This window comes from Rattus rattus, chromosome 15 (assembly GCF_011064425.1).
Source record: "Rattus rattus isolate New Zealand chromosome 15, Rrattus_CSIRO_v1, whole genome shotgun sequence".
Lineage (NCBI taxonomy): Eukaryota > Metazoa > Chordata > Mammalia > Rodentia > Muridae > Rattus > Rattus rattus.
The window spans coordinates 6,398,921-6,543,099 of record NC_046168.1 but is presented as its reverse complement, the minus strand read 5'-3'; the positions used below and the strand labels follow the sequence as shown (position 1 = coordinate 6,543,099).

General features: G+C 44.5%; 1 protein-coding gene and 1 pseudogene across 2 annotated transcripts; one reads left to right on the top strand and one right to left on the bottom strand.

Moving 5' to 3' along the window:
- The first annotated feature begins 32,037 nt into the window (after positions 1-32,037).
- Ndfip1 (Nedd4 family interacting protein 1) lies at positions 32,038-79,607 on the top strand. Of its 2 annotated transcripts, none has more exons than XM_032886247.1 (8): positions 32,038-32,285; positions 56,127-56,214; positions 60,490-60,620; positions 64,672-64,759; positions 65,451-65,575; positions 71,045-71,111; positions 74,494-74,599; positions 78,644-79,607. In XM_032886247.1, the coding sequence occupies exons 1-7, from the start codon at positions 32,223-32,225 to the stop codon at positions 74,595-74,597; spliced, it is 666 nt and encodes a 221-aa protein (XP_032742138.1). In that variant the 5' UTR covers positions 32,038-32,222; the 3' UTR covers positions 74,598-74,599; positions 78,644-79,607. The 2 variants fall into 2 exon arrangements, with proteins under 2 accessions (XP_032742138.1, XP_032742137.1); XM_032886246.1 differs by having other exon boundaries at positions 32,039-32,285; positions 78,684-79,607.
- LOC116885009 lies at positions 46,868-47,219 on the bottom strand (annotated as a pseudogene).
- Positions 79,608-144,179: the final 64,572 nt, after the last annotated feature.

Genomic DNA, 144,179 nt, shown 5'->3' with positions numbered 1-144,179 from the left:
ACGAATACCCCATGGCTGAAAGATGGCTCGGCTGGTGAGGTGCCTGTCATACAAGCATCGGGATCCAGGTTTTGATTCCTGTAAAATCCCAGCACAACAAAGAGCATCGGTAACCAGCATGCATGTTAGGGTGAGGCTGGGATCTCATTGGCCAGTCAGCCTAGATGATGCGCAAGACACCATGGCTCAGAAAAATAACAGAGAAAGAAGCCTGCCTTAGTCCATGTTCTATTGCTGTGAAGAGACACCAGGACCTCGACCAAGGCAACTCCTTTTATTTTTAGTTTGTTGAGACAGGGTTTCTCTGTGTTTCCCTGACTGTCCTAGAACTTACCCCGTAGACCAGGTTAGCCTTGAACTCGGGAATTGGCCTGCCTCTGTCTCCTGAGTGCTGGGATTAAAGGCGAGTACCACTACCTCCCCACCACAGCAACTCTTATAAAGGAAAAGATTTAACTGGGGTTGGCTTACAGTTCAGGGGTTCAGTCCATTATCACCACGGTGGGAAGCATGGTAGCGTCCAGGCAGCTATGTTGCTAGAAAGGAGCTGAGAGTTCTACATCAAAATCTGCAGGCAGCAGGGAGAGAGAGACTTTGGGCCTGGCTTGAGCATTTGAAACCCCAATAGGCACACTTTCTCCAACAAGGCCATACCTAATAGTGCCACTCCCTGGTGACCCAGCATTCCAATCTCTGAGCTTCTGGGAACCATTCTTATTCAAACCACGGCAACCCCTGACACTGATCTCTGGCCCCCGCACACACACACAGGTGCACATACCATGAACGTGTACATATCCCACACATGGAAACGGTTTATATCTGTGCTGTAGAGTACTAAACAGTGCGTACAATGAACTAAGTAGATCCATGTGTATTGGCCAGAATAAAGCTGAGACGAAGTGTTAAATGAAAATGGCAAACTGTGGGGCCAGAGATGGTGGCACGCACCTGTACTCTGACTGCTTGTGAGACTGAATCAGGAGCATCATCTAGGGCTACACAACAAAACCTGCTTTCAAAAAAAAAAAAAAAAAAATCCAACAAGTTGTAGAGAAGTAGAGAATACGATCCTATGTAGAAAACAAGAACCCCCACCCTCAGCCCCACCCCCAAAATAAAAAGCTTAAACACACAAAATACCAAATTAGTGAGTGGATGTACTGGGGGAGCAAGAGTTGGTGTGTGTTTAGGGACTCAAACTGGTTGTTTCTTCAACTGAGTTATTGCATCTTTCCCCTCTCAGCAGGTGAGGGCTGTAGAGATGGCTCAGTGGTTGAGTGCTTGCTGCTCTTTGTAGGAGACCTGAGTGTGAACCCCAGCAGCCAGGTCAGGTAACTCACCATTGCCTGTAAATCCCCGCTTCAGGGGACCCAGTGCCTGTTTTGGGCTTTCACTGAGCAATTTCCCTGGCCCTTGTTTTAGCTTTGAGACATGTAGCCTAGGCTAACTTTCAACTCCGGATCCTTCAGCCTTCAACCCTGAACACTGGAATTACAGAAATTTGTCACCATGCCCAGGTTTCCTTTTTTTTGTTACTTTCAAGATAAGTTGACTTTAAAAATAATTTTTTAGATTTATTGATACTTTTCTTGTTCGAGTATGAATGTTTTACCTGTATGATGTATGTGTGTCACATGTGTGCCTTCTAACAGAGGTTAAAAGATGGGGTTGGGCTTCCCCAGAATTGGAATTCTGCTTGGTTGTGAGCCACCAGGTAGGTGCTGGGAACCAAGCAGAGGTATGAATGATCTTAACTCTCCAGCTTCATAACTTGGGGGTGTGATATACACACACACATACACACACACACACACACACACACACACACACACACACATACACACACACACACACACACACACACACACACACATTCAATATATAAAATTAGCCTCAAGGAATATTGTCAGAAAGGGCCCTGTAAATTGTGACATAGTTGACAGAGGGGTCCATGTCGGGGTCTGAGAATGACTGCTAGGATGACCACTTCCGAAATGTCATCCTACGTAGTGACTCGGTTTCTCATTCAGCATGGGGGAATGAATACCCTGTCTATGACCCCGAAATCCCTCTTGGGTTGCGCTGAGCTCCTTGGCAGGCACCTCGTCCTGCTTCCCTTCCCAGACTCCGAGGATGGATGAAATCGCAGTTTTTAATCACTCGGCTCTGCCCTTGGTTCCTGCATAGGACTGATGTCTCTGAGATGTCGCTGAGACAGCTTCCTGTTGTTGCCTGCTCAGGAAACACGCTGTTACATACGCAGCCTCGCCAGTTCCTTTGTGGACAAGCCAGACCCTAAATAAATGTACATGAATAAATAAATGCTCCTGGCTGTAACATGGCGCCCATCTTGGAGCCGCATCCCGGTTTAAGGACTGCGAAGCACTCTCCTTTGAGAGTGACAGAGAGCCCATGTGTGTGCACACGCTTTCTCTAAGTGGTCTCCCCTCCTGTAGCACTGCTGATGGTGGGGAGCTCTTGAAGGGTTTTAGGGAGGGTGGCACGGTGAGACTGGCATTATTAAAAAGCTCTCAGGGTTGGTGAGATTGCTCAGTAAGTAAACCTGCTGGTGTGAGTTTGATCTCTGAAACCCAGGGAGAGAGGGAAGGAGAGAACAGACTCCACACACAAAGTAGTTGTCACACACGCACACGCATACATACACACACACACACACACTCATGCTGAAATAGGGCTTTTTTAGGTTCTCAGAGGAGCTGGGACAGTTGGTAGGTTGCTTGCCTAACATTCAGAATCCTGAGTTCAATCCCCAGCACCACGTAAAATAGCTATGGTGGTAATGCCTGTAACCTCAGAGTTTGGAAGGTGGAGACAGAATGATCAGGAATATAAGGGTCATCCTTGCCTATACAGTGAGGTCAAAGTCAGACTAGGTTCCATGAGACCCTGTCTCAAAATTAAAGAAAACAAAAAACAGTCTCTCAGAGACTGGGCACGATGACTCACTCACTTCTTTAATCTCAGCCTGAAGAAGCTGAGGCAGGAGGGTTGGAACTTGACAAACCCAGGCTTCAGAGAAACCCAGACTTGTCTCAAAATAAACAAGTGAAAAAAAAAATCTCTGCCTGGGGTGTAGCATTTTTGTGAGGCCGGAGGCATGAGAATGAGGCTAGATGGGAACTGGTAAGACGGTAAGGATGCATTCTCAACAACAGAGTTCTTGAGGTTTACACAGTGCCTTACCTGAGGCACCCACTGCCAACTCACTGAGAGCACCCTCTGCCCAATGGAGCCCTTTGCTCTATTCCTGTCCCAGCATTGAAGACAGGCTTCTGATATGGGGGGAAAGGCTAGGATCATTTGAGAGTTGTCACAGCTTCTGCAAGTGACAGGAAGTGACTGGGAATCCTGAGCCTGTGCTGCAGCCCTGAGCTGCTGTGAGCTCTAGCTCTCTGATGTATCAAGGGCAAAGGAGCGTGTTGGAAGTATATGTCGGGAAGCTAGAGGTAGGCAGAATTTCATCATGATGGTAGGCTTCTCCTATTCCCTTGCAATTACTGACCTCAACCCAGTTGATTTCTTTAACCCAAGGCCAAGCTCTTTAGCGCTAGAACTAGTTGTATCCTAGCTTAAGTATAAAAAGAAGGGACACCTGGCTCCAGTTCCCATCATCATTGTCTAGTGTGGGCTGAGGCTGCCACCTAACTGCTTCAGACCTCTCCGTCCCAGACCTTCCCCTTGACCCCTGGCTGTGATCAGAAGTCCAGGCTTTCTATCTCCTCTGCCCAGTCATTGGCTGTTCAGTCTTTTATTAGCCAATCAGAGATAATTAGGAAGAATTCTTTATACTATATTGATACAGGAGATCCTTGACTATTCATGGCAATGCATGGGTCTAGACTGTAACCAGATCTCATGGCACAGAAATCAGCATCTGAATACACAGAGCACAGATCCTCCTCCAACACCCCCTGAGCCATCTTCCCAGTCCGACACTCCTCAGCCCCCAAGCCTCTATTAGTTAAAGTTTGAGGGGACTGTGACTGAGATGTGGCTTTGATCTCTAACTGCAACTTTATTTTAGTAGACAAGGTCCTTTAAAGATGAAAACGTTCTTCATACTTTCTCTGTTTGTATTTATCACTAAAATAACTTCTGAATTCTCTTTGTGTTTACCCTGGATCGGACAAATGAAGATTTCTTTGTTCCAGGTTCATCCTTTTACAGGAACAATTGCGGACTCTTTCCTTCCTCTTTGCTGTGAGGTCTAGCTTGAGGGTTGCTATAGAATGGTCAGTAACTTGGGAGTTGGCCTTTCTACTCCTTGTGTACTTGCTGATGAAGAGATTCACACGGGCACTGGGGGGAGAACATTCCCAATCCTTAAGCCAACCACTGACACCATACAGGAGGCCTTTAAAGCCTGAAACTGGGGCTGGAGATGGCTCAGCAGTTAAGAGCATTGGCTATTCATCCAGAGGACACCGCTCGATTCTCAGAGACCATGTGGTAGCTCATAACTTTCTGTTACTCCTTTTCTGGCCTCCATGGGTGCAAGGCCTGCAAGTGGTACAGACATACATGTACACAGAAAATAGCTTCTTATTTCCTTGAAAAGCCTGAAATTTGTCATTTGTAATGGCAGGTTTGTGAGCAGGCATCATATTCTCTTCGACTTAATCATTCAACAAATATTTACTTAATGCCCATGCCCACCCTCTCTATATGAGGCACTTGAGATTGTACTCAGATTCTAAAAACATCGCTGACTCTGACTCTCGAGTCAAGTTTCCTAATGAATGTGGCATGCCATGATTGTTTGTGGTCTGGCCAAGCACTGCCAAATGATTTAATTAAAGCGATAAAACAGAAGACGACTTGCTCAGCCTTTGTCATGTATAATCAACAAGCTCTTAGTTCTGTGCTAACAAGGCCTGTGTAAGGTTCTTTGCTTATTCAAACCAGTATATAACCATTAACTAGTTAAATCAAATAGATCCTCAGGGAGGCTGGGCAGAGCCGTTATCTCTACCGTGATGGAAGCCAAGCTTGTTCAAGGCTGACTAGGGAGGTCAGCGGTGGTGTGACAATTTGTATATGCTTGGCCCAGGGAGTGGCACTATTAGGAGGTATGGCCTTGGAGTAGGTGTGTCACTGTGGGCATGGGCTTAAGACCCTCATCCTAGTTCCCTGGAAGTCAGTCTTCCATTAGCTGCCTTCAGATGAAGATGTAGAACTCTCAGCTCCTCCTGTACCATGCCTGCCTAGATGCTGCCACGCTCCCACCTTGATGATAATGGACTGAACCTCTGAACCTGTAAGCCAGCCCCAAATGCATGTTGTCCTTTATAAGACTTGCCTTGGTCACGGTGTCTGTTCACAGCAGTAAAACCCTAACTAAGACAGGTGGCTTACTGACAACTGGAATCCTGCTCTTCTGTGCCAGGGCTGATGAATGCTTCCCCTCCCAGGCACTTACACATCTGTCTTTATTTTCCCAGGTATCCCCACTTTGCAACTTCCCAGCCCCACACATCTCTCCTCTCTCCCCTTCTCAGATACCCTTCCACCCCTCCCTCAAGCCCACTAAAGTGTTGGCAAGCTTTGGTGGCTTTCTATTTCAGACATTATTTCATATTGCATGCAACTTCGGCAAGTAAGGCTTTGGAATGAGGCAAGCCTTGGGTTTAAATCTTGATCTTGTTGTTTAGTGGCCACTGGCTTTAAGCCTATTGCTTCATCTTTCTCATGCCTTAGTTTTCATCTTTGTGAAATGGGTATGGTGATATGGCACTGTTGTAAGAGCTAATGACATAGTTTTTATCATCACTTGGCATGAAGTAACATACAGTGTATGTCTAGTACGTGCTGGGGATGTAGCTCAACTGGTAAAGTTTTGCTTACCATGCACAAAGCTCAGTGTTCAACCCAGCACTAAAATAAAAGAAAATGTCCTCACTACATAAAAACTCAAATAATTAAGCAACTGTCCAGTCTCCAGTAGTGCCCTCTCCAGGGGAAAAAATATTACTAGGCAACTGTTGCAAATCCCCTCCAGAAGGAAATGTAAGAGACTTATAAAGCAGCTAACAGTCTTCACCTGAAAAGAAAAAAACTATAGAAAAAATATAGATTCTTACAATGCTATGGGTAAGTCTGACTTGTAACCATTCATGCTATCAGACCTGGAGGGACATGTATACAAATATGTCGGTGTGCGCATACGTGTGCGTGCGTGTGCTTTACATTTTATTTATTTATTTATTTTGTTAGTTTGCATGTGCACATGTGGAGATCAGAGGAAAACTTGTGGGAGTCAGTTCTCACCCTCCACACTGTGGGTCCTGTGTGTGTGGAGTGTCACCCTCAGGTTACCCAGCTTGGCAGAAAGTGCCTTTACTCTCTGAGTCATGTCACCAACACTTGGTTCTGTGGTTTTGAGACAGGTCCTGGAGTGTTAGACCTGAGGGGGTGGGGGAAGCAATTCCACGACTGATTAAAGCAAGCTATATCTAGAATTGGTCAACCGCCTGTCTCTTCCAAAGTTGGGATTTCAGAGAACAGCCCTTCACTGGCTTTTGAGGTCCCTTTTATGAGGAAGGGTTAGAGTTCATAGAAAACAGCTGTGGAGATAATTGGCTGTTAGCACCTGGATAGAAGAGGGGGGCTCAGGGATCAAGGCCGCCTATGGGGTAGATAAGGGTGAGAATTCTTCATATGGAGGCAGAGTCGTCATGGTGTTCCGGAGTTTAGCAAAGCAAAGGGGTGGGCATACGTCATATCATGGGGTTGCAGGTCCATCATAGGTTAAAAATGGCTCACAGGATACATTAGGTGTAGGAAACAGAAACATAGTTTTGTAAGGTAAGGAGACTTAATAACAATGTATAACAATGTGACTACTTAAAAACAATGTGGCTCCTGTTTTGACTTCACAGCAGCTCATGCTAAAACCATGCAGCTGAAAATGACCTTAAACCCCTGATCTATCTTCTTCTGCCTCAGAAGTGCTGATATTATAGGCATGTGTATACATGTGTGTATATACAGATATGTGAACACGCATGTGTGTGTGTGTATATATATATATACATATATATATGGAGAGAGATAGCTATATATACAGTGTATATATATGTGTAATATATATATGTAGAGAGATAGCTTTCTATATAGTATATATATATATATGCACAAAGCCCAATGTTTGATCCATATGTATCCATGTATATGTTTGTATGTATGTATGTATGTATGTATGCATGTATGTATTTTTCCACCCTCTTCATGCAAGAAAGGTATATGCCTCATAGAACTATCTACCTGGATACAGCAAATAAAGAGAATGTAGACACACTTTAGAGAAATGTATTTATTACCTATGGGAATTTAGCTGAAATGCAACTGATCATTCAGCATTCTGACATTTATCTGTTTTTCCTATCTGGGCTTCATATAAAACCAGTCTAATGACCGTCCCTCCAAGCCTGAACAATCTTCTGATGGAGCTGTGGGTTTCTGTGAGCCATGTGTGTGAGGCTTTAATTTCATTTCTGCAATAAAGGAAACACAAAGACATTAACTCTGACTCCATTAAAGGAAGAATGCTGTAATTGCAATTTGGCAACCGATGTGTTTCTGCTCTGTGCACTGTGAAAGCCAATGATGATTAATCCTGCACAATTATCTGAGCCTAAGAGCAGACACGCAATAATGACAACTGAATTAGGCAAGAGAATTGCTGCGTTGGAGCACTGCAGACCCGGGCTGCCTAGATGCATGCTGGGAACAGCGACAAGCTGATCTCAGCCAAGAAATCTAGATCTGTTGGTTCACTGTGGTTCACTGTTGGTTCCCCTGTCACATGTGGCTGCCAAGCACTTGAAATGTGACTAGTTTAAATTGAAATGTAGAGCAGAAATGAGACAAAATGTGTAGTAAAGAATGTAAAATATCATTTCATATCCATGATGATATGCATGCCTATAATCCTAGTTTCTAGGGAGGCTGAGGCAGGAGGATTGTGAGTTTAAAGGCAATCTATGCAATGTAAGGAGACCCTGTCCTTCTCTTTGCACAAAAAACATAAAATATCTCCTTTTTTTTTTTTTTTTGGAGCTGAGGACCGAACCCAGGGCCTTGCGCTTGCTAGGCAAGCGCCCTACCACTGAGCTAAATCCCCAACCCCAAAATATCTCCTTTTTAATTGGAGAATTAAGTCATTAATACTTTATATGTGCTGGATTTAATATGATAAATTATTAAAACTAATCTTACCTCTTTTCTTTGAACTTCTTTGTAGTGAGAGTTTAGGTTTCTTTAAAAACCTAATGATGTTATGTAAATATGTTTTTGTTTTAATCCCAGGTGTGGGATAAGAGGCTGCTTTACCGTCGGTGATTATGATTTGCCTCCTGCACTAGCAGGGGTGTGGTTTTGTTTTTTGTTTTGTTTTGTTTTGTTTTTGTTTGTTTTGTTTTGTTTTTGCCAGCTGCAGACAGTTTAATTCTGGGGACTCTGGAGAGGGCATAAATGGGGGAGCCCTGAGTAGGCCTGTGGCGGCTGCTGCCCCTGCTACTGCTGGTTCCTGCTGCTGCATTTGCTATTGTTAGATTGCTGATTTGCTGGACTTCTGGACTGCTGGATATTTGACAATGAAGACTGCACTTGCCCCAAGGAAACCATTGACCCTAATCAGCAGTAAGGAGTCTATTTTGTTGGCTTGGAAGAGAGTTATGTCCCCCTTTTCCTCTAATTTTCTTTCTCTTCTACCTAGTGTTGGGAGGTTGGAAGGGATTAGGGTGGAATAAAAGCTGGAAGGGAGATAGAGATATAAGAGCCCAATAAAATAGCTCAGGGAATATGCTAACACCTCTTTGCCAGGAATGTTAAAGGTTTTTTTTTTTTTTTTTTTTTTTTTTTTTTTTTTTAGGGTGTTAGTGTGTGGGTGTGAATATGGAATGCCCAAAGAAGAGGCTAGTGATCTATTGAAACTGGAGTTATAAATGGTTATAAATGACATGACATGGGCATTGTGAAGAGCTGTCTCTCAGCCCCAAATATTTGAAACTAACACATATGACTTGTTGACTCCTCTATGGTAGCAGCTGAGACAAGTATAATCCAATGGGTCTGTACTCTTTTGTAGGTGACTGACTTTTTCCTGATCTGAGGTAGACTGGTCTGAGTTGCCACGTGGTGAACATGTGACTGAAGGCTGCCAATCAGCATGCTGCTCTGGGCACATTCGCTACAAAGTGGTGATTGGGGTTCTTCGTGGCTGAGAAAGTGGATCTGCAAAGAGAAAGACAAGAAGGCGCCAACATGGAGGATGGCACCTGGGGAATAATAGCTGAGACTGACCTCTGGTCTCCACAGACACAGGCGTTCACACACACCTGCATACAACTGAACACACACACACACACACACACACACACACACACACACACACACACACACCCTACTGTCCAGGCATCTTAGAGACAGGAAGACACACTGGCCCAGTGGACTCAGCAGGTGTACCACTGTATCTACCATGAATATAGTGAAGGATAGTTCTGGACAATGCTGTTCATGTGAAGCCTCTGCGTGAAGCAATGCTGCACTGATGGGCTGCGCCATACCCCTTAGCCCTATCATGTGACTCAGCCCACTAGGACTCACTGCCATGATCTCTCTGGTGCATGGCAACACTTATCCCTTATCCTGGCCTCCTGCCTTCCCACCCCACCTCTGCAGATGTTTTGTTTTGTAGTGGTGTTTGCCAGATGACCCAAAGCTGCTGGATGTTGAGTGAATGGCTGGAACATACATCAGAAATGATTGGGCACTTTCAGGTGTGGCGGTTAGACTCCCTGCTATTGATAAGTAGTATTTCAAGTGGATCAAGCGTGTGTGGGGGAGGGGGTGCTGGTGAGATGGCTCAGCGGTTAAGAGCACTTTCAGCTCTTCCAGAGGTCCTGAGTTCAAATCCCAGCAACCCCAGAGTGGCTCACAACCATCTATAATGACATCTGATGTCCTCTTCTGGTGTATCTGACGACAGATATAATAAATAAATTAATCTTTTTTTTTTTTTTTTTTTTAAAGTGGATCAAGGAACCTACTGGATTCTTTACATTGACACTGAGAAGGACACATGTTACAAAGTCATGTGAGTGGGAAATAGCAGAAAATAATGCTAAAGTGTGTTACTCATCTGAAAGAAAATAAACCACGGGTGGCTAGCTCATGCCAGCATTTGGAAAGCTAAGGTAGGAAAGGAGCCAGGCCTGAGCTACACAGTGAGTACCAGGCCAGTGAGTGTTATACAGGGAGACCCTGTCTCAACCAACCAACCAAATATCACAGTGAGTTCCTTCTTCTCCCTCTCCCCTCCTCTCCTTCCTCCCACTCCTCTCTCCTTCATTTCCTTCAGTCTTGATCCATGTGCTCTACCATAAACTACATTCTGGGTTTTTTTTTTGTTTTTTTGTTTTTTTTTTTTTTTTTTTTTTTTTTTTTTTTTTTTTTTTTTTTTTTTTTTTTTTTTTTTTTTTTTTTTTTTTTTTTTTTTTTTTTTTTTCAAGCTTGGCTCTTTATCCCTCTTTGATAAAAATTTAAAAAGAATATATATGACCCATTAAGAGGCAAAATTAAAACACTTGACTTTAATCTCAGTTGTCTTATTTTTTTTTTTTTTTATCTACATGTGCAGCACTTCACTGCAAACAATAGAACAAGCACTCAGATGAGCCAAGTCGCTGAGGCCTCTTTCAGAGACAGAGAAGCTACAGAATGCAGAAGCAGTTACTGAAGGAGACCAGAGACAGCACTGGAGCAGTATCCGATTGGCTAACCTTAGGTTACTTGGGGCCATCTTTGTGAGGATTAACACAAATGAACTTCTCTCCAGTCGAAAGTGGACTGTCTGAGTAGTTCTGCTCTTACCTCTCATTTCCTCAGGTTTCCTAAAGGCTGAATAGCTCAGTTTTTAGTTCATAATGTTAAAGTTCAAGGTAGGTAACTCTATTTTGAGCTTTTGGTCTAATCTGTTGGGCTCTGGCACAGAAGCCCATCCAAAACAATGGCCTCCTGTACTTTTTCACTTGACAATGCCCATGTATTTTCTAGAAGAAAACTTTATCCATGTAAAAATAATTACTATTATTATTAGAAAGTATAAAAACAGAGGCTGCGGGTTCTCCTTATGTTCTCAACCTTAATATTCCCTCCCTCCTTCCCTTCCTTTCTATTTTTTGACACAGGGTTTCTCTGTGTAGCTCTGGAACTCACTCTGTAGACCAGGCTGGCCTTGAACACAGGATCTGCCTGCCTCTGCCTCCCAAGTGCTGGGACTAAAGGTGTCTGCCATCGCAGCTGGCAAGCTGAACCTTTCCAGGGCTCGTTATCCCTGACATAATATCATAACTGTTATCCAGTACTGATAAGAATGGCTTGGGCAGTGGCAATGTCAGCCGTCAAATGTTTTGTTCTCCTCTTCATGCTTCAAAAGCACTAAATGTAATTCTTTATTTTAACTTTCTTTTTGTGTTGGGTATTGAATGCAGGTCCCTAGTGCATACTGAGTTTATATTCTACCACTGAGACAAACCTTTGGCTTCAAATTTTATTTTCTCACTTATTAATTTGGTCATTTTTAAGACAGGGTATTACTATGTAGGCCAGGTTGGCCTAGCCCAGTGTAGGGCAGTCTTGAGCTTCCTGAAGGCTAGTAGTGTAAGCATGGGCCACTCTACCTGACAGATTTTATTTGTGTGTATGTGTGTGTGTGTGTGTGTATATACATACATGAGTGTGTGCATGTTCACTGTATGTGGGTGCATATATGTGTGCACATGTATATGCACTGATGTGAGTGTGTATAAACCTAATATCTACCTTATATATTAAAGCAGGGTCACCCAAGAGGGCTTGATCCTGCAGGTTCACTGTCTCCCCTCCTACATGTTGGGATTGCAGGCAGGCTGCCACACCCAATAGCATGTGTGTGCACGTGGAGGAGCCTCATATTCAGAAAGTACTTTACCCACTGAGCCATCTCCTCAGCCCAAATCTTATTTTAGAAAGGTATCTTTGTAGAGCTTTGCTTTCTTTTTAGGCAAACAAAAGGCCCTCCGACCTTGCAGACCTTTGATATTTAGGAGAAAACTGCACTATACTTTTAAGGCTCTACACGACAGAAAGGATCTGAGACACAGTGTGACCGAGTTGAGTTTGGGGCAGATGACCTTTCCTCTTCTAGAGTTTGTGATAAATCATGTAAGATTGCCAAGCGGTGACATGGAAGTCCACAGGGCTACTGCCTGGAGTGCTGCCTCAAGACCACAGTGGCCATCTTGTGCTTGCTGGTGGCTGGCGAATGCATTCGGAATGCCACGGGTGGCAGTGGGTACTGGAGTGAACGAACGGATTTCCCTCACCTGGAGAGCAATCTTACTGAGGGTGGCAGTTGCTAAGGGACGAGTTCTCTCTGGAGTCAGTTATAGCTTTCTCCACCTAAGCATGTCATCAGATCACACTGTGTTCCCCGTGGTGTTCTGGCATCCCAGGGGAGGGGGAGGGGGAGGGGGATGGGGAGCAGAGTCTAATGGAAATGGGAGAGAACAGGAAACCTAGCAGTGCATGAAATTAACAGTGAGCGCAGGGAAATGTCATACAGACTTGTCTGTTCTGGGACAAGGCGATAATCACTGATGTTTCATCAGAATAGAAGCTCAAAGCAGAGAAAGCCTGAGTATCAGTGGATCAAAAGTGTAGCATGTAGTTTTGGCTGCACTGGGCCAAAACTGCAGGTGCGCTCCTTCCCAGGATCCTCAGAAGGAGGATGTCTACTACCCTTTTGGGTGGTCGCTCTACTGCTACATCACCTGTCATGTGTTTCAGAAATGAGTGGGAATCGGGGGCTGAGGACAGGCAAAGGCTAGAAAAATCTCATGCTATACGTGTCTTCTCTCACTCCGATTTAAGAAGCACCTACCACCCAACTACAAACAAGATATCATCCTCGTTCTCAAGAACTCACGTCAGGGGGAAGTCTGATCCACCAAACACCTCTCTGCCCGTTCTTCGTTTCTTGGGCCTTACCAATCCTTTCCTGTGGTGATGCTGCAACTGATGAACTGCAAGATTCACCAGCAAGCATGGTAAATGTTTGTGACAGGTCAAAAATGGAACCTTTGGTAGGGAGATGGCTCTGGGGATAAAGGAATCCCCAGAATTCGTATGGTAGAAATAGAGAACTGATTCTCTCCAGTTGTCCTCTGACCCTCACATGACTGTCACTGTGTATATGTGCACACACAACAAATAAATAAAATTTAATTAAAAATAAATAAAGTTTCTGGGCACTAGTGGTGCATGATTTTAATCCCAGCACTCAGGAGGCAGAGGCCTGAGCTTGAGGCCAGCCAGAGCGGGCGCCAGGACAGCCAGAGATACACAGAGAAATCCTGCCTTGGAAAACCAATAAGTAAACAAACAAACAAACGAATCAAATAGAGAAGATCCTGTGGGTGGTCACTGGCAGGCAGGGAAGCAAGTCTCAAAGAGGCGAGAATGAAAGCTTGGTTCAGATTGACTTCGTCAACCTTGATCAAGACTTTGGTTAGTCTGACATGGGAGGTTTGTTCCCAACAAATTTAATCACAGTATAATTTGGGGAAAAGCTTCCTGATATAACACAATCACTGGTCCACAAGGGAATGTAACATAGAAACTCGACTCAGGGTACATGTAATTTTCCCAAGCAGATGGGTTGGAGAGATACCATACCTAAGCAAGGGTCTAGCATGCTCTTGGTCATACAATGTAGATGTCCTTTGGGCTACTAGCCACCTCTGGTTCTGGTTCTGGGAGCTTGAGGGAGCCCCTGGCTCTAAGATTTATTTACATTACTAGCCACTTCTGGTCCTGGTTGTAAGAGCTTGATATGACCTGACCCAATCAATGATACCGATCACTGGGCTATAAACTGCTTCTGATTCTCAGCTTTCTGGATGGAAGAACAGATTTTACATTTTTCCTATTTCCTCTGTGTGCTTGACATTCCTGGAGATCTGTGGGTCCAAGGACTTTTGTGCTATGCTCCTAACAATAAGAAGAAAAAAAAAAAACTTACAAGGGCGAGCACACCAATTGTTTTTTCAGTGCCAAAGAGTCAGTCCTGAAAACATATATACAGGTAGCATTATATAGACTGAATGGGTTATAGTTAGAAATATATATGTATATACATATATATGCATGCAAATAATTTGTTAAAAGAAGTCATGAATTTGAAGGAGAGTGGGAAGGAGATATATGGGAAAGTTTGGAGGGAGGAGAGGGAAGGGAGAAATGTAATTAAATTATTTCTAAACTGAAATAAGAATAAAGAGAAAAAATGAATCTTGAGTACATAAATAAAAGAACCAGTTATTTCCACACCACTTTCATGGTTGGGGCTCAGCACATGCCACCCTAAAATGTGGTACTTGGATGTGCTGAGCTGGAGAAATATTTCCTGAGCTAAGATGTCACTAGCCTCAGATGAGTAGTCTCATGTCACAGAGAAAGAGACAGCAAATCTAACATGTCACCTACAGCCGTAGGAACACCCTCTCGGGTGCCAGCTGATCTCCAGGCTCAGTCATTTCTCCCAAGAGCATGTTATGTTGCCTTCTCGTGTTAGTGAGCCACGGTGACAAAGTGCCTGGCAGAAGCCAATGAGAAGAAACAAACGTGTCTCTGGCTCAGGGTTTCAAGGTCACTTCTTGTTGCTTTCAGGCCTGTGATAAGGCAGCAGAGAAAAGCTGCTCTCCTTTGGAGGTCAGGGAGCAGAGAGAGCTTGTCTGAAAATCAAAGCCCTTCCCATGAAACCTTAAGCATTGAATCCATAAATAGATGAAATCATTCATGACATGAGGGTCCCTGAGTCACTTACCTCCCGAGGGCCAACTCAGAACATGAGCTTTGGGGTGACACTGGGTATGTAAGTCTAACATCTGATGAAACTGTCCAGAACTTGCCCATTGCCTTCTCCCCTCTCTGCGTGGAAGGCTATTCGAAATTCAACCGTGTCACCTTTTTGTGTTTTTGGGATGCTGGGGAGTAAACCCAGGACTACACCTATGCATCAACACCATCACTGAGCCCATGGCCCCTTTCCCCACATTCCATGTTTGCTAGGCCTCCTGCACTAATTAGTTCTCTGTCGATTTGACGTAAGCTGGAGTCATCAGGAAAAATGGAACTTCAATGAGAAAAGCCTCCATCAGACTGTCTTGTGGATATGTCTCTGTAGCATGTAGAAGGGCATGGCCCATGATAGGCAGTGCCACCCCTTGGCAGACAGTCCTGGAAGGCGTAGCATTCGACTAACCGAGCCACATCCCTAACCCCTTAAGCAGCTATTTAAAACTTTAAAAAAATTACATTGTGTAAATGTCCCTTTTATTTCCTCAGATGAAGTAAGGAGATGAGAGCTGTACCCAAGCTGTGTGGATTCACAGTTTGGGCTGGGCCTGGGGCATTTCCTTCTCTGTTCTATCCCTAGGCCTATCACTGGGAAGCTTCTAGCTTCCATCCAGTCTAATATTCCAAGATGACTAAGTCAGTCTGGCATCTCTCAGCTTCTGACTGAAATGCTCTGCCTGGCCTCATACTAACTTTGGTAATCTGTTCTAATCTTCCGGTTCCTTCTCATTCTCTGGCTTGTTCCGTCTCCACCTATGTCTAGCTTGTTCTCTCTGTAACCTGTCTCTGTAAAACTGACCTCCCCCTCCACACACACACACTCACACACTCACACATACAGGCCTATCCAACACACATCACACCACACCTTTTCCCCCACTTGCCTCTCTTTCTTTGCTGTTCTCATGTGAGTTGGGCGTATCCTATCTCTGACTCATTCTGTCAAATCTTTGTCTGATTTGTCACTTTGTCTGCCCCTCAACTAGACATCACTTTCAAACATTGCTGTTTCCTTCTACAAACTAACCTTACCTTCATTGTTAGGGATGGGAGGTATTACTAAGGGTGTGTGAAATCCAGGATGTGTCTGCATTCTAGATGGATCATATCTTTGGATGTGATCCCTTGCCAGAGCAGCCATCTTGCTGGATTAAAATTCCTCTACAATTTTGTGTGTATGGGTGTCTTACTCACATGAATATCTGTACACTGTGTGTGGGCAGTGCTCTTGGAAGCCAGAAGAGGGAGTTGCATCCCCTGGGAGGGAAGCTATGGTATGGCTGGCTGTTGTAAGTTGCCATGTGGGTGCTGGGAATTGAATCTGGGTCCTCTGGAATCACTGAGCCATCAATCCAACTCTGTCATTCCATATATATATATATATATATATATATATATATATATACATATATATATATATATGTATATATATATATATATATATATATGTATATTTTTTTTCCTTGAGAGAGAGATCTCACTATGTATCACTAGCTAGCCTAGAACTTGGTATGTACACCAGACTGACCCAAACACACAGAGATCCATCTGTCTCTACCTCCCAAGTGCTAATAATAAAAGCGAATGTCACCATGCCCACCTTAAGTAACTTCTTAATTTAATGTTCTTATTGGTAACTTAAATAGCAAACTGATAGGATTTAAACCTTTACAATAAAATTGCTCTGGGCTTTCATGAAAGGAGGCTGTGAACAAAGAGACTTTCTAATTATCCTGACAAGATGGCTCACGGGACCGATCGTTGTATAAAGTATATGGATTCGGATAAAAGCGAAGGCCTCTTTGAAAAGAAATGTATAGCTCACACAGAAGCTTCTCATGAATATTCACAGCAGCATTGTTCCTAAGCAAGAAGTGACAATGGCCAAGATGCTCATCCGCTGACAAACTGATACGCCAACTGCAGCATCTGCATTACAGGATATTTGACAGCAAAGGAGAGTGCCGTGCTGAACCGTGGATGAACTTTAAAAACAGCCTGCTAAGGAAAAGGAGCAGTCGCGAAGCGACTTAGAGACAAAGACTCATTAGTGTGGCAGAGGCTGGAAGAATGGGGTAGCCGAATGACCGACTAAGTAGTCCACAGTTACCTTTAGGGGTAATGAAAGTGTTTCGGAACTAGAAATGGTTGGTAATGGTTTTGCAACATAAATGAGAGAGAAAAGGCCACTAGGGGGTCGGAGAGGAGACTCAGTGTTAAGAACATTAACTGCTCTTCCAGAGGACTTGTGTTCAATTTGCAGCGCCCATATGGAGTGTAATTCCAGTTGTGATTCCAGTTCTGGGAATGTCCTCTTTTGGATTCATCCAGCACTGCATGTAATTAGTACATAGACGTACATGCAGGCAAAACACCAGTGCACATGAAATAAAAATAAATCTTGTTTTTTTTTAAAGCCACTGAATTGTATGTTTTTAAATGGTTACATTTAATTAATTAATTAATTAAAAAAATGGTTAAGTTTGGGCTGGGAATGTAGTTCAGTGGTCTAGGCCTTGCCCAACATGCATGGTTTCCAACATGTGAGCAAGCACACATAGACACACACACATCTGTACATGTATGCATGCACATCCATACACACACATACAGACGTACATACATGTACTCATGCATGCACACATACACATACATACATACATAGGAATACACATGTACACATGCACACACACACACACACACACACACACACACACACACACAGGAAAGTAGTGAAAGAGCTCAAAAGATGCTATCCAAAGTACGACCCTTTTAAAGCTTATTGCTTTAAATTCAAGACATTTGAGGAGCTGGTTCCAGGCTCTCTCTGAGCTTTCTTTATATATCTAAAGAGGGGCCCTCCAAAAGGCATTCCGTTGCCACAAGTCCCCTGCCCAGGAATCTCATAAACAAGAAATGATTAACTTCGTCACAGGAGAGGAGACAAGAAGTTGACTTCATGCCCAGTCACCGGTTCTGAAGAGTCCCTTCAGACAACTATAGCCTAAGAGACTTTATCTGCAGCTTTTATCAGCCACACATTTCTTCTTCTCACCCTCCCATAACTTGCACCCCTACTTCTCCACGGAAGCCCCAGGCTTAGGCAGGCAAGGAATTTGTAATTCTTCTGCCACTGTCTCTCCCATGCTGGGACTACAAGTCAGGCGCCCCAGTCCTCTCTGAAGCTCAGGATGCTATATCAGCTTCAACCGTCTGACATTCCTGCGGTCTGTGTTTATGGGGACCTTTACGTGTATGCAGGTCATTAAGGTGGTTTAAAGCCTCTGCTAATATGCCTTATGTCTATTTAATTTGTAGTGCAGCCAGAGAAGCTAGTAAGGGAGGAGCTGTGGAGCACCCACTTGCCTCGCATGTACAAGCTCTTGGGCATGGTGACCCACACTTGTAATCACAGCACTTGGAAAGCAAAGCCAGGAGAGTCAGCAGTTCAAGGCCAGCCAATACATTGGAGGCCAATTTATACTATATGAGATCCTGTTTGGGGAGAAACAACACTAAAATGAGGTTTTAAGGTATTTTCCCAGTAAGCATATTTTCTCTCTCATTCCTCCGTCTGACGTGCAATTACATTTCTATGTGAGAACCAATCACACTCAAGGAAGCCAGGGCCAATGTCGATACAGAAAGCCTGGGTTCAATCGCCAGCATTGCATAAACTGGCTACGGTGGCAAAAACATCCATCCTAGAACTGGGAGTTGAAGGCGAGAAGGATCAGAGAGTCATCCTGGGCCACATCATTGAGTTCGAGGCCAACCTGGGGTATATGAGACTCTTTTAAAAGAGAGAAAGAGAGAAGAATGCTTTCCTAAGCAAACTGTATGCAATGGATTTGAGAGTCAGGAGGTATATAAGGGAGGATTTGGAGGGAGGGGAGGGGAAGGGGGAGGGAAACTACAACTGAATTTAACGATGGAGGAAAGAGACACGACATGTCTTCCCTGAGATGTAGATCCTGTTGCTTTGGTTAGGAGGTAACAGCTTTCTCTTAGTGAGACTTCAGTGCTACCAGGACAGCACCAAAGTCCAAGGTTTGGGTTGGGATCCGAGCTGGAATCCACTTACTTGTTAGTTGGGCACTTTTTACCTGAACATTAAGCACAAGTGTCTGTGATGGCTCTAAAGTCTGCATAATAATTATGTTAAATGAGAGTGGAAAAGGCAGAGATAATTTTTTAATGGAAGAGGAAAAAGCAACAAGGCTTTTGAAAAGCATCTGTTCTCGGTGAATGGGCTATCTTCCCCACTCTGATCTCAGTTTACCCACTCCACGCAAGTGTGATCAGTCTATAAGGAACCAGCTAAACTTCCTCTGTGGCTTCTTTTTTTTTTTTTTTTGGTTCTTTTTTTTTTCGGAGCTGGGGACCGAACCCAGGGCCTTGCACTTGCTAGGCAAGCGCTCTACCACTGAGCTAAATCCCCAACCCCCCCCTGTGGCTTCTTTTTACAGCCACCACGGTACTTTGGGCCGTTCCATTCTCTGTTGAAGTTCTGTAGAACTCTATCAGTAACTCAGAGCTAGAAAGAGGAGGTGTTTCGGTTGGTTACATTTTACCCACCACCTCCGTTAGTGACTGCTCACAGAATGGAACAGAACACAGCGCTGGGGAAGCCTCAGGCTGCGTCTGGCCTTGATGGGAACGCTGTGGTACGGGTTGTTATCTGTTCAGATTGAGATTGCATGCTCTCTCTGTGTGGTTTAGACAGCAGCATTTCCTCTGTCTAGCGGCCCTGCATTGGCCTTGAAAGCGCAGAAGGCGTCTCTTCTATGCCTCCCACATTTGTTTGCTTGCTTGTTGTTTTTGCTGAGGAAACAAGCAGCACAGATCTTGTTCTGTTTATTTACGCTGGGCACAAGGGTGCTCAGTAAGTACTACGTCCATGCTACCAAGCTGTACACAATGAACAGACCTCTGTTCTGTCACTGCATGCCCCGCTACCCTCTCTGCTCCCGATCGAAATCACAGGTCTCTCTGTGAGAGGATATTTTCTGTTTCTGGGAACCACTGTGCCTTTGAAAAGTGCTATTTTCGGGGTTGGGGATTTAGCTCAGTGGCAAGGCCCTGGGTTCGGTCCCCAGCTCCGGAAAAAAAGAAAAAAGAAAAAAAAAGAAAAAAAAGTGCTATTTTCAAAGGACCACCATACTCTACACACACTAACACACACACACACACACACACACACACACACACACACACACACACACACACACACGCAATCATGCCAGAGGGGTCTTGGAGAATGATTCCAGGCCTTGTGCTTGTTAAGCACGTGCTCCACCACTTACTCACATGCTTAGTTTTTAAAATGGCATTTTTAGACAAAGAAAGCTGCCTGCAGAGTAAGAATTAAATATCTACTGAAAGTCTGAACGCATGAAAAAGGTAAAAAAAAAGACTGAAAACACCTTTAAGATATTAAGTGTCTGTGGACCTTAAGCACTTCATGGCTTTGGCGAGAAGCCAGCAGGCAAGTGTTTCTGGCAAGACCTGACTTGCAGGATGCAGAATCCTCCCACTGTCAATCGAGTTCTTTCTCTGTCTCCTCAATTCTTGGAAGTACTATGGCTTGCTTCAAAGTCCAGCTTAGCTGGCAGTGGCTCTAAACTCAGCATACAAAGAGTTACTGGCAGGAGGGCGGGGCCAGGGAAACTCCCTGGGGTTTTGTGTTTGAAAAATCTATGTCACTAGGATTATTAGTGCCATCTCCCACCACGGGGAGAGAGAAAAGGGAGGAGAGAGAGAGAGAGAGAGAGAGAGAGAGAGAGAGAGAGAGAGAGAGAGAGAGAGAGAGCGAGCTGGGGATTGAACCCAGAGCCTTACACATAGTAGGGGAGTGCCCCACTGCTGAACCACATCCCCAGCCCACCTGATATCATTTTGAAGAGGCAGGAAATGGCAGAGGGAGGTGCATGCTAGTTCTGAGGCTTTTGTAACCCATTTAGTTCACACTCAGGACATAGAAGCAGCAGGAGACCCACTTCCTCCTCCTTGATGCCATCCTGCTTTAAGGAAGCAGTTGTTGTCTAAGTTCCTAGGAAAGGGCTTTTCTGCTTGGGGAGAGCACTCTTCTCCCCTATACAAGAAGGAAGTCCTCTTCTCAGGCCAAGAAAGGACGGGCCATGCACAGTCCCCAGGTAGACAAGCAGAGCTAGCTGTGTTTCTGAAAGGTGACATTTTGGAGTTACTAACCTCTTCTGGGAGAGCTGGTGGACAAATCTATATTTAGATGTGTTTTCTGAACCGCTCAGAGATCCGCCGAGGTAACTAAGCTGCTGAGCCGGTTAAGGCTTCTGGCGTTCCCCAGTTAGCGTTTGACCTCACCAGTCTGAAGCAGACAGAACCCACCTTTTTAAAAAAAAAATCAAACCATATTTGTTTGTACCAGGCTACCTGAGAAATGGCACACAGCTTCAGATCAGACTGGCAGAGAACAGGCGGCTTCAAGGACCGATGGAAACTCACAGCCACTTCGGGGCTGTCCGATCAGAGCGAGCACGTGACCTGGTCTCTCAGGTGTCTCATCTGTAGGAAATAAAAGCTCAAGCTAAATGATTAAATAATTTCTAAAGTCCTCTGGGGCCTAGTTCTCCTCCTCTTCTGCCTCTTTCTCTGCGTCCAAGTGATAGAATTGCAGGTCTTCCTATCACCTGTATACAACGAGTCTAATCTAACATGCTCGCTCTCTCCCTCCTCTCTCTCTCCCTCTCCTCCCTCTCTCGTACATGCTCTACTCCACACGATAATTAACTTTTATATTCCCTGTTTCCTCATTCACAGAACGAGATAGAAATAGACCCTGTTTTATGTGTTTCCTGAGAACAATAGAAAGAATATATTGCCCAGCACTGTCCCTGACACAAAGTAAGTGTTCTATTTAGCTCACGAGGTAAAGGAAAGCCGATAACAGAGATGGGTTAGTGTTTCTTTTTTAAGTTTATTTATTTATGATTTATGTTTTTTTTTTCTAAGTGTAAAAGTCATGCCAGAAGTTCCCTTCATTGATAGTCATGAGCCACCATGTGGTTGCTGGGAATTGAACTCAGGACCTCTGGAAGAGCAGCCAGTGCTCTTAACTACTGAGCCATCTCTCCAGCCTGGGTTAGTGTTTCAAGAACCAATAATACAGTGTCAAGTCAGCCTCAGCATGTGTCGATCATATAGAGATGAACTTGGAGGATTTATGACTTGTTCCAGTATAATCAACTCTAGAAATGCCTCACTTCCGGGAGGCCACGCTACACTCTGTGCTGTCCCTAGTGTTAGTTGGCTTTCTCTACTGTAACAGATACCTGAGACAATTAACTTAGGATAAGAAAATGTTGATTTTGGCTTTGACAGTGGTGGTTACAGGTGATATTCCTCACTTCACAGCTGGGACAGAGAAGAGAAAGAGGATGAAGTAAATATTCCACGAGTCCCTTTGAGGACACATCCCAGTGACCTAATAACTTCCGTTAGACCCCACTTCTTATAAATGTGTTTTGTTCGGGGTTGGGGGATTTAGCTCAGTGGTAGAGCGCTTGCCTAGAAAGCGCAAGGCCCTGGGTTCGGTTCCCAGCTCCAAAAAAAAAAAAGAAAGAAAAATAAATGTGTTTTGTTTTGTTTTAAGATAGACTCTCACTATGTTGCCTGTGCTGGCCTTGAATTTAAACAATCTTCCTGATAGGCCCGTGGTGTCTGGCTTCTTTAAAATTTAATTGATTATTTTTTTCTCTGCCTTGAAAGTTTCCACAACTTTGTAATACATTCAAAGACAAGCCTTTATGCACAGGTGTCTGGAGGCCGTTTAAGGTCCAAAGAATAGCACAGCCCTGCCTATTATTCACTGCTAACTCCAAAGGAGAAATAGAAGGGACCTATTTTTTTGTCCCTGTTCCTGGGCTTTGGCTATTGAAGATGTTGCTTTCTCAGGATAATGTTAAAGAGTTATTTGGCCAGAACTTCAACCCTATTTTAAAAGTCAAGGCGTCCTTTGTGGCCCTTGAGTCATCTTAAGGAAGCTGGTAGCAACCAGCCTTGGAGGCTCCAGACTACAGACAGCCCAACTGCAACCAACATGAGCTTCTCCAGTGGATGCCAGGAAGGTAGGTCCTCTTCTGTGTCATAAAGAGCACATACCACTTTTCCCCTGGCACGTCTCAGGGAACACAATAGCTCCAAGCTTTAGTAATTTCCCTAGGGTAATTGTGTTTCTTATGCTAACTCCCTAAACACAACAAGCAAACCACCACCCTGGGAAATGTGAGAAGCTATTGTTTCAGTTTCTCCCTCAGCCCCAGGGCTTGGAGGAGTCAGGCTTCTTCCCTGCTCTTCTTTCTTTTTCAAGGTACTTGAAATTCAGCTGCTGGGAACATTGTATCCAAACACTGAGATTGGAGATCAGACTTGACTTTGTTCTCTCTCGCCTCTTGGTCAGCCACAGCAACTTGTAGGGAATGGGAAACAAGTTCACCGAAGGTCTTCTAAATTCATGGCTGAAACTCCTGAAACAAAAGGCACAATAAAGGTGACTAACAGGCACATGTCATGTGTACATGGGAGATTCCCCCAGGGAATGACCTGGAGTTCAATTTGCTATAACAGTCTCGGCTAAATCAGAGTTTAAAAAAGATTAGAGAGGGGTGGTTGTCTGGATGAGAATGTCCCCCTTAGGCTCATGTGTTTGAATGTTTGGTTCCCAGTTAGTAGAACTGTTTGGGAAGGTTTGGGAGGCGTGTCATTGGAGGTGGGCTTTGGGGTTTCAAAAGCCCATGCCAGGCCTGCAACTTATGGATCAGGACATAGAGCTCTCAAATATTTCTCCAGCATCATGTCTGCCTACATGCTACTATGCTCCCTGAAATGAGAGTATAAATATCAAACGTCTGAAACGGTAAGCAAGCCCTCAAGTAAATGCTTTCTTTTAAAAGTTGCTTTGGTCATGGTGTCTCCGAATAGCAACAAAACAGAACCTAAAACATTGGGTAAATTAGGAAGAAAGTCAGGAAAAGCAAACACGGGATTATTACAGATATAATTGGGACCTTCATTGATAAAGATTCTCTTGAGATTTAGAACTCCTTTTGCTGGCAAGGGGATGGAGACATGTGTACAAATAGAGATTTTTTTTTTTTGCTCAAAGAAACTGTGTCAATTATATAGAGGACATGATTGTGTCTTTCCACAGTGTCAGGATTTATTAAAAACGATATATGCACAAGATATGCCAATTCCATCATCTTTAAGTTGTTATTTTTAATTTCACCTGACACTTGTGACCGTGGATTCTCTTCTGTTCCAATCTTGATTATTAGCTCTCAGTTCCCAGGTACACGGGTTTATAGGTCACATCCTGATATATAGATTACTTCTTGGTTGAGATGGCATTAAAGTGGCTACAGAGTCCAAAGAACCATCACTGAAGGTAGCAGAGAGCTGATACATATAAAAGGAGAGTTACTGCAGGGGGTTAGCCAGCAACATAATGAATCCAGTCACATACTCCTCAGGGGAAGGACTGTCAAAGCACAGTGGTTCTGCACAAATGACAGTTTGTGGGTCACAATAGGCTCAGCTGAAGGCCCAGAGACTAAGTTGGGTGTTTGTGATCTGTGACTCCTGGGGCTTGTGCTCCAGAAGGCACCCCTGTTGTTCGCGGAGGCAACGTACCCCACGGCGTTAGGCACTTTTCCTTTTATACAACCCATATAGGGCATTACACTATTTGTTAGTCTAGTGATGAGCTCACAGGTCCGGTGCTTCATGACATGGTTTTTGTTGTGTCCACACGCGTCTGATGTAAATGGAGGAGTTCACAGGCGGTGATGCTTTATTGCCACCAATAAATCGTCAGTCTGTGTCTCATGGTCTATTTGAGCAGATGGTGATGGTTCACATACAAAACCAGATGCAGAATCTGCCTTCCTATCTGCACAGCTTTTAAAAATGGAGTCACTTAGGATGATCCCTAGCCTGGGAGCGTCTGACTTCTACAATGAGGAGTAACTTAGAGCAAAACACAGCCAGATCTCCACACCTCTGGATGTGATTTCCCCTCACAAAAGAGTCACTTCTACTATTTTTGCAGTAGCTCCTGTCTGCTATTTCATGAAACAATCAGTTTGAACTAACTGTGAGCGCTGTATGCTAGAAGCACAGAACATACACAACATTGGAATTTATTGATTAACAATAAAATTAAGAAGGTATGATGGTTTCAATGGCAGTACTTTGCCAGAGAGTCTTGCTTTCAATAGCCCTGAATACATGATCGCAGATTCTTTTATTGCAATATTTAAAAATATTCTCATCACATCTTTATTTATTTAATGTGATGTGATGTGGCGCAGCGTGTGTGTGTGTGTGTGTGTGTGTGTGTGTGTGTGTGTGTGTGTGTGTGTGTACTTGTCCACATACACATGCGGGTCAGCAGGAAATTTGCAGGAGTTGGTTCTTTCCATCCACCATGTGGGTCCCAGGGATTGAACTCAGGTCCTGGCAGCAAGTGCCTTTATCTGCTAAGCCCTGTCGATGACCCCTTTTATTTTAATCTTAATTACTAATAGTAACTCTTAGATGGTAAATTATATCACAGTAAATATCTATCTATCTATCTATCTACCTATCTATCTACTTACCTACCTACCTATCTACCAGTTATAGAAAGGTCACAAAGAGTTATGGAGGCAAAGAGTTTCAAAAGGCATAAGAGACAAAGTTTGGAAACTAACAGGGATGCCTGCATCTTGATAAGATAGTGAGCCCAGCTGGGTAGCAGAAGGAGCTGGAGAAGCTGTTAGCTGCTGGCCATAAGGTTAGGCATTTGGGGAAGAGTTGAGCTGCAGGAGCAAAGTGAGGCAAAGAGCAGGAGCTGGTTTGGATGAGCATCTCTGCAGACAGACGGACAGTCAAGATGGGCGGGCAGTGATTTGAGTAAGGCACATCCAAGTGGGGCCAAGTCAAGCTGAAGCTCCTGCGGTAGCTGAGGTCTCTGCTGGTCTGTCCCTTGCTGCACACAGGGTGGTCAGATGACAGGTGTGTGGGTGCCATGGCCACCACAGTGCTCTCAGTTCCCTCCTTTATTGGGTCCAGACGAGCGAGTCGCACACTTCCCTTGATCTGGTGTGTCCAGTGAGTTCTTGGGGTTTGTTTGTTTGTTTTTTGACATTCAGCAGGTTATTATCATCCACATAGACAACATCTGTAGATTTTTTTTTTAAGTGTAGTAACAGGCACGTAAGTTACCAATGTGTAGAGCTTGTTTGGTGACTCCTCATCCTCGTTACGCTTTTTTTTTTTTTTTTTTTTTTTTTTGGTTCTTTTTTTTTTTTTTCGAGCTGGGGACCGAACCCAGGGCCTTGCATCCTAGGCAAGCGCCTACCACTGAGCTAAATCCCCAACCCCCTGCTACGCTTTCTGGACAAATATACTCAGATGCGATTTGAAACATTCCTTATTCCCTTGGCCCAGATGGCTTTATTGAGCCTGGTGTCAATGCACACATCTGGAGTCTCCATCTCCTTCAGGGCAAATTTCTGGATTTCTTTGAGTGTCCAAGGGCCACGCTTCTTGAAGCCCACTTACTCCATGGGTGCGCTTATGACTGTTAATGGTGTCTTCTCCAGTCACCACGTCGTTGATGGCAGAGCAGCCCTTCTTCTCGACACCCTTTGCAGGAGCCATTCTGCTGGGCCAGGTGCTGGGAATTGTGGGAAGGAAAGTCGAATTGAGTTCTTGGGCTTTTAATACATCATACATTTCTCCCTAAAGTCTCATCTCACACAGATAAGTTTATGGGGAACATTCTACTCCCAGGAGTAAGTCATATATCAGTCTGTGCCATGTGGGTGGTGCCAGACAGATGGCACTGTTCACATGTCCACTCAGGTACGGTCGCCCCACATCTTCAAAATAGCGTCAACTGCGGCTTGTAAGATGGAATCGCTCAGGGCAAGGCACAGTCTAGCGGGGGGAAATCACTGTTTTATACAACATGGATTATTTTTAGGCATGTCGTGGCCCGATCCCCCATAATCCTCATTTAAAGACTTATATTTTGGGTTAGGGTTGGTAAGATACTGGCAGAGCAAGCCCAAGGACCGGAATTCAGATCCCCAGCACCTAGGTAGAAGCTGGGAGTGGGGTGTGCCTCTGTGACTCTAGGTGGGTAGGTGGCAACAGGTGGATCCTGTGACTTGCTGGCCAGCCAATTTAGCCTAAATAGCAAGCTTTAGGTTCAGTGAAAGAGTCCGTCTTAAAAAGCATGGCGAAGAGAGTTAGAAGGCAAACTCTGGCCTCCACATGTGGTCCTTGGCAAGTTCAAGTCTGTGTAACTGTGAGGGATCACTCAGAGCCAGGTGTGCTGGTGCACATCTGTAATCTTAGCACCCAGGGGTTGAGGCAGGAGGATTTATTTGAATTCAAAACCAGCCTGGGCTACGCAGTGAGTTTCGGGTCAGCCAATCGACACTGGAGCTAGACAGTGCACATTTGCACTATCAAGTGTGACAACCCAGATGGTCCAATTATAGCATTATCGCATTATTCCTGGGCTGCAGGACCACTGGAGCTTAAAGTATCTACTTGGTGGGATGGACAGATGGTTCAGTGGTTAAGAGCACTAGTTCTTGCAAAGGACCTGAGTTTGATTTCTAGAACCCACATGCTGGCTCACAGTCGTCAAGTCTATCTCCATTTCTAGGGGGTTCAGTGCCCTCTTCTTACCTCCGTGGACATGAGGAGGCACACACGTAGCACGTAGTGCACAGACACACATGTGAACAAAACACTCACAAGCATGAAATCGGTGAATATCAAGCATATCCTTTCTTTAAGGTAAAGGCGTTTGCTTAGCATATTTGGAATGTTTCTTTTTCTATATTTGTAATTGAATACTAGCGATCATCTGGGGAAGAAACTCTTCCCTTGGTCTTGGTGTTATCTCTTGTTTCGTTCATCTCCAGGTCACTATCAATAATGTAATCAACTAGGCCTCTAATTAGATCCCAAATCTATCGTGGATTTGTAACATTTATAACCTTTCGTTTGGTTTTTTGAGGCAGGCTCTGGTTGTTAGTTTGCACTGGCTTTGGAGCGGTGACCCTTGGCCTCAGCCCTTCTTCAGTTCCGGTTGCAGGCATGTGCCACCGTGCCTGACTCAATACAGCCACATTGGGAATGGTGTTCGGGCAACATTAAACCTTAGCGACAGCTATGCCAGTTTGTTTGCTAATATCCACGGCTGCATTTGTGATCCAGTGATAACAGAGTGTGCATTGAGTATCTGTGACAGCCAGCTTATGGTCCCCAGGGCCTGGGATAGTTATTATCTGTCTCTTTACATAAAGGGTTGGTAGCTGAGCTCTGTGCTGAGCTAAGCTTTAGTCCGGGTATGCTCATGACTTGGTGTGCTCTCCCCCTCTCCTCCTTCCCATTGCAGAGAAGCCTGTTCCTCATTTAAAACGCTTCCTTTCCAGTCCTTACCTAATTATCCCTCCTGGTCACATAACTCTCTTCACTATTCCTCAGCTCAACAGGGCTGCAATTAAGTAGTACTCTGTGTGTGTGTGCGTGTGCGTGTGCGTGTATGTGTGTGTGTGTGTGTGTGTGTGTGTGTGTCTGTCTGTCTGTCTGTCTGTCTGTCTGGGGATTAAACCCTTGCTCATGCTACAAAGGTACTCCATCACTGAGTTGAAGCCATAGCTCCAACTTGGGATTTTTACATTAAACATCATCTTCAATGCGTGCTTATTATCTACTCTGTTTCACCGCGAGGACCCAAAGGTCGGTCCTTCAGTGCCCTGTGAGCAGCACTCACGTGTTTAAGTCAGGCAGACCTGAATCTTCACTTTGGCCCTATCCCTCCCTAGCTGAACAAGTGCTCTGAATTTCTTTCTTTCTTTTTTTTTTTTTTCCTTCGGAGCTGTGGACTGAACCCAGGGCCTTGCGCTTGCTAGGCAAGTGCTCTACCACTGAGCTAAATCCCCAGCTCCTCTGAATTTCTTGAGTCTGGTTATCTGCTGAGCCCATTTGTTGTGAGGATTAAAGACATGGTGTATGATAGTGTCCAAGACCCAGGGAATGCTTTACAACAGCAATGGTCACCAGTGGCCAACTTCTTGACTTGGAATATGAAGACATTACCTTTGCCCTTAAGAAAACTCATGGCGAGGCAGTGTGACTAAAAGAAAGCACTCAGCCGGGAGAAGTGAAACGGCCTGGTTCAGCTGCAGTGCTGCAAGAGTAGCCGCAGCAGCTTAAATGAGACTCTAGACTACTGAGACTTTGAAGAAATTGAACAGACACTTGACTACTTAGGAAGCTGAGCACTGCCTAGGTCAAGCCTCCTGTGCATATGGAGGGTCAGATCTATTTCAGAGACTTTATCTAAGTTAGAGAAGGAAAGCGATGCAGACATGAGCTATGCTCCCACTTCTCCATAATGTTTCCTTTTTCTCCTAGGACAGATGATTCTGCACTAGCAAGTCACATAAAGAGTGTTGTGCATGGAAAATATTACTGTGGCTCTCTGGGGAAATAAGTTTCTAAGTGCAGCAATCTGAAATTAATAACTTTCCTAGTGGAAGTTCTTTTGACAACATCTGGAGATGATGCTGGGTACAGTTTTCTCAGCCTTAGATTACCCTCCCTGTCTGCTTGGTGTGCACCAGGGTGGGTCCACACGACAAGCAATGCAGCCTCCTGCCCACTGACTGGAGGCCTCTGCAGCTGCGGCTTCCAGTGCTCTGGGGGTTCAAACCTGGAGGTGCCCATTCTTTTTATCTGTGTTGATTTGATGTCATTGGAAAGTCAGGGGAAGAGAAAAAGTTTTCCAATTTACAGTTTAGACACTCCTTGAATCAAGACAAATAATCTTGATTTGGGTATTAAAAGGTTAGGGAACTCGGAGGGGGGGTGGGTAGGAAATAGAGACCAAAATATTGTTACTCAAAAAACTATGGTTGAGGGTATAAAAAAAAAGTTCAGAAGGAAGGAGGATTAGAAGTGAAGGATTTTCTTTGGCTTTTGAGAGCCAGCCCTGTGAGGAAGGCTATTGTTTATAGCATTTTTATATATTGGGCTCATATGCAAGTAGCATATAGATATTAAGGGAAAAATAAGAAATGGAAGACAGCAACTCCTCCTTCAGAACCAGCCAGCAAGATGGTGGCAGATGTTGCAACAGTCATGTGTGACAGGACAGACAGAAGCTTTTTTATTTTTTCTTACTTATAAATTTAGACAGAGTAGCCTGATTTCTATTTTCCACTGACGGTATATGCTTTTAAATTTCAAAGCAGACTCCCCCTGCTTCCTTATGTAAGACCACATGGAATGATGTTATGTTTGTCTGGTTCGCTGTAGCAAATAACATTTAAAGTTTGTCTTTCTGGGTTTTACATGTTGCTCTGAGTCGGACTGTGCACCTTGCATGCACAAGGCGCTGGCTTTGGTTCCCAGCACTGAAGAGGAAAAGGAAGAAATGGCAGGAAAGGAGTGAGAAGCTTAGCAGACACCCTGGCTCAGCATACTGCTAAGTTTGTCTCCTCTCTCACATATCTCTACTCTTGTCTCCTTTCTCTGTTCGTAAATAAATAGTGCTAATACTTAGAAACAGGGACTTGGATACAGAAACAGACTGAAAAAATGTATACATCTAGATGTTACTCAAATGTAATTAAAATATGTATTTTGTGTGTATGGGTGTTTCTCTGCATGAATGTTCGTGCACCATGTGCCTGTAGTGCTCTGAGAGGCTAAAAGAGGACTCAGATCTCTTCAGACTAGAGTGACCAAACAGATGGTTGTGAGCCACCATGCAGGTGCTAGGGATTGAACCTGGGTCCTCTGGATATGCGGCTTGTGCTCTTAATGGCTGAGCCATCTCTCCAGCTGTACAGATTTTTCCCCCTCTGAGTCAGGGTTTCTCTGTGTATCTCTGGCTGCCCTTGAACTCAAAGATCTGCAACTTGAACTCTCGAGGGCTGCAAGTGCCACTGCTGCCTGGTATTTTTTTTTTAATTGATTATAATGTGTTCCTATATATGAAAATCTTAGGGTAGTTCAGAGCAGCTATGTTTTAAAAACATAACTAATACATAAAGATATATCTAAAGTTAAGAAATTAGAGGCTAAGATAGCCCTACTGTTGTAATCAAGTGCAGAATACTAACTTTGAAAAAATGATGAAAAAGAAACAAAGTATAACATGCTTTAAAGAGTGAAGGATTCTTCCCAGTCCCCCATCCCTGCTGGATGTGTGATTAGTGGCGATTCTAGACGGCTGGATATGATAAAAAGAAACAGCCTCTGCCTGCTATATAGACATGCTATTAGTATGCTGTAGAAAATGGAAGACAAACACTCTTGCCTCAACAAAGCTTATAATTTAAACTGTGTGATAATGGTTCAGAAAGCTGGGTTTAATAGGCTTGCATTCCAACTTTTCCCTTCATGGGCTGAGGGTCAGTGAGTAAAATAGTGAATTCTCATGCAGTTTCCACTTCTGTGAACCGCCGCTCATAGGAACTCCTACACCCAAGTGAGGAGAACTCTTGAGTTTGGCAAGGCTAACTCTTTCTTGCCATGGACTCAGCACTTGTTCTTCCTATCTAGAGAAATCCTTCAAGTTTTGAATTTCATATCACTTCCTGGGAGAGTTTTGTTTCAGGTAATATGGTTTCTGTATAAACAGAAGAACTATTAATCGGCTACATACATTAAGGTCTATTGAAAATAACTGAGTCTAAGATTTAGGGTCAGCAATTATTTTCTGTAAAGGGTAAGGCACATTCTTTAAAGTTTGCAGGCCACACTAGAAAGAAGAGGCTGTGTTACAATAAAACTTTATTTGAGGATATTTGAATGTGAAGGTACATACATCCTCAGGGTCTTGACTGGCGGGATGAGTCCCTTGCCTTGTGGCCGACTGACCCCTCACGTCTGAGGATGGCAGTTGGAAAGGGAACGGAAAGGAACCTCAACCCCGCAGGGAGACGACTTCAGTGACTCCGGGGAAGCTGCGGCGGGGGCGAGGGGCGCGGCCGGGCCCGGCGGGGCGGGGCAGAGAGCGAAGGGGGCGGGGCAGCGCAGCGTAGTCGTCGTCGTCCCCGCCTCCTACCCAGGGGCCGCGGCGGAGCCTCGGCGGCGGCGCTCAGTGCCTGCGGAGAGCGTCTCTGCGTCGGCAGCGGCCATCCACACGCCGCGGCGCGTACCTCTCGGCCTCCCGGCGACCCCCAGCCGCGGCACCCGCGCTCGTTCAGCTCTCTCGCTCGCCCTCCTTCCCTGAGGCCTGCTGCGCCATGGCTTTGGCGTTGGCGGCGCTGGCGGCCGTGGAGCCGTCCTGCGGCACTGGGTACCAGCAGGTGAGCGGCCCCGAGCCCGCCCCGCCCTCCGCCGGCCACTCGACGCCCGGGCTGTGCAGGCCGCACCGGGCCTGGGCCGGACCCCGGGGCCTGGGCCGGACCCCGGGGCCTGGGCCTGTCGCGGCTCGGGCCAGCCGGGCGGAACCTCGTTAACCCGGGTTCCCAGGTCGGGCGGGGCCCGGAGGCTGAACTCGTGGCGCTCTTTGGGCTCCGACCAAGAGGCATCAATTTTTCCTTTTCTCGGCTTTGGTTTGGTGTCATTGGAAAGTCAGGGGGCGAGAAAAAAAAATTTTTTTAAGCCAAAAAGGTAAAGGAAATGGGTTCAGAAGAAAAGATCCTAATCGCCGGTACCTCTGCAAGCGGCTCTCCGCAGCGAGGTGCGATTACTCAGGGTTTCGGAGCCTCGTTTCTGTCCAATCCCATCCCCCTCGCTCCCTTTAAAGATTTGAGTCAGAAATTGAAGCGAGAGAGGAGCCCGCAGCTTTCAATCGATTTGGAAGAGGAGATGTTTGGCTGGAGAGGCCCCAAAATGTAGGGCTACAGTGAAGCTGCAGGGCGTGTGCCCGGGTGTATTTTGCACGCTTAGAAATGACGTTTAAGAGATTTAATAGCATATCTAGGGAGGAAATATATCCAGATGATTGGGTTATTATCTGCTGTGTGATTCTGTAAATTGAGGCCCTGGGGAAAAGAGATTATTTTCCCCTCCCGGTGTGTGACTGGGTTTCCTCGGGAATTTAGTGACTTTTGGGGGTGGGGCGTTAGGTATTAATCTAAAATATAACGTAATTGTGGGAGTTAGGCCAGAGAGTTGTTGATTGAACCGCGGGCAACTGTTTCTGTTTTGTCAATTTCAAATGTTTTCAGTATTACATGCATACAAAAATCTCAATCCTGCCTTTACGACTTAAAATGGCGTGAATTAAGTCATCTATGTTTACTACGTTGTAGAAATAAAACCAGGACGATTAAAGCGTGTTGCAGATTAACCCTGTCGCGGTCAGTTGCTGGTTTGTTTTGCTGTCTTCAGCGTTGTGTTGTAATCCGCCCTTCTTCCCACCCCCCCACCCCCCCCACCCCGCCTCCGCCTCTGCTCGGACTCCTGAAAATGACTAGTTAAGAATTTTAGTCTCTTGGTTTCATAAACGCCCCAAATTGTGGCCGTGCAGACTGATCTTTACGTCTTCACAGCCTTTATTCTGTGACCTTGGATGAGACTCCGGGTGCTTCTATGCTTTAATAAATTCGAGTCACACACATCACTAGACTTTCATCGACGTGTTTACAAATCCCTTGAACCTTACAGTGTCGAATCTTCGTTCCTGATTTGGATGGGCAGAAGAGCTTTGGATTTCCTTTGTACTGCCATCTTGCTGAGCCATGGGGTAATGCTGGTTGACTGCAATAATACATTTCATTCTGCAGAATTTAGGTTATGTTAGAGATGGGTGATTTTAAAGTATTAAGTTAGCCGAGCTTGGTGGCTCATTTCTATAATCCTAGCAGTTGGGAGGCTGAAGCAGGAAAATTGAAAGTTTTAGACTAGCCTGGATTGCCAAATTAGGTGCAATCCAGCCTGAGATACAGAAAGACCCTGCCTCAACAACAACAAAATAAGTTTGAGAAAATAATCCAGTAAAACATGGAAAAAATGTTAGAAGAAATCATGAAACATCAAAGCCGGAAAAGTCTTGCCAAACACAAATCCATTCCCAAAAGTTAATACATGGGCACATGTTCTTGTAGGTTAGAGCCATGTAAGTATACAAAAGTGTGATCGGTGTTCATGTGCACAGAGGAGGAGTGCTGGTATTGACTTACTGTGTACCAGTCACAGCAGATGTGGTTTACGTCTGTCTTCATTGAACCCTTACAACACCTTTATGAGTCAGGGTTTGTTCTTGATTTATAGATGGCAAAGTCAAGTCTCTAAGGGTCTCAGTGACTTGCCCAAGTTCACAAACTGCTAAATTGAAAACCTATATAAGAGGCTCATGACCCAAAGGCAGGCTGTATCCATTAGCAGATACGTATGTATACATGTATATTATGCACTCATGACTGTAGGCAGGCATGTCTTTATACATTCATGCTATTCCAAGAGCTCCGAACCAAACTTGGATGTGTCCATAGTCTCAGGCATGTACATTCACTATCATGTGTGTGTGGTTTTGCACATAGGCATGTACAAAGGCACATACAAACATTAGTAAAATTGGATTTTCAAATCTCCTGGTTTTCTTTTTTTTGTTTAGTGTTGAAGGTAGGACCTATAACCAAGGACCATTCACTTTCATCTCTAGCCCCTCTATCAGCTATTTATAATGCCCGGGTGGCACGTAATTGTATGGCTGAGCTGTGACTTAGTTACCTATGGGTAGTTCCTAAGAATATAATTTTTAACACTTGTTGAAGTTTGTTATATACACACCTATAACTGCTCTTTTGAAGTGTGTAATCAGAGACTATACATATTTAAAAGGCTTTTGAATTATAGAATGCTGGTGAATGATAGGAACATGCTAGTCTTTGGGTTGCCACACAAGGCCTTTCTGAATTTTTTTCCCCCCGGAGCTGAGGACCGAACACAGGGCCTTGGTGCTTGCTAGGCAAGCACTCTACCACTGAGCTAAATCCCCAACCCCATTTTGTGACTTCTTTTGATCTGTTAATCTGAGGTGGTCCTCCAGCCAAGCGACTCTAATGGAAAGCCTTATGATTCATTCAAAATTGCTAACACTGCTGTCTCCTTTGCTTTTATGGGTTTTTTTAAATTGATGTATGCTCAACTTGAATTTAGTATACTGACAGTATATTGAAAGGCTGGGCTTCCCTGTAGCATGGTTTTCCTTTTTTGCAATTTTAAAACTGAGACTATATTCAGTATATATTGAACAGTGTTCCAGAAAGGTTTAGGAAGCTCATGCCCAGCTGTGGCTAGCTCAAGGAACATACCAATTGTTAGTCATCCATTTTCCTTACTGCATTTGTGATAGATCTTTGCCTCTATATCATGAATTTTGCTACCTTGTGTCAGATGTTTTGAGATATCTGAGTTCTATGTTAATGGACAGTGCTTCAATATACATTAAAAAACAAACCACAGAATGTGCTGTTTTAGACATAGCTCATAGCCGGCTGAGGAAGTTGCTTATTTGCCATCCTTACTACTAAGTTTGTATAGCATTTCAGGTGACATCATAAACCAGGCATGGGGATGATAGCTTTTTGGGTTAAGTTCTCTGAGTATTCTGCAAAGGCATCTTGGTAGATTAGGGAAATAATGTCATCTCTTTAACAGGTGAAACTGTATATTTGGTGAAGTCTTGATCTTAGAAGGGCTAGGTAGTACCCATGTGTACGTTATAAAGTTTCAGAAGTTATAGTTGTATCACAGGTTATCTCTTTTGTGTCTTGTCACAAAAACATTGTCTTGTCTTAAAGATTATTTGCTGTATTTGTGGCCAAATGGTTAGCCATCAAAGAAAATGTATAAAAGATCTTGAAGCAGGACACAGTGGTTAGTTTACGCATATGATTTAGTGCTCTGGAGACTAAGGCAGTAGGATGGTGGCCTCCAGGCCTTTCTGGATTACACAGTGAAAGCCATGGTACATTGTTTATGAAAATAGATAAATTGTATCTTTGAAAAATTGTTTAGAATTGTGTAAAACAAACATAAAATATACCATATTAACTTTTTATTGCCTTGCCTCTTTTGGTGCTGGGGATTGAATTTCGAGTAACTGTGTGCTCCACCACTGAGCACCTCCCATCCCAAGCATTTTTTTAAGTACAAAGTCAGCCAGCATTAAGTGCATTCACATATGAAACCAACTCTGTGTCTGGTATCCATTAAACAGTTCTCCTCCTTGCTTGTTCCAGCCTGTCAATTAGATACCAGTGTAAGTACAGTTATTTCTCCTTTTGTAGCTTTCTTTTTTCATGTGGCCTATCAGGGCTCATCCAGATAGTGTCAGAATTTTTTTCTTAAGGTTGAACAATATTTTGTTGTATATTTGTTTTGAGATGGAATCTTTTACCGTGCCTGACCTCATTTTTTACACACACACACACACACACACACACACACACACACACACACACACACACACACTAAGGCTGACTTTGAACTCCTTATCCTCCTGCCTCTACTTCTCAAGTTCTGGGGTTACAGGATGATGCTACCAGACCTGCCTATGCTACATTTAAAAAATAAATTCATTTGCTGATGGATATTTAGTCTTTTTGTATAATACACTGAGAACATGGGTGTACAAATCTCTCTCAGTCCTTGATTTCGAGTTGTATAAGAATATACCCAGAAGTGTAATTCCTGGAGAGTTTGGTAATCCTGTTTTTAAATTTTCTTAGAACTATTATTCTGTAATCCATAGCAGCCACACCATCTTGCATTGTTGCAGCACTGTATAAAGATTCCAGTTTCTTCATACTCTCAACAACAGTTTGATTATTTTTATTTTTTTATTTTATTTTTTTGCAGTGCAGGGATGGAAGCCAGGCCCTGTTCATGGCTGGCAGGCTCTAACCAGCCCTCTTCTGGTTTCTTGGTACTAGCTATCTGTTGGTTGGTTGTGAAGCCATCTATCTCCTTTGCAGTATTGATTTCTGTTTCCTAAATGATTAGTTATGTACAGTCTATTGGCTGTTTGTATATTGCCTTTGGAGAAATTGCTATAATTGTTTTATCAGATAGGCTGGGCTGGAACTCTCTATATAGATCAGGTTAACTTACAGAGCTCTGACTCTCTGTCACCCACAAATTGGTACTAAAGGTGTGTACCACCACATCTGACCTGAAATTATTTCTTATATTTTTTTACTTGGAGGAGGTGGCAAAGGTCTAACTATGTAATCCTAGCTGTTCTGGAACTTGCTGTGTAGATCAGGCTGGCCTTGGACTCAACAGAGACAGACCTGCCTCTAAGTTCTGGGATTATATTAGTATTTCAAATACATATTAAATAGGGTATATTAAATAAACCTTATGGAAACTATCACCTGCATTCCATAAATACCAATAAATAACCATTATTATTTCATATTATTTCATTTATATTCATATTATATTTTGGATCAACTATATAATTTTTTGGTTATTATTTTTATTTTATATATTTGGAGACAATAGGATCTTACACTTCCTGGAACTTTGTGTAGCTCATGCTATCCTTGAACTTGGAACAGTCCTCCTGCCTCAGTCTTCCAAGTGCTGGGGTTATAGGCATACACGGCTATGCTGATTCTCATATACAAACATTTTTTATGTGAAATACAGAAAGGAATATTTCAAATGAATATGTCACATGGGGTTACTTTCACAAGAACTTTAACAAAGTCCTTTATTACGTTATTTTTTTGTGGAGTAGGTGGAGGTCAGAGGACAACCTTCAGGATCTGGTTTTCTCCTCTATGGGTGGGCCCCAGAGATAGGATTTAGGCTATTGGTCTTGGTGGCTAGTGCCATCTTGCCAGTCTTGAGAGCTCTTTTTATCCTGCTAGAATATGGAAATAGTATTTGTAAATATCAGGAACAACAGAACTGTGATTGTCCCGTGTGTTTGAATTGGCAAGCCTTGTTCTCTGTGTCATTTTTTTGTGGCACATTCTTGCCTTCTGGCTGGGTCCACTGGCCATCATTCGTTAAGGGAGAGTTAGTGGCTTCATCACTGTGCTCTGTAAACAGAACAGAACTTCCTGGTTTGGACAAAAGTCAAGACTCAGTTGAGCTGCCCTAGGGAATTCTGTTCTAAGGACTTTTCACTGCTGGTCCTGGACATAAATGTTTTTTTTTTTTTTTTTTCTTTTTTTCGGGGCTGGGGATTGAACCCAGGACCTTGCGCTTCCTAGGCAAGCGCTCTACCACTGAGCCAAATCCCCAACCCCATAAATGTTTATTTCAAACATCAGTTGAGATACACTATACTATATTAAGTTATAAAAATAAATCTCACCATGAGAGTGACTTTGATGTTGTGCAGTAGACCCGGTTTCACTGTAGCACAGACAGGCCTTGAACTTTGGACCCTTGTACTTTGGCTTTCACAGTGGTGGGATTACACAGGCTTTAAAATGAATCCTTAGATTTCTTTATTTTGATGTTATTTTTAGATACATACAACTGCTTTGTGAGAACCATATTCTTACAAAGGACTATACTTATTTAGATAAAAAAAAGTACTTTAGTTGTAGATTGGTGCTGAAAATAAAATTGAAGATAGTCTTCTCCCCTCTCAAGTCATTGTTGCCAATAAACTTGGCAACTGGTAAACATGTATCAGATCTATTGGGCTTTGCAAACAGTTGCTGGAGGTAGAAAAACAGTTTGTATTAATTCAAGTGTAGTGTTAGAACAAGTGTGATAGATATCACGTAGTACACCCTGCCTGTAAATTAGGTTCTCACCCAGTTTTCTGAACACATAATTCCTTTTTGGTTTTGTTTTTGGTTTTGGTTTTTGAGACAGGGTCCTGGCTGCCCTGAAACGTAGTGTGTAAACCAGGCTGGCTTCTGACTCAGAGATCCACCTGCCCCTGAAGTGCTGGGATTAAAGGTGTGCACCACCACACCAGGCTATGTATTTCTTACTTTGTCAACAATTTGGAGCAGTGGCTCAGTAAAAGTCCCTGCAGTCATGAGAACCTGAGTTCTGAATGCTAGCACACATGTAAAATGTAGGCTGCTCTTAACTTACCTCCAGAGTGGGGCATGGAGACAGGAGGATCCCGGGGACTTACTGGCCGGAAACCACGCTGATTTCATGAGCTCCAGGTTCAGTGAGAGATACTGCTTCAGAAGTAAAATGACAAGTGGAAAATGATTGAGGAAGACACCTTCTATCCACTTTTGGCCTCCAGATATGGCTAAGTACACATTCTCAAAGACATGTACACAGCAAGACTTAGGTGTTTGTCAGCTTCTCTTCTGTAAAGGTCCTCTGCCCCCTTCCATGCTGTGTGGAGAACTCGCTGTGTGAAAGGTTGACAGAGCTCATATGGAAGGGGTGGGACTAACACTGCAAACAGAGTATTGACACACATTATTTGCTACTTTTATAAGTGAGATATTTATTTCTTCTCCATTAACTTCATTATATCTCTAAGGACTCATACAGATTTATAATTGTTTAGGAACATAATTCCAGTACACAGTAGTTCTCAGTTGGCCCTGTGTCCTGTACTGGTTCCTTCTGACACACCTACATCTTCTGACATGCCTACACCCACTTCCTTTTTGGAGCACTTCCATCGTTTCTTAGACCATCCTAGAGCGACTCACGTTTCCTAAGAAACCCTGCTCTCTTTGTGGACAGTGATACCAGAGCCAGACCTGCCCTGGATAGTGTTAGTTCTAGGTCTTCCAAGGTAGCAAAGCCAGAAAATGCTTGTGCACTTGCTCTTCTAAGTGCTGGGTGTTCAGTGCTTGGTCTTCTATGTGTTGCATGTGTGCTTTATCCCTCAGTGATACCGTCAGCCCTATAAACAATATTTGCATGAATAAGTTATCCAAAGCCAAGCTGACACTAAATCCCCACCTCTCTCTAGTGGTACCCGAGTTATTAACTCATGTGCATGGAAACTCTTATTCTCCAGAAGACAGGGCACACACATAGTTGTCAACTACTATGTTCTAGAGTTACCATCCCTCACAATCTTGAGAGGGATGGTTTCCTGCATATATAAGACATAGTTTTGTCATGATCTGCCCATCATCCTGCCAGTGAAATTGATTTTTTTCATTTGGTTTTTGTTTTGTTTTTTTCATGAGACAGAGTCTTATGTGGCCCTGGCTGTCCTGGAACTCTCTATGTAGACCAGGCTGTCCTTGAACTCAAGAGATCTGCCTTCTACCTGGGATTAAAGGCATGCACACTATGCTTGGCTTCATCTAAATGGATTTTTAATATTCATATATATTAAGATTCATTCAGTGTTGTAAAAGGTCTATAGGTTTTTATACACCTCAGTGTCTCTTTAAATATGTATATCTTATATTCAAAGAAAAATAGTTTTCTTTTTTAAAAAATGTTGTTCTTTTTCTTTAAAAAAAAACTTATTTATTATATAAGTACACTGTAGCTGTCTTCAGTCACACCAGAAGAGGGCATCAGATCCCATTACAGATGGTTGTGAGCCACCATGTGGTTGCTGGAATTTGAACTCAGGACCTCTGGAAGAGCAGTCAGTGCTCTTAACTGCTGAGCCATCTCTCCAGCCTGAAAAATAGTTTTCTCATCTTCTTATTAATGGTCATATTTGCCTTTTCTATCTTTAAAAGGTACATACTTTTAGAGAATTTACCTATGTGCCTTCCTTTGTAAATTTCTTGGGAAATTTTGTAGACCAGGGCATCAACAGTAGTTCTCTTAGAGTTTTGAAGTTGCCTTTGTGAGAGCTTTGTGTTGATGGCATTCAGCGTCTTAATTTCTCCTAAAGAAGTAATTCCCCTACCTTTCTCTATTGTCCCATTGAGGATCTCAGCCAGCCCTGCTCATGGGGTGTGTGTGTGTGTGTGTGTGTGTGTGTGTGTGTGTGTGTGTAGAAAGTAGAGGCTGGTAGCTTTGATCACAGAGATAGTGTTGGATTGCTTTGGTAGATTTTGTTATACACACACACCTGCCAGGAGATCAAACCCAGGACCTTGTTGCCTGCAAAGCAAATGCTCCACCCCTGAGTAAGTTTGTGGTGAAACATTACAAATTGGTGCACAGTTTTAGACAATTCTTTTTAAACAACTGCCCTTAAAATGTATACTTTCCCTTAGTTGTCTAGTCTGTTGGTTTATGAATTAAGAATAATTATGTGTGTATGTGTGCTATCTGTGTGTGGATGCCCACTGAGAACAGGATTATGTGTGTGTGCTATCCGTGTGTGGATGCCCACTGAGACCAGGATTATGTGTGTATGTATGCTATCCATGTGTGGATGCCCACTGAGAACAGGATTTTGGATTCCCTGGAGCTGGAGCTACAGGCAGTTGTGAGCCACCAGATATAGGTGCTGGGAACTGAACAGGAAATGCGCTTAACCACAGAACCATCTCTCCAGCTCCCTAAAAGCATCTTCTTGTTCTTGTTGTTGTTTCTTAATCAGTTATTGGTTTATTGGTGTGTGTGTTTGGAAGGAAGAGGAGAGGGGATTCTCACATATGCCAAGACCCATGTGTGGAAACTAGAGGACACCTTTTTTTTTTTTTTTTTTTTTTTTTAAGGATTTTTTCATTTTTTATATATAAGTACACTGTAGCTGTCTTCAGACACACCAGAAAAGGGCATCAGGTCCCATTACAGATGGTTGTGAGCCACCATGTGTTTGCTGGGAATTGAACTCGGAACCTCTGGAAGAGCAGCCGGTGCTCCTAACCTCTGAGCCATCTCTCCAGCCCTAGAGGGCAGCTTTATGGAGTTGATTCTCTTCTTTCACCTTTCTTGTGGCCCAGTTTGGTTTTGTACTTATAGCTTTCAAATAGATTTAATACAAATGATTTTAGATGTAAGACTTTACATTTTAGTAAAAATACTGAGATGAGAATCTTGAATCTCAGTAGGTAGGCATTTCTTCACTGATTTTTTTTTTTTTTTTTTTTTTTTTTTTTGAGCTGGCAAATTGTTGTTATCTAGCTATCCCTAATTAAGGCTGTTGGGGTTGGTCTTGCTCTCTGTGTATTCAGATGCTGAGTTCTTTGCTGGTATAATTGTTGTGTCTAGCTATCCCTAATTAAGGCTATCTTTTAGAGCTTAAGATAATCAATTTCTGAGAAATAAATATTTTAAATTTCAGACACTACAGTGACATCATAAAACTGTATTTAGTGATAAAGAAAAATACCCTGCTCACTAAGTGGGGAATGTCATAGCTTGCCCACCTCCAAAAGATTCAAAGAATTCTGGGAATTTTTATTTCCTATGTGATTTTCTATATAAGACAAAATTTCTTCTCTGCATATCATAATGTAGGAAAAGTATTTCTAAAAATCTTCCATTACTGGTTTTATAAAAGCTTTATTCTTGTCTTAGAATATGTGAAGTATGACTTTTTTCTTTTGAGATGAGAGTCTCACTGTGCATTTCCAGCTGGCCTCAAATTCTCAATCCTTTTATTTCAGCCTCCCAGGCTAAGATTATGAGGTTGTGTCACCGTGCCTACCTCAGTTTTACTTTTTATTTAGTGTTTTGTATTTGTTGTGTTGGGAAACTCAGGGCCTTGTGAATTCAAAGAATTGTGTTCTACTACACAACAGGTAGCTCTCATTCAGTGTTCACTAAGGTGAAACTTACAAATGCTGAATGAATTCAGTTCTACATCAGATACATCTTTATTATTTTTATGTGTGCACATATGCATGTGTAGGTCAGAGGACAACTTATGGGCTCCAGAGAATCCAGCTCAGATCATCAGACATAGCAGAAAATGCTGTCACTTGCTAAACCAACTTGCCAGTCTTGAGAGCTGGTTTGCTGTTTTTGCTTGTTTTGAGTGTCGTTATCTTTGAGTCTTTTAAGCTAGCCAGCTTCCCACAGTGAGTCTGTGAGTATCCTTGGAGATGATGAGGGGAAGAGATTGGAAAATCTCAGCATTTAGTATACAAATCTTCCAACCATTTTTTCTAGATGTCACCTTTTTCCTTCAACTCTGATATTTTAACTGAGCAGTGGTGGCACATGCCTTCAATCTTAGCACTCAGGGGACACAGGCAGGCAGCTACTGTGAGTTTAAGGCCATCCTAGTTTACATAGTGACTTCCAGGACAGTAAGGGCTACACAGAGAAACCCTGTCTTTAAAACAAATAAAAGCAAAAGTCTGATATCTCCCCAAAGCAATCTGTCTTTTTATACTTTTCCAAGAATAGCTTTTTTTTTGGGGGGGGGGGGATAGAAGCTGTGCTCATACCTGCTAGAGGAAGCTCATGCTTTTTTTTTTTTTTTTTTTCTTTTCTTTTCTTTTTTTTCTTTTTCAGAGCTGGGGACCGAACCCAGGGCCTTGTGCTTGCTAGGCAAGTGCTCTACCACTGAACTAAATCCCCAACCCCAAGCTCATGCCTTTTAAAGGAGACCTGGGAGCTCCAAAGTTAACTCCTCCTGCAACCCTCCTTTCTGTTTGCAAATCTTTTTCAGCCCAGCTTATCAGTACCTGGTATCACCAATTCCTGAGTTCTTTGTGCATGTGAAACAGGTTGCTTGTTTTGTGTTCTGGTTTAAGGTTCAGCTTTCCCCTCTCTGCTGAACCCATCTCGCTTGTAGCTTTCAGGGTTTTGATGTTTCTTTTCTTGTTGCTTGACTTTATAGGTTTTCTCTTTTTTGCTTTGACTGGTTTTTGTTAGAATCTCACTTTATGGCCCTGGCCAGCCTAGAACTCATTGTATAGACCAGAGCATCTCGGAATGTGCAGAAATCCACCTGCCTCTGTCTCCTGAGTTCTGAGATTAAATGTGTTCCTGGCCTGTGTTTTGTTTTATTTTTGTTTTAAATGAATAAGTTTATCAAGTATATATCAAGCAAAAGTAAAAGAATAAAAAGCAAATAGCAAGTGATACAGACAGAAGCAGGCATAGAGCGAAACACTAGTTAGTAAACATTGGCCAGAAATAGCTGGGAAAACCAGTTGAGGCAGCCAGCTGGAGTTCTGTCTGGATTGAAAGGGACATTTAGGCAGAGCAGAGTGTCCCCTCTGGTGAGGCTCCCAAGTGAAAGAACAAATAGCAGCAGATAGATAACACCATCTAATCTGATGCTAACAAAACCCAGAGAAACCTACTGGGGAAGTTGAGGCATTCTGCTGGGGTTCCTTATTGACCTTTCTCTTTATGCATGAGTTCTTAGGGCATTTTCATTTTGGGGGATAAACAGTAGTACCCTCTGTTGAAAATAGCTCACCTTCTAGTTCTCAAGGACATAGACAGAGTCTCTACCTGTGGCTGTTTTATTTTCTCTCCCCCCTGTTATAAGGAGGAGGGTCAGTCCATTCTTAGGCAAGAGGCTTTGAAGGACATTTTGAGACAAACATGCTTGATTCTGAAGGGGAAGAGAGTAACTCCATTTCCAGAGCCAGTTCTTCAGTAAGTTCAAACAGCACACAATTTAGCACTCTAATTATGTCACAGCAAGGCTATTGGCTTTCAGTCTGTGTATCTAAATTGCATTTAGTGAATATGTCAGTTGTTTGTTTGTTTTTTTAAGAAGGAAAAGTGTTTTAGGAATTACAATTTGATAAAACACCAATTTTTCTTCATATGTACCACAAATATCTATTAAGTAGTTATTTTTATCCATCAGGCTATGGTAGTATTACAGGTTGAATAACGAATGTGCAAGGTTTCTTTCTCTTAAAAAAAAAAGTGTGTGTGTGTGTGTGTGTGTGTGTGTGTGTGTGTGTGTGTGTGTACAATGATTACACACTGGAGGTCAGAAGACAGCTTGCAAGACTCTTGTTCTGTCCTTTCTGTCCCTCCATCACATGGGCTCCTGGAATTGAATTATGTTCTAAGACTCAGTGCCAGAAATCCTGTTCCTCAGAGCCATCTTACCGTCCCTATTCAATTTTGCTATTTTTAATGAGAAAAAGCCCAGAGATGTCTTTCTCAGTTGTGTTTCTAATTCTTTTGTTGCCATTTCTTTTTAAAATCATTAACTATATAACTTAGCATCTCTTGCCTGATGCTGCTTATTTTTGATTCACAGGAAAGGAGTGTGTGTGTGTGTGTGTGTGTGTGTGTGTGTGTTTTATGTATGTAAAAGAGAGATATGTATATATCCCTATCCCCAGGGAGAGTATTAATAAGTCAAGGGCCTGAGGCTTTATATCCCAGGTAATTAGCAACATTTTTTTTTAGGTTTGTTTCTCTCACAAATATGTTTTTTACGCTACGTGGTAACAGCGAGCCTTCCATACTTCAGAATGACTTTTCCCGTAGTGTCAGTCTGTGTTTAACACATTCCATGGACAGTAGTGATGGGAGCTACCTGCCTATAGATCATTCCCGGGGCCATTGTCATTGTCCTTTCTTTGCTTGTAGCAGTCTTCTGTAAGTACCTAAATGTTCCATTACCTTTTTTTTTTTTAAAGAAAAATTATTGAATATACTGAAAAGGACAGAAAGCCAGGCAGTAACTGAGATTGGGGAGCTGCACCTCTTCAGTGTGTATAAACTGAGGACATGACTGTTCCACGGTATGGTTAAGGGAAAGTTTTTATTGTAGATATGAGGGAACAGACAGAGGCATCTGGAGAATTCCAGAGCAGAGAGAGAAAATAGTAGATGGAATATGGCCATTGTCTTAGTTAGGGTTTCATTGCTGTGAAGAGACACCATGACCAAGGCAACTCTTATGAAGGACAACATGTAATTGGGTCTGGCTTACAAGTTTAGTCCAGAGGTTCAGTCCAGTATTATCAAGGCAGGAGCATGGCAGCTTCCAGGAAGGCATGGTGGTGCAGGAGGAGCTGACTTATACATCTTGTTCTAAAGGCCTAGAGGAGAAGACTGATTTTTAAGCAGGTAGAAGGAGGGTCTCTCAAATCCTACCCCCCACAATGATGTACTTCCTCCACCCAAGCCACACCCACTCCAACAAGGCCACACCTCCTAATAGTGCCACTTCCTGGGCCAAGATACTCAAACCACTACAGCCTACCCAATGGACCTGGTCATGAGAGAAGCAGGAGCAGAGCAGTGAGATAGAGAGGGGAGAGTGGGGTTGGGGGAGGGTGGGGGGAGGGAGAGACAGAGAGGGAGATAGGAAGAGAGAGAATGAGAATGTAGCAGAAGTAGGATTATATGGAGAATGAGTAGCTGGGAAGGGGGATGGACAGAGAAGCCCCTTAGGTCAGGGGAGGAGGTGGGAAGAGCTAGGATGCCAGCATGGACTCTGAAATGTTTAACAAGCACTTGTGATACTGAGGGAGGCTGGAGACCAAATGCTAATAAGCACTACAGAAAACCACAGATTTCCCTTCTGCCTTTAGAATTTGGGAAAATGGAGTTTCTTTTAGACCTGATCTTTATTAGATCCTAGCCCACTGAGGGCAAGCCATTAGCCTGCAAGACTCTTGGCTTCAGGTTCTACTGAGGCTTAGTGCCATTTACTTAGGTGTCTCGATAGAGCCATCAGTTCTGGAAATAATTTGAACAAAAGACTGATCCCATAGGTTCACAGGCTAAAGACAGAGATCAGACACCATAGTTGCAGCTGTTTAGTGCTTTGCAGATGAGTAGTGACTTTGCTCAGGGGTTTGGCTTTTTAGGTAAGTTGAGTTGGAGATGAGTACCTACTATGTGTCTACCCTCTTACTCTCTTGACAATATGACCGAAAATGAAGAATGGTGAGTTAAAGGAAATGATGTTGGTGATCACAGTTGGCTGTATTTGCTCTCATTTCTAAGGACTCATTTCCCCTGCCAAACCAAGTGTTCATTATTTATTTATATTAACCAGGGACAGCCATACAGCTTTTAACCAGCTCAGTGAACGTGAGGATTGCCTCTTAGAGTTTCATTCTGCCTGTTATGCACTCTTTTTGGGTAGACCAAGTCTTGATTTTTATTACTTAAAAAGTTGCATATTTTATTTTGATTTCTGACTCTGTGCTTGTGCCTTCAACACTTTCACAGCAATTTTCTGCTCCTCAATAAGGAAAGCCCACTTGATCCTGCACGGACACACTTGGCACACATGGAGCCACCATAGGCCCTGCTGGCCTGCTTCTTTGTCTTAGACAATCTCATAAAGACTTTGGGTCTCACAGCACAAACCCCTCGCAGTTTGCCTGGACATACGCCACACACACAGATTTAGATGCTTTCCCAACCTTCTTGATAGAAAGGTAAACAATCCTGTTGCCAGGGGTTTGAGACAGCCTAGTTTTGCTAGAGGCTGTATTGCAGGAAGGCCTACGGTATGTCAAACACTGGACCATCCTGAGCACCTCTAAGCACCGTCCCTGGAAGAGGAAAAGCCTGTTAAGCCCTTTTAGGTCATTGTTCTCATCACTTGATTTTCCTTTGCTTTGGTGCATCTTTTGGTTTCATTGGAATTGGAAGATTTGCACATTACATTATCTTTTTCTGATACTGTTGGGTAGTCTGAATGCTGCAATTGTGCATATTTACTTATTTATTTATTTTAGACAGTTTTACTATATGTACTGTAGCTGATCTGGAATTCACTGTACACCATGCTGGCCTCAAATTCAGACATTCTGCTTCCTTTCTCCTGAGAGCTAGGGTTAAGGGACTGCATCACCATGCTCAGACTGGGTTTATACTTTATAATTTTTTAAACAACAGCTCTTAAAATAAAAAAGACAGTGATTATAATGATTTTCATCGTTATTGGGATCTCAGCCTAGTTGTCTTTGATGGCTTGTTTGTAGTTGTTTTGGTAGAAGCACTTTTTATTTTCCAGAAGTACTTGCCATCTCTGAGTCTTACTGCCTCTAGTCTGCTAACCTAGGCCTCGAATGTTTCCAGCTTCTGAGCTTATTGCTGAAAAAGCTCACCCTTTCTAGTTCTTTCTGAAACCAACAGCTGGTTGGTTCAACTCAGCTGTTCTGGCTCAAACTCCTCTCCAAGCTGACTGGTTCAGTCTGGCTTCTCTCTCGGCATCTGACTGAATTGTTCTCCTTGGCCTAAAACTAACTCTGGTGTCTGTTGTAATCTTCTGGCTCCTCATTCTCTGGCTCATTTTGTCTTCACTGTGCCTAACTTGTTTTCTCTTCAACCTGTCTGTGAAACTACTCTCGTAAGACTGTCTCCTCTTTCCCGTCCTCTGTGCTGCTCCCTCTTGTGTTGCATCTCTTTTCTTATGAGGGTTGGGCGTATCCTAGTCTGTCAAGTCTTTCTGTAATTCATCACTTTGTCTGACACTCAGATATCACTTTCAAACATGGGTGCTTTCTTCTACAAACTAACTTTATGGATACACCAGCAGTCCAGTTTGGTAGTCAGGTTAGCAACAGCGGCACTCCCAGGCAGAGACAGCCAGGCCTCAGCCTCTGCACCAGTCAGCAGGAGGGACCAGGAGGAATGCCAGGAAAAGTTCTCAGCTGTGGTTCTCTCAGAGAAGTGAAGATGCGAGACCATCAGGTATTGCACTAGTCTTGCCTCAGTTCGTGTATCTGTGACAATTGACATCACTCTGCCAGTCAACCCGAGTCAGCAGCAAGAAACTGCAGCACACCACCAGAAGATTTTTGGTGCATTTCTCTCTATGGAGTCCAGACAAATGCAGCTCAACTATGAAATGTTGACGATGAAAAGGATCCCATGTCTGTGAATGGGTGAAAGTCTTACGATGGACCAGTACATGCACATCAGTAGTAAAGAATCCTTCATCATGTGTCCTTTCACGTGCTTGCTTTGCCAGGACATCCTTTCACCTGTGTCTGCTTCAGAAAAGCTCTCTTTCACCTGTTTGCCCCAGCAAAACACCATCTAACACAACTGACTTTCCAGAGAACCCTTAAGTTTCCACCTCACTTTACGTCCGTCATTTGGGATTGAGATGTTCACTAAGGGCGGGTCATATTCCAGCCAGAGGGGTTAAAGGTGTGTGCTAAGGGCTGAGCCATACCACAGTTAAAAACAGGGTTTTTCCAGTAAATAACACATCTTGCTGTCACAGTGATCAAATAACCTGCAACAGCTTTTCTCCCAGGGAACACTGGATATTAAAGAAACAGTTTTTAAAATTACTATTTCATATGCGTGTTTGTCTGCATGTTTGTGCACCCCATGTGTTCAGTGCCTGTAGAGGCTAGAAGTGAGTGCTGTGTCTCCTGGACCTTGAGTTCAGACAGTGTGAACTGCCATGTAGGTGCTGGGGATTGAACCCCCATGTCCTGGAAAATTATTCAGTGCTCTTAATCACTGTACCACCATCTCTCCAGCCTCAGGAACTTCCCCCTCTCCCTCCCCTGCAATAATTAATTTTCACCCATTCACAGACCTGTTCTGTGGTAATTTGTGGGGCTATTGATGGGATCCTTTTCATTGAGGGTGACAGATACTGACTTAGCAAGTGAACAGTGGTGTAGAATAGTTAATTTTAAACTTTTTTTTTTTTTTTTTTTTGAGCTGGGGACCAACCCAGGGCCTTTGTGCTTGCTAGGCAAGCACTCTACCACTGAGCTAAATCCCAACCCTAATTTTAAACTTTAAGTAAAAATTATATAGTGTAGGTGTTGGGTATTTGGCTCAGTGGTAGAGCGCTTTCTGGCAACCTGCAAAAGGCCCTGGGTTCGGTCCCCAGCCCCAAGAAAAAAAAAAAAAAAAAAAAAAAAAAAATTATATAGTGTAGATTTGGCTTTTCAAAAATAGAAAACATTATCACCTCTTTTTAAATTAAAATTTATTTCCTTAAAATTCTTTTCAAATCTTTTTAGATTTGTTTTCTGTTTATACAGTAGATGACTTGTCTGCATGTATGTACATTCACTGTGTGTGCGCCTGGTACTCTTGGAAGTCAGAAGAGAGCAAATGTCCAGTGGAACTGAAATTAGGGATAATTGTGAGCCAAAGGATTGAACCCAGATTCTCTGCAAGAGTAACAAGTGCCCTCAACCCCAAGCCGTCTCTCCAACCCAAGCTTATTCTTTAAAGTACAGAGTAATTAAATAAAACTATTTTCATTAAGCTGAATAGCCATTACCCCATCTAATTTCTTTTTTTTTTTTTTTCCCCTTTTCTTTTTTTTAGAGCTGGGGACCAAACCCAGGGCCTTGTGCTTGCTAGGCAAGCGCTCTACCACTGAGCTAAAATCCCCAACCCACCCCATCTAATTTCTAAGTGCTTTTATTATTTTCCCTGACCTTGCAAGAAATTCATACATAACAACAGTCAGCTGCTACTGTCCCCGAATTGTCCTAACTACCAACAACTGTTAGCCTTTCTTTCTCCATGAAATTGCAGTTTGGGAACTTTTTTGTGTAAATAAAAGCATACAACATACAGTATTTTGTTAGTGGCTTTACTCTTATTTTTTATAAAAAGCTTATTTATGTCATAGCAATTTATCCTTTTTTTTTCTGGCTGAATTAGTGTTTCATTGTATGGATAAAGTGCAGGTCTTTTATCCTTTTGTATGTTGATGAATATTTGGTCATTGCAAGTAATTCTGTACCATCAAATTTTGTGTGGACACGTCTTAACTCTGGGCTCACTACTTGAAAAACACTATCCCCACCAACAGTCTTAACTCTGGGCTCACTACTTGAAAAACACTATCCCTACCAACAGTTCTAGCTTTTCTATATGTGTCCGAATCCATTTCTGTCTTTTTAGTGGGTGTGAAGTTTCATGTCCTGGTATCTCTGATGATCTAACAGTGTTGGGCATTTTATGTCTACTGGCCATTTGCATACTGTCTTTGGAGAAAAATGTTTAACTCCTGTGTGTGTTGTGTGTGGGGGGGTGTTTGAGTGTGTATGCTGTGTGCAGGTGCACTTGCCTGTGCAGGCAGTGTGCAGAGGCATGATTGACATCAGATGCCTTTCTCACCTGCTCTCCGTGTTATGTTTGAGATGGGTCTCACACTGAGCTTAGAGCTTGCCCTTGCCATTAAGGGTAGACTGGCTGGCCAGGGGCCCAAGCCATCCTTCTGTCTATGCCCCATTGCTAGGGTTGCAGGCATGTACTGCTCATGTACATGCTCAGTACTGAGGGTTTGAGTTCATTTCTTCATGCTTGCAAGGCAAGCACTTTACCTATTGAGTTAACCCTCCAGCCCTCCTTTGCTCATTTTTAGATCAGATTGCCTTTTATATAGTTGAGTCTCTTGTACCTTGTCAGAATTACCTAAAATATACCTAATATAATATATAATAATATCAAGTTAGTAGAGAGCTCTTCTTGCAAGTAAGCATGCACACACACACACACACAGAGAGAGAGAGAGAGAGAGAGAGAGAGAGAGAGAGAGAGAGAGAGAGAATACTGTGTTTTCATAAACAAAAGAAAAAACACTTTAAAAAAGAGTTTGATGAGGTTAAAGTGTATTAGTTGCATTAAATGTAATATAAAATGTACACTTCTCACTCTCTGGCTGTGTCTGAGTTTCAGTAAAATACCATATTCAGTGTTTATCTACAGAAATGTGTGTTTGGGGTTGGAGAGATGGCTCAGTATTTAAGAGCACTGACTGCGCTTCCAGAGACTACCAGCAAGAGTCATTGTACCTGGCTCAGATTTTAATTTAAAATGCTATATTTATTTCTAATAAGCACAGTACTGATTCAAAGGAGGATGATCCCTTTCTTTCAGATGAACTATATTTTATAGACTTAATTTTAAAAACAAAACAGTAGCACCTCTTTGTAGATTTTTAGATTATTTTTTAAGCTTTTGTTCATTTTTATTTATTTGTCTGTGTGTGTCTTCGTATATATGCCAGGTGTGTACAGTTGCTGGAGAGGTAGAAAAAGAGCAATGGAGCTCTTGAAGCTAGAGTGACAGGTGGTTGTAAGCCATGTGACCATGGGTACGGGAAACCAAACTTAACGTCCTCTGAAGAAGAACAAGCATGTAACTACTGAGATACCTTTCTAGTCCTAAGATACATTTTTTAAAAATTTTTAAGTCTTATATGTATGTGTGGTTAGCCTACATATATGTTGGTATACCACATACATAGTTAACAGATGGTTGTAAGCCACCATGTGGGTGCTGGAAATTAAACCTGGGTCCTTTGGAAATGAAATCAGTACTCTCTCTCTCTCTTTTTTTTTAAAGATTTATTTATTTATTTATTTTATGTATGTGTGTATCCTGTCGCTCTCTTCACACGCACCAGAAGAGGACATCAGATTCCATTACAGATGGTTGTGAGCCACCACGTGGTTGCTGGGACTTGAACTCATGACCTCTGGAAGAGCAGTCAGAGCTCTTAGCCACTGAGCTATCTCTCCAGCTCCCTAAGTCAGTCAAGCTATCTCTCCAAGCCCTCAAAATACATAAAGTATCCCCAAAAAGTATCATGGCAGATTAAGACCATGAACCAAGTGGGACTATGGGAAAGTCAGGACAAAGTGCAAGAGTGTGACAGAGCAAAAAGCCACTTGAAATTTCAGATTATTACAGTATTGACTTATTTTTATCTTAAACTTTTTTAACATTAAACATAGCACCTTGTATATGGCTCCTTAGTCAGGCAGGCAAGATCTCAGTGTGTAGCAGCCCAGGCTAGCCTGGAACTTGTCCTTTTTTTTTTTTTTTTTTTTTTTTTGGTTTTTTTTTTTGAGCTTGGGACCGAACCCAGGGCCTTGCGCTTCCTCGGCAAGTGCTCTACCACTGAGCTAAATCCCCAACCCCCCTGGAACTTGTCCTTAATGTTCCAGCTCCAACCTCCCAAGTACTGAGGTTATAGGTTTGAGCCACTACATCTGGCCTTTTCTGTGTATTTGTAAGAAATGTTTTGGTTTTGTTTGTTAAAAAAAAAAAAAAAAGTCATTATTGTTTATCACAATAAAGATGAAATACGTTAGAATTTTAACAAAGGCAATGTAATGGGGAAAATGTAGCTTTAGTGGTATTTGTGAGTCTCGAGAGTAACCATCAGAGACCTCCTTTCTCAGTAGCATTTGGTGTGCTCTGAGTTAAGTTCCCCATTTTAGACCTGCCTCAAAGACCCATTCACTACAGCCAGGCCCAACTGTGGCAGTTAAGGTCGACCTGGGCTCCCTTGACGCAGCAGATAGAAGAGTGGGATCCTTTCCAGCCTTGACCCAGGGAAAAACATGCTCATTCCCTGTGAGCATCCAGAGAGAGGATCTCCTAAAGGAACATGGCTGGGCAGGCTGCACCAGAAAGCTTCCCAGGGACAGAACAGGAGAGTGGGCAGAGTCCAACATGGAGACAGGCACACTGTTTCCCAGCACACTTTCCCGTTAGTTGTGGTGTGTATATTTCTCTGTTTGATTAGTGAGTGATAGACACGAGGTCCCAGAGCGTAAGAATGTAAATGCTTGAGTTTCTGCTGTTCAGCAGGTCATCTTAAACCTAGATGGTGATCAGCACATGTGGCCTTGGAGTGTCATTACCTTTGCTCCCTCTCCCCAGTAGTGGTGTGTTTTAGAGCAGCTTTCCTGAGCCTAATCTTATCAGCAGCAGTGTGGAATAATTAGATTTCTGCATGAGGAGGAGGAGGCTGTGAGTTGGGTCATCCCAACATGGGCCTCCATAGTCTGAATGTTTTTGTGGGAGTTGCTTTTGTTTTTCCTCTTTTTAGTTGAAAAATGTATGGTTCTAAAATACCGAGGGAAAAAAATCTTGACCTGGTAATGTTTCTCTTTTCCTCACCAAAGAGATGGTGTTTCTGAGAGGGCTGGAATTTCTCTGATCTGTATGTAATCTGTTACCCTGCTGGAGAGTTATCACATTTCTAGGTTGCTAGGAGACAGGCGGCCTATCTTAGAGCTATTGGCATGGCAGACTTCTTTACCTCCTGAGTTTTTTGAATGTTTGTGTTTCTTAGAACTGCCAGGCTTCCTTTCTGAAACTCAGTTATGTAGAGGAAACATGCTTGCTTTGACCAGACTCCAGAGCTTTTAAGCAGATTAGAAATGTCAAGCTAGGTTGAAAACGGTACCGACTGCTAGGGCTACGTCTGCATTCTTTTTGTTTTTTTTTTTTTTTCGGAGCTGGGGACCGAACCCAGGGCCTTGCGCTTGCTAGGCAAGCGCTCTACCGCTGAGCTAAATCCCCAACCCCTACATCTGCATTCTTGCGGCTTGCTCTTGCTTGTTCTGTCTCTTGCTTGGTGCTGTCTTCTCTCATACGGTGCTGATTAGTTATGAGGAGGCCGAGAGCATCTTTCTAGGGGTCAGACAATATTAAGACCATTGATTGAGGAGACCTCTGCTGCCAGGAGCTCTGAATAATTGACTGTTTGATGTCCCTGGAACATCTGCTTTCCTATAGCTATTTCACCTGTATGCTTTCATTTCCGAGGGAAAGCTTACTTTAGGTTACAATGCAATTATTTAGGGGTGTCCTAAGTTTAAGGTTAGATTGTTAGAGCTAAGAAATGGGTTTAAGCCAGAAATGTTAACACATGCCTCTAGTCCCAGGCCTGAATGAAAATCAGTGGTAAAATGCTGTACTAGGTTTCATACCCAGCACGGGGATTTGGGGAGGAGGGGGGTGGCAGCAGCGGCGGCAAAAAGTGTCTAGATGATACATGCTACTAAGAATATGGCTCAAGAACCCACGTCAAACTAAATTTTTGTAGTATCTAGTTCTGTATAGCTCATGTTTGGAGATTGACGCATGTCAGAACCCTGAGCTCTGTTCTGTTCTATCTCAGATCACTATGGACCGCTTTGTAAAGTGTGCTTAAGAGCTGGCGTGTTTCACAAGCACCTCAATTGACTTCCTGTGTGGTAATACTGAAAACAGGACCAGACCTTATTGCTTACATCAGTAAATTCCCTTCATAGTTTAACTCTAGTCTAGGACAGCTCATTTAAAAACTGTAATCTATTGAGACATCTCTGTTTTTATAACAGTGACTTGGGTGGGCCTTCCATAGCAGCAGCAATAGGCAAACACACACACACACACACACACACAACACACACAGAGTGTGAGCTATTTAAAATAACTGGAGAGTCAGCTCTGCTATAGACCACTTACCTGGCATTCCTAAAACCTAGTGTTTGATTCCAAGCTCTAAAACACTAAATTAGATAACTCAAAATCTAGCCACCCAGAACAAGAACAAGGCTGAGATAGGGAAAGACGAGTGCTGACACAAGGCTAGGAGTTGTTTTCAGAACTGTCCCAATTACTTACTGTTTTTTGTTTTGTTTTGTTTTGTTTTTTTTAAGATTTATTTATTTATTTTTTATATATAAGTACACTGTAGCTGTCTTCAGACACACCAGAAGAGGGCATTGAATCCCATTACAGATGGTTGTGAGCCACCATGTGGTTGCTGGGATTTGAACTCAGGACCTCTGGGAGAGCAGTCAGTGCTCTTAACCGCTGAGCCATCTCTCCAGCCCCCAATTACTTACTGTTAAATGTCTGCACACAAACTAAATAAAATGGCATGACTTGGTTTGCCTATCTTCATTATTTGTCCTATCAGATTACTTTTCTGAGTTTAGAGAAATTATGCGAGTGACAAATGTTCAGTACTAACAATTAGAGCCTAAATGTAATCAGGAAGAAATCCTTCCTACTTCTGTTACCTGAGATAGTGCTGAACTGTAGCTATGTGCCGTTCTTGATCTTCCCATTTATATAATTACCTTTATGCAGACAAAATTATACAATGAGTAGTTTGATAAAAATCAGCCTTTTTTTTTTCATGTAATAGTTCTGTAAGTATCTAGGTTGTCAAGTTTTCTTCATTTATATGTTTTTTTCCTGAATCTTATTTTTGATAGCTGGGCATAGTGGCACACACCTGGAATCCCAACACTTAAGAAGCAGAGGTGGCAAGGCTAGAATCACAAGGCCTTTATCAGCTTCATAGCAAATTTGGGGCAAGCCTGGGCTACATTTAGCTTTTTCTTGGCAAGTCTCATATTTTATATAGTCCAGTCTTGTCTACAACTCTTGATGCTCCTGCCTCAGCTTCTCAAGTGCTGGGTCTATATAAAGATACCATGCCTACTTGGAGTATTATTCTTATGTACCTTCTTTTTGTTTGATTATTTCCATAAAATATTTCTTCCTGGGAATAGGATACTTTAGAGGAGGGTTTGCACAGTTGAAGGTGTAGGAAACAAGCATAATTCCAGGCAGCCTTCCGGATCGGCCAAAACTCTAGTTTTCGGTTTGCATCTTTACAGTTTGTGTTGATCTCTGATGTTTTTATTCAGTTGCAGAATGAAGAGGAGCCTGGGGAGCGGGAACAGACTGCGGGTGACGCCCCTCCACCCTACAGCAGCATCTCTGTGGAGAGTGCAGGTGGGTGCCTGCCGCTCACTCACACTTGTCCAGTAGATGTTAGTTGGTGTTTGTCTTCTCAGCAGCTTTCCACACGTTTTCTTTGGCTTGAATTTTAATTTATAGCCCAAGGTGAAAACTGGTGTTTTTGTTATCATACTCTAAAAAGCAGACGAACACACCCTTCCTTTCTTTCCAGCTGGTAACGAAGGGCTTTATTAGTGAGGAAACAGACACACAATGTAAGACACACAGAGAAGATGACCCTCTGCAAAGCAAAAGAAAAACTCTGGAAGCTGAAGCTTCCAAACCCCATTCACCACGATGCCTTTTTGGAGAGCTCAGTTTCATTCCAGCTGACTCATAAAGGAAGGGGAAACTGAGGAATACTTTTATACTTGATGTCAAACACCTGCAGCCTCAGCCCTGAAGTGCTTAGCAATTTGAGGTTAGCCTGACTACATGAGACCTTGTTTCAAAAACAAAGAAAAGCCAAAATAAAAACACGAAGAAAGGAAGGAAGGGTTGAGGAGCTGCGTGACCACCTGGTTTTCATAATTTTTTTCATTAGAGAAGCTTCTCATGTGTGTGAGAAAAAAACATAATGTTAGTAGAACTTTTGGTAACCAGAGTTTCTGATAATCATTTCTGCTTTAGTCCTTCAAAGTTCACCAGTTTTGTTTTAAAAGTAGACTTATATATATTTTATGTAGGAGTGTTTTGCTTGCATGGAGTCTATGGGATTGCTGGAACTGGAGCTACAAATGGTTGTGAACTACCATGAGTGCTGGGAATCAAATCCAGGTCCTCTGCAAGAGCAACGAGTACTCTCAGTCACTGAGCTGTTGCTTCAGCTCCAGTTCACCAGTTTGAATAGAGCCACTTCCATATTCTATAAAACAGGATTGTGGCCGAGTGGCAGGTAGAGCCATGTGCCCCTGCTGAATCCCAGCCTCGACCTCATCATTCATCTTTGTAAAGCCTTAACAGCCTTATCATCCTTTTATTTTGGCACTTGGGAAGGCTGCTGATAGTTGATATGAGATTGGTTCCATTGGTAGGCTGGGGTCCTAAAGCCACCATTTTAATTGTGTGGAACATAGGTCAGCATCTTACCTCTAGTCTGGCTTTAGTTTCTAAGCTCTGTTCTTGGTTTTCTTGCATTTCAATTCCCTTATAGTAGTTATGGTTCTTTTATTTGTGAGCTCCTGAAACTTAACCTGCTAAATTTCAAACTTTGGAAGAACTGGAGATTATGTCATGGGATCACCCTAAGACTAGGACACCAAGAGACTGGGAATATAGCTCAGTGCTTGCTTGCTGTGTATGAGGCCCTGGGTTACACGACTGTGATCATGAATATTGATCTTCCCTTAAATGTACCCACCTCATTAATAAGAGTTTAGATTCATTGTTTCATTCACGATCAAAAGTCCTTTGTGATTTACTACCCAGAATCATTCCTTCCTGATGTGTATTTGAATATCTACCCTCTGTAGTTGTACATTTTTTGTTTTGCAGGAGTTGGTTTTGTTTTGTTTATTGAGGCAGACTCTCATAGCTCATAAAAGCAACTCTATGTAGCTGGGGCTTGCCTTAACTCCTGACCCTCCTGCTTCCAACTTTTAACCAGTTTAGATATTCTTTCTCAAATACTTCTACCTTATTAATCTACATTCTATATTCTTCCTAAAGATTCTCCTTTTGACATAGGGATTATAACTAGATATAATCTCTAGTAGAAAAATCCAATTAGTGGGGTCATTATCAGTTGTGGAGGATATGTGGGGGGGGGGAGAGGCAGGCAGAGGCAGAGACAGTGAGTGTGAGTTTGAGACAGGATTTCATATATATGTGTAACTGCAATGTTAGTGGGCAGAGATAGGTGGATTCAGGAGCTCTCTGGCCAGCCAGTCTAACCAAGTGATAGAAGAAGGTATCCATTGTTAACCTCAGGCCTCCATGAATAGGCACACACATGAATTTGTACATAAGCAAACATGGTACACCAAATACCCTCTCCCACACAAGCCCACACATAAAATGGGGAGGGGGGTCGTGATAGAGAAAGATATGCAGTGTTTACTTCTGTATGCATGTATGCTTAGACACAAAAGTGTTCACCACAAACATACATGCATATATCACAGACATACAAACAGAAAGTTGGCATCTGTGTAATGGCTTCCAACTTAGGAACATGGTCAAATACTCCCCCCACCCCCCATTTATTGAGATTTTGTTTGTTGGTGGTGTATTCGGGTACAGCTAATGGCTTACAATAACTGTATATCCTTACTTTCCCCCCAAATTTATATGAACATGTTTGTGTGTATATACCATGTTTGTGTGTATGTACCATGTTTGTGTGTATATACCATGTTTGTGTGTATATACCATGTTTGTGTGTATGTACCATGTTTGTGTGTATATACCATGTTAGTGTGTATGTACCATGTTTGTGTGTATATACCATGTTTGTGTGTATATACCATGTTAGTGTGTATGTACCATGTTTGTGTGTATATACCATGTTTGTGTGTATATACCATGTTAGTGTGTATGTACCATGTTTGTGTGTATATACCATGTTTGTGTGGGTACCAGCAGAGGCCAGAAAAGGGTATGGGATCCCCTGGGGCTGGAGTTAAAAGAGGTTTTGAGCTTCACAGTGCAGGTTCTGGAAACTAAACTGGAGGCCTCTGGAGTAGTAGAAAGCACTTCTGAGCTGTCTTTCCAACCCTTTGTTCTCTTAGTCTTGAGAGAGAAAGCTGTTAATAATTTACTAGTGACTGTTTTGGTTTGGTTTGGTTTGGTTTGGTTTGGTTTTTTGGGGGGTTTTTGTTTGGGGTTTTTTTGTTTGTTTGTTTGTTTTAGTATTTTTAAAAATGGATATCGAATTTTGTTTTGTTTTGAAAAAGGGTCTTTAATAGACCAGGTTATCTTCATTAACTAGGTATAGGGAGAATGACCTTGAATTCCTGGTTTTCCTGCCTCCACCTGGATGGAAAGCGTTAGGATTACAGGGTTGTGCCACCACACCCAGCACCTGAGTACTGGGTATGGTAGCTCATGCCTGTAACAGCCCTTGGAAGTCTGAAACTAGACACAGTTTGAGTACAGACTTTCTATATGTGGCTAGATGGTCTGTAGTTTTAATAATGCATTACAGTAAAAATGTTAAACTTACTGGGTGTAGTAGCTCACATCTCTAATATCAGTACTCTGCAAGTCAAGGCAGAGCAATGGTAGTTTGAGGCCAGACTGTATTACACAGCAAGACCTTGTTCAGAGAAAAAATATTTAACAGAGAAGTTAATTTATAACTTGGGAATAAAAGAAAAATGGCAGATGAACTGTAGGATTCTCTTTTCAAAACTTAAAAAAATATTGAGAAGTTAATCTTATAAATGCATCTTTTCTGTTATGCTGAATCTTTGTAAGAGTAGTTGGTAAGCTAGAAATATACTGTTCAAAGGAGGAAATGAAGATTTCACAGAAGTATTTTATAACCAAATTAATTACCTCAGCACATCAGAGAACAATATGAAGTAAAAACACGAGTGTAAGAGCAAGAGCACATGAATATTAAATGTTTCTTCTTAAATGTGTTAATAAGAGGAAACCACAGTATAGATCTTAGTGCACATGTGAAGGCTTTTTAACCCTTTGATAGGAGATCTTACTCTGCTGCCTAAGCTGGCCTGGAGCTTGTGACCCTGTGTCGTTCATATCCCAAGTACCAGGGGTCACAGGCATGTGCCACCATGCTGACTCATGTAAAGTGTTTGCCTAGTGTTTTTCCCTTAACTATTGAAATTACCAGGTTTAGTGGTCACTTAAGAGTCTGGGACAGGAGGAGTCTAAGTTCAAGGGTAGCCTGGGCAGAATGAAAAGTGAAGAGAGTTAGAGATGCACCTTGGTGGTACAGCTCTGGCCTGCAGTGCACAGGCCCCCTGGGTTTGATTCCCAGTTCCACAGAAGTAAATGCCTGTTACATTCATAGTGGGCCAGAACAATTGCAGTAAGGATGTAAAGTGAGTTTTGTTTACTTTTTTATTTTTACTTGTTTGTTTATTTATAGATAGAGTCTCACTATGTAGTCTTGGCTGGATTAGAACTTGCTCTGTAGACCAAGCTGCTCTTGAACTCATAGAGATCCCCCTGCCTTTGTCTCCTGAGTGCTAGGATTAAAGGCATGGTAGATTTGGTTTTTAAATATACACTTAAAAATCATTCTGAGTGTTACATTCATTTATCAATATCTTTTGCTTTTTTACTTCCTTTTTTCTGCAGCATATTTTGACTACAAAGATGAATCTGGGTTTCCAAAGCCCCCATCTTATAATGTGGCTACAACACTGCCCAGCTATGACGAGGCTGAGAGAACCAAGGCTGAAGCCACCATCCCTTTGGTTCCTGGAAGAGTAAGCAGTTTCTTTGTTTGTGTTGTTTTGGGCTGCTTAGTTGGAATTCTTAACTATCGAATTACTAGAATTGTCTTTATTACTGCTCATTTTGAGCATATACATTTTCTTATGGGATACTAATCATTTTTTCCTGAATGTGATGCACTAGGCAGAAAATCAATGATCTGTACATTTTCCTGTATTTCTAAGGGTATTTCTACCACTACCTCCCTTGTAAACTTCCAGGAGAAGACTTAGGAAATACACTGGTTATGCCTTACTTGGACACTTTGGTATTAGCTAATAGCTGTTAGGGATGCCTGTGAAGAGAAGCGATACAAATGACTCCATTGAATTACACTCGATGAGACCTAGCATCATCCAGATAAATATTGTGCCTCAAACATTCCAGATTATGCCATTTGTAGATTCAGATCCCTTCCAGCTTGCTGGGGATGGGAGCTAGCAGAGATTAAGATTGATGCCCGTAAGAGTAGGAGTGTAGTTCAGTTGGTAGAGTGCTTGCCTAGCATGTATAGACTGCAGGTTTGATCTCCAACATAGCATACATCAAATATGGTGGCACATACCTGTAATCCCACCACACTGGAGGTAGAAGCAGGAGGATTAGAAGTTTTAGGTCATGTTCAGCTGCATACTGAGTTCATAGCCAGCCTGAAATACATGGGATGCTGGAAGGAAGGAATCAAAAATAAGCAGACACTCAGTAAGTGGCAGCAGCAGGCGGCACCTTCTAGTGTGCCTGCTGTTGACAGCCTTGGACCCCTAGCTCTACTTAATAGTAGAGAAGTAAAGACCAAATTTATTGGGTCTGACATCGCAGACTGAGGAAGCAAGCCAGGAGAGTTCGTCTCCTAGCCAACTTACCAAGTAGACCCAAACAACCTGCTTATGTAGCCAGTGAAGGTGTTTGCACCAATTACAGCAGGTCTTTCTTGCAAGGGAAGGCTTCTGTTTATGCCTGTCACTGTGTCTTACTTTTGTGCCAGCCACAGCAATGCCTCTGCAAGGTCACCAAAAAGTGTTCCCTCTCTGGTCTAGCACTTTTAATAGTGCTTCTGTCCAGGGTTCCAGTGAGGTGGGTTTCCTTCATCTTTTTCATGTAAAATTGTCACTGCACTCTGAAGACCTGTTGAAATCTGCGGTGAATAGATCAGTATAGGAGTTAGCTCAGGTTAATTACAGAACACTTAAAATTCTTTAGACAAGTGAGCGTGCTTAGGAACTTCCTACTTAAAGGTAGCTATGTAAAGGTACTTTATGCAGGGTCTAATATATTTTGCAGTGGATAAGTAAGGAGATTTATTTGCATGGAGCTCAACATCCAGTTTAGGTAAAAGGCTCCCCAATACTCATACCTATACTGCGCAAGAGCTGTGGACACCAAGAACTGTGCCCTTTACTAGATAATCATAGGCAGAAGATTGGGTTTGTAGATAGCTTAGAGTTTTGATAGAGGGAAAAGCCTAGAACATACATTTGTTCAACCAGGGGTTTTGTGGATAGAATGATTAGTTTTATGTCAGCAAGGAGTTTATGAAGGGAGTCTGGAGACATGACCAGAACTGTCGTTTCTTGTGTCCTTGGAACAGTAAGCTGAGACGTTTGCAGCTGGTGTGTAGCTTAGGGAGAATCTTCCAAGTTTGAACAAGAATATGTAAAGACTAGTGGGATTTTGAAAGCATGAACCTAGCAACAGTATAGAAGGAGTCACGGGGTATACAGAGGATACAAAGAAAAACTAAAGATACAGACAGTGCTCTCAGAAGTTACCTAAGTTATCCTTGCAGTATATCTTTGAGTAATTATACAATATAAATACTAAAACAGAACTACTTTCAATATGGGATCACATTCTGTAAATAATAATAAGTTAGAATATTAGATATTTCCTAATTTTAAAACATATAAAACAAATTATGTATCATAAAACTTTCCAACAGTGGAGGAAGTTTTCTTGTGTAGTTCCTAGTCTCCAGAGGGAATGCCAGTAGCATTTGTTGTGGATTTCCCAATACCTTTTTGCTATAAAACAAGTTTTATTTGTCTCAAAGACATTTTGCTTTCATTTGAGAAGCCCTTACTGAGCTATGTAAAAGTGTGGTCAGTTTTACTTTGAGGCTGTATCCATGTTACTTTCAAATCATTCAATACATAGTCTCCATCATTTAAAAAGGCAAGCCACAACACTGTGGTGTTACCCAGGCCTGTGTTCCTTCTAGACTGTAATAATAAGAGTCGTTTTTTCAGATTAGAATGGACAGATCCATCTGTTGGGAAGGACTGAGTTGTTCAATCTGTACTCCAGTGCAAACATATGTTGCTGAGCACTGGATAGCCAGGTGCTCTTCTTAGATGAGCGCACTGTCCTTGCCCCTGGGTTCAGCCTCAGGAAGCACTTGATGCCAGTGTTACCTCTTCAATGGGTTCTAGGTTCCTGGTATTATAGGCCTCAGTCTTAGTTAGGGTTTTATTTATTTATTTTTTTTTCTTTTTTTCGGAGCTGAGGACCGAACCCAGGGCTTTGCGCTTGCTAGGCAAGCGCTCTACCACTGAGCTAAATCCCCAACCCCTAGTTAGGGTTTTATTGCTGTGAAGAGTTACCATCACCAAGGCAACTCTTATAAAGGCAAAAACATTTAATTGGAGCTGGCTTAGAGATTCAGAGGTTCAGTACGTTATCATCATGGCAGGAAGCATGGCAGCATGCAGGGAGACAGGGTGCTGGAGAAGTCGCTGAGAGTTCTGCATCTTGATCCACAGGCAGCCAGGAGGAGTCTGTCTATCTTCCACTCTGGGCAGAGCCTGGGCATAGGAAGAGACCTCAACCCCCAATCCCCATAGTGACACACTTCCTCCAACAAGGCCTTACCTCCTAATAGTACCATTCCCCATGAGTCAAGACTAAAAAACATGAATCTTTGGGGGCCAAACCTAGTCAAACCACCACAGCCTCCAACAAAGCCTATGTAGGTAATTTTTTTTCTTGTTGGAGATAGGGTCTAATTATGTATCCCTTGGCGGACTGGAACTTACTATTTAGATCAGGCTGGCTTAGAAATGAGAGTTCTGCCTGCCTCTACCTCTCTTGAATTCTGGGGTTCAAGATGTGCCCAGCTAAGGATTTTCTTGAAAGAATTTGGTATGGGGCTAGAAATGGAGCTTAATGGTAGAGTTCCTGCTTGGCGTTTGTGAGGACCTAGGTTCAGTCTACAGTACAAATAATAACTAATAATAAGAATAGTGGGGCTGGAGAGATGGCTTAGTGGTTAAGAGCACTGTCTGTTCTTCCAGAGGTCCTGAGTTCAATTTCCAGCACCTATATGGCAGCTCACAACTGTCTGTAACTCCTTGTCTTAGTCAGGGTTTTTATTCCTGCACAAACAAAACATCACGACCAAGAAGCAAGTTGGGGAGGAACGACTCTTATTCAGCTTACACTTCCACATTGCTGTTCATCACCAAAGGAAGTCAGGACTGGAACTCAAAGCAGGAGTCAGGAACTGATGCAGAGGCCATGGAGGGATGTTACTTACTGGCTTGCCCAGCTTGCTCTCATAGAACCCAAGACAACCAGCCCAGAGACAGAGGGCTGGGTCCTCCTTCCCGTGATCACTAAATGAGAAAATGCCTCACAGCTGGGTCTCATGGAGGCATTTCCTCAACTGAGGCTCCTTTCTCTGTGATAACTCCAGCTTGTGTCAAGTTGACACACAAAACTAGCCAGTACACTCCTGTTCCAGGGGATCCAAACCCTCACACAGACATGCAGTCATAATCACCAATAAAATAAAAATAAATTTAATTTAAAAAATAAGAATAATAACTAAGACTATGAAATAAATAGTTTAGAAGGAAGGCTCTGGAGATACTAAAATGATTGTATCTGCTCTAAGTTGCTGAGCGTTAACGCTCATAGTTCTGAGTTGAACCAGTAATAAATGCACTCCTAGATCCTTGTATTCATTCCTTGTGTTTTTCCTGATGTCATTCCTTTGTCTAGAAGTAATTCATTATGACCTTGTCTCATTCTTTTTCCTTCATGTAGGATGAAGATTTTGTGGGTCGGGATGATTTTGACGATGCTGACCAGCTGAGGATAGGAAACGACGGGATTTTTATGTTAACTTTTTTCAGTAAGTTTATACACACCAGGCACTCCTACAGACCCGAGTGCTCTGAGTTCATCAGTGGAAAGGATGATTAAAGCAGTTATAGGGGCTGCATCTGTACACAACACAGGTCAAGTCCAATCTTCCAGGGTCCACTGCTGTCACACCCGCTCATACCCACGTGGCCGAGTGAGAGTGCCAACTTTGATAGGTTTTGTCCTGTAAACTTCTATTTTTCTGATAGATCAAAGTCAATCTGGTTTCCTGCTTTTTATGTTGTCTTATATTTATGTTTTTATGTACCTCACTTAGCAATGGGCACTTTTTATTTACTCTATTAAAAGCACAGAAAATGTAATGCAAAAGAAGGGATGCTAAGAGCTGTCAGAAAACAGAGCAGGAGGATGAGAAACTTGAATCACATTCCTCTGGGAGCTCCAGTTTAATTTCCAAAGCGTTTAGTTTACTTATTAACCTGTATGGCAGCAAAGACAGAAACAGGTTGTTGGGCATTGACAGCAGCACCATGGAGGATAAAGCAAGAGGCTCAGAGTCTTTTCCTTTGCTCTTGAGGGAGGTGGAAGAAAGAGCGGCACCTGTGGGGAGGCGGAGGTGGGCTGTCCAGGTGAAGCTGTCTTTTATGTCCTTGAGAGCCACACAAGCAGAGGCTGCTGCAGCGCTCACTTCTAACACACCTTTCCCTCCACTCTTACAGTGGCATTCCTCTTCAACTGGATTGGGTTTTTCTTGTCTTTTTGCCTGACCACCTCAGCTGCGGGAAGGTATGGGGCCATCTCAGGATTTGGTCTTTCTCTAATTAAGTGGATCCTTATTGTCAGGGTAAGTTGCATAGCAGAGAACATAGATTGTGAAGAGAGGCAGTAATTAGAATGACTTGAATGTTGTCATTTTTGCCTTTTGTTATTTCGACATGTAAAGTGATAATTTGGTTTGTCTTTGTTCTGTTTCCACGATAAACTGAGCTAAAATCAATTGCACAGAGTTCCTGTCTCCATATTTCATGTTCAAATTCAAGCAGGTGATCTATCTTACAGGTTGTTTTGATGCTTAAAATATGCTAATGAATGTATAGTCTGGAGTTTTTATAACACAAAGAGTATTTGCAATCTCACAAGAGGTAGGCATCCTTCACGTTAATTCTCTTGAAATTTTAGTCTCACAACTTTATTTATCTTTCCTTAATTTTTCCTTCTAGGACTGAGGTTAAGTATATACTGCTCCATAGGGAATTTCTTTTAATAAAATTATAAAATTGTGTGTCTTTAATATAAGAATACCCAGGTGAAATTACATAAAATACTTTAAATTCTAGAACATCTAGGGTTTTTTTTTTTTTTTTTTTTTTTTTTTCTTTTTTTTTGGGGCTGGGGTGCGAGTCCGGGGCCTTGGGGTTGTGGTTGTTAGGCAAGTGCTCTACCACTGCGCTAAATCCCCAACCCCACATCTAGGGTTTTTAAAAAACAAAATTAGCTTTAATTTATTCAAAGTCACACAGCTATATAAAATGGCTTCAAAGAGGGAGCCAAGGTCCACAAGATGCTTGGCCTGGGTTTCTAGAAATTCTTTAAGCCCAAAATATGCGTATGCTCAGTCTCCTGGAACTCAGGGCTTGGGCCCTCCCAGTGTTCTCAGAACACTCCTTGATGGAGTGCCTGATCTCGACTGAGCTGCTGTGAGAGTTGAGGATCTGATACAAAGTATACATTAAAAGTTCAGATGTTTCCTGGTGGTAATGATGCTCACCTTTAATCCCAGCACTTGGGAGGCAGAGACAGGCTGATCTACAGAATCTCAGGATAGCCAGGGATAGACAAGAGAAACCCTGTCCTAAAAAACAAAAATAGAGGGGTTGGGGATTTAGCTCAGTGATAGAGCGCTTGCCTAGGAAGCGCAAGGCCCTGGGTTCGGTCCCCAGCTCCGGAAAAAAAGAACCAAAAAAAAAAAAAAAAAAAAATAGAAAGCCTGATGTTGAATCAGGTTCACCAGTGGGTTCAATAAAGTATACTTTGCTGCTACACATGGGCAACCCACACCTGTAATCCCAGCAGAGATGGATGGATCTGTGAGTTCAATCCAGCCTAGTTACATAGTGAGTTCCAGGCCAGCTAGGGCTGTACAGAAAAGGCTGTCTACAAACAAACCAAGTCTCCTTTGTCTTCAGATGAGTTTGTTGCTATTGTCAACCTGTCTGGCAAAGCCAGATTACTATAAATCGGCATATCGTGGCTGGGAAGATGGTTCAGTAGGTATGAGCACCTGCTTTCAAGTGTGAGGACCTCAGTTGTCTCCACCCACATAAAAAGATAACTGTCCAAGTCTGTAACCTCCACAGTGCTGGAAGTGGAGATGGGCAGGGCCCAGAGTCTGCTGGCCAGCAGTTTAGTCCAGGGCAAGTGTGTGGTTTAGTGAGACCTTGTCTTGAGGAGATTAGGTGAAGAGTGGTAGAAGCAGACATCTGATGTCCTGCTCTGGCTTCTGTGTGTGTCAGAACACAGGTACATCTTTCGTTGTGCATGGCATTACACATAAACAACAAACATAAGTAATTAATGGATGTTAATTGTCCATTGCAGTTTTTCACAGCAGTTCTAAAGAGCTCATTAGCTATTTTAGGAATCCAAAATCCTTTGAAAATTAGATAATTGTGGGCTTTTCCCTGGATAGCTAATTTATATAGCTAAAAGCATGGACTTTAAGGAAAATAAGAAAAGAGTCAAAACTCGTGGACTTTTAAGACCCAACTCCAAGAGAAGTTTTTCCTTCTTTTTAAATTTTATTGTTAACTTTATTAATAAATAAAATATTAAGAGCTAGGGAAAGTCCTTGCCACAAAATTGTGATGTCCTAAAACCTATGTAAAAGCCAGATGTAGTATGGTTTGTAACACTGGTGCTCCTGTGGGGAGATAAGAGGCAAAGAAGACTCTCTGGAAGGGAAGCAGGTCAGTTAGTACCTTGTACGCATGCGTGTGTGCGTGTGTGCGTGCATGCGTGCGTGCATGCAGAATAGAAAGAAAGGAAAGAAAAGAAAGTATGCATTGGGGCCTTCTGTATTTCTGCTTTTCAGTTTCAGTTGCTTCTGGTTAAAGTTCAAATTTTTCAAAAAGAAACAGTAAGGTTTTTTTTTTTTGTTTGTTTGTTTCATTGTTTTGAGATGTCTCAATATTTAGCTGTGTAGACTAGGCTGGCTTTGAACTTTCAGCGATCCACCTGCCTCTGTCTCCATAGTGTTAGGATCAAAGGCGTGCACCACCATTCCTGGCCCTGATTGATAAGTTTTAAATGGTGTGCCATATAGAACAGTAATAATTTCTCAAACCGTCCTGTGTAAAGCTTGCCTTGCTCAGGAGCCAGCCTGGCTATCAGGTCATCTTGGTATCACAGTGCTTGTGGTTAAAATCCTTATTTTTAAATGGTGATGGCAGACTGGAGAGATGGCTCAGTGGTTAAGAGCACTGACTGCTCTTCCAGAGGTCCTGAGTTCAATTCCCAGCAACCACATGGTGGCTCACAACCATCTGTAATGGGATCTGATGCCCTCTTCTGGTGTGTCTGAAGACAGCTACCGTGCACTTATATATAATAAAGAAATAAGTCTTTTAAAAAAAATAAGTAAATGGTGATGGCTCCAAATTGCAGAAGTAGTGATAGTGGTGGTTTGGATTCATCAAAGGGAAGCCACACACTTTTCTGTGAAAAGTTTCACACAATAATGAAAGTAAAAATCCCATACTGTTTCTCAGATCTTTATGGTAGCAAGATTTTTTTTTAAGAACCATGTTTGTATAACTTACCACAGTACATTGTTAGTTATTTCAATGGCACTTATCATCAATCTCTTAGTGTATTTAATTTGTAAATCAAACTTTATTAAAGGTCCATATGTTCATAAAAATTGTATATACATATACATGGGCTTTGGAACTGCCTGCCATTTCAACCATTCATAAGTGTCTCAGAGGCTATCTCCCATGGACAAAGAAGGAATACTGCTTTAATTCTCAGACACCAGGACCTCCAAAGACAAGTAAAATGAATTGCAAATCTATTAAACACTAAAGTTTTTACTAGATGGCCAAAAAAAATGTAGATGTTATTAGATGTCCTTATTATCTAACGAAAACGAAGCTCAGAGTGGCTTACCAAGTCAGAAAAATGTGGGGAAGTTTCTATTCCCCACCAAAGCTAGTCCTGCTATAGAGGCTCATTAAATCAGCACTTGAGCATCAAGAGGAAGAGCTGAGATCTCAGCTTGTTCTGTAGTTGTTCCTTTCAGATGTAAGCTGGTGGCTTAGATAACACACTAACACACAGTATTTCACAGAAGAACATGAACTGTACGTGCATATAATGTATTCACCCTGCTGAGTGACACAGCCTAGTGTCATAGCATGTTAGTGTACAGGCTGTTTTGCATTGTGATCTCGAGGCTGACTGAGAGCTGTGGATGACTACCACCATCCAGCATCCTGAGAGACTGGTTCATCCTACCTATCTGTCACAAGGCTGGAAAAGACTCAACTGCAAAAGATAGTTTTTACTGGATGTTCTATCATAAAGTTAACAGCTTTTCCATTTTTTTCTTTTTCTTTATGTTTTGTTTGTTTCATTTTGTAATGTGTTTTTTGAGAAAGAGTTTCTCTGTATAATAGCCTTGGTTTTCCTGGAACTAACCCACTTTATAGACCTCAAGAGATCCACCTGCCTCTGCTTCCTGAATGCTGGGTTTAAAGGCATGCACCACTACATCTGGTTAAGTTAATTGCTTTTGTTGGGGGCCATCTGTCTTCTTTTTCTCTTTTAAGAGACCTTCAATTCTTTTTTTTTTTTTCACTGGATATTTTCTTTATTTACATTTCAGATGATTTCCCTTTTCCCAGTTTCTCCTCTGGAAAACCCCATCCTATTCCTCTTCCCTCTGCTTCTATGAGGGTGCTCCCCCCCCACCCAACCACTCACTCCCAACTCCCTGCCCTGGCATTTCCCCTACACTGGGGCATTGAGCCTTCACAAGACCAAAGGGCCTCTCTGCCCGTTGATGCCCAACAAGGCCATCCTCTGCTACATATGCAGCTAGAGCCATGGGTCACTCCATGTGTACTCTTTGGTTGGTGGTTTAGTCCCTTGTAGCTCTGGGCTCTTGTTTAATTGATATTCTTCCTATGGGGTTGCAAACCCCTTCACCTCCTTTGGTCCTTTCTCTAACTCCTCCATTGGGGATGAGGCCTTCAATTCTTAACTTTCCAAAAGAATGCCCTGTGCCAGTTCTTGGCAAAGGTATACTGTTACCATGAAGTACATGATTAAAAAGTTTAGAAGTCAAGGTTTGGAACAAATTGGGTCTCACTGACATGGAGACAATGATGTCAGCCAAATAATTGCTTCTAGTACTGAGTGCACACAATAGAAATAGAAACGTATTCAGATGGGAAACACTTTGTGGAGGATTGCCAAATTACAGGGATGCACTGCCATGCCAGGGATTGTAAAAACTTCCCAACAAACTAAGAGCTGAGTCTGGTGGCACAGGAGAGTTATGTCAGCACTTGGGAGGCCAAAGCAGAAAGAGCACGACTGGGCTATACACCAGCATCCCATCTCCACCCCTGGCCTGAACACAAGACGAAAATCATTCTTCTGTGTACTTGCAAAATAAGGAAGAGTCTATAATAAAGCAGAAAACTTTAAAGGTTTTATTTTCCCATTTGAAGACATCAATTTGTATTTGTCAAAACAATTTCAAATTAGAGTAGATCTTATTTTACAAATTATTATGGTTGAGTGGTTCAGTAGTTGAGAGGACTTGTTGCTCTTGCAACGAGACCTGGATTTAATTCCCAACACCCATATGGTGGCTCATAGCCATTCATAACATTTTTTTTAAAGATTTATTTTATGTATAGGAGTACACTGTAGCTGTCTTCAGACACACCAGAAGAGGGCATCAGATGGTCATGAGCCACCATGTGGTTGCTGGGTATTGAACTCAGGACCTCCAGAAGAGCAACCAGTGCTCTTAACTGCTGAGCCATCTGTCTGCCACCATTTATAACTCTTAATTATAGGGGAATCTTATGCTCTCTTCAAAACTCTTCAAGCGCGCGCACATGCATGTGCACGTGTGTGTGTGTGTGTGTGTGTGTGTTTGTAAAACATGCACATTATATAAATGAATTAAAAAATACCTGTGTATGGTCTTGATGACAGTTGTGTTTTGCATATCCCTAAATTAGTACATGAAATTGTTCTGTTAGGTTGAAAAGTCTTTGCCTTTTTTTCCTTCTTTCAGTTTTCCACCTATTTCCCTGGATACTTTGATGGCCAGTACTGGCTTTGGTGGGTGTTCTTGGTTTTAGGTAAGTGCTTTTAACATAAGAAAATGAAATTTAAAATTACCTTTTAAATTTTTTAAATGTCTTAAATTAGACAGCTAAAATTACTTTAGCAAAGCATTTCACTGTATAGTATTAACCATCAATTTAAAATGCAATTTTCAGATGTTTCTTTCCTAAAGACTAGTTTCCACCAGGAGTAGCATGTGTGTTAATAGAGTCTGTGACGCTTCTCCTAGTCCACTCATTTGTGATGGGGGCATGCTGACGACTCTACATGCTTTCGAGTTGCTGCCACAGAGGGTTTGCAAACTCAACCCCAAGTTTATTATAAATGTATGTCTGTGAGCCATCTTTTGTTAGATCTATCAGTAAACTACAGAAAATGTATATACATAGCTCTAATACTCATAACTCCTGAAATTAAGGGGTTCATCATCGATAAAGGACTTATTTTATAGTGAAAGGAAGATTGGAAACTCCATGCCCAGGCTGAGTGTTGCTGGCATACACCTTTAATCCCACCATTTGTTAGACAGGGTAGCCAGGCAGAACTCTGTGAGTTAGTGGCCAGCCTGGTCTTCAGAGCAAGTTCCAAAACAGCCAAGGCTACACAAAGAAACCCTGTCTCAAACAAAACAAACAAAAAACCCAAAGCCCTATACAGCAGTAAATATACACATACACAATACGTACACACATTTGTGTGCATGCACACATGAGGACAGTCTGGCTGTTAATCTCCGGATGACCGTTTTTATTTTTCTTGTTTATTTTAAATTATTTTCTTCCTAATCATTAAAGTAAGGAAATTAGTATTGCGGTGAGTTTTTTAATGTGGCTTTGTTATTTATAAAGATATAATATAAAGATAAGATCCAGTCCCAGGGACTATCCTCGGCACTGCTGACCTGTCTGCAGAGCAATAGCAGAGCCGCCCAGTAGCTTTTACAGATGGCTTAGTGGTTAAAAGTTCACAGTGTTTCCGCAGGAGAACTGTGATTGCCAGCATCTATGGCTGACTGAGGGCACGTGCATATAGCCCAACACAAACATGCATATAATTAAAAGCAAAGTGTCCAAAAAAGATGATTGACAGTAGACGTCTGCGGCCCCTTCACTCTGTCCTGCCGAAAGCTTAGCACTCATGATGTGACTCTTGGCTATTGCCAGAAATCCTTCCTGGTTTAGATCCTCTTTCCTTCTTTGTTTTTATTTTGTTTGTTTGTTTGTAAGACAAGGTTTCTCTTGTGTAGCCCTGGCTGTTCTGGAACTCACTCTGTAGACCAGCTAGCCTCAAACTCAAGATCTGTCTGCCTCTGCCTTTCAAATGCTGGCATTAAAGCCTTGTGCAACTATACCTGTTTCTTTTTTATTATTATTTGTGTTTGTTTTTGTTTCTCTTTCTTTCTTTTTTTTTTTTTTTTTTTTTTTTTTTTTTTTTTTTTTGAGCAAACCCTTTGTAGGCCAGGCTGGCCTTGACCTTGCTGTGTGGCTGAAGATGACCTAGAATTTATCTTCCTTCCTGTACCACTCCAGTACTGGATTACAGGAATACACCACCGTGCCTGGTGTTCAGATTCATAATTGGACTGTCATCTTGTTTTGTTTTTGAGACAAGGTCTTGTTATGTACCCTGGGGCTGGCCTAGAAGTCGCTGTGAAGGTCAGGAAGTCATTAAGCTTGCTTGATCTTCTTGCCTCTGCCTCCCAAGTGTGCATCCTCACGTCTAGTTCCCGCTCTGCACACCTTGTATCCTCTGGAAGCTGTGGGGGGGGGGGGGCCTGTTGCTCATGAGTCTGGCTAGCTCAGTCTAACACCCAAGCCTAGCAAGGACTTGAGGTGAGACCTGCCTGCCTTCATCACCAGATCCATGCATCTTAGAAAGTGCACGTCGTCCATGGTGCCATTCTCTGCCCTCCTGTACTAGAGCACTATCTGCTCTTGCTTACTGGAATCTAATGATTCCAGGAAGAGAAAGGGTGAAGTTCCCCCTGCCTTGATTTCCACAAGTTTAATAAAAATGAGTGGCTCGGGAGGAATAATATCTTGGCATGTTTATTCTCTCAGATAGATTCTGAGAGAAAGGTTGGGTTGAGTGATGGCTCATTGGCCTAGGACACTTGGATAGCATGCTCAGTCCCTGGCTTTAATCCCTAGCACCATTTGAAAGAGATGATGAAACTAAGGCTGGCCACCTACTGGCTTTAAAGGTAGACCGGGTTCCAGACGGATCAAAGGAGAGACAGGAGGGATTTTCAGATGGCGTGTTTGCAATATAAATTAAAGAAATTTAATGGGTTGATTTTCTGTATCACTGTTTCATGGAAGACAGATTGATATTTTTTAAGATTTATTTATTTTATGTATATAAGTACACTATAGTTGTCTTGAGACGCACCAGAAAAGGGCATCAGCTACTGAGTACAAGGGTTGCTTCAGATTAGATAGTGGTTGTTGCATAGGTCAGTGAGGACACTTAAGCCAGGGCATTGTATGTAGTGAACCTTATAACCTGCAGGTTGTATCTAATGGCATTAAAATGGCGCAGAGTGTGTTTTCATCTGAGGGGCTCACCATCTGAGGGTTCATGTGTGAGTCTGCTCCTGTCAGACCACCTTTCCCAATAGAAAACTGGGGCCTGGCTGTGATGGCTCACACCTCTAATCCTAACACTTAGGAGACAGAGACAGGCAAATCTCTGTAAGTGTAAGGCCAGCCTGGTCTACAGAGCAAGTCCCAGAACTGTTAGGATGACTTCCTGGACTACTAAGAAAACCCCTAATGGGGGTGGGGGTGGGTAGTAAAAAACTGGAGTTTTACGTATGTGTATGCTGACATCTAGTGGACAGTGTTAAGTACTGTTGGCAGAAAATGAAATAGAAAAGATTTAGAATTAAACTTGAGAAGAGCAGACAGAATTCTGGTGGTGTGTGCCTATAATCCCAAAAAACTGCAGGGGTGGAGGCAAGAAAATTAGGAGTTCAAGGCCAGTCTTTCCCACACAGCAAGGCGGAGGCCAGTCTGTATACTGGGATCATATATTAGAAAACGGAACAACAAACCCATTTGTAATCCCTCCATTTGGAGTTCATTTTATGGGTGTTGTTTGAGAACTCGAGGCCTCCAGATGAAGTAGTCTGGGCCCATTTTACACTCCATTTCCTTTTGAGACCAATTAGATCCTGTGCAAAAGAGTTGTTTACACTTGAGATTTTTGCCTTCCTGTTGAGGATATCCCACTGGATAATTTGCTAGAAAAGTCCTTTGGAGATATTGGGGGAAACGCTGTGTTAATAGGCTTCAGCAGGAAAACAGCCATTTCTGTTACAATGGGGGAAGTTCTGTGGAAGGGACTTAATGTAGAAATTAGAAAATCATTCTTGACTTTTCTTTTCTTAATTAGGCTTTCTCCTGTTTCTCAGAGGATTTATCAATTATGCAAAAGTTCGGAAGATGCCAGAAACTTTCTCAAATCTCCCCAGGACCAGAGTTCTCTTTATTTATTAAAGGTATTGGAGTTGGGTGGGGAGACTGTGCTCCTTTGCTGTTGTGATCATATGCTTTGTTGCAGAGATCAGGTCAGTTTAGAATGAGACTCTGATGGGGCATGTAAGAGGGCCATAAAAAAGTCCTAGCTCGGGGTTGGGGATTTAGGTCAGTGGTAGAGCGCTTTCTTAGGAAGCGCAAGGCCCTGGGTTCGGTCCCCAGCTCCAAAAAAAAGAACAAAAAAAAAGTCCTAGCTTCCCCTTTTTTTTGGAGAAGTGGTGTCTACAAAAAGTTGCTGCTGCAGGCAAAGCGGAAGAAGATAAGTATTTTGGCAACTTACAGGCAAGGGTCTCAGTAGTAAGGGGTACTGAGTATTGATGGTATGACGGAGCCCATCAGGCAGCCTCCTCCTTCCCTAATCTCACAGAACCCAGAATGCCCTGAGGGACGTCAGCAGGTACATCAAGAATGGCCCTCTTGCTTGCTCTACTGACAAGCCCACTAAAATTAAGATCTCTTAAAATTAGTCCTTGGCCTTTTCTTGCTGCCTGTTTTCAGGTTCCTGCCCAGATTTTAGGACTCTGGTAGAGAGGAAGCTCAGACCTAAGGGAAGGAGAGAGACCTTTCTTTTACTTGAACAGAACTAAGCCCTGAACTGATTCACACAGTTCTCCCCAGTGGCTAACTCCATCTTTTACCAGCAGCTACCTGAAGGGTAAGATAGCTTGAATATAACAGAGAGTCCTGACAAGGCAGGCTATGCCGTCACACACTTCAGTCTTTGTCCTTTGGGCTTTGGAGATTGGGTGTTTGATAAGTTCAAACCTTGAGCACAACTTAAAAGCCAGGCCAGTCAAAGGCCCAGAAAAGGCCTTGTGATAGCTGTGTGCAGCAGTTGTCACAAACCTTAAATGACAGTAGAAGTTAACTTGTGGGCGTTGGCTGTGGGGGTGGGAAAACTTGAGTCTCCTGAGGTGTAGTGCAGACAGAAACAGACAGCAGCTCAGCTCAGACTTCAGGGTGGCTGTGGGTCATCCCTGCAAACAGGACTATCCTGTAGGAATTTGATGGTAGCTGTGAATTTCCCAGTGGCATGAGATCGCCCTTCTCTCTGACAGGTGACAGGCGGGAGGGTGTAGCTCAGTGTACAAGGTTTGACTCCTCTTTGAAAAGGGAAGGAGGCAAAGGAGAAGCAGGGATGTTTGGGTGTGCTGGAGAGTGCATACTTGGTTCTTCTTCTCGTACACAGCAAATAGGAGCCAAGACGGACTGCACAGCGCTCTGTTTTCCACCGTTGGGGATTGTGATGGGATTATGTTCTTTCTAAAAATTTTGAAATATTTCTAAGTGGTCCACATTGAAAGTCATGAATCTGCTAGGCCACAGTTTATATCACCAGTCTTTAGGACAGTGCTGCGGGAACTGGTCAGGGAAAGGTTTGAGCAGGGTTTCTATGGTGTGCTTTAAAAGTTGTCAAAACCTGCACACAAGTAAATGAGTGGCCCCGTCTGAGGGCACTAGAACATTTATTTGCCTTCTGCCCAGCCTTGTGTGGTAGTTGGTATGAAATCACTCAGATGTGCCCAGAGGGTCTTGAGCCCAGGTGAAAGGACTGGGATTTAAAAGCAGTGTTTACAAATCTAATTGCTTCCTTACCAATTAACTCTCAGAATCCCTTGGAGGGAAATGGTAAGATTCTGTAGGTATGAGTGACCGCTGTTCATTGTAAAGTCTAAAACCTCTCTATCCAGATCCACTTGTAGAATACTTGCTTTCTTTAGTCAACAGATATTTTGGTTAGAAGGTAGAGTGAAACCTCATCTGTGAGGTATTGTGGCGTTAGTTATGGAATCTGACCCTCTTTGGTGGTTGATATTCCTAGTTAAAAGCAAGCTGGATAGGCTTACCTGTGCCAGACAGACCATAGGCAGAGAATTTCAGAAGTAACTATTTTAATAGAGAAAATACTACATCTTCCATTCTGGACTGAACTTCGTGTTTACAGAGGGTGTTGGAGTAGAGACATCTCTCACCTGGCAAGGCAGATCTCTGTGAATTTGAAGCCAGTCCGGTGTATACAGTTCCAGGACAACCAGGGCTATATAGAGAGACTCTGTCTAAAGATACAAAACTCAAAGAGTAGAGACTTCTTAGGCTATCCAAAATGCAGGACAAACAAGATGAATTGTGTACAGAAGTGCAATCATAGGATGTTAGCTAGTTTTATGTCAATTTGACACAAGCTAGAATTGAGGAAAAGGACCTCAACTGAGAAGATACTCCCCTCCAGTTTGGCTTACAGGCAACAAAAACAACTGTGGAGTGATCCCAGTAAACTCCTCCATGGGGAAGAAGAGATGGCTCAGCAGTTAAGAGTACTTGTTGCTCTTGCAGACCTGGTTTTAGTTTCCAGCACTTAATATGATTGTCACAACCGTCCATAACTCCAGTTCCAGGGCTTCCCTTGTCCCTCTGACTTCTAAACTTCTTTTGGCTTTGCAATGAAGAGTTACTTAAAGTTTTCCCCACATTTTTTTCATGAGAATTATACTAGTATGTATGTATGTACAGGGCTAGGGACTAGGCTCAGTGATATCTGCTTAGCATTCAAGGCCCTGAGTTCCGTTCTCAGCACAGGGCAGGGACACACATAGACACAGACATCATTTTTAAAGTATATTTTTGTCATAATACTTTTTAAAAGTTGATTGGGAATTGCATAGATTCTGAAAAACATGCTTCCCAGATACCTTGGGTTTTTTTGGTTTTTGTTTTTTTGTTTTTTGTTTTTTTTTCAAAACTTTTTTATTTTTTAATTGAATTTATTTAGGGCATGGGGAGGGGAGCTGAAAGTATAGGCAGAGAAAGAGTAGAGAAGTAGGGGCTGGCCATAAGCATGTGAAGAGAAAGGGAAGGGGGAGAGGAGAGGGGAAGGGGTGAGAGGACAGAGTTAGAGCCTCAAAAAGTTTTTTAAAGACTTATTATTTATTTAATATGTATATGAATACACAGAAGCTGTCTTCAGACACACCAGAAGAGGGCATCAGACCCCATTACAGATGGTTGTGAGCCACCACGTGGTTGCTGGGATTTGAACTCAGGACCTCTGGAAGAGCAGTCAGTGCTCTTAACCTCTGAGCCATCTCTCCAGCTCTAATAATTTAAATTTCTAAAGCACATTTGCAGGATAGGACAAGTGAGTTTACATTCACTTTCTAATTTTGCCACAGTTTACATAGAAGGTAACGTCTTTGGCGTCCTCACTGGAATTTTTCCTGTGTGTGATCTGACAGAATTGTCAAGTGAATGGTAACATGTATTAGGAAATGGTTCTCTTTCAGTCTGGCCTAATGAGACTTAAGTATAGGATGAAGAGCAGCCACTTCCACTTTTTTTGCTCTTTTGTTAGAACAGAAGAAAAAAGAGTGAGAAACTCCTGACTTAAAGTTTTTGTTTTTTTTTTTTTAAAGATGTATTTATTTTATGTATGAGTATGAGTACACTGTAGCTGTCTTCAGACACACCAGAAGAGGGCATTGGATCCCCTTACAGATGGTTGTGAGCCACCATGTAGTTGCTGGGAATTGAACTCAGGACCTTTGGAAGAGTAGTGGGTGTGTACCTTTAATCGCTGAGCCACCTCTCCAGCCCCCTGACTTGTTTTTTAAGAGAGAGTATTCTGGGACAGGAAAGTTGGTCAGGGTTTAAGAGCACTGGCTGCTCTTCCAGAGGACTTTGGTTCAATTTCCCAGCATCCCCATGGTGGTCAAAATCATCTTTAACTCCAATTCCAGAGGATCCAATGTCCTCTTTTGATCTCTGAATGTGCTGTACACATGCAGTGCACAGATATTCTCGCAGACAAAGCACCCATACACATAAAATAAATCTTTAGAGAGAGCATGCCAATTATTTATAGTTGGAGGAGGGGCTTGGTGTTTTAAGAACTGAAAATTGATTTTATTGGCTACTACGATGTCCATGTATAGTAATCTTCAAATTGTGTTGAAATGCAGCATGTATGTCTCCAGGCATCTTGTCTTCTTTGACTATACCCAACATTACAGGCTGCCTAGAGCTTGACTGTTGAGTGTCCTTCTCTGGCAGATGTCTTCTGGCCAAGCTTCCTGCACTGATGAAGTCCCTCGAGAAGCGAGAGAGAGCACCTGCAGGAAGTGAATCCCCACCAGGATGGAGGAACAGTCACCTGCTTTAAAAAATAAAGTACTGTTGAAAAAGATCATTTCTCTCTATTTGTTCCTAGGTGTAAAATGTTAATAGTTAATGCAGAATTCTGTAATCATCGAATCATTAGTGGTTAATGTTTGAAAAAGCTCTTGCAATCAAGTCTGTGATGTATTATTAATAATGCCTTATATATTGTTTGTAGTCATTTTAAATAGCATGAGCCATGGCCCTATAGTCAGTAGGGGGCAATCTTGCTTTATTCATCCTCCATCTCAAAGCAGATTTGAAATTACAGATTAGTGTAAGCTATGGATAAGGCTGGCTGTTTGAAAAGGGGTTTTCTCAAAAGTCAAAACTTTGGTTATGACTGCATTTCTGCACATAATCCATATTTCCTGTTCAAATTAATCTAGAAATGCGTTTAATTGTACTGTGTGTGAACATCTGGAAGCAAAACCATAGTGCAAAGTTCACTGTAATGTTAACAAAAAATGTTCTCAATTGGTAAATAAGCATTACTTTTTCATAGTCTATATTCAGAAATTACCTTTTCATTCCGTAGTTCTGTGTAGTTCATATAAAATGGAAAGGGCAAAGACAGATTCAGATTAAATATTAAATATTCTTCTGCAAACTGGATAGAATCTCAGAGGGTCAGGAGCAAAGAGTTAGTTTGGAACTTTTGAGAGGATCCCTAACATTCTGTACTCCTTGCTTTTACAACTGTTGTAACTGTAGAATGATGTGCTTGCTGCCCAAGTGCTAGTTCACTTTGGTTGCTATATTAAACTGTAAATACAATAGAACATTAATAAATGTCTCTTGTGTAGCACCTTTCCTGTAGATTAGTGTTTAATTTTGGAGTTTACATTTACGGATTATGAAAACATTTTCTAATCTTCTAATCTTACACAATAATCCAGAGTATATTCTAAAAATTAAAACTTTGTGTCTTAGGGCTTTATTGCTGTGATAAAACGCCATGACCGAGCCAGGTCTGGTAGTGCACACCTTTAATCCCAGCTCTCAGAAGACAGAGAGGCAGGTGAATCTTTTCATTAAGGCCAGCCAGAGCTACACAGAGAAACCTTGTCTCAAAACACACGTGCGTACGTGTGCTTACTCACACACACACACACACACACACACACACACACACACACACACGCACCCCAAAAAAATCCCCACCATGATCAAAAGCAGCTTGTAAAGGGTTTATGTCGGTATGGAGCTCCACAGAACAGCCTCCCATCATGGAGGGACCTGCAGGTAGGATGCTCAAGGCAGGAACTGGAGTAGTGGCCATGAAGTGTGCTGCTTGCTGGTTTGTTTCTCAAGGCTTGCTATCTTACAGTTCCCAGGACCACCTGCCTAGGGATGGCACCACCTACAACGAACTGGGTCCTCTCTCGCACATCTGTTTTGAATCAAGAAAATGCACTACAGGCTTGCCCGCAAGCCAGTCCCGAGCTAGGGTATCTTCTCAATTGAGGTTCCTTCTTCCCAACTCTGGCTTGTGTCAAACTGACATAAAGTTATCCAACACCCTATGGTTGTACTTCTGCACACAGTTCATTTCGTAATTCACAAATAGGAACAGAAGTTTCATATCCCACTCAGTACCTGCCTACAAATTGCCTCTCCAAATGACCATGGACCAAAAAAGGAGGAGCATGGGAATCCTGCTGAGAAGTACCCAGGAGGCCGCCTCCTGTAGCCACAACAATAGAAAGTCTGCTGGGACCCTTGGCCCTGTCCCCCCATTCAGCATAGCCGGAGACAGACGGGCCCTCATTCCTCCATGTTTTTATTCCTGTTTGCTTGTTTAGAGATCAGTGGTTGTTATATCAGCCATTTGATTTTTTTCCATATTCTACTTAGGTGAAATAAAAAAAAAAAAAAAAAAGCCACAAGGTTTTCAAACTATCTAGTAAGCCAGCATTAGCATGTGCGATAGTTACACTTGTCTGCTGCCTGTAAACACCTGTGAACCACATAGGTCTGTCAGGGTGTCGGTATACCGCACACAGAAATGTCCAAGCCTCCTGGAATCGCTTTGTTTTGTATGCAAGTTGTGTGATTTTACTTCCTTTGTTAAAAATGTTCTTATCTGTTTGTATGTATGTGTGTCTGCCTGTTTTGAGACTTAATGCTCACTGTGTAGCTTTGGCTCGCCTGAAGCTCACTGTGTAGACCTCTGGCCTTGAACTTGTGTCAGTCCTCAAGCCTCTGCCTCCTGAGTGCAGGAACAACAAGTGTGCATTACTGCACCGTGCCTAGATTGACATTGCCAAGAGTTGCAACCAGGTTAGTGATTATTTATTGTTTGCAGGGAGGGGGCAGCTTCCTCTAGAGCCCAGACTGGCTTTGAATTCACAGCCCTCCTGCCATAGCTTCATGAAGGTGCCCAGCTATGTATTATATGTATTGTGTTATAATCTCTGAGGTCCTCCTCCACTCGATTATACCAGGAATACACTTTAGAAATTTTTACCACCTCTTAATGGTTCTAAATGAAAATAAGTATAAGAAATCAGCAGAGAGACCATTTAAATCATCTTGCAGAACAGAGTAAACCAGAATAAAGGATAGAGATTTGGAAAAGAAAACATTATTTGCTGAAGGGTTGGAAATAAATAGGCTTGGATCAACACCAGGCCTCATCAGGACCACAGAGCCCTGTCTCTCATTGCCATTTGAGGTAGGCATGCAGTGTGTAAAGGATTCTTTATTGTCAATTCTCTTTCTAGAAAGCTCCAAATTGCTTTGCGTGACAATAAAAGGCATTGATAAAACTTCCCTATTAAGAAATAGTAAACACGGGGTTGGGGATTTAGCTCAGTGGTAGAGTGCTTGCCTAGGAATCGCAAGGCCCTGGGTTCGGTCCCTAGCTCCGAAAAAAAGAACCAAAAAAAAAGAAATAGTAAACACCAGAGTTGTTACATAGTGAGACCCTGTCTCAGGGCCAACAAAATAGAACAACAAAAAAACAGGAAGCACCGAGCTGGCAAGATGTAGTCTGATCTGTCCCCTGCTGGTGTCTAACCGGTCCATTGTAGTTGGAAGATGCTCACCTCTCAGTGAAGATCTGGGAAATAATGAAGGTGTAACAAGATGCAATATGTAAAGCGGGTTTCCATACTGGTTAGTATGTTTGTTTTTATTTTATTTGGCCTATTTTGAAGCCTTTAGAGTATGTGCATGCAGTGGACTGGCAGGGATCACTTACCAAACCAGTATTGAAGACTCCGGTGTTAGTGTACACTGTGTGCTATTGCAGGGTAGTTCTCACTTAACACCACAGGAAGTTCTTTGCAACAGGAGGGCCCTGAGTGTATTCATAAGCTGCTAGGGGAGAAAACACCTCGAGGGGAAAAACCTCCCAAAGGGAAAGGGAAGTTTAGGTTAAGAGGAAAAGAGGAATTAAAAAGTGTACTATTCAAAGGTTCCAGTTTAATCTGATCCCAAACCTTAAAAGGCAGTTTTGTTTTCATTTCTTCTTTTTCCAAAAAGCATTCTTCTTTGGGTCTGAATTCATTTGCAGAGTAGTGGGGATCGGAGTGTAAAGTAACTGGACAGGGAGCTGGGCACATCTCCATACAGCCCTACCACCACCTCCCCTTCCCCACCAGCAGCAAAACAACACATTAAGCTGAAGAGATGGCTCAGTGGGTTCGGTTTAGCGCTTGCTTTCCAAGGGCGAGCTTTGAGGGCCTGAGTTCAAGTTCTTTGGACCCATGCGTTAATGGGTGTCTGTGATCCCGATGCTTTTATAGGAAGATGGACAAAGACAGGCGCATCCCTCCGTGCTCTGTGGGCCGATTATCCTGTCATACCCTGACTCAAGGTAGACAGCAAGAACCAACACCTAAAGTTTTCTCTGATCTCCACATACATGCACCAGTATACACACAAAAGCAAGAATAAACATTTAAAACCAAGGGAAACTGGAGAGCGGGCTCAGTAGTGGAGAGTGTATGTTGGCAGCCTGGCAGTGGTAGGGAACACCTTTAATCCCAGCACGCAGGAGGCAGAGGCAGGTGGATCTCTGTGAGTCTGAGGCCAGCATGGTCTACAGAGTGAGTTGAGGTCAACTAGGGCTACACAGAGAAACTCAATAAATAAAAGAGTTTGTGTTGCTTTTTCAGAGGACCTGGATTTGATTACCAGTACCCCGGCAGCTCATACCTGACTATAACTGCAGTTCTGGAGTGTCTGGTGATCTCTCTGAACCTCCATGGAATTCTGAACATGCATGATGCACATAAACTCATGCAGGCATACATGCATACACGTTAAATAAGTAAATAAACATTTTGTTAAAAAAAACAAAAAACAGAACATGAGCTGGAGAGACAACTCGGGTTAAGACCACTTGTTCAACCATGAGGACCAGAGTTCAGCATCTACAAAATGAGTTCAGTCTAGCACATACCTGTAACCCCAGCATCAAGGAAGGATTGTTGGACTTGCTGGCCTTCAGATTAGCTGAGAAAAAAAAATGGGCCCCAGGTTCAGGAAGACACCCTGCCTCAAAGGAATAGGAGTGTTCCATATTTACACATACAAACATTTTTTAAAAAGACAAAGTACTAAAATCACAATACAAATCTAAGGTGTGTTTTTTATAAAGATTTATTAATTATATTTAAGTACAGTGTCACTCTTTTCAGACACACCAGAAGAGGACATCAAATCTCATTACAGATGGTTGTGAGCCACCATGTGGTTGCTGGGAATTGAACTCAGGTCCTCTGGAAAAGCAGTCAGTGCTCTTAACCACTGAGCCACCTCTCCAGCCTCCTAAGGTGTATTCTTGTTGATTGGATTTTGAGATGACCTCACCACTTAACTCTGACTAGTCTTAAAACTGGCCTCAAACTCAGAGGTCCAAGTGCTGGGAATAAAGGTATTCGCCACCACACCTGGCTTTTAATCTTTGAACTGTGTACATGTGTATGTTGTAAGTGTATGCGAATTCAGGCAGTTGTGAGCTGTCTGCCTCTGGTACTAAGAACCCAGTCCTCTGCAAGAACAGTATGCACTGTGAACCACTGAGTCATCTCTCCAGCCCTCAACGTAAATCTCTTAAACCTAAGTCTTGTGAAGGAAGAGGGGTGGGTGTCCGTAGCATTGTGCAGTCACTCCAGTTGCCAGTTGGGATGGGAGGTGTGTGAAATCCACAGTATCCAACTTGCTTTGCATATTGTTCCTGCTTCTCCAAAAGCAGCTAATTAAAATCACCTACTGGCTGGGGGACAGCATGGTGGTAGAGCATGTGCTTGATATTTGGGAAGCCTGGCGACCACTATTGAGCACCACAAGCAGCAGCCCCGTCATTTATGTGGGAAATGAAAAGATACTTCCCATCTGTTAGTAATCATGTGTTGATAGATATCCAAACTGAGAAAAGTGGTTTCCTTGAAATCTTAGAAGATGTGTCCTGGAGGTCTAGGAAGAAGCAGTGTTCATTGTTTTTCTTTCATTGTCTGATGTATTTGTTAATTTTATCATTGCTGTGACCAAAGGAAGAAAGAAGGATTTCTTTGGCTCTAGGCTTAAGAAGGGAGACTTGGGAGTGTGGAGGAGGGGAGGTGGGGCAGTGGGAGCAGCTTGGTCTATGGGCCTGGCCAAGAAGCAGAGAAGAAAAGAACCAGTGTCCCCTGTTTTCTGCCTTTTCCATGCCAGGGCGCCTGCCTCCCTTGTTCAAAATTAACCTGTTCTGGAAACAGCCTCAGAGGTATAGACAAAGGTGTATCTCCTAGGTGATTTCTAAATCCAGCCAAGGTGACGACAGTGAAGATGAACCATCACATCCAAAGAGTGGGGCAAAGTGGAACAAAACCAAACCAATCAACCAACCAACCAATCAACCAACCAACAACCATCAATCCATCCTTGACATAGCATTGTTAGAAAAGGCAGAATCCAGATGTCGCCTGGTTAAGAAGTGCTGCTTTGGTGAATCTCTTGAGTTTGAGACCAGCCCGATCTATTTAGCAAGTTCCAGGCCAGCCAGGGCTGCACGGTGAGACTCTGCCTCAAAAAGAAAGAGAAAGAAAGGAAAGGAAGGAAGGAAGGGAGGGAGGAAGGGAGGGAGGAAGGAAGGAAGGAAGGAAGGAAAAGAAAAGGAAGAAATTCAGCCTGGCCTGAACGCAGCTTGCAGTTGGGTGTGCATTTGTGTCCCTTCTGAGACCTGCTGCTATGTGAGGCTCCCAGAGCCACGAAGAGAAGACACTTACTATTCCATTGCATTTCTGATTGATTACCGTCACCCTTACCATTCCATTGCATTTCTGATTACCGTCACCCTTACCATTCCATTGCATTTCTGATTACCGTCACCCTTACCATTCCATTGCATTTCTGATTACTGTCACCCTTGGCAAAGCAGTCCACTCCTGTTGATTGTCAACACAAGTCACCCTTGAGGAAGCATCCCAATTAATTCGCACATATACAGAAGGCACACACAAATAAAATGCAATAAATAAAAGCAGAAACGTGGTAGATCCTCTGTTTGGAATGATCCAAGGGTAAAGGAGCCGGAGCCTCTGCAAGCCTCAGGGTTCCAGAGGTTTATGTGGGCCCATGTCAGTGGCAGATAAAACAGCGAGCCCAGCAGATGTGCCGCCTGCTCTTCTCAGCCTGCGCCTCCCTCAGCGGGACCTCCTGTGCGTAGAGTGCTAGGTCATCTTGCAAAAGGGAAAAGAGTGAATGAATCAGGCTTGGTGAATTGCTTGGGGTCAGCTTATTCCTGTCGGCTGCTTCATTTTTAAAGATCCAGTAATTCAGAAAGACTCAGTCTACCCAGGGTTTTTTTTTTTTTTTTTTTTTTTTCCGAAGCTGGGGACCAACAGGGCCTTGCGCTTGCTAGGCAAGCACTCTACCACTGAGCTAAATCCCCAACCCCATACCCAGGGTTTTTTATGTGTATATGTGTGTGAGCATGAATACATGTGTGTAGAGGTCAGAGGACAACTTTAGGGAGTTTCTGCCTTGGGATCCTGGGACTAAAGTCAGGTCATTAGGTTTCCAGGGCAAGCACATTTACCCAGTGAGCCATCTCACCTCTCGCCAGCCCTTTATCCTGAATGCTTAACATAAGGAAACAAAGAAAACCTCTGTCCAGGTCTTAGCCCTTTGCAAACGTGTTGATTCTGAAGGAATTTTATTGGTGTGCCATTCCTTAATGTACCTTTAGAATCCTTCACTGTAGGTCAAGAAGACGGAGATGCTGGCAAGGACAGTAGCCTAGGAAGCGAAGCCTGGTGTGTGAGAAAGGGCTTGGGGGGTGGGGTGGAGCAGACGGACGCCTTCTGTTCTTTGTCCCACTGTGATCATCCAGGCCATCGGTGTGCATTGCCAGCTGATTGCAGAAGCCCCTGACCCATAAAAGGGAGTCAGCAGAAGTTAAAAGAAAGACTAAGGATTTTGAAAAGTCCTGAGTAAGGTCCTTTTACTTTACATATGTCCTGTCTCCAATAAGATACCAACCGAGAGTTTCTCCTTTGCTGCTGCTGCTGCCGTCCTTCGTGAGAACGTGATGAATTAAATTCGCCAGACTGCAGTTTAAAGTTAAATAAACAAAACAAAACAGAAAACCCCCAAACGTCTAATGTGTTTTACGGTGGCATTTTCACACAAGTGACTCATTGCTAGAAGTATATTGGCCATTTTAACAGGCAATCTGATCTTTCAGATGGAGACATTGAAACTCTCTGGACAGACATTGTACTTGGACAGATGACAGGGTTTGTGACTTGGTGCTAATCTCAGTCAGGCCCTCATTGGGTGCTTGTTTTCAAGTAATGCCTGATCCACCCAAAAACAGTGTGTGAAAACCTGTAAGTGAGAACATATCAAATTTAATAGCAGGCCGTGGATATTTTTATGGTTATTTACATATCAGTGAGTATTTTACTAGAAGGAAAGGTAAATAAATGTTTTGCAGAAAATACGTGGTGTAAGCACCGGTAGCCGTTATTTTTTTTTAAACCGGATGGCAGACCATTTACACAGTTTATTAGTGACTTTCCCATAAAAGTTTTAGGGACCGGGGCCAGACAGAGGTCAAAAGTTTATCCAAGTCAGCTCGCTGGAGCACTTCTAGGTGACATCAGACAGCTGAAGAGAAGCTAAGAAGTGTTGCCTACGTTTTCAGACTCCAGGTCCCTGGGGTATCCTCTCCCTGTGTGGTCTTTATCCCCCTCAGAAACAACACAAATGAGATTTGGGACTTGTGTTGGCAATGCACAAATTGCAAATTTTTTTTAGATTTATTTTTATTCGCATGTGTCCGTGTCCCTGAGTGTGCGTGGCATGTGAGTACAGGTGCTCATGAGGCCAGAGGAAACCCTGGAGCTGGAGTTACAGGAACTGCCTGACGAGGTGCAGGGAACCAACCGCTCTCGTGTGTTTTACCTGCATGTATATCAGTGTTCATGAAGGGCCTGTGTAGGCCAGGAAAGGGCATCAGACTCCCTTGGAACTCGAGCTCTAAGTTGTGAGCCACTATGTGGGTGCTGGGAACAGAGTGCTCTTACCCCCTAAGCCATCTCTCCAGCTTCAAGTTCTACTTTTGAAAAAATAGTTACAGTCTGGCCTTGCTATTGCTTTCAAACAGGGTCCATTTAGCCCTGGCTGGCCTAGCACTTACTGTGTAGACCAGGCTGGCCTTGAACTTTTATAGGAAATATGTTCTTAAAACCTTTATAGGAAAGTCACTAATAAACTAAGTGTGTAAATGCTCTACCATCCAGTTAAGTAACAGCTACCGGTGCTGACACCACGTATTATCTGCAAAACATTTACTTTTCCTTCTAGTAAATCAGAACTCCTTCTTTTGTCTCCTGAGTGCTGTGATTAAAGATTAGGCATCATCTCAACTGGCAGAAATTCTTTTTTTTTAATTCATTTCTGTATTGCTTAAGTTTGTTTTGTTTATAAAATGATTAGAAACTACTTCGTGTAAAGTGAACCAAAGCCATTTGTTGGCTGGCTTGTTTTAAGACAGGGTCTCACCTATATAGCCAAGGCCTTTTGAACTCACTTCGTTGCTCAAGTCATGGCCCTAAACCTGGGAGTCTTCCTGCCTCGGCCTCCCTAGTGCTGGGATTACAAGCATAAGCCAGTAGCTTGGTGTACATGGTTTCTTGTAGCATTGTTTTAATCTCTATTTGAAAAATACTAACTGCAAGAGAGCACAGGTTGTGTGTGTGTGTATGTGTGTGTGTGTGTGTCTGTGTGTGTGTGTGTGTGTGTGTGTGTGAGAGAGAGAGAGAGAGAGAGAGAGAGAGAGAGAGAGAGAGAGAGCGCACTTCATGGCTTCATGGCCTTGCATATTACCAGGCAGGCATTAGAAGCTATGCCTCCAGCTCAGTAAACATTTAGGAGTTACTAGCGATTAGGATATGGATGACAGTATATCACAATGTTCCTCTGTCCTACTTGATGCAATGGTTAATCCCAACTGTTGACTTGCTGCAGTCAGCTGGGAAATGGTCCCTGAGTATGCTTCTGGGGGAAATATATTGATTAGGTTAATTAGTTGGAAGAGTCCTCCACTGTAGGTGGCACCATTCCCTGGGCTGGAATCCTAGACTGTATGAAAGGAAGAAATGAGCGGAACACAAGTATTCATTGTGCTCTTCTTCAATGTGCCTGCTGCTTTGACTTTCCCCACGATGATGGACTGCACCTTGGACTGTGAGCCCAAATAAGCCATTGGGTTGCTTCTGTCAGGTCATCCCGTGCCAGCAACAGACAAGTAACCCAGACTGTGTGGTGTGGGAGCCTTTTCGCCTTTTTAAAGCTGTGATCATCAGCCGCTAATTTGTTTAGAAGTCTGCCAAAGTTCTTCATAAAGCCAGATGCTCCAAAAGAGAGAAAGGTGACTGCCCTCTGGAAAGGCTACCGCAGAGAGAGCCTAGAAGGATACAGAGGGAAGCGCCCTAGGACTGGCTTCCTAGGCCTTCCAACTAGCTACGGAGGGAGGGAAGCCGTTAACCTAGGGCTCGAACCCCTCCCGTAGCCCAGCTCATTTGCTTGCCCGGCCTGCACTTTGGTTCCTGTCTGTGTGCTGACATGCTTTCTCTGGGCTTCAGTTATTTGTTTTTCTGTTGAGACAGCGTCTCATGTAGCCTAGACTGGCTTCCAACTCACCAAGTGGCAGAGGATGACCAAGAACCTTCTGAGTTCTCAAAGTACAGGCCCAGGGCACCACACGGGGTTTACGGGGTCCTGGGGATTGAACCCAGGTCTTTGTGTGCTGAGCCACCTGCGCTCCATCCTCAGCACCAAGCGGTTTAGTTCTTAGTAAAGATAACGTAAGGAGAGGCTGCAGAGACGGCAATGAAGAGCACCGGCCGCCCCTGCAGAAGGCCATAGTTCTGTCCCCAGCACCATGTCATGTGGCTCACAGCCTGGGACTCCAGCTCCACGGGATCCTGCATCTTCCCTGGCCACCGTGGACGTCTGCACACACATGCATATACGCAGAGACATATATTTGGGGGAAAATGTAAGAAGAAGGTAAAGTAGGTTAAGGTGCCCTGAACACAGTACTACTCTTTGCAGCACTCTTGCCAGCTCCCAAATTCAATCTGGGGGCGGGACACTAAAGCCTCAACCTGTCATTCAACCTAGGGTGTTCATTTTCTTCCCAGGACTCTGTAGTCGCATACCCCACTCTCTTTTCCTCATTCCTGCAGTCCTGAAGGTTGTTATTAGTCTACCCCTGACTAATCAAGCCATTCTTTCCCTCCCAAATCCCTGCACCCTCATGAGAATATGGGGTGCACTGCTTTTCTAGTAATGCCAGTAAGTATTTGTGTCGAAGCCCGTGTGCACATCCATTTGATCCCCGAAGATTAGTAGGGAAGGGATTATTTTGCATTCTTTCCCACCAAGTGAGCAAAGTCCTCGCTCCCGAGGCAAATAATTTCCAACACTCAATCCGATCAAAACACTATAAATTCAATAAGCACTCATTTGCTGAGTTATAGAGGCAGAAACTGCAGTGCCCTCCCCCCCAGGCCATTTGTATTAAATGACCAGATCGGTCACAGACGATCTTTGTCGGGTGTAGGTCTTCAACCATGCAGTGTCCAAGCGATGAGGTTTCTTGGTTGGAAATTTGCATCAAATGACACCATGTGAAACATTAAACCTTTGGTAAATATATAATGACCATCATAGATGCTTGTCACGGTAACAGGTGACTTTTCTTATTTACTATGTTCTCAACACCCTATTTCATTCTTCGTGGGCTTTATTTAATCACCTCAGTGCTCAAACCCAGGACCTCGTGCATGGTGAGCAAGTGCTCTACCACTGAGCTATACTCCCAGCACCATCGGTGTCACTCCTCAGGAGCTCCCCAGTTTGTTTTTGTTTTAACTTTAAAATTTGTTATCATTATTATATGCGTATGTATGTATGTGTGCATGTGTGTATGTATGAGGTGTATGTGTGTATGAGATGGATATGTGTAGGGGAATTACAGCTCATGTGTGGAGGTCAGAGGACAAGTTATAGCATTGGTCCTCTCCATCTTTATGTAGGTTTGGGGTATTGAGCGAGTTTCTATCTTCAGGTTGACCGTGCCCTTTGCTGAGCCATCGTCCTACCAAGTGTTTGTTTTGCCACAGTTTCTCACCAACCTAAAGCTTACCAAGTAGGCTAGGCTGGGCAGCCAGCAAACCCCAGTAATCTACCTGTCTCCCTCCCCAGTGTTGTGGCTACAAATGGGCGGCACCATTTACTTGGGCTTTGGGGCTCAAACTCCGACCTCATGCCTACAAGTGCTTCATTCACTACCTAATGGTTTAATGCCTCAAATGCCATGCTTACTAATGTGTTCATGGAGATGTTATGTGAAGAACACAGTCTTCAAGCCACCAAGAACCCTCCAGTCTTCACATCGGAGAAGACTGAAGCAGCTGAAATGACTCAGAGAGATGGAAATGTTTGGAGGAACAAATTCACTGTTAGAGGGCTCATAGTAGTTACTAGTCTCCTTCAAGTTTGTTTTTTGGTTTTGTTTTTGTTTATGCTTTTTTCCTTCAAGGCAGGGTCTCTCTATTTAGTCCTGGCTGTCCTGGAATTCACTGTGTAGACCAGGCTGGGCTCAGATTCAAGAAATCCTCCTGCCTCTGTCTCCCAAGTGTTGGAACCAAAGGTATGCACCACCACTCCTGGCTAAATTGGACTTTTTTCTTTTTTTTAAATAGCCAGTATTTAAGTGAAGATCTATAGCAAAAATGAAAGGCACCAGTCCACGGCCTCTTTATCTGTCTCATGTATCGTCTGTCAGTGTCAGGAACATCCCAGCCCTGTGCTTCTCAGACTTGAACTTGGTGTGTGTGGCCTGGGTCTGGTAAGACTGCAGCTGTAGAGCTGCAGTGGTAGAGCGCTTGCCTAGCAAGCGCAAGGCCCTGGGTTTGGTCCCCAGCTCCGGAAAAAAGAAAAAAGAAAAGAAAAGAAAAGAAAAAAAAAAAAAAGACTGCAGCTGTAACTCTGTCTTAACCAGCAGGTCCCCAGGGAAGCACAGATTGCTCCGGGTGGCACAGTCACTGATTCACAGAGAGTTTGAGGCCAGCCTGGGGTACATGAGACCTTGGAAAGAGGGAGAGAGAGAGGGAAAGGGAGAGGGAGAGGGAGAAGATGGAGGGGAGGGAAAGAGAGGGGAGGGGAGAGGAGAGGAGGGGGAGGATTTGCCCTGGGTCAAAGAGCAAGGTAGATTATTATCTAGGATCTGATCCTTTCTTGGTACATTTGGTTTGGTTTGGTTTGGTTTGGTTTGGTTTGGTTTGGTTTGGTCTGGTCTGGTCTGGTCTGGTCTGGTCTGGTTTGGTTTGAGGCAGGGGTCTTGCCAGTCTACCCTCAAACTCTCAATCCTTTTGCCAAAGCTTCCTCGGTGCTGGGATTTCAGGCATGTGCTACAATATCCAACTCTGAACCTGGGTGTTCTAAACCCACAGCTCTTGGGGATGAGGCCTATTGTTGACTAGGAAGATTTGTTGACGTTCTCAAGAGTTACTATTTAGACAGAATCGTTACAGCTCGAATGGAGCCAGTGTCTCCAGTGCAGAATTCCTGGCAGAGCTGCAGTGTTTGCCTCTGCACAGCCACACCACCATCCAGTGGGGAGAAATGATATAATTCCTCCTCTTCATCCAATAAATAGTTGACATAAGTTATTAGCTGAGGTTAACATAAGTATAGTAATTCCACGCCCACCGTTAAATTACCTAGCTGGCACACGGTGGGGGAAACGTCTGTTTCCTGAACTCTGTGCTACTTGTAGGTCATTATACCATTAGCTTATTATTTAAATTATCTAATTAGATTGGTCATTACTCAGCCTCGTCCTAAGTAACATCCATGAAGTATGTGTTAAGCATTAGGATGTGTTAAGCATTAGGATGAGAACATCCTTTAGCACACCAACACCGTGTTCCTGTAATAGCATGAACATCCTTCAGCGTGCCATCACTGTGCTTGGTATTGCCTGTGATAACAGCCTCTGGCACACCAGCATCGTGTTGGTATTAGCCTGGGAGAAATGGTTCACGTTACAAAGGCTACGTGTCTATATGGCAGCACAGGTGAGGGCGAATTAAGACCACATCCACACTACCCACCCCAGGCACTACCTCCTCCTCCTCAGAAGTAGGCTGGGGTGTGCTGGAGATGCTCAGAACCTTACCAGTGACTGGGCTGACCCCACAGAGGCACCTCTTCTGAGGGAGACTATGCCCGTGTCTCTAAGGACCTGCTTAAATTACTCTAATGAAGCAATAGGACAAAAAAAATTGTCATTATTATTGGTAGCAATGAAAATGATAATTCCAGAAACAACAATAGTAATAACAATAATAATTCCAGAAACAGGCAAGAACGGCTCTTTATGCTTTAGCTGTGTGCTCTAGTCTAGGGAAATTGCTGGATCCTGGGGGTTGGGAGTAATGGAGAGTAGTCTTGCCAGGGGTGGAATGCAGACAAAAAGGGGGTCCCCACCTAAGATGAAGGGAACTTCTGGCTAGATTTCACCTGTTCCTGTTTCTATTCTTACCAGGTAGTTCTTCCTAAGTCCCATCCCAACTAAGGCAAAAACTAAGTGGAAACTTAGAGCCCTATTATCTGAAATTGTGTGCGTGTTTAACCCGCCCAGCTGTCTTTCACACAAACAGGGAGAGAATACTTTCTAATTCCCTGCCTTCACTGTTAGTGCAAAATGTGCCAAGGCCCTCCATGACCGTCTCTTCTCTGTGACAAAATAACTGAAGGGAGCAACATCAAGGAGGGAAGATGGATTTCTGCTCAGTGACAGTCCTGGGGACAGGGCGGGCATCTTCAGAGACAGCCATGGAGCTGACTCTTGGGACAGCTCTCAGGTCAGAACCTGAAGTTGATGTCACCTTCAAGACCCACTTCCAGCATCCCTTTCAGCAAGTTAGACTAAAGTCCTAGAAATTGTATAACCTCCCCAAAGAGACCACCAGCTAGGGATCAAATGTCAAACACATGAGTTTGTGGGCCACGCTCCTCATCAAAATGGTTACAGTGATTACAAGCCACCACCCCAACCCTCAAATAAAGCTGCATTTTACATGTTAAGCTTTGGGGTCTTGGGCCTTAAATGACTTTATGTGGCAAGCTGAATAAAGGACAACATACATGCAGTATGGGGAATAGGGCCCTTGAAACCTGGAGAAATCAGAGTGGGGAGGAAGGATTTTCTGAGGACCAGCTGGTAGTCAGATCTCTCTGGCCAGCCATATTGACAGCAGGAGTTGCCATTTGTCTATACTCCACAGCCACGCATCTCCTGGTCTGTCCTAGGGTTAGCCACTGCCCGTTCAAAGGACTTGGGGTTACTGTTTCAGTGCTGAGGTAGGAAATAAATCCACAAAGAATGAAGAGACACGATTAAGAAAAGAGGTGGGAGGGTTGGGGATTTAGCTCAGTGGTAGAGCGCTTGCCTAGCAAGCGCAAGGCCCTGTTCAGTCCCTCAGCTCTGAAAAAAAAAAAAAAAAAAAAAAAAAAAAAAAGACAAAGTATGAAGAAGAGAGGTGGGTTAGGAGGGAGGCAAGTCTGCTTTTGGACCTGGCTGGCATTTAGCTTCCTGACTGTGGTACTCCTTGTGATTCAGCGGAGGCTGACCACTATCATCCCCCAACCCCAACTCCATCCCCACCCCCTCTCCACCCTTCCCCCAAACAAATTCTTGGTTCCCTTTGAGCGCAGTTCCTAGTCTCCTACTCTTCCCACACCAAAATGGCCTGGTCTGGTCAAGGACTCCCCAGTCCTGCTTTTCAAAAGGCTTCTCTCATCAGCTCTGAACGCCGCTGCTCCCCCTCCTTCCTGCCAGCCGGGCTGGAGTCCGCAGGCACGCCAGGCACACGTGGAATGCTGCCAGTCGCAGGAGATCCCGAGGGAGATAAAAAGCACATCTTTGACCACTTCTTTACCAAACAGACCCAAGCTGTGTAATTAAAGGCCCCGGGACTCTGCTGGAAATAGGTTTAAACCTGAGGTAATCCCTTCAGGCACTTCCTCTTCCTAATGACATCAACAGAAATCAAACAAATCCACCTGGCTCCAGTCAGTAAGTCTGTAACCAGCAAAGGTCACAGGAGGAGCGATAAGAACAAGAAAGCGGCCACAAACCGCGTTACTGGAAACACATGTTGGGACGTGTTGGAAAGCAACTCCCGCCCAGGCCCGTGCTCGCTCTGGGACAGCGACAAGGCGAGCAGCCTTCCCCGCCTCTGCCTCCGCCTCCCTAGCCAGCTACTTTATTTTTTCTTTACCTCCTAGACTAGACTTGGGCATGGGGGCAAGGGTGAGGCTACAGCTTGTTCAGGGGCGTGGGGGAGGAGAAAGGCCTGCCACTGTAGAAACTGGGAGGACAGGTTCACCCCTCATTCAGCAGCGAGGACCCCTGCAGACTGCCTTGGGAACCTGCCTCCAGTCTCCTCCTGCCTGCATGTGCAGGTAGCCAGAAGCACAAGCACGCTCGCATGGGAAAGTGTTTCTTCAAACTTTTAGACCGCCCTGCGCTGTTTTATTACCAGGTCGGGCTGTTGCAACATACCTCGCCAGCGTGGCTTAAGCAACACAAGCAATTTTCTCACAGCTCAGGAGGCTGGGAAGTTCGTTCAAGGTGCTCGGCTGGTTCTTGGCGAGGACTTCCCTTCTTGCTTGTTTGCCTGGCAAAGAGCGATCTGCCTCTTTTTTTATAAAGGTGTCACTCAGGATGTGCTCCACTAATCCCATGACCTCCTCACAGGCGCTGTCTCCAAATGCAGTCACACCAGGTGACTACAGCTTTTCACTTAGGAATTTGGGAAGAACACAATTCAACCCACAGCACTCAAGTGATTGGGGTATTCGAAGGACAATGAGGGAAACAGGACCACACATGATGGATCTTCAAGTCCCACTTGAATGCGTGGTGGGGAGGTCTGGGAAGGGGGGCGGGGCGGGGAGAGAGAGAGAGAGAGAGAGAGAGAAAGAGAGAGAGAGAGAGAGAGAGAGAGAGAGAGAGAGAGAGAGAGAGAGAGAACCCTGTCTTGCAGCGAGTGCACCTACAGTTGAGAAGCCAGGGTGACTGCAGCCCCCAGCTAGAATGTCACCTCTAGTGAGTGTCTCTCTGTCTTCCTGTTTTCACAAAGGAAGGTGAGCACTTTTAAGCCAGATATGTGGTTTTCTTCTCTGGCTGCCAACAAGCCTTACAGGATTCAATTTTTATAGTCAATGAGCGGTGCTTTGAAACTGACCAGCTAGTCTTGAATCTTGTGGCAGGATTGGGGATGATAGATCTTTTGAAGATTTAAGCTCTAAGGACCTTTCAAGACAAGAAGCAGAAGGACTTCATTTTCAAGGACTGAAGTTCTGTCTTCACTGAGCCTTGTCCAAAAGCCACCACCCATCAGCTGAGCCACCTTTGGACAATAATTTACCCTCTTGGAGCTGTTCCCCTAATCTTAAGAGTGAGTTAACAGTGTGATTTCCAGGGACGTGAAGGGCCTCACTTTAGAAAGAGCTCAGTGGGGTTGGGGATTTAGCTCAGTGGTAGCGCGCTTGCCTAGGGAAGCGCAAGGCCCTGGGTTCAGTCCCCAGCTCCGAAAAAAAAACCAAAAAAAAAAAAAAAAAAAAAAAGAGCTCAGAATACAGAATGCTTGCCTACTAAGGCTAGAGGGGTCAGAGTTCTTATATCCATTCGGACTTTTTTAGAACCCACCTTCTCCTTTCTGTAAGATGCTGTAGAGATCCAGGAAAAGGAGGCTAGAGAGACAGCTGGGTGTTAAAAGCATTTAATGCTCTTCCAGAGGACCTGAGTTTGATTCTTAGAGCTCACTCCGAGGTTCACAACTGCCTGGACCTCCCTCCAGGGCAACCAAATCCACTGCCCTCTTCTGGCTTCATAGGCACCCACACAATGTGATATATACTCACAGACACATGTATGTACATAAAAACAGAAATCTAGGAAAGGGATCAGTCCTTAAGATTTAATACACAAGGAGTGTATATATATGTGTGTATATGTACATGTGTGTGTTTGTGTTTGCATATATACATGTATATGCTTGTGTGTATACATGTGTGTGTTTGTGTATGTACATATATGTATATGTGTGTTTGTGTATATGTGTATATATGTACACGTATGTGTTTGTGTGTTATGTGTATACATGTGTGTATGTGTGCATATGTACATGTGTGTTTGTGTGTTATGTGTATGAGTGTATATGGGTGTATGTATGTGTGTATATGTACATCTGTGTGTTTGTGTGTATACATGTGTATTTGTGTGTATATGTACATTTGTGTGTATATACATGTATGTGTGCACATGTATGTATGTATGTGTGTATATGTACGTGTGTGTGTGTGTGTGTGTGTAAGAGAGAAATAAATGTTGGGCATCTTTTCCCAGTTGTTCCCCACCTAGTTTAATTAGTTTAATTTTTATTTTTGGTGTGTATATGGTGTTCGGGCCCCTGTGTATAGACAGACCCAGGAGCCCAGGCCAGAGGAGGGCATCGGGTGTTACTCTTTGCTTTATTCCTTTGAAACAAAGTCTCTCCCTGAACCTGAAGCTTGTATTTTTTTTTTTCAGCTAGACTGACAGCTAGCAAGTCACATCATTCCCCCTGCCTCCACTCCCCACAAACTGCAGCTACAGCCCCCTAGACACTACTTCCCAGCTTGCTACCTGGGCGTTGAGATTTGAACTCAGGTCCGGTGGCTGTGCAGCAGCAAGTGCTCTTGGCCATCTCTCCAGTCCTCTAAAGAAGAATTTTAAAGCCTTTTTTTTATTTCTCTCTCTCAATTAATGTATTAAATACTGTGTGAGTGTGAGTGTGTGTGAGCGTATGTGTGTGAGTGTGAGTGTGTGAGTGTATATGTATGTGTGTGAGTGTGTGTGAGTGCCTGTGTGTGTTAGTGCCTGTGTGTGTGTGTGAGTGTGTGCCTGTGTGTGTGCCTGTGTGTGTGTGTGTGTGTGTGTGTTGTGTATGTATGTGTGTGTGTGTGTGTGTGTGTGTGTGTGTGTGTGTGTGTGCAGAGTGTGGAATTCAGAGGACAATTTTTAGAAGCCAGTTCTCTTCTACCAGCTTTATGAGGGTTCTGGGGACCCTGCCTCTCCCACCTGTTGCCAGGATGACTTGGGAGTGACGCCATGCCCAGCCACTCTTCTCTGTTCTGTTGCTTTGCCTGGGTGCCTTGGGCACCACATTTGCACATTTGTACACTCCGTTTGTACAGACACCACTGGAATCAGTCACCTTTGGCCATGTTTGCCAGCCATTTTAAAAAGCCAAACTCTTAAAGAACTCTTACAAGCTGTGTGCAGTTCCCCTGAGCACTTCCATGTGCATGTCTAAGAAGCAAGAGTGAGTTTCTCGGTGGCTTCAGTGCTGTATCACAACATACAAAGGCTGTAAATACCATTAGGTACCAGATCCACATCTGCATTTCTTCACTTGTCTCCAAAATATGTCCCGCAGCTGACTTGTTCAAATCAGGACCAGACATCAAGTCTGGTACTCATGGCTTTTAAGATACTTTTATTCTAGAACACTCCTGGCTCCTTTCCCACTTTCTCCTTCTGTATGATATCAGACATTGCCTTGTTAAGACACCGGGAAGATTGCCTGCTCCTTTGGGTGGGTCTGACTGTCTCCCAGTAGTGATGTTTGACTCCTCCCCCTTATCCATCACCCCTCAGGGAGGCTGGAAGTCAGAACTGTGGGCGTGATTCTATTCTGACATGGTTACATGCCCCACTTTCTGGAGCCCCCATCAAGAGGCATATATTGTTTGCCCCCGTGGTTTAGACTGAGTCTAGAGTAAGAAGGTCCAGTCAGTGTCAAGTTGCTTTTACCATGGTTCTCCTTGCAGTCAACACACAACACAGTGCAGGGTGCGGGGCTTTGGCACCACCTGAATGTCCAGGTCACCAAAGATAAGATTTAATCAATAACATTTGAGTCCTTTATTATCCCTAAAGGAATCCTCTGTTTCATGGGGGCTTTGCAAAGGTGACCTACTAATTATTGGCCCTTCTATGCTGTAATCTTGAATCTGTAAAGAAGACTGGCCCTCTCTTATTACCCTGAAATTTACTTCCTCCTGGCAAGTTGGATTAAAGGCTGGAATCCTAATTTTCCGAGGAAGGAGCCAGGGAAACCCCAGTCTTTAGGAAGCTGAATGTGACCTAGGGCTTACGATTCCCTGGAGAAAACTTCATTTCCTCCATTTTCCTGTGAGGTTACCCCACTTTTTGGAAATCAGCCAGAGGGCCACACGTGTGTTCTCGAAAGTTCGTGAGTGTAAGCATCTGTGGCAGGCAGCCGCAGAGCCTCCAGACCTCTCCCCTGGAGCAGAAAGGAAGGGTGTTAGACTCGGTTCCCTCTTCCCCAGAGACTCAGGGGCTTCATTCTTTTGGAGTGGGTGGGAATCTTGGGAGTGGCACTCTCTTCACAGGGCTCTTCGCTCTGCCTCTGCCTGTGAAGGGACAAGCTCCTGTCAGGCTTCCCCCAAATGGCCATGTGTTTTCCAGTCTTTACTTACTTTGCCCTGACTAACAACAGGCCAAAGGGTTATCTGTCCAACCTTCACCTGATGCTAATAAAACATCATCTGTGGTTCAGTTTATTACCCAGCTGACCCTCCGGGGGGCAACCTGAAGGAGCCCACTGTTCAGTTTGAATGATTGATGCTTGCATGTAGAAAGTAGAGCGGAAAACGTCAGCCCAAATGGATGTGTGGAGGCAAACCCTAAAGCCCCTACCCTGATCACCTGTTGGGCTCCTACCATATATTGATCCATTATCCTAAAAAGCCTCTGGGAGATGAATATCATGTCCTATACTTCTGATAAGAAAGCTACACAACCTTTCCAGAGCACGGGTCTTACATCCAGGCCATATCCAAGGCACGCCTGCCTCCGTCTAGCACACCAGACTATTCTCCTACCAAGTGTTCTATGAAACAGGAGTGCAGAAAAATGAGGCTGTCATGGTTACTATGGAACATTATTGCTTTGGGATTTCCCCCATTTTGCATGTAACTATTGAAACAATATTGTGTTAACTATGTATTAAATATATTGCACAGTAAAGAAAATCTTCATAGGAAAAAATATGCCTTATAACCACAACACCTTAATTTAATAAGTGCTTTTATTTTTAAATATCTCCCCTCAGATCTTTGCCCCTAGGCATTGGTATTCCTGCATAATACTGATCAGCACAGATGCTATTTCATGCTTTCTTGTTTGACTTTATATGCATTATAAATATTTTTATGAACCCCTTATATTTTCAGTGTTACAGACTGGATTCTACTATGCTGAGTGAACACAGCATTATTTACTTAGCCAGTCTCTGGACAAGTTTACATTTCTGCTATAAAAAGAAAAAGAAGGGGATGGAGATATGACTCAGTGATTAAGAGCACTGACTGTTCTTCCAGAGGTCCTGAGTTCAAATCCCAGCAACCACATGGTGGCTCACAACCATCTGTATTGAGATCTGATGTCCTCTTCTGTTGTGTCTGAAGACAGCTACAGTATACTTATATATAAGAAAGGAAGAAGGAAAGAAAGAAAGGAAGGAAGGAAGGAAGGAAGGAAGAAAGAAAGAAAGAAAGAAAGAAAGAAAGAAAGAAAGAAAGAAAGAAAGAAAGAAAAGAAAAGAAAGTAGGTCTGGGGAGATGGCTCAGTAGTTAAAAGTGCTGACTGCTATTCTAGAAGACCTGAGTTCAAATCCTAGCACCTACATGGTGATTCTCAGAGTCTATAACTGTGTTCCACAGGGTCCTGTGCCTTCTTCTGGTATGTAGATGTACATGCAGATAAAACACCATATACATCAAATATACAAATAAAAAAATTTTTTTTAGAAAGTAAGATTCTTTGTGGATTTTTCTTTTGACTCTCTTGTAAATTCTTAAGGGACACTCCTAGGAGTTGACTCAAAAAGCTGGACAGTCTTTGTTTTTTGAGACAGGGTTTCTCTGGGTATTCATGACTGTTCTGGAACTCACTATACAGACCAAGCTGGCCTTGAACTCAGGAGATCTGCCTGCTATTGCCTCTGCCTCTGCCTCTGCCTCTGCCTCTGCCTCTGCCTCTGCCTCTGCCTCTGCCTCTGCCTCTGCCTCTGCCTCTGCCTCTGCCTAAGTGTTAAAATTAAAGGTTATATGCTAACACCATCTGGTAAAGCTGAACTTTGATGGAACTTGACATGTGTTGCTAAGTTGCTCTCTGGAAGGACTATACTATCAGGAGGCCAAGGCCTTGTCAATGCTGGGTGGTGCCCAGTTTGGTTTGTTGTCCCATGTTCCTGAATAGGTAGAGTGTGTCCCTGACAGAGCTTCATAGATGTATTTATTGTAGAAGATCGGGTGTTGCTTCATCTGTTTAATATTTAGATTTCTTCTATATGTATTGCCTTTCCTGAGTCTCATCCCTTTTGGCTCCGGGTCTTGGCCATCAGGGTGTGTTCTGAGATGAATGTATGTATTACACTTGTGAACATTCATGAGTTTAATAAACAGGTGGATGTGTTCTGAGAAGAATGTATATATTACACCCGTGAACATGCATGAGTCTAATAAACAGGTAGGTATGTTCTGAGATGAATGTATGTATTACACTTGTGAACATTCATGAGTTTAATAAACTGGTGGATGTGTTCTGAGAAGAATGTATATATTACACCCGTGAACATGCATGAGTCTAATAAACAGGTAGGTATGTTCTGAGAAGAATGTATGTATTACACTTGTGAACACGCATGAGTCTAATAAACAGGTAGGTATGTTCTGAGAAGAATGTATGTATTACACTTGTGAACATGCATGAGTCTAATAAACAGGTGGGTGTGTTCTGAGAAGAATGAATGTATTACACTTGTGAACATGCATGAGTCTAGTAAACAGGTGGTTTGTGAAGGACTCGGACAAACAAGGGACGAGGCAGCTTCTGGGAGAAGCCAGAGTCCACTCAAGGAGGGAGTGGGAGCAGGTCCCATAAGGAAGGGTGCTGTGTGGAGCTGGTGTCCGGCAGGCACACTGGCTCTGGTTGGACAGGGCCAGACAAAGATTCCCTGGGCTGTTGCACAGTGTGCTACATGGGCTGGTGAAGAAAGCCATTCTCTGCAGAGATTCATACAGTGCTCTCTCTCTCTCTCTCTCTCTCTCTCTCTCTCTCTCTCTCTCTCTCTCTCTCTCTCTCTCTCTCTCCCCTCTGTAATAACCTGCAAGGTAAAGGGGTTTTGGTCACCAGTGGCTACTTGCCCCTGGAGTGGCAGGTTGCAGGGAGATGCAGAAATCATTCAATAGAAGCCCCCTGGCCCATCACCCCCAGACAATCCCTCAGTCTACACAGGGGAGCAGTCTACTCGGCTCAGATCCAGGTGGAGGAGGGCTGTTCCTGAGTCCTACAGCCTGGAGCCTGCCCTCCGGTCTGAGGACTATTCTGAGTACAGCCAGATGGGGGAGGAAGGGAAGCAGGGAGTCCCCACCCACATTCTGACCCGGGAGAAGCGTGGTCCTTACTCTTCCTACTCTCAGCTGACCTGCCGTCCCCAGAAGTCAGGCCAGTGGCGTGATCTGTTCACCTGGGAAGACGCAATTAAAACCTCCCTGTCTCTTAGGAGTAGCGCTGGTGGAGCCGCTCTGTAGACGCAGTGTTTGGTAGCATCTCCTTCTCCACTCGGCAGCTGCTTTACCCAGAAATCGCATGTGCCATGTGCAGACCTCCCACAGCAGTGAGCAGGGCACACAGGCAAAAACCACCTAATGGTATGACATCACGTATCTGTTGATGTAAGCCCGGGGAAGTGGGCTGCCAGCCTCTTCGAGGTGTGGCTGTTTCTTCTGGGAAAGTTTGAGTAGCAGCCTCAGGTATGAATCTCAGTTCTATGTAATCCTGGCTTTTAGGGAAGGTTCTCTGTGCTCAAACTGTACAGGTGCATGGACCGGGCTTCCCAGTTGGCCCCGGGCAGACCCAGGGATGCCTGGATCTGCTTCCATTTGACAGGGGTCTCTGTCTGAACAATAAATGTCAGCCACCGCTGCCTGTAGGCACATGTGATCTGTCTCCAGAAATATCTTGGACTCCGAGTTCAAGGGGCCTTTTAGAAGCTTTTTATCTGTTCTGTTGCTGAATAAGCAGAAGCCCTTCTCTGCAGCCAGGGGGACTCTGGTGCGTGTCTCAGTCCAAGCCAAGGCGTTTGTGGCCATTTCAGTGATAAGAATCAATCTTCATCTCCCTCCTTGGCTCAAATCCTCTGATGAGAAATGGGAAAATGAGCGTGGCCGGGCCTACTGGGGAATGACCTCCTGTTCCCACGGCCAGAAAGTCTGGGGCCTAGAAGTTAAGAACCTTCTCTGGCTCCCTTGAGAGAGAAATTTTATTATCTGAGGTGGCATCTTAGACACACAGGGAAAGCAGCCAGTACAAGTGAGGAGCCAAAATATGGAATGTTAGGTGGGCAAAGATAGCGTTGCTCGGCCTGTCTGTGGAGCGAGGGCCACGCCCACCAGGGCTGATAGCTTGAATTGCTTTGGGTGACCTCCTGCCCTGGGCTCCCCTGATTCTCTTCCTTCTGTTTCCACCCCTTCCTGTCCATTCATCAGCTGCTTCCTTGAGAGAAGACAGGGCGACATGGATGTACCTTGGGACAGAAGGCTTACGTTTTTTCTGTTTTGCTGGGAGCCATAGACATCTAATTACAGGGCGGTTACTAAGGGCCTGTCAAGTATCAGGCTGGTCACTCTGCAAGGCACTGAAGGTACTATGCGGTAGGAAGGAGAGAGTCCTGATTCCTGCCTGTGAGTGTGGTGGGCTTGTGGCATGGTGCCCTTAACTACAGGGGCTAGAACGTGAGCAGTGGTTCTGCCCCTGGCTGTGAGAAGGACTATGGAAGACTCCAGAAAGAAGCAGCCTTTGGACAAAGCTTTGGAGGACAAGAAGGCGTTTATAAGGGGTAAAGACAGGGAAGAGTTCCTATCTTTTTATCCAAGGAAAATGCCCAGCAGATGCCTGGGGTGGGATGGGGGCTGGGCAGGCATCACAGAGGTAACGAACCCTCTGGAGTAGAGGAGCCATGTAATCTCAAGCATGTTGCTTCGTGTCTCTCAGTTGTTGTTCTTCTGTACAATGTGAGCTATATAACCCACATCATAAAACTGTGAGAATTAAAAGCTATATTGGTGCTATATCCTTCAAACTACTCCAGAGGCAGAAACTGAAGAAGTGTTTTAGCCCGAGTGTTCAAGTCCAGCTTGGGGGACACAGAAAGGTCCCCTAAAAAGGCTACCTCAGATGTAAGTCAGCCAGCATGGTGTCTGCCGTACAAATGCTGAGTGTCTGTTGTTGTCCCTATTGCTATACCACTGTACTCCTTGGAGGGACTAGCACACTGCTCCCAGGCCAGGTCCGCCCTTACGATGCCACTTAGGAAGGTACTATCTGGGGCAAGTAGCCAGGGGCAGGAAGCATCGGCAGCTGCCTGGCTCAGACAATTGTGTCAGTAAACAGCGTGGCTCTTGGCATCGGTAAATGCAATTATTGATCACCCTTTTATTCTACGCTCGTTTCCTATGGCCTGCCATGTGTCCGGGCCTGAGGCCACTGTGTGGGTAAAACGAAGAGGTGAGGGGAACAAAACAAAAACTTCTTTTCTAAATGAATTTTGTAAGATCAGAACTGGTTTTGGAGGTCACAGTTAAACTATAACTGGAAACTTGGTGGCAGGGAGAGAGATTCACGAGCCTCTCTTCCATCTTGACCGGCATGCTGAGAGTAGCCGCTGTGTGGGGCTGCTCACCTCTGCCCCTCAGGCACTTAACAGATGGTTCTTACTAAGTACCTACTATGTTCCCCCACAGGGTAATCTACACACTAGCTGCTTAAATGAGATCATAGAGCACTTTCAGGGGCATAACAACAAACTCTAAATGAGTGATTTTTGTTTTGGAAAGATTCAGGCCTGTTTGTCCCTCTCACACAGACTGGGCCATGTGCTGCCTGGACCGTCCCTGAGCTATCTTAGGGGCAAGTTAAGGTAGAGTCGAACGCTGTTTAGAGGAGCGCTGAGTGGAGAGAAGCTGGACTCATCCAGCCAGGTCCTTTATTTCCATAGAGGACAGAGGCCGAAGTCTCCCATCTAGGATGCCACATCTCACTCTCAGTGGTCCCGGTAGGGTGGGTTGGGTGGTTTCAATCTGGTCAAGGAAGGGCAGTGACTACTTCCGCCCACCGTCCCCACACATGCTGAAATCAATATGGACAGGAGAAAGCTTAGTGCATTATATTTCCCTAGAGGGGGTGACTGCCTCCGACATGGTGAGGAGACTAGGTAATAATGAAGCTAATTTGACAGTGGCCAGGGAGTGGCCACCACGTCTCCAAGGCTGTGGGTGGAAAATCAACCTCCCTCTCCTGCATTATCTCCTTTCTCTTTTAATCCTGACAACAGCCTTGTGCAGGCCACACCAGCTCCTTCCACAAACTAGGAAAATGAGATTAGAAGGTGAGTTCACAGTCACATGGCTGTTATTCCAGAGGCTGAGAAAGGAGCCATCACTGTCAGGCTTTGAAAGACAAGGCTCCCCCCCCTTCTCCTCCCTATTGTTTCTCCCCTCCCCTTCTTCCTTCTTCTCCAGTCTTTCCCCCTTCCCTTTCTTAAAGATACTTCTGTTAATAAGGCTCAGAAACTCTCTGGGTGTGGGGCTGAAGAGATGGCTCACTGGGTAAGAACACTTATATGAAAGCAAAGAGACTTGAGTTCAAATCTCCAGTCCGCCCTGCATGTGCCACCTATAACCCTAACACTGGAAGCCAGGAATACACTGCGAGTTTGTTAGACAGACAGCCTAGCCCAAAAGTCTGAGCTTCAGTCTCAGGAATTAAGACAGAGAACAGTAGAGGCGGGCATGTAATGGAATCTTCCGACTCCCATACGTGCGCATGTTCATACACAAGCACATAAACTGTATAAACACCACACACATAAAACATCCAAAGTTAAGTGGAATTAAATAAATACCTTTCTTCCATGTTTGCAGCAAGGCCATTTACTGTGAAGAGCTGAGCCTGGAGCGGCAAGGGTTAAAGTCACTCTGACTCTGTGGCGTGGCCTTGGGATACTATTAACTCCCTCCTTTCTAATTAAAAATCGCCACCCCTGGCTTTCTTCCCCACAGCTAACTAGAAGAGTGTGCGAGTTTGTGCACAGCACTTTATCTCTCTTTCCTGGTTCGTATTTAATTTGACATTTTTTTCCCAGTTTATGCATGTGGACCATGTGTAGGGTTGGGACTGTGTATCTGTTAGTAATCAAGCTTGCATTGAGAAGCTGGCCAGTCCCCACTGAGCCTGACTAACTGCTATGGATTCTCATCTTCCTGCCTTAACCTTTCTTCTGGGTTCGGGAGGATTCTTGTAGCATAGAGGAGGCTGGGAGATGATAGCACAGAACTCCAATTTGGTAAGGTGCTAAAGACTCTGGAAATGAACCCCCTTGCCTCTCCCCAGATGTGACTCTGCCTTCCTTCCCTCTGAGGTTTAAAGGACACAAACCTGTCTGAACTAGACTCCTGACCCTGATACCCCTGCTAATACACAGGACCCTGCAGATCCCTGGAGGAGTCTAGAAGCTGACAGGCCTTGGACCATGACCCCTAAAGAGGATGTTAGCAGACTTCACAGGTCTGCAGGTACATTTAAGGTGATGGCCTTTTGCTGGGCCATGGAGACCCCATTGTGCATCCCTGTCAGAGGGTCCGAGCACACTACCTAGACTCTCACTCAGTGGTCTCCATCTGAGATGGGCCTCTGGCTTCAAGCCTGGCACACCTCTAAGAGTTTTTCTCTTGTTCTAAATGGGATCAAATCAATCATAGGCTGAGACATGTCAGAACCCCACATGTCAGTGTCATCTGGGGAGGGCACACCTGTATTGAGGGGTGTACATTTTTCAAAGAACAGATTCTACAGCCTTGTACCCAGGTCACAGCCTTGACCCTTCAAGAACTTTCAGGTGATTTTCAGTAGTGAGAAGGACTTGGGAGGAGGGGGAATGATATTCTACAGGGGTATGAGGTAGAAATAATTTATATTTCTCTGCAGACAAAAGCAATCTATTTTTATGCTCTTAGCTTTGGGTATGTACAAGAACAAGTTGGGAAGAAACCAAATTATAAGTATTCAGAGTCCCTGACTTGGAATAAGCCATTTTAAAAGTACAGCATGCCCCCCCAACTCTTTTTTAAAAATCACAATATTTTTATCTTCTGTTTGTTTCTGAGCTGAAAAGAAATGCCCTAAGCTACACCCAGCTGTGGGGTTTGTAGACCAAAGACTACTGTTTTCTTCCTGTGGGAACCCTGGGGTGTTCTGGGTTAAAAGGCCTGCACTGGCCATGTGTGTTTAAAAACAAGGCTGACTGAGAAGCCTGCGGCTCCAGTCAGACTCCAGCCTGCTGTTAATGGAGGACAAAGGACCACTTACAGCTTCCTCCTCACCCTGTAACAAATAATGCACTCTGTAGACTTCCTCTGAAGCCCGGGCCACCATCCATCCTCCTGCTGGGGGCAGCAGCAGGCTTCTTCCGGCTGCTTTCCCTGCGGTCAGCCTGGCCGGTCAGGCATGGAGGCCCAGCTCTGCTCTGAGATAAGGCCCAGTTAACCACATTAGCAGGAGCTTGGCAGCACCTCTGTCTGGTGTGGGGACACTGCAGAGCCCTCAGGGCAGGGGGAGGACTTTGCCCTGCCAACAGAGCTTGTCCCAGCTTCCAGTGAGGCTCCTAGGAAGTCCTCTTGACTGCTCTGGCCCAGAGGGTGGTCTCTTAGTTACACTCAGCTAACATGTGTTTTGTTCCGCATCCCTCCCTTCCTCCCCCCACCCCCGGAGCTGGGGACCAACCCAGGGCCTTGTGCTTCCTAGGCAAGCGCTCTACCACTGAGCCAAATCCCAACCCTTTTTTACAGCCTGTGCAGATGGGCTTTCGCACTTCACCCCACTTATTGGTATTCCACGGTGCACTCAGCTCTTAGCATTTCACAGCAATCAAGTTTATTCACTCAGCGCATGAAGTTGGCACCAATGTTTTCCTATGTCACAGACAACTCCAGGTATTATTCCTGCCATCACCACCACCACCACCACCACCACCACCACCACCACCACCACCACCACCACCCACCACCACCACCACCATCATCATCATCATCATCATCATCATCATATGTGTATGAGTGTTTTGCCTGCATATCTGCTCACTGTTTTCACGACTGATGCCCACAAAAACTAGAGAGGGCTTCAGGTTCCCTGGAACTGGACTACAGATAGTTGTAAGCTACCCAAATAGGAATCAAACCCTAGTCCTCTCATGGAACCCAGGCTGCTCTCAAACTAGATATTTAGCAGAGGATGATCTTGAACTTCTGATCTTCCTGCCTCTGCCTCCCAAGTCCAGTGATTACAGGGATGTACCACCACTTCTGTTTGGTGTGGCAGGAGATCAAATCCAGGGCTTCATTCATGCTAAGTGAACACTCCACATACGCACGCACGCACCCCTCCTGCATTTCTTTTTCTTAGCCTTCATCCTTGCACTTACATCATGCGGTCGATATCTGGCCCCTGGCTTCTATCATGAGCCCCAAGCCGGCAGGGATTTTCCTTCCAAGGGGCTGGAGACCCAGCATGATCAACCCCTGGCCCCTGGGCTTGCTCAGTGGGAGAATGAGACAGAATGCTGTCTTTTTCTGTGGCAGCACGCCTGGTCAGCAGACGCTGCACTCAGCTGCTTCCTCATCAGCCCCCTGGCAGAGGTGGGGTGAGTGGTGGTGGGGGTCACTGAGGTTGACCGCCTTTGTTCAAACACTGCTCCCACTGCTCGGATGTATGACACGGAAAGCTATCAGTCCATTCTGAATCTAAATGGTCACATTCCTAACACAGGGGAAAAATAACACCCACTTGGCTGGGTTGTTGTGAGAACTGGAAATAACCTATGGACTATGTGGTTTATCAAAGGGCCCGGTAATGGACAGCTTGCATAAACCTCCCTGTCCTGCAAGCTCAGGGAGTCAGGGACCGAAGGGAAAGGCGTAGGATCTATCCTCCATCTTTCACTGGATTATAAAGTTCTGAGACGGGGGTGAGGTGTGTCAGAATGTGGGCCAGGCCTGTGTGTGTAATCCCAGCCCTCCAGATGCAGAGACAAGAGGCCAGCTGGGTCTACAAACAGAGTTCTGGGCCATGTCACATAGACAAGTCAGTGAGGCATGGACACCAAAGGACCTAGAAATGATCTGTGACATGTTTTTAAAAATCAATGCAAGGCAGAATGTGGTGGCACGCACCTTTACTGTCAGCACTCAGGAAGCAGGAGCAGACCAGTCTCTGTGAATTCAAGGCCAGCCTGGTCTAAATAGTGAGATGATCTAAAAAGTAAAAATCAGTATAAACCAGGCACGGTAGCCAATGAAATCCCAGCAACGCAGGAGGCAGAGGCACCAGGAGAGACTATCTCTAAAGCCAGCTACATGGCAAGATCCTGTCTCCATAAGTAAATAAATAAAAAGAAATCGAAATGTAAAATTTGAGGGTAGATCAGTGGAAGAGCACCTGTCTAGCATACAGACACAAGGCTCTGGGCACAGTATCAACAACTTCCCTACACACACACACACACACACACACACACACACACACACACACACACACAGAATGAGAGAGACAGAGACAGACAGACACACAGAGAGACAGAGAGACAGACATGCACACACACACACACAAACGCACAGAGAGAGAGAGAGAGAGAGAGAGAGAGAGAGAGAGAGAGAGAGAGAATAAGAACCAGATCCACAGCCTTACCCTTTCCAAGCAAGGGCTCTATCACTGAGCTAAATCCCCAACCCCAAGCAGTAACTTCTTATTTCTCACGTTTCTCTGATTGCCTGAGTGGTTCCTCTGTCCTGGGATTCAAGTGCGCTCTCGCTCCCTTTCTCTCTTCCCTCTCCCTCTCTCCCTCTCCTTCCCCCTCTCCCCCATATGAGGGGCAGCATACGTGTGGAAACTGGAAAGGGTGAATGCCCGAGGGCTGGGCTGTGAGACTAGATGCCACAAACACATAGATATGTGTATATAGTGGTGGCTTGCTCTTCACATACCCCTGTGCCTAGGTAAGAGTGGCTTTGAGGTTAAGCCCTCAAAGCAAATCATGGGCACTGCCTTCAACAAAGCTATAGCCATGTGTGCTTGCTTACGTAAAACAGGCCCAAGTGTGTTCCTTCCTCCACACCCTCACCAGGGAAGGACCTTTCCAGGTGTCTCCATCTTTGTCAATCTGATAGCTAAATAATTGTATCTTCTCTCTATAGTAGTGTTTGAGTGCCTTTTTGTGGTTTATTATTCTTCACACTGAGAAGTCAGTCTGTGGAAAAGTTCATATATTTCCTGTGCCGTCCAAGGAACAAGATGATGATGAGAGGGTGGGGGAGGGGGTTTAGAGAGGATGAAAATATCCCTACTTGAGGTCTCTGTTCAGAGCCTCTGCAGATCACTCAGTAGGTACTGAGTGACATCAGTAGAGTGATTCGGGATGTGATTAGCAAATTATTAAGCCGCTGTCCCTGGCTCCATATTCACTTACTCAGACACGTCTGTCCAGTGTGCCCTGAAATTCCCAACCAGAGAAGATTCTGACCTTTCCTGGAATTGTGAGGCAGCCAGGGCCCGGGTAGGCAAAGGAAGGTATAGGCGGTTGGCTGTAAGCCTGGGAAGAAAAGCTGCCATTTAATACCCATTTCGGCTTTTCCCACCTCTTAATCTTACTTCCCCAAGAGAAGGGCGGTAAGAAGAAGATTCAGGCCTTGGTGAGCCAGGTGGAACTGCCCAGGGCTTAATTCAGACACTTAATGGCTGAGGTCAGGTACCTCTGGAGAACTCTGTGTCCAAACTTCAGCCTCACAGACCTCCCACAAGAACAGGTCTGTGATCAGTGTCTCCTTATATACTCTAGACCAGACTGGCTCAAACTTGCCATCCTCCTGCCTCAGCCTCCCAAGTGTTTGTCAAGCTTACAAGTGTTTGTCACCACACCCACTTTATTTTATTTATTTATTTTATTTATTTATTTTTTTTTGGTTCTTTTTTTCGGAACTGGGGACCGAACCCAGGGCCTTGCGCTTCCTAGGCAAGCGCTCTACCACTGAGCTAAATCCCCAACCCCACCACACCCACTTTAAATAAGGACCCATCTGGTAATAAGATACAGTAAAGCCATGACTCACTCTGTTGGCCGAGGGTTAGGTTGTCTAGGGGCCGAGAAGGGAATGAGTGGGCTGAGGAACTTCAGGAAGCCCTCATCAGCAGTGGGCTCACCTATGCAGTCTCTTCACCCAGCACCCTGTGAAGGCAGAGTCATAGCATGCAAATCGCTCCTTCTCTGAGTTGAGCCCAGCCAAGGAGAGTGCCTGGTTCTAGCTGTTTGCCAGACCATGTCTCTGTGACCCATTGCTTCCCCTGGGTCTTCTTCTCACTTCTTTGCTCCAAGCTGTGTAGTTTGGTGAATCTGACACAGTGACTGAGCTGACAAGATGTGAATCCCATTTTCACAGTTTCCAACTCTGTTTTTCCAACTGTCACTTGAGAGGGGAGGCAGAGAGGCTCGTGGGAGCCCTTTTCTAAAGGCACAGGAGGGACTCGAGAGGTGCCATGGGCAAAATGGCTGTCCTTGGGTCCTCCTTGGTCCACATGCTTCCTCATGTCTGTTGGCACTGAGAAAAGGTGTCTGAGTGGTTGCCAGGCAATCCACAAGAGGAGACTGGGTGGAGACTGGCAGCCGGTAACGTGGATGGATTCCTTCGGAAATTTTAATTCCCAAGAGTATTATATTTGTAAAACAAAGTATTGCAAATTATTCATGAGGGCTTAGGTCAAAGTATATATTTTTGACAACCTCAAACCTATATAATTTGGGGATACAAAATGTACCTCCTTGCCAGGCTGGGAAACACAGCACTGGATATGCTAATAGGCCCAATGGGACCATTAACCTCCTGCTAATCCTTTTAGGGCTTACTCTTATATTTTTTTTTTTAAGAGAAAACTCAGGTTAAATATTTATTATACAGGAAAGGAGTGCTGCTGCTTCCTCCTGCTTTTCCTGTGTTGTTGCTGTTAATAATTTAATAGATTATAGCACACAAAGAGTTGAAATGTGAAAGACAAAATGCAACGTGGAAAAATACAGGGCCACAGGAACCCCCATTCCTCCCTTCCCCCAATTCTGCCAGAAGAGGCTTCCCTGGCATCTGTAACAATGTGTCCTTCTGAGAGCCCATGGCTGTTTGCATAAAACAACATACACAGATATTAAGGTTAATTATCTTTTTTTGGTTGTTCTTTAAAAGAAAATGACTAAGGGGTTGGAGAGATGGCTCAGTGGCTAGATCACTGGCCGCTCTTTCCAGAGGATCCGGGTTCAATTCCCAGCACGTGTCGACGACGTTCACTACTGCCTGTAACTCCAGTTCCAGGGAAGCCAATGTCCCCAAGGAGCACCAAGCTTGCAAGCAAAATGCCCACACACATAAAAATAAATTCATTAAAAGAAGACAATTATTAATTTTTTTTTTTACCATGGTAACAGGCCCCTGGCGTTAGGGAAGCATCTCTGGCAGCTGGTGTGGTGACTGCAGATGAGTGGCCACCAGCTCCAGTGGGTTATACACATTTGGGTGTTCATTCCTGCCCAGGGCCTCAGCTGCTCCTGCTTGTGACCAAAAATGGTCTTACTCAGCATTATCTCACGCGTTCTCTTTGACTTTTTTTTTTCTTTTTTCCTCTCTGGGCTCCAAATGTCCGACAGTTTCTAAAAATAAAGTCGAAGACTCGTCACCACCACGGTTGTGCCAGAGCTCACGGCTCCGACTCTGAAGATTACTCTGAACGAAGAGGCCAGGAAACCCTGAGAACAAAGCGAGGTGCCACCGGAGGGGCTTGCGGAGCTCAGGGGAGCAAGAGAGCAAGCGAGCGAACGCTGTGTTCCAGGCCTCAGGCTGGCCTCTAGGGATACAGGGTTGGCGATTGGACGGCTCGGCACAGTCCCCAAGGAACACGGGGGCTGGACTAGGGCTGTCAGAACAGTTGGGGCTCACACTGTGAAGGTGACCTTCGCATAGACTTTGGTTTTTGTTTTGTTTTGCTTTGAATGCACTTAGAAGTCACATGACCTATAGTACAGTAAAAAGAAGAGAGGGGGAGTGGAAATAGTAATGATCCTTATGTGCCGGCAAGCAGGCTGATCATTGTGTCCAGCTGCTTCCTTAGCTTGACTCTGCTCTCTCTACAGCACTCTGCCCTGTCCCACAGCAGAGCACGTGGCTCAGAGATGGCAAGCTCAAGGTCACAAGGTGGGGTGTAGTAGACGACACACATTCATACCCAGAACCTCCTGATTTTAATGCACAGACCATAGGCTCTGGGGGGAAACCAAGGTCCACTGTGCTGGCTTTTTTTCTCTCTCTTTTTTTAATGTCAACTTGACACAAGCTAGAGTTATCTGAATGGAAGAAGCCTCAATTGAGAAAATGGCCCACAAGATCTACCTATGAGGCATTTCCTTACTTAGTGATTGATGACAGAAGACCAGCCCATTGTGGGTGGGGCTGCCCCTGGACTGTGGTCCTAGATTCTATAAGGAAGCAGGTTGAGCAAGCCGTGGGGAGCAAGCCGGTAAGCAGTACCCCTCTGTGGTCTCTGCCACAGCTCCTGCCCCAAGGCTCCTGACTTGCTTGTATTCTTATCCTGACTTGCTTCAGTGATGGACTACAAAGTGTCAGTGTAAGCCAAATCCATGGCTTCTGGTCATGGTGTTTCTTCATAGCAACAGTAACCCTAAGACACTCACCCACCTGGCACTGGGAAGCCACTGACCTATCCCTTGACGATTTGTTCCAGAATAAAAACATCCTATTAAAATAAGCAATTCGTTATTTATAGAAGCAATGGTTTATTCCTAGGCTACTCTGTTTCATTCTGGTAGGTAAGTAGGTTAGCTCACTGCATTCTGCCCTGAGGTAGCATGATTTCATAGAAAGCAATATAACATTAGTTGGTAACAGGGCCATGGATTTTCTTCAGAATCTCTCAGCTGAGCAGAGGGAGTGTAGGGTCCACATCTCATCCTGTCAGGGTGGAAACCCCACCCTGCTCCTACTTGCTTCGAGCAAACACAGCCAGCAACTGCAACCACCCAAGAGGGCTGAGCTTTCCAACCACCCTTCAGACTAAAGTCAGCCTTTCTCCCTCTCTGAACAGTGTAGGGGAGGCATTTGTGAGAATTCAATGGGAGAAAGGGGAGTGTAAAGGAATTATTTATTCTAGCTAGCCTGTATAACAGACAGACACTTAGCATTTTATTTATAAGCTCTAAGCCTAGACGGGGCAGGTGCTATGCTGTTCTCACCTGTTTCCAAACCATATGCCCCATGTTACTTGCTGTTGGAGTCTCACCTGGGCTACCTCTGTCCCATCAGCCTGTGCTGGCCACGTGCTCATGTCCATCTCCTCTGAATATGGCCTTCTCCCCTCTCCATCTTCTTCCTTCTTCCCCTGGTTTCTCCTGAGCTCCCCACCTCAATCCTCGAGTCCTGCCTTTCTTTCTCTCTACTCCCCAATCACAGGCTCTAGCCTCTTATTAACCAGTCAGCTTTAAATTGGGGAGCAAGGCTGACACAACACAGGCCGGTGTACATGAGACCGCACTCATCTGTCTGGACAGCAACCGGATCTTGGGGCTGAGAATTTAGCATTTGTGGACATAGCAACAGACCAACCCCCCAACAACTCATGGTGTCCAAGGGCTACCCCTGGGTCTGCTGCATCTTCTGCAGCTATGGGTGGAGTTCATTCCTATCAGCTCAGCTCACCCCTGCTCCTTATTCCCTGCAGCTTCCCTCCACAGTGGGTAGGAGTGCAGCAGCCATTAGCTTTTAACTCCACTTGTAGAAGGCACAGGACACTCTCCTGAGACCTTGCTCCTTGGCTGACTGCTGGGCTGGCTGGCATCTTGCTAAGCTACAAACCCTCTTCACCCTGTTTTCCTCTCCCGGCCTACCTGCTGCCCTTCTGTCCTGAGAATCTGTCCTTACCTCTAGTCTAGATTCTCCTGACATTTGCTCTCCTCCCATAATCCTCTGGGCAGGAAAGGGTGGGTTCCTCCTTTCCTTCCTCTACAATCAACTTCGTAGCTAAGTCTGAATAGTGAACAGCGGTGAGAGACGCCAAACTCAATTGTTTTTCTCCAGAGGAGAGGCTGGTAGCCTCTAACTCAGTCTCTTCCTTTTATGCCCTCAGGTCAGTGTTTGCAAAGGGTTCCAAAACCATTCCTCACAGCTTCCTCTTCAGATCTCACACTGGGAGTCGGGGTAGTGGTGTCTTACTTTGACATGTAGGACTGACAACGAAATCTTGGTTTTTGGTCAATGGAAACTAAATGAAAATTAAAGAAGAAAGATCCATCTGTAACATCTGGGGTCTCTCGCGTTGGCGTGAGTGCATGAAGGGCTCAAGTATGTGCGTACATGGGGTCTGAGACTTTCTCAGTCACATACATGAACCATGGGCAGGAAAACCTCCATGTAAACATCATTGCTGGGCGGGGTGGCACACACCTTTAATCCTAGCGCTTGGGAGGCAGAGACAGGCAGATCTCTGAGTTCAACCTCGCCTGGTCTACAGAGTGAAACTGTGTCTCGAAAACCTAAATAAATAAATAAATAAATAAATAATAAATACCATCGACTAGCTCCGAAAGAGCTGGGCCAATAGCAGGAGTTTGTCACTGTTGAATTTAAGATAATTCATCTAATTATACTTTTTCCTCCCCTTCCATAGGCCTACTGTGCTTTTGTTTGATTTGTTTGGCTTATCAAGGTCAAGTTGCACTTTAGATAGGAAGATTAAATTAATTATAAAAATTTTAAGGCCAGGCAGTGCTGATGAATGCTGGTAAATCCCAGCACTCAGAATATAGAGTCAGATAGGTCTGTGAGTTCAAGGCCGGCCTGGTCTTTAGAGTTCCCAGGACAGCCAGGGCTTCACAGAGAAACTTCGTCTCACTACTTAATTTCTTAAAATATTGTGTTCTCTTTCATTTTTTCTTTTAGAAGCAGAGGCCACACTCATACAGACAACCAGAACATTTTTAAGTGTGCCATTTTGTGGACTGACGATGTCAATATCTGGTGACCCCAAATTCTCATTCCTGACAAAACAGTCAGGGCTAACACTTTCCTTGCGATTGTTCCTTTTGGTCCTGATTCGGGGGTGGGGACTGGGAGGTGCATTGTGTAACCGGCTAAGAGGTATGGAAGGAGGCTTGTGTTCCCCAGTCTACTAGGCTTGGGAAAGGTTTCCTCCTCTCTTTCTCCTTCCTTTTCCTCTTTCTCTCCGACTTACTTACCACCTATCTGTCCACATGCTCTTGCTATACCTCTCTAAATGGTTCTGAGGCTGCTACATAGCCCAGACTTCACGGCCCTCCTGCTTCAGCCTCCAAGTGCTAGGATTATAGACATGAACCACTCTGACCAACTCCAAACTTTATGTTCTACTTCTTTAAAAAAATTTTTTTTATTTACTTATTTTAATTTTAATTACTTAATAAGTACACTGTCACTGTCTTCAGACACACCAGAAGAGGGCATCAGATCTCATTACGGATGGTTGTGAGCCACCATGTGGTTGCTGGGATTTGAACTCAGGACCTCTGGAAGAACAGTCAGTGCTCTTAACCACTGAGCCATGTCTCCAGCACTGTTCTACTCCTTTAAAGGAAAAAAATGTTTTCTGAGTGCTTGAGATGCAAGGCTTTGTGTGTTCTGGGGAAGACACTGAACCACTGAGCTACATTTCCGAAGCCCAACATTGGTTCTCAGAGAGCCATTCAATAGGCCGGTGTTACATGAAACGGGCCAGGAGTACCGCTTTAGAGTGAACTGTGCGGGGGAAGACACTTTTTAAATTATTTGCTATTTCCTTGTGAACATCCATAGCCCCCGAATCAAAGGAGGAGCCAGCAAATCAGATGAATCCCATAGTCAGCAGAGAATCCCAGGGTCCCAGAACGTGTCCCATCTCCCAACCCCCTCCATGAGACTCTGAGGGAAGAAAGTTCATTGTTTCCGAAGTTTGTTATGGAGAATGTGCTGCTTGGCTCAAAGCTGGGAGCTGCTCAGTCTTACCTGTACCCATAAGCAACCACAGAAGAAAAGTTGTGGTGATTTCAATAAGCACAGCCTCCACAGGCCAATAGGGGCACCACTAGGAGGCGTGGCTTATTGGTGTGGGCGTGGCCTCCTTGGAGGAAGTGTGTCACGGGGGTGGGCTTTGAGATTTTAGATGCTCAAGCCAGACCCAGTGGTTCGCCAATCTGCTTCCTAAATGCTGAGAATGCTCAAAAGTTCAAAAGGAAGTTTGAAGAATGCAGGAAAGAAATTGAAGAGAGAGAAAAGAAAGGACTAGGCAAAAATGATAATGCCAAAAAGGTGGCTGAGAAGCTGGAAGCCCTTTCAGTGAGGGAGGCCAGAGATGAAACTGAAGAGAAGTCTGAGAAGCAATGTCTTTTACTCTTTCCCCTTTCCTTTTCTTTTTAAAATTTTGCCCCACCTTTAAGGGTTGTTTTTATTCTGTTTTGTTTTTACAAAGGACTTTATAAAGGACTGAATTTCAACCTTCAGGTTTTTGGTTTTTTTGCTTTTTCTTTTTTCTCCAAGTTTTGACACCATTGAACATGACTTCGGAAATCCATTTCCCAGTCATGAAAATGTACTGTGATAACTTCCTTTTCCATAGTGGAAACATGTATAGTCATCAAAAATAGTGAATAAAAAATGCCTTTGAAAACCTGAAGAAAAAAAAAAAAGACTTGACATGGTCATGGTGTCTCTTCAGAGCAATAGAAACCCTAACTAAGACAGGGGAAAGAACGAGAATTCAAGAATGCGCATGCACTGCCTTCTTCGTTCTGCTGCATTCTGCGTAGCCTGCAGTTATGATACTAACCCTCTAAGACTGTAAGTGACGAGCAATATTAGTTGTGACAGAATTCTGCCTGTTTGTTGTGAACCTGTCTGGCCAAGGTCATAAAGAGGAAGTGGATCCTAGCAAATTCCATGGTGGGTGACTGAGGTGGTTTGAATGAGAAAGGCCCCCATAGGCTCGTATTTTTCACTGCTTGCTCCCGGGTTAAACTGTTTAGGAAGGAGGAGGAGGAGGTGTGACCTTGCTGGAGGATGTGTGTCACTGTGTGGTGTGTGGGAGGGGTAGCTTTTGAGGTTTCAAAGCCCTCATGAGGCCTAATCTCAGTCTTTTTCTACCTGCCACTTTCCAATTAGATGTGAACTTTCAGCCAGTGCTCCAGGTCTATGCCTGCCTGCCTGGCTGTCATGTCTGCCTGCCTGCTCTTCCTCCCAACCCCCATCCCTCTCAAGCCCCCTTCAACCCTCTCCTCCTCCACTGTTGGGATTCAGACTCTAGACAAACAGCTGAGGTGCATATTTAACTTACCAAAGTGGAGCGACCTGGCCTCCAGGTTCTCCAAGCATCCCTCAGTCCCTACATGGTATTATAACCTGCCTTCTACCCCTAACTTTCCAGCCCAGGGCTGGGCCTCCTCTCCCCTCCCCTCCAACCCTTCCTACATAATCCAGACATTTTGGTCTCTTCCTGTCCTCATCCCCTCCCCCCCACCTCTCCTCTCCCTCTCCCTCCCTCCCTGCCTTCTCTCTCCTCCCTCCCCTCTATCTCCCTTCCTATGGCCACCTCACTAGCCTCATTCTTTGGGACCAGTGAACTCACTCAGGACCAGTTTTCTAATAAACCTACCTTTACATAGTAATCTGGTTTGAGTTGGCTCATTTCGCCTGCAGAGAAATAACTTATCATCTATCATGATGGTCATGGACTCACTGTCCAAAACTGTAAGCAAACTCCCAATTAGATACTTCTTTTATGTTGCCTTGGTCATTGTGTCTCCTCACATCAATAGAAAAGTGACTGGTTGGACATGGTGACACAGCCTTTTAATCCCAGCACTCAGGAAGCAGAGGTAGGTGGATTTCTGAGTTCAAGGCCAGCCTGGTCTACAAAGTGAGTTCCAGGACAACCAGGGCTACACAAAAAGACCCTGTTTTGAAAAAAACAAAACCCAAACCAAACTAAAGAAATGTGAAAATAATAAAACAGTGACCAAAAAACTAAACTTTGTAGACAATTGGGGTGGGGTGGGGTGGGGTGGGGTGGGGCAGGGCGGTACCTTCAGAACAGAACAAGACCCCTGTGTCTCAAACGCAGTACCACATAGGTTGTGTTGACTTAAGTCAACCTCAAAACAGAAAGGATAGCATGGGTTGGGAGGACTCCAAGATGAGCTAGAGAAGACAACACAATCTTGCTTACCTGGAAAAGACCTCTTGGGCCATTTACCCCTCTCTAGCTGACCTAGATGAGGGAGGCAAAAAGCCAGTTTGTTCGAAATGGTATTACAAAAACAAAGCCACAGAGGTCAAACTTCTGACTGCACAGGTCATAAATCAGTGGTGTGGTATCCATGGCCCTGCAGAGCACAGTGCTTGTAAAGTAAGTGGACACTGTAGCCCAGGGGCCTTTCCCTGGCCTGCCTTTCCTACTACAGTTACCAAACACCTCCCCACACAGCCTCTGCCCTGTGAATTGAGTTCTTCGGATTACAGCCTGGGGTAAATGAAACTCAGGCCATTTCCGGAAGTTGTGGGTGCTTCTCCAGGCTTCAGCCATGAGTTCCTGCTGTCTTGAGTTTTCTTCTTAGGTTTGTTTCATTCAGAGGTTGTGTATTAGCTTTGAGGACATGGTGTCTGTATTTCTCTGTACCTGTGTACATTACAGCTTTGTGTTTATAAATCCTTGTATAAAGGGTGAATGGGCCAGAGAGATGGCACAGCAGTTAAGAGCACTTGCTTACTTTTGCAAAGGACCTGAGTTCAGTTCTCAGCACCTCCATGGCAGCTAACCGTAACCGTCTGACCATCTGTGAATAGTTGCTTTTATTTATTTTATTTATTTTCTATTTATGAGGGTTTTGCAAACCTGGTGCCTCAGGAGGCCAGAAAAAAAAGCATTAGATCCCCTGAAATTGGAATTATAGACTATGTGAGCTTCTATGTGGGAGGTGAGAATCAAACCCTGGTCCTCTTGAAGAACTTCTTAGCCACCTCTGCTGTGATTGGTAGAGCATTTTAAAAGGTGACCTTTCTGGCCAATCCATCAACTTCCTCATTCCTATCAAGAAAGGTCCAAGAACCAAGTTCAGGTTATGTCTCCCTGCCTCTTGGTTACAAAGGTAGGCTCCTGCCTCTGGGTGTGGTAATTTAAATAGGTATGGCCCCATAGACTCATGTGTTTGACTACTTGGCCTATAGGGAGTGGCACTATTAGGAAGTGTGGCCTCGTTGGAGTAGTTACAGCCTTGTTGGAGGAAGTGCGTCACTATGGGCGAGGACTCTAGAGTCTTACATATGCTCAGGCTGTTCCCAGGGTGGCACACGGTCTCCTGCTGCTGCCTGTGGATCAAAGTGTAGAACTCTCAGCTCCTTCAGCGCCATGTCTGCTGTAGCTGCCATGCTTCCTGCCATGATGATACTGGACTGAACCTCTGAAACTGTAAGCCAGCCCCAACTAAATGTCTTCCTTTATAAGAGTTGCTGTAGTCATTGGGTCTCTCCACAGTAATAAAACTCTAAGACACTAGATATTTCAGATTTGTTCTTTTAGACATTTGAAACTGGTCAGAGACTCAATTTCTACCAGTCTTTTGTTTTCTTTTTCTTTCTTATAATTTATCAATCAGATTTATATCAGTAACTTCTCACCCCACAAAACATCTACACAATAAACTTGGAGCCAATTGATATTGATATAAACTGCCCACCTGGATAAGACAAATTGTCCTATAAAAATCCATCCCTTATGAAATATTCACAGTTACCTGTGGCCGTTTAAAGCCACACAGATCTGGGTCGACCTTCTCAGCCTCCATCTTGGTTCTTCTTTTTCTCTACCAGTCTTCTGAATAGGAGCTGTTACGCCTCATTGCCATCTTCTACCACATACTTGGAACACAGAAGATCCACTGGAGAAAATGTGGAGCATGTGCAGGAAACAGTATTCGTGATTGTCCGTGTGGCCTGGGACGGTGGGGGTGGGGTGGGAGGAATATGGATGATGATGAGGAGGAGGTCTATCCAGGCCCCAGATCCTGGCTTTTGCCTTCCATGAGGTCCTCCTGTGGGTTCTGAGAGAGAACCTGACTCTCTTTTCGTTCATCTTTTTTAATTCTGTTCATCTGGGTGGCTTTCTACTTGTAACCTCAGACCTTGACTAAGCAAGAACCATAAACGATCCTTGTACTGAATTCCCAAGCACACAGCATCTGCTCTACCTTCCGGACGCATCTAGAATGAAACACCTTTCACCTCCACAAACCACAGCTACCGAGTCTTCATTACCTCACTCAAACGGGTTCAGTAGCCCCCTCGGCTGCTCTCCCTTCTACCCATGACACCTGCAGCTCAGTCTCCAGCTGGCCACCATAGCTGTGCCCCTCTCCCCACTGACTTCCCATACCTTTCTGAACTAATTGGTCCCCAAATCAGTAGGACAGAGACAGCTGCCCTTGAGGAGAGCTCCCATAGTCCAGAGCAGGCATTGGATGGGTGGAGTTAGGAGAGTGTCAACATAGACAAGATGCTCGTAGTGAGGAGGAGAATGAAAAGGCATGACGTCATGTGAGGAGCAAGGATGCAGTACCTTGGAGGGTGCGTGAAATGTCCCATTGATGTGGGGCAGCACTGTCACGTAGGCAGGAAGAGCCTAGGTAGGTGGGATAAGAGTCTGTGGAGAGCTTTTGGGGCTGCTTGGCAAGAATTTGACATTGAGCCAGGACAAGGAAGTAGGCTTCAGGCAGGAATCTGATTTTAGGCTAGAACAAAGAAGTAGGCTTCAGGCAAGCGTATGACTTTGGCCTAGGACAGGGAAGTAGGCTCAGATAATCTTGGTCATCCTGACAAGCCCTTAGAAACAGTGGTGATGGGACTTTGTTTATTGCCTTGCTTGTTCCTTGGCTATTTGTGTTTATTGTCTTGCTTGTTCCCTTAACCTAGAATTTACCTTACTACTTGCATGCAATTAAAAGAGTATAAACGCAGACTAGGAAAAAAATAAATTTGCCTTTCAGCCTAGGAACTGACTGAGGGTCATGCTACAGTGTTGTCTAATTGTCTCTTTCTTTTTAATCCTCACTCTGCCACTGGAGAACCCACTGACTGACTGAGATGGCTTGGTCAAGAGTCCATGGGGATCACAGACCTCGACTTGACTCTCAGGGACTGAAGTAAAGATGGTAGGTATATCTACACCGGGAGAGCCTGCCTTGACAAGTCGGAATCTGAGCACATAGAGGGATGGGCTTGGATGGGAAGTCAGGTGGTGAGGGAGAGGGATGAGGTCACACTGATGACGATGGGGAAAGGGATCAAACAAATGACTATGTGGGAACTAATGGGAACTGAACATCATTATCAGGGAAGGAAGTTACAGTTGTGAAAGAGGCAGCAACTGGGTTAGAATGGGAAGTTATCAGAACTCATGGCTTTTAAGCCCCACGCAGGTACAGAAAAACAGAGAAACACATAGGCAAACTATAAATGCTTGCCAGCTCCTTACACAGATGGCCTGGGCATAGAGGCACTTTTACTAGCACATGACACACCTCCCAGATCTTGGCTTCTTGTTTTACAGTCTCAGGAACCATAGTGCCCAGGAGAAATGACTGATTGCTATAATATGACATACAAGTACAAAAGGTACAAGGGAAATTCTATTGTGTCAGAGAACACAGGTGTGATAAAAATAAGTAAATAATGGAAACGGGTTCATGCCACTGCTGAAGCCACCAAAAGTCTGTCCACTGGTCAAAGCTGTGACAATTTGAATACCAAAGGAAGCAATGCCATTAATACCTTCCTTTGGCTTTGCAATGCCGGGGATGGAACTCAGAGCTCGTTACACCGGAAGCAGGCAAATTCTCTACCACAGAGCCATGCATGCCTTCAGCCCAATGGTCTTAACCTGTAGCTTGAACAGAGGTTCAATTCCCAGGACCCACACTAGGCAGCAGATCCTGCAACTTCAATAATAGAGGAGCCCCTTCTTGCCTCTGCAGGCACTACATACATGTGCTTGTGCATACATGTTTTCAGTTGTACACACATCCACATATAATCAGTTTGTGTATAATAGTAAATAGAAAATCGTAACTCTGCACTAATATAAATAAATACTTACATGGTTTCAAGTACCTGTTCCCCTCCCCATATGCCCCAAAATTTTCAAGAGTAAAGAGTAACTTTACAGTGGGGCGTGACAGACCTGACTCTAATCAGGTGACCAGAGTGAACCTCATTAGCAACGGGGTGAATAAACGCACATGCCAATGCCCAGAGGCCGTGAAAAGCAGCGCCCCTTCCCTGAAATGTTTTTGAATGATGCACAGCCAGAATCTAATCAGAGGGCCAAACCCTGTGCGGACCTACCGGCCTTCCACGGTCAAAAGAGCCAGATTCTTGCAGGCTGCAGAACCGTCCAGAACGGTTTGAAACTGAAGGAAACCAAAGAACGACGATGACTAAAGGTAACGTATGATGCTGAACTGTCTGGCCAACTGGGGTCCAGGGAGCTGGGCTGGCCTCTTAGATCTTGGCTGCAGGCTGTAGGTTTAGTCCAGGTCTGCGCTGCACATCTCTCATAGCTCCTGGATGAGCAAGTGGCTCCCGCAGACTGTTTTCATGGGGAAAAAAGAGCAGAAAAACTTCAGCTATCTAATGGTGTCTCAAGTTCAGGTCACTTCACAGCTGGGAATTTTAATTAGCTAATGCAAGTCAAGCTCAAGCCCAAAAGATGGAAATATAATCGTGTCACGATGAGGCAGGGAAGACATGGGACCAGAAATGGGATCGATTGGCCACACTTTCTGTGTCCTAGTTCTTCCTTCCTTTCTTCCTTTTACTTTCTTTATTCTTTCTTCTATTATTTATTTATTTATCAGAGCTGAGGACCCAGGGCAAGCGCTGTACCACTGAACTAAATCCCCGATCTTCTTCTTCTTCTTCTTCTTCTTCTTCTTCTTCTTCTTCTTCTTCTTCTTCTTCTTCTTTTCTTCTTCTTCTTCTTTTTCTTCTTTTTTAATATTTTATTTATTTTTATTTCATGTACATTGGTAATTTGCCTGCACATTTGTCCATATAAAGGCGTCAGAACCCTGGAAACTGGAGTTACAGATGGTTGTGAGTTGCCATGTGGATGCTGGGAATTGAACCCAGGTCCTGTGGAAGAACAGCCAGTGCTCTTAACCCCTGAGCCATCTCTCTCCTCTTTCTTCTTTTTAATAAGGTCTTTGTAGGGAGTGAAAACTGTCCTGAGTGAATGTGTATTGTTGGCCTGGGTAAGGCCATGTCATGAACCCCAGTGCTCTAGAAGGAAATGGCAAAGCCTTCCCTCGTGGTCCCGGTGTGAATGTTGTCAGTGTGTGCAGAAAATGTTCACCATAGCTTTCTCCCCCAGGCTGTTTAAGACCCGAAGAGTGCTCCCCTCCTGATTATATAGCTCCTACAGAGATTAGCTAAACCTGCCCCAGTGTTCAGCTGGGTAGAATAACTCTACTCCTTGTTTATATGTGTAATAACCCTGCCTCCTTGTCCAGCTGTATATAATAACGAGGCTGGAGAGATGACCCAGCAGTTAAAAGCTAGGCTCACAACCAAAAACATAATAACCCTGTCTCCTTGTTTAACTGCGTAGTAAAATAATCCCACTTTTTGGCTTATTTGTAAATAATAACCCCCACTCCTTGCTTATCTGTCTGTAATAACCCTGCCTCTGTATGGAATAAACACGATGGCTTCTGAATCCTACAGTATGGTTCCCTTTTTCACTTCTTCCCTTGGGGTCTCTGGGCGCTCCTGTACGCCAAGCAGAGAAGGATGGAACAGAGCCGCGTTCCGGTGTCCATCGTGGTCCCGCAGTGAATGATGGGAAGAGGAGGTCTCTTCAGAAGATTTCAGTGTTACGGCTCTTTTTAAAACAGCTCGCTTAGATGCGGAGTCAACAAAAGAGCTTATACACTCTATTGGGATGAACGAGGACTATAAAACCTTGGAAAGTGGGAAAGGGTTCTTCTTAGGGTGAAATGCTCATTGGCTGGGGTTTAAAGTTCTGGAGATAGCTCATTTGCATGGAGAGGCATTCTAGAAGCTGAACCTGTGATTTTGCCAAGAATTATGTGGCATTCCTCAGGCAGAGTGTGGGGGTTGAGCTTCCCCAGATAAGGAAGCCTCACTGGAAAAGCAAGTCCTCCATTTTGTGTCGAGCTCTGTCAGGGGAGTTATCCTGACACGGAAGATTTTGACCTTAAGTAGCAAGGTTTCCCAACGCTACGCTTCTTCACCAGAGAGCCCAGCCCAGCAGATCCCAGCTTTTCTGTGTCTGTGTGTCTACCTTTTCTTCCTTCCTCTGCTGCCCCAGTTAGGACAATACCTGGAACCCTGCTAGACAGGGCAGGTCCTGTTATGTAGTCCAGGCTGGCGTCAGGTTCCTAAGTGTTGTTGACATGGCAGACCTGTGCCACCACCACACCATACCTTATGGTTTTTTAGGTACACTGTGCAGCCTGAGAATTCTCACACTGAGTATGTGTTTGTACAAACCACACTGGTGAGCCTCAGGAAGGCGTTTGCTTATCCTAATGCTGTCAACTGTTCTCATTGCTGGAGAAGACTTAAAAGTTCATGTATGTGATCCGATATCTACTGATACTGGTTCTAGGCAAAGGTGGTGAGGTGGACCTTTCTACTAAAATGTGAAATTTGCAAACCTTTTGAGTTACCAGCTTTTTTTCCCTCCTCTCCTCTCCATGTGTATGAATGCTTTGACTGCATATATATCATATTACATGTATGCCTGGTGCCAAAGAACTTGGTGAATCCCCTGGAATTACAGGCTACGTGAGGGGGATGCTGGGAATCAAACCTAAGTCTTAGCCACTGAGCTACCTCTTCAGTTTAGCTTTCTTTCTGGAAAGCAAACAAACAAACAAGACTTTATTACACTCATACAATTATTTTGAATTATGCGAGAGGGGACATACAGGAACCACAGTGCTCAGGTGAGGGTCGGAGGACAATTAGCAGGAGTCAGTTGACTCCTCCTGCCATGTGGATCCTGGGGAATCAAACTCAGGTTGATGGGCTTGGCCACAGCATCCCTACTGGCTGAGCCAACTCACTGGCCCTTCAGTGTGATTTCAATAGAAGGACTAAGAAAAAAGTGAGGGGTGGGGCTATGGCTCAGTGACAAAACCCTTGTCTCCTGGTTAGCTTTGGCTGTCAACTTGACACAGCCTAGAGTTGGATGAGGAAACCTCAATTGCAGAATTGCCTGGATGAGGTTGGTCTTTGGCTGTGTCTGTGGGGTATTGTCTTATCAATGATTGATGGGGGAGGACCTAGCATACTGTGGGCAGTGCCAGCCCTGGACGGCTGGGCCTGAGTTGTATAAGAATGCTGGCTAAATGGGGTTGGGGATTTAGCTCAGTGGTAGAACTGAGGGTAGGCTCTGCATTCGGTCCTCAGCTCCAAGAAGAAGGAGAAGGAGGAGGAGGAAGAGGAGGAAGAGGAGGAGGCTGGATAGGCATGAGGCAGAAGGAGAAAACTAGTAGACAGATTCTTCTATTGGTTTCTGCTTTGAGTTTCCCTCAAAGAGTTTACCAATATTTTTGAACAGTTCTATTACAGAAGGGGAGCTAGGAGGAGGTTCAGCATACATGTGTGTGTTTGTCGTATAACTGTGGGAGCTGATCGGAAGGCTGTTGACCAAAACAGCAGGTGACAGCTGGTCAGGCAGTTCAGGGCAGTGACCATGAAAGCAGTAACTCCTTGTTTCCCCCAGAAGCTGGAGACTCTATCATTCTATCCTGAGCAGAGAGCGCAGACGCCAGAAGTGTGTGGGGCTCCAGTGTCTGTTTGGGATTTATCTACTAAAATCTTAGCAGTGACATAATTCACCTCTGGACCATGCACGCTCAACTGTTGCCTTAACCTCATCCCCTTGTTCCCTCAACGCTGCACTGCATCTGAGTTCCCTGAACTCCAACCCCGAAAGTCAGTGAGGAGAGAAATCCTAAAGCCTTCTACACTCCAACTTCAGATAATCTCCTAAATAGTTTTAGGATTTCAACCATTGAGGAAGAATGTCAGAGTTCTCATTAGGTTTCTGCTCCATGAGGATGTGAAAGGCTCCAAAGCCATTTAAGATGAGCCCCCTCCTTCACACTTGGTGGTGGTCCTTGCCTGTTTCCCTGGTAACACTAGAAGGGGAAGCATCACAACTGCCTCGCCTTAGGGCTTAAAATATCATATGAAAATATGGAAACATTAGGGCTCAGTTGACCCTCAGAGCTTCTTCCTCTTGGTCAAAGAGTGGAATCAGTTCTACCAGTGACCCTGGTGGAGGCCTGCCATTCTGATCAGCTGAAAAGATTAAAACATGATACTGTCCCCACCCTCATGTGTCAATCCATCTGGGCTCACCAATCGATCACTAAGCAGGAGACCACCCCTCAGGAAAGCTAATTCACCCGAGGATACACTAAGGAGATGGTTGGAATAATTGTCCTTTAATGAGATGCTATACTTCCCAGAAGCCTGTCTCTTAATGTTATGCCTACAGTGTCTGGCTGGCATATATCAGTGCTGAGAGTGTCAGGCATGTATCAGTGCCGAGCCCATCCACTTTTTTGAGCTCTAACTCAAAAAAAGTAACTTTCTGTTTTTCTCTCCTTTCTGATACCTACCATGAGCATAAGATAAGCTTTCTCTGACACCCTGGGCTTTCTTTCTTTTTCTCTGAAGTCCTCTGAGTTCAATGTGCAGCTGCTTGCCAACCTCCACTGCTGAACACCGTTGGTCTCCTCTGACCCTAATTCAAAAGGTTTGACCGGTTTCCTCTTTCCCATTCCCCTCCTCACCAGAAGCCCCGTTATTTTTCATCCACACTTAAAATGTTCTTTGATCATACTTTTGAGCCCAGTTTTAGGTCCCTTTGTTACCAAGACCCAAAAGGGAACTCCGGTCTCTCCAGTCACACCATTGTGTTCTTTACCTGGTGCTGGAACTTGAGGCCCACTGGTCACATAGAGAAAGAGGATATAAAGTAAAAGCAAGCAAGAACCAGCCGGGGTGCATGCACTCCTAGCCTGCCTTTCTCAGCTGCATCTCGTTGGGATGCATGCCCAGAAGGCACCCCCTTCATTACTGAGCTTCCTCCCTCCCTGGCCAGGTGGAAGGTAGGAGGTTGCAGGCAGCGGAACAGCAGTGATAAGCAGGACCACTTGTTGCACGGCCATGCCTTGGCTCACTCCAGCTGGCTCCACATAGGCAAGAGACATCTGGAGGTGGGATCCAGCACTTCCTAAACTGATGCCTTGTGAAGCCAGGGGTGCTGATGGTTTCCAGGACCTACTGGGGGGATGGGGGATGGGAGGGGAAGGAAACATGCTTCTATAAAAATCAGTTCCATCTGTATACACATGGGAACGTGCTTGCACAGACAAGCTTAGAGAGATAAACACCACCTATGGTCACTTCTGGAAAGGGATGGTAGCCAGAGAAAGGGGCCAAGAGGACCATGAGCTTATCTATATTTAATAACAATTGAAAGTAAACATTAAAAAAGAAAGGAAAGAAAATGCCCTTCTCTGTTAGTCTCTCCTCACGTCCGCACTGCTTTCCCTCTGGGTGAGGGCCCTCAGTTTTCATCTTCTCAGAATAAGCAAGGAAGTAGGTGTTTCAGGGCTCTGTATTAAGGCCAAAGGTTCACCTAGCGTTCCTTTACTAGTAAGACAGACGGCCCCCAATTTAAGATGTGAAACTAAACATCCAATGGAAACTGTGTTTGGAATTTTGCTTCATTCATTTGTTTACTTATTTTTTTGTTTTTCGAGACGGGGTTGCTCTGTGTAGCCCTGGCTGTCATAGAACTTGTTCCATAGACCAGGCTGGCCTCAAACTCAGAGATCTACCTGCCTCTGCCTCCTGGGATTAAAGATGTGAGCTGCCAGGCCTGGCTTAGAGCTTGGAATTTTGATTTGCTCTTTTTCTGGCCTAGGGATATGTGATTTAAGCCTCTCTCACGATGCTGGGTGGTGGCAGAGATCTGAGTCTGCTGGTCAGTAGCAAGAAGGTTGACTAGTCCCTATGGTGCTGCTAAAACTACTGCTTCATTATTATGGTTGTGATACAAACAGTCCCCTTGATCCTGACACTGTGATGTCCCCACTGTGATGGACTAACCTCAACTGTGAACCAGAATTATCCCTAACCTCTTAACTTGCTGTGTGTGGCAGACCTTGGTTGTCAACCAGACCATATCTTGTGGAGTCAACAAAAACTCAGGCTTCTGGGCATGTCTGTGAAGGATTTCTTAATCAGATTATTTGATGAAAGAAGACCGTACATCTGGACTACAACTGGTGGCAGCCCGGATAAACAGATATGGAGGAAGGAACTTGGCTTTTCGCCTGTTTCTACTCACTCTTGCTGGCAGGTTTTACCTATCCTGTTGTTGAGGTATCCCTAACCTAACAGTTAGTTAGAACTAACCTACTAGCTGGGGGAGAGTAGTGGTGCATGCCCTTAATCCCAGCACTCAGGAAGCAGAGGCAGGTAGATCCTTGTGAAGTCAAGGCCAGTCTGGTCTACAAATCGAGTTCCAGGACAGCCAGAGCTACACAGAAAAACTCTGGCTTGGAAAAACAAAAAGCAAAAGATTAACTTCTATCTACCAACACATCCATATCTATGTATCTAAAAATAGAGAGATACATACATACATCTATATACATATCTATTTATCTATCTCTCTATGTATACAAAGATAGATAGATAGATAGATAGATAGATAGATAGATAGATAGATAGATATCTCACTATGTAGGCCTGATGTCTTAGAACTTGCTATGTAGGCCTGGCTGGTCTTGAACTTAGAAAAATCTGCCTGACTCTGCCTCCCAAGTACTTTCATTAGAGGTTTTTGCCACTGTGCCTGACTTGTCAGAGTATTTTCATTATAGCAATAGGAAAAGAAACTAAGACACTGTAATTCCTGAGTGCTGGGATTACATGAGTATACTATCATGTTTGGTTTACATGGTACTGAGATGCTGGTGGTGCTACCTTTAATCCCAGCTTGGGAGGCAGAGGCAGGTAGATCTATGAGTTCAAGGCCAGCCTGGTCTACAAACTGACAGCCAAGGCTACACAGAGACCCCGTCTCAAAAAAAAAAAAAAAAAAAAAAAAAAAAAAAAAAGTCACCTCCTCCAGTACCTTCTTCCAGCTCCCAGGTTCCCCAAGCTTCTGATTTCTTCCCCTTGGGAGAAGTTTGCGACAGACAGTGGAAAGCTTACAGAGAAGATCCCAAGCAGCCTTTGTTCCTTATTGACCTTGGGAACTAGGTCACCAGCTACTTCCCTTCCCCATCCTCAAGTGTGCGCTGGGAGAAAGCAGCTGCTCACAGCCCACAGAAACGGGAAATCAGCAAAGCCTGGCAGAGAGAACACAGATGCCCAGCCCTGCTTCCCAGAGGGTAGACTTCCTGGTGGGCCTCACCGTGGGAGGAGGATCAGGCCGCACCCCAGCCTTGGCATCCTTCGCAATTGGCTGTCTGCAGTGCGGTTTTGTGGTTCCTTATGGATTTTGGATGTTCATAAAACAAGCTGCCAGCTGCCTGTCTGCAACATGGGGGAGGCTGAGGGACAAGTGCCTTGCTTGGGTGGGCTAACAGGTCCGTCCCAACACACTTGGACCAGGAGCCTCCTGGTTGCTGACCTAGAGCCCTTCCTCAGAGCTAACGCAGAACCTGCTGGTCCATTGGTAGTGGAAAGGCTAGACTTCACATTACATCCTTGAAGGATTTCCCAGAGCTTTCCATTCTCTCCCGAGTTTTGTCTTGGCTTCTGCTCTCTCCCCGCTGTGCCCTTCAGCACCTGCATCTCAGATCTCCAAGTGAGCACTGGGCATGGCGGGACTCCCCAGCCTTTCTAGAGCACTCTTAGCCTGCTGTGTCTGGGGGACAAGTGGAAGTCTAGAGAAAGAGTTGAGCTTTTGCCCATGGATGGAGTCACCCAGTAGGAACCCTGGGACCCCACATCTTCATTAGAGGCTCTGAGAGCTCTTGCTAGTGGGCAGAAAGCAGGGAATCTGGGTGCCACAGGCCCAGTGCTGGGAATGTGACTGCTGAGCTCTGCACTCCTTCTGTAGCCTATGGGGTCTCTGAATGACTTAGCCTGAGGTTGCTATGGTTACCCAGGTAGTTGCTCAGAGATCCCAGTTACTCAGTACCTCTGTGCTGGGCTTGGCCTGAGCAGAGCAGGCAGATTTGCTTCTTAGTGTTTTTTGTTGTTGTTTGGTTGGTGTCTGTGTGTGTGTGTGTGTGTGTGTGTGTGTGTGTGTGTGTGTGTGTGTGTGTGTGTGTGTTTGCCTACCCCTACCCCCAGACCCCTATCTCTGGGAGTATAATCTTCACTGTCTACACCACTGCAGGGGTAAGAAGACTCAGTCTCCCTTGAACTTGACAGTCCCCTCAGACATGACATTTGTTTCCAAATACTTTGGACTTAAAAGCGGCCCTTCTTCTCAGCTATGTTTTTTAAACCATCTTACTATGTATCCCAGGCTAGCCTTGAACTACGTATCCCCCTGCTTCAGCCTCTCCAGTGCGGGGATTATAGGCATGGACCACCTCAGCCTTCCTTTACCTCCTCCTCAAAAAGCACAGGCCTCATATCTGCAACGGCCAAACTCTGAACTGTGGCTCCAGGGTCGCTCACTGTGTTCATGACTTCATTTGCCTTCAGTGTGTCACCGCAGAGACTCAAGTCACCAGTATCTAACCCCATTGCATCTTTCAGAGTTGTAGATAATGCCTCAAGCCTCAAATAAGGTTAAGAAAACAGGGTCTGTGCCAGACCGCTTTTGTCTAAACACTGATGTCAGTAAGGATCCGCTCTTCCTTCTGGGATGAGTCTTACGGAGGCTCAGGTTCCTCTCCTATAGCACAGGACTGCTGACTCTGATTCCTCAAGGCCCTGTGACCAGATTAGATGGAACACTAGTATGAACAACGCAGTACACGGGACAGCAAGTGCTCAGGAAATGATCGTCCATGCCTTTCTTGTCCTCCACATAATCTGCCTAACTTGAGTCTGGGAAGATGATTTAGTGGTTGGTGTTTACCGTTCTTGCAAAGAAGAAGCTGGGTTAGACTGCTAGCACCTACAGCAGGCAGGCAGCTCAACACTGCCTGTAGGTGTCTAGTTCCAGGGGATTTTGCACCCTCTCCTGGCCTCCAGGGGCTCTTAAACACAAACGGTTCACATACACATAAACTAAACATAAATCTTGGAAAGAAAGAGAATCTACTTGTATTGTATTCCTTAACTTGAATCAGTGACTAGAAGAAAGTAAGTTGATCGGCTAGCTAATACATTAATAATTAGCAACACATTATATAGCGATAGCTTTGTGCCTGGCCGCGTTCTCCGGAGAACTAAGATAGGCACTGCTATTATGCATATATCAAGTAAAGAGAGTGAGGCACAGTGAGTAAAATGACTCAGAAAAGATGACTCAGCCAGTAAAGGTGCCAACTGCTAAGCTCGAGCATCCTCCTTCAATTCCTGGATTCACATAGTAGGACTGAACTAACTCCTGCAGGTTGCCCTATGAGCTCTCTATATGTACTATGACATGTGCATGCTCCTCCTCCCCCACAAACACACACAGGCACACACACACACACACACACATTCCACCACACACATACACCACACACACATATATTAACACACACACACATATACACACACACACATATACACACCACACACACATACATATACACACACACACACACCACACACACACACACACATACCCATACACACACCGCACACACACACACACACACACACCGCACACACACACACATATACCACACACACCACACACACACCACACAGCACACACATACCACACCACACACACCACACATACACACCACACACACCACCCACACACACACACCACACACCACACACACACACACACACCACACACACACATACACACACACACCACACACACACACACACACACACACATACACACACACACACAGACACACACACACACACACATACCACACACACACCACACACCACACACATACACACACTACACATACATACATACACACTACATACACACATACACCACATACACATACATGTAAAACACACACTAAATTTAAAAAACATCCAGGTATACAGCACAAGCCTTTAATCCCAGCACTCACGGAGCAAAGGCAGGCAGAATTCTGTGAATTTGAAACCAGCCTGGTCTACAGGGTGAGTTCCAGGACAGCCAAGCAGGGGTTACACCATCCCTGTTTGAGACTCTGTCTCCAAAACAAAACAAATTTTAAAAAGAAAAGAAAATGCTGCTCGGAATATCAAGGATGCAGGAGGCTGGCTCTGGGATCTACAGCCCTACTCATAGCATACTTGATGTCGTTCCCCTAGAAAAGAGGCTGTGGAAGAGAGCATCCCAGGATGACCGGTTAGGCTGACTACCTCTCCTAACATGGCAGGCAGAGGGCCACCATCCCCGAGTAGCGCCTGGCTTGCTGCAATCTGCAAGGCGATTTTTGCACACCTGCAGTGTATCTAGTTATCCCAGCAATCTGGAAGTAGGCAGAAGTGACTGTCATTTGCACCTAGGTAGTGTGACGTAACAGGCGCTGGCTGCAATCGACTATCCTGCCTTTTGTTTCGGTGGTAAAGGCAGATTCCTCTGCCTTGGAGCTCGTGAGGTAACAGTGAAACCTTAGAAGCAGCCCTTCCTTAAAGCCAGTACTCTACATTTAAATATGCTTGAACACCTCCAGCGGTGGGAAACTCAGTTTCTACAGGATCAGAGAACAGACCCTGACAATGTATGAGTTAGAATGGAGGACACAGGTACAACAAAAGTACTGTTCTGCTTAGCGTGTGTGAGGAGAGGCTGGGCAGGGGACTCCGAGCCTGCGGAATTAGCATCTCTGAGGAACTTGCGCAGCCTGGCCCACAAGGTCTGCCTCCCAAGCCTGCCCCAGAGCCCTAGGGCTCAGTTCTTTCCTCTCTCAAACCGCAGTCCCGCCCTCGGAAGGGAACCTTCTCTGCACAGACTGGTTAAGGTTTATTACCCCTTAAAATTCCTTCGAGATGAGTTGGTATTTATTTCTCTGCAAAGCTTATGTAACTGTCAGAGGATAGCGCTGCTGCCAAAGCTGTCTGTGGTTTGGATGGGGCTCACCGCGGTTTCTTCTGGGAGCTAAATATTATAATGAGTGACCTCATACTATCATTTTCTTTGGAATCCAGTCCTCCTTGTCCCAATGGTACCTGGAGCTACCTCCCAGTTCCTGATGTATTGATTCAGCCTGATATCTGACAGGTCAGATAAAAGAAACAGGAAGAACAAAATTAGGCAGCGTGGTAATCAGCCATTCGACTTCTCCACAGAGGCTCTGAATGTTCGCCCAGGCCTGAGCTCTGGCTGACCGCTGGGACTGACGGGGCTGCTGAGGAAAAGCATGGAAAAGGCGGGCTTTCCAGTCATGGTCTGTTCTAATCTGAACTTTTGCAAGAACGCAGATGTGAGACTTGGAACGGAGCAGGTTCAGAAGGTCTGACTGCTGGGTGGTTCCCAGGCCCATTCTGGAGAACAGTCAGGGCTAAGGGAGCCTCAGGCTGGAAGCTCCCAGCTAGTCAATAAGCCATATTGTTACTGAAGTGGTTAGGACCAAGCCTGAGCCCTGGCAGCCCCTAACCAGTTGGGCTCAGCCACTTGTCCTTAATAGGCTAATAAAGTAAACAAGTAACCGTGAACACCAGAAAAGGGAGATTTATTCCATCTCCACAATGAGAAGAGGAACCAAGGGGTCCAGTAATCCCCCCCAAATCAATTTTCGGGGTCCTGTTCTGTTCACGAGAGGTATTTATCTCTAAACCCCACCCATCATTGTTGCCTCTGGCTCATCTTTCATGTAAAGTAGTCCGACTCGTGATCAGAACCTGTTCCCTCTGGCTGATACTAGTCCAAGCCTTGTTTCAGTAGTCTAGTGGAAGAGAGGTGTCTTTCTAGAATATCTTTGTTTCTGCCAGGACAGTTGGGCACTTTTGCCTCCCAGGCTTCAAGCCACATTCATGGAGGAGCTGCGTAAGTCCAGGAGACCATAGGGTAGTGGGGTCTTCATCCCAGCCCCACATGGCCCTGGGCCATGACGTGAGTTGCTTGTCTCACCTCTACAATAAGGGGTGTTGACAGCCTTCCTCATGGAGTCCTTAGGGAGATTAAGCGTGATGATCCCCCACAAAGCTTCTGCACTGTAAATGGCGCACATGACGCTCGGAATAACCATGATCCTTGCTGAACTTGATCCGATGACAGTCCCGTGGGCTGAGGGCTCTGGCAGCGCCCAGGCAGGTAAAGAAACTAAGCTTTGAGAGACGAGGCACAGCACTGAAATAGGACAGTGTCCCTTCGGGACTAGGGATGTAGCTCACTGGTAGAGTGCGTGCCTGACATGCACAACGCCAAAACCGGATGTGGTCGTGCACACCTGTAATCTCCACACTGAGAAACGAGGCAGGAGGATCGGTTCAAGGCCACCCTTAGCTCCACAGTGAATTCGAAGCCAGCCTGAGTGACATGGGACTCTGTCAATACAAGAAGGAAAGAAGGAAAGAAAAGATGAAAGGGAAAAACCCTATTCCTGGTGTTACTTTGGCTTGAACTCGGAGGAGGCAGGCTAGCCGTGTGGGTAACTTGGAACTGTCAGGCACTGGGCTGAGGAAGCCCTGCCGAAGAGATCCATTTTGGAAGTGGGATGAGGGATAGTGCTCTGGAAAAGACTCCAGCAAACCCACAGGTTGTGAACATCAACAGTCTTGACAGCTCTGACCAGTGTTGGGACTCAGTCCCCTCCCGGACAGACGCGCCTGCAACCGTTCTTTGGGCGTTATCATTTTAGCAAGAAGAGCTCTGGCTTCCTTGCCTTTGACCTCAGTGATGTGATTTGGGTGGTGAGAATGGAAGCTCTGGGTTTCGTAGGGAACAAGATGACAGCTCTCCAACTCTAAAGAGGTGACAGAAAGGGGGAAGGGCTGGCCGGATTCCCAAGGCCTGGAGGGGTACTGTGAGTCTAGCGGGGAAATAGGTACAGAATCATATTGGCGACAGCAGACCCAAAAGTGAGTCCGAGTCACCAGTGGGTAGTTGTAGGTTTATCTGACAGCGCCTGTGGATGGAGAATCCCCTGTGTAGCCAGACAGACAGTCACAGAGAAGCAGAACTTCTATTTTAGAAAAGGCAGGGGAAACCTCATGGAGGGAGCCATGCTTTCACTCCTAGGAAAACCCTCAGTGACCTCAAATGGGGCTCCATGTTCAATCCCAGTGGTCACTAGGATCTCTGAGCCTAGCCTGGCCCATATATCCCCAGCCCTTAACTTTTTGTTTCTTTTGAGATAGGGTACTACTAACTTCCCCAGGTGAATCTTAAACCAGGCAGGCCTTGAACTTGAGATCCTCCTGTCTCTACCTCCCAGGGAGCTGAGATGTACCTGTGCCACAGACCCGGATTACATTTAAGGCATTTCTTAAGAAGGTAACTATATGGCTGGAAACTCAAGGATGTGGCCCACCCAGGATGGGAAATGACTGTCTAACCTGGAGAATGATTAAAGAAAGGACTGGCTACAGCTGATCAAATTAAAAATGTCTCCCTCCTAGTTCTTGGAGGACATAGATAAGTCTTCTTAGGGACAGCTGGTCACATCTATCCATGTGATCCAGCAGGACCTCCCCAGGTGTTCTATTATATGTAGAACCACTGGGTGCAGGAGGGGAGTTCTCCATCTCTGTGACTGGCCTCTCCATTGGGCTATGCTGGGATTTCTTCATTCCTAGGGGTCGTTGCTGTAAATCTACAGATCTGGGCACCTCTGGAGTTTGCATTACCCATTTGCAAAGCAGCTTCGAGCTTCAATCATCATCATCCACACCCAACAGTCCTTGCCCCCCACCCACCCACACACACCACCACTGTCTCTCCCATGCCCAGCATTCTCCCATCCCAGTCCCAGCGTCGCTACAGACCAAACTTCCTTCTCCAGGACGCCTTTGCATGCTTCCAGAGCTGTGTCTGAAGAGGCTGCCCTTCTCATGCGTTCTTTTTACAGCGAGAAACCAAGTCATAAAACCCACTCTCTGTAGCCTTCGCCCATGACCTAATCTCTGGCCTCTCTCCATCTTCATCTTGCGGCCCGAGGCCCCTCCCCCAGCACTCTCCATCCTCCAGGATTTTATCTCTTTGGATGAGGCCTGTGCTCACGTTGCCACATCCTGGCAGGATGCATTCAACATAAACAATGAAAACAATTTCCATTTCCTTGTTTAGTAGCCGGAGGCGAGTTGCTCTGAGAGCCTCAGTTTCCTTATCTGTCTCCCGGGCCCAGGAAACCCCTCCCCGCCTATGATAGATGAATGTTAAAATCATTCACTAGTTAAGAAACAAAGCCTCTCCTTAGTGAACCCTATATTTTACACTTCCAGATCATGTCCCCACTCTTTATCTTAAAGATGTTGCAAACATAGTGTGGACACTGGGTTTCTTTATCAGCCAGAGGGCTTAGAGACCTATTCCAGTCACACAGGAATAGACAGCAGAACCAGCACTGTGAAGGCAGCCACACTTGACCTTGCCCTAAAGGTGACGTGAGAGAGCATAATGAAGAAACTGAGGATCCCAGCCAGCCAGTGTGCCGACAGGGCAGGCTGATCAGCTCCCACCAGAGCGGCATCTCCTACAGCCCAAAGCTGGGGTGCTCGAACATAACTTCTCGTGACTCTCATCCTCTCCTTGAGCAGAGGAACGTTCCCTGGTGACCTTATATTGCCAAATCTTCCATCCAGTGACCATCACCCACCCACCAGGCAGTGCGGGGAGCTTGGACAGGGGTGGGTTTGGCTGCAGGAGGTGGGCAGGATGCAGCACAGCGTTCTGTAAACAATGTTTGTTGTTCCCCACAGTCTCAGGCAAGGAATGTCTTTCTGTGAGGAGGCCGGATCCTCTCATAAAGCCTCCCAGGTGGGGAGCACAGGAATTTCCATCAATCTTTTCCGCCTCTGGACTTTGCATTCTTAGGGTGGGGAGAAGGATAGCCAACCAGGGGAAAGTAAGGGGCCTCTGGAGGGAGTTTAAGCCAGAAGAGAAGATTCTTCTGGGGGTGGGGGCAGATCAGCTATGAACACATGACTTGGATTATGCCAAAGGTTAGGCTGAAGGCAGAAAGGAGCTGGAACGGTGGGAAAGAAAGAGGGTCCCACCGAGAGTGGGAATTTGACATGAGCCATAGGGCACGGCAAGAAGTTAATTCCACACGGAAAAGGGGGGTGGGGGGAGTAAGTTTAAAGGGGAGAGAGTTGCAAAAAGTCCTAGGAGCTGTGGCGATGGCTCAGTGGGTAAAGCTGAGCCTGCCATCCCTGAGTTCAATCCCCATGACTGGAGGGTGGAAGGAGAGAACTGACTTCCTCGAACTGTCACCCTGAGTTCTAAACTCACACCATGGCATGTGTATGCCCCATGGCCCCAAACATAGTAAATAAATGTAATTTTAAGACATTAAAAAATGTCATGGAACAGAAGGATGTCACTCATTTGGGACAATGCCTGCCCAGCAACACTTGAAAATGGTTATCGTGGACGTGATGACGGCACTTGGAAGATGGAGGCAGGAGAACAGGGCTTCAAGGTCACCTTTGGCTACAATAAGGAGTCAGAGACCAGCCTGAGCTACCTAAGACTCCGTCTTGAACAAACAGATAAGAGGCCGAGGCATGGCGGCACGTACATTCAACCCCAGCAGTTGTGGGGCAGAGGCAGGTGGATCTCTTGAGTTTGAAGGCAGCTCAAATTATATACTGAATTCTAGGATGGCCAAGTAGCAAGACCTGCCTCAGAAGGCAATAAGATAAAAGAAAATGCCAGTGGAATGGCTCACTAGGTAAGGCGCTTGGCAACCCTACTTCAATCCTTGGGACGCACAAACATATCCCTGCCACTTATCTGACTGCCACACATGTGCAGGGCACATGCACATCCTCATGTATACATACATATGTATCCTCATGTATACATAAATAAAACCTAACCAAAAAAAACAAAAAAAACTCTGCTATTCAAAGCAAAAAACATTGCATACCGACGTTAACCAGACCTAAGGTCTATTTCTAAATGTAGTTTATTTTATATTGTATATTTGGGTACTTTAGCTGCATTATGTCTGTGCACCACATGTGTGCCTGGTACCCATAGTGACCTGAGGAGGATGTCAGACTTCCTGTAACTGCAGCTTGTTGTGAGCCACCATGTGGGTGCTGGGGACTGAACCTGGGTCGTCTGGAAGAGAAGCCAGGCTGTCCCTGGAAAGGCAAGCAGAGCTGCTGATGGAGTGAGGAGGGATGTGAGGCTGTTTATGTTTTAGGGATGCTGTTCTTAACTACTGAGCCATCCATCTCTCTAGCTCCAATATAGTTAAACATTTTTTTAATTAAAAAAAAAACAAAAAACAAAAAAACAAAAACCAGACAGTGGTGGTATACACCTTTAAATCTAACACTCAGGAGGTAGAGGCAGGAAGATCTGAGTTGGAGGCCAGCCTCAGCAGAGCAAGTTCCAGGACAGCCAAGGCTATCCAGAAAAACCATGTCTTAAAAACAAACAAGCAAAAAGGCAAGGGATACACACACACACACACACACACACACACACACACACACACACACACACACAGACTTGCCCATGCAAACTGAATATGTAGAACAAATGTTGTCAGGAGGCCTATAAAACCTTGCTAGGATATGAAGCTATGAAGCAATCCGCTTGGGAGTGGCTCCTACAGGGTTAATCAAACCTGTCCCAGGAAAGGCAAGCAGAGCTGCTGATGGAGTGAGGAGGGATGTGAGGCTGTTTATGTTTTAGGGATGCTGTTCTTCTATTAAGCAATCACCTTGTTTATGTCACTGCTAATTGAAGTAAATTGCTTTCTGCAATCAAATTGAGAGGTTCTTCCTTCCGATCATGCAAAGACTTGGACTGCAGTGCCTAGTTTCCAGTATTTAGTCTGACTTGGTCTTGCCCTTTAATTAATTGCGTACATTCCATCAGTTTCTTTAAACGTGCAGTTGGTTTGTTATTGAGTAGTCAGTGTGCTGAGCTGATTCTGAAATTCCCCTCCAGGGTAGGAAGTGTTCCCTCCTCCTTCACCCCAGGCAGATCAGGATGCTGGGGGGATGCTGAGGATGCCGGCCTTTGAGCTTGAGGGCAGATGTGAGAGCTGAAGATGTCTGTCAGGAATCTTCTTGGTGCTCTAGCCTAGTACAAAGGGATGTTGGTCTTCCAGGACCACAGGCTGGGGTCCTTTGTCACTTCCTGTGCCTCTACTTTTGTAAGCTACACAGAGGAAGGGGGCCAGGCAGAGAGAGAGCAGGGCAGTCAGAGCAACATAGAGATGAGTCTCCTAGTTCTCTGATATGCCGCCACTACCCTCGCCCTCCCCATCCTCCCCACTCTTTGTCATGTGCAGAGGCCTGGCCAGAATCACAGCCGGAGCAAAGGAGGCATCGTTTATCAGAAGATGACAAGTGTCCTGGACAACTGTGGGGCGGGAGGAAGGGACTGAGAATTAGCAAGCAGGCCAGATGCTCACCACCTGCTCCCAGTCTCTGTCATGGACCGGAGATAAGGGGGAAGTGTCTGATGGTGGACCTAGCTGTTAGCTTTGGTACCCTAGAAGGCCTCTCAACTTTTCCCAAAAAACCAAAACAAGAAGTAGAAAATGTCCCCTGACATTTATTCTTGCCTCCTAAAAGAAAATGAAGAGGCTCGTCTATGAGGATCTGTGTTGCCTGTCACACCATGAGCTATGGTTGCTAGGTTGTCGTGGACTCGACCCTGTTCCCTGCAGAGGACACTCTTCAAAGCTTGCTCAGTGGCTGTTCCCCGTAAAGTCTTATCTGATGCACTTATGAAATAGCCCCTCTCCCATGCCCACAGCATAGTGACTCTCTAGCATGGCACCATGCCCCTTCCGCCCTGCAGCGGGCTCTGATGGTGAATTTCCCTATCCACTGCAAAGCCATGAAGTTAGAGACTCGAGATAAAGACTCAGGCACTCAGAGGTGTGCCTGGGTAATTTTAAGACCAGCCAAGTTGACAGTGAAGAGTACTTATCATAAGGGCCAGTGCAACCCGGAAGAGGAGAAGAACGGTACCAGCTGTCTTTCTGCTGGGAAATAAAGCCATGGTCCCTGAGGGTTCTAGGGAGTGCTTTGCTGGAGCAGCCAACGTGCCTCAAGGCCAGACTGTGGCCCAGCCTATGTCTAAGACTGCTTTGCATGGGCAAGAGATATCTATGAATGTAACTGTCCTTGGCTCTTGCTCTGGTCAGACAGCAAGGCAGTTAATGCTCTTCACCTTGGGAAAGGGCAGGGAGGCAGAGATAAGCGAAGGCTGGGGAGAGCAGCTTCCCAAATGTTCAGCTTCCTATAATGCAAAAAGGTTGATAGGAGCCATGGGCTGTGCATTGTGCAGGAGGAAAAGTCAGGAATCAGACAGATGTGAAGGACGGTTATCCAGCAGCTTGAACGATATCCGTGATAAAAATATTCCTATCCACTGGCTGGCTGCTCCTGAGCCCTGCCTGGGAGTGCCAGGTCGGCAGAGGCTTGTAACTGGCTGGCTAGGGTGCAAGGAAAAAAATGTGCTCTTGGACACTGGGGTCCCTCAGGAAATAAACTTCTGGAGGGTGTTGCACTTTCTCCCAGAACGCCGGGACACAGCTGTCTTCTCTTGGCCTCTCACGCTGCCTTGCTTAACTTTACTGCCTCCAGTAGGTAGGCAGCAGAGACCAGCCTGCATCTCTTAGTTCCAGTTTCCGCGTGTCGCTCATGAGAGAGCACTTGCTTAGAATGCACAGGGTCCTGTATTCCAGCCCAGCACTGGGGGAAAAATTATCTGTAGGGCAAGGTGGTGTACACCTTTAATCCAGGCATTTAGGGGGAAGAGGCAGTTAGATCCCTGTGAGTTCAAAGCCATCCTTAGTCTACATAATAAATACCAAGTCATTCAAAGTTACACAGTGAGACCCTGTCATTCATTCTCATCAGTAAATAAATAATAATCTAATTCCAAATTCCTGAGAGGAGGGGTCTATATGTTGCAGTATAGTTAACAATGTCAGAAGAACATCCTAAAAACGAGGGCCATTAGGATCCCAGCGCTGTTTTTATTGCTGTTATTTGAATTTTTTTAGATTTACTTATTATATGTATATGCATTTTTGCCTGCATATATGTGTGTGCACCATGTGTGTGCCTGGTCCCCATGAAGTTCAGAAAAGGCTGTCAGGACTCCTGGAACTGGAGTTAAGAATGGTTGTGAGCCACCGTGTGGGTGCTGAACCCAGACCGTGTGGGTGCTGAACTCAGTTCCTCTTGACCAGCTCTGAGGCACTGCGAAAGCTAGCCAGTAGGGGGAAGTTCGAACTCCAGCTCCAGCCTGAGTTCTCTATGTCTTGCTACTAGAGTGCGAGCTGTTTTCAGCAATGTGGTCTAACCACCTCGCTCTGCTGAACAGCCAAGAGCAGTGGAAGAAACTGGATTGTTCTGGGGGCCTCTGGGACCTCCCCTACCAACCACAACCAGGGAAGTATCTGCCTCTGGCAGATAGACAGACTTTAGATAGATGGATGGATGGATAGATAGATAGATAGATAGATAGATAGATAGATAGATAAATACAAACATACACACACACATATAGATACACAGAGAGAAAATATGATAAGATATTTATTATGGTTGAATTTAAGTTCAATGTTTTTGTTTCAGAATTTCTATCTATTTATATTTTTTTATAGTGAAAACTTGGAGAGCAATTAAATGAGACTTAAATTCTCATCTCCGTTGGTAAGTGTAGATTGTAAGGCAATTATATATTTCTTTTCTTTTCTTTCTGTTTTTAATTTCTGAGACATGGGCTTTAGTCTATAGCCCAAGTCAGTGCTTCTCAATCTTCCTAACACTAAGACCCTTGAATGTAGTTCCTCACGTTGTGGTGAGCACCCCCAACCATAAAATTATTTTCACTGCTATTTCATAAGTATAATGTTGCCACTATTATATGAATTGTAATTTAAATATTTTTGGAGATAGAGGTTTGCCACAGGGGTTGAGACCCACAGGTTGAGAACCACTTGAATAGGCTATCCTAATAGTAATCTTCCTGTTGCCGGGACTGGGGACATGAGCAGCCATTCCTGGCTTGCATAAATATTTGGTCACTAAATTTTCTTTTCTTTTCTATTCTTTCCTTTTTTGGTGTTTTGAGACAGGATTTCTCTGTGTAGCCCTGGCTGGCCTCAAACTCACGGATCTGCCTGCCTCTGCTTTCCAAGTATGGAATTAAAGGTGTGCACCACCTCTCGTCTTGACTAAATTTTCTTATCTAAAAATAGGAGGACGACAACAGTGCTCGCCCTGTAGGTGCTTACCTTGTTCCGGAGATTTAGGAAGCCAATTCTGCAATGTTATGAGACAGGAAGCACAAGTATACAGTAGGTGGATATCTCACAATGACCCAAAGAAATACCACATGACTGCTCTGTTAACCTCACACCCTTGATGGAGGCTTCTCCACCAACCAGCAAAAAAAAGAGGGCAGAGCTGAACTCTTTTGTTTGCTTCTAGACCCACTCTTTGCCCCTATATAGTGCCTTGTGACTGGGGAGGCTCTGGATTCCTGTTGGACTAGGCCAATAGGAAGCACAAAGCAAGAGTCTAGAGGGAGGTGGAGAGTAGACACCTCCCTGCCTGCTGAATGACTTCAGTGGGTGGCCAGCCCTTCTTCCTGTCCCTTTGTGCCTGTGGATAGAAGGGCTCTCCTGGGACACCGCAATATCCCGTGTGCTTTTCCTTTTTAAGGTTTACAAGTAGAACCACTACAGAACTGCCCGTTGAGTCACTAGGGCCCACCGGAACTCTGGCTGGCACATGGTATATGGTATGCCTACCATCCTGCCGGGTCCTGGGAAGTGTCACAATTAAGGAGACTCACACAGTCCCTTATGAAGCTGAGTCTATATCCAACTTGTCCCGTTGAGGCTTTCTAGGCTGTCTCTGAGAACCCTACTCTGTAGGACCAGTGTGTGTGGAGGAGCAAGCCAGCACCTGTTTCCCACTTTACCCAACACAAATGGAGAAATCCCATACCTTCAGATCCAACAGGCAGATGCCTTGGCAGGACTCCCATTCTCTTTGCTCTGAATGTTTAGGAGTGTGAGAGTTCAGTGGAAGCTCTTCAAGTGTCTGAAGTACACCGACAACAAATACACAGATGTGCTCATGTGTAGAACATGCCCTGTGCAGCCTGAGACGTCAAGTTGTTTCTGGGAAGAGCTCAGAAAACGCCTCTGGGACAGAGGCATTAGATCATGTTCTGCTCGGCTATTTCCTTAAACAGTCTTTAAATAGCTAAACAGCTGGCCAAATGGGTGAGGACCTTTGGGGAGACTGAGGGCTCATGAACACAGGGCCTCGTCTTATGTTTACTCTAAAAATGGTTTT

Bases quoted from the DNA above. Each gene is read 5' to 3' on its own strand.
- Ndfip1 (XM_032886247.1), top strand. From the start codon at position 32,223: ATGGCTTTGGCGTTGGCGGCGCTGGCGGCCGTGGAGCCGTCCTGCGGC. The intron at 60,621-64,671 runs GTAAGCAGTTTC...TCCTTCATGTAG, and splicing joins TCCCTTTGGTTCCTGGAAGA to GATGAAGATTTTGTGGGTCG. The intron at 65,576-71,044 runs GTAAGTTGCATA...TCCTTCTTTCAG, and splicing joins AGTGGATCCTTATTGTCAGG to TTTTCCACCTATTTCCCTGG.